This window comes from Gymnoscopelus braueri, assembly GCF_963280865.1.
Source record: "Gymnoscopelus braueri genome assembly, chromosome: 21".
Lineage (NCBI taxonomy): Eukaryota > Metazoa > Chordata > Actinopteri > Myctophiformes > Myctophidae > Gymnoscopelus > Gymnoscopelus braueri.
The window spans coordinates 23050571-23194749 of record NC_137623.1 but is presented as its reverse complement, the minus strand read 5'-3'; the positions used below and the strand labels follow the sequence as shown (position 1 = coordinate 23194749).

General features: G+C 42.1%; 3 protein-coding genes across 5 annotated transcripts; all 3 read left to right on the top strand.

Annotated features, from left to right (window-relative positions):
* Positions 1 to 9114: 9114 nt before the first annotated feature.
* Positions 9115 to 9675, top strand: LOC308076928 (small COPII coat GTPase SAR1B-like; the record flags this gene model as incomplete). The annotated part of the gene is made up of 1 exon (XM_080417448.1): positions 9115 to 9675. One exon carries the CDS (start codon positions 9115 to 9117, stop codon positions 9673 to 9675), a length of 561 nt encoding a protein of 186 aa, XP_080273574.1.
* Positions 9676 to 36394: 26719 nt separating this feature from the next.
* Positions 36395 to 70930, top strand: LOC308076788 (phospholipid scramblase 2). 2 transcript variants are annotated; one of them, XM_080417267.1, is made up of 10 exons: positions 36395 to 36443; positions 36679 to 36921; positions 38478 to 38561; positions 59485 to 59591; positions 59839 to 59881; positions 63563 to 63746; positions 64370 to 64406; positions 65112 to 65273; positions 66647 to 66808; positions 69852 to 70930. In XM_080417267.1, exons 1-10 carry the CDS (start codon positions 36428 to 36430, stop codon positions 69879 to 69881), a joined length of 1068 nt encoding a protein of 355 aa, XP_080273393.1. In that variant the 5' UTR covers positions 36395 to 36427; the 3' UTR covers positions 69882 to 70930. The 2 variants fall into 2 exon arrangements, with proteins under 2 accessions (XP_080273393.1, XP_080273394.1); XM_080417268.1 differs by lacking the exon at positions 66647 to 66808.
* A 14053-nt stretch (positions 70931 to 84983) lies between these two features.
* On the top strand, positions 84984 to 125577 carry plod2 (procollagen-lysine, 2-oxoglutarate 5-dioxygenase 2). 2 transcript variants are annotated; one of them, XM_080417595.1, is made up of 20 exons: positions 84984 to 85467; positions 101430 to 101521; positions 101766 to 101902; positions 106363 to 106526; positions 108211 to 108323; positions 108528 to 108591; positions 108866 to 108963; positions 111582 to 111683; positions 114639 to 114764; positions 115796 to 115917; positions 116858 to 116962; positions 117906 to 118031; positions 118844 to 118985; positions 119898 to 119960; positions 121515 to 121628; positions 121926 to 121991; positions 122316 to 122420; positions 123419 to 123565; positions 123793 to 123918; positions 124474 to 125577. In XM_080417595.1, the coding sequence occupies exons 1-20, from the start codon at positions 85365 to 85367 to the stop codon at positions 124627 to 124629; spliced, it is 2271 nt and encodes a 756-aa protein (XP_080273721.1). In that variant the 5' UTR covers positions 84984 to 85364; the 3' UTR covers positions 124630 to 125577. The 2 variants fall into 2 exon arrangements, with proteins under 2 accessions (XP_080273721.1, XP_080273722.1); XM_080417596.1 differs by lacking the exon at positions 119898 to 119960.
* Positions 125578 to 144179: the final 18602 nt, after the last annotated feature.

The window sequence follows — 144179 nt, the reverse complement described above, 5'->3', positions numbered from 1 at the left end:
ATTGCAGCTCATCCGTACCGCATTGAACTCTTATTGAAGGAAGGATTAAAGGAGCCTTCAGAACAGGAAGGCAATAGTATTTCTGATTAATTTAATTATTAAGTAATTTATTTTTATTTAACTAGAATTATTTAAAGTACAATGACTGGTGTTTGGTTGAATAGTTCAAACCGTACGCAAGGTCCTGCATAAAGCAGGGACAAGTTTTTTTTTTTTTTTGTATAACCTTTTGATAAGGCAGAATATAATTCAAATCTACCTGAAAATTGTATTACCTGACAATACCAAAAACTTAAGGGTCGTGTTTTGTTGTTCGGTTGGAAAACACAACGTAGTATTTGACTTACCAATCAGACTAATACAAATAATAATAATAATAATAATAAAGAAATTATATCCTCTGATCTAAAAAAAATGAATATATGCATTATTATTTTGTAGTTTAATTTGCAGAATGGTGCAGAGATAAATATGAACTGCCACACTTGATATTAGGATGATAGGTTTTTGGCCATATTTTAATATACTGTAAATTGATTCTGTTTCATTTACATAACGCCACAGTATCCCAGCCATTCCCTTTATTCCAATGGCACAATTAATTTCCCTACATCCACACATAAGTCTATTTGCGACTGTGAGTTTGTCTTTCCTTCATGTTCTTGTGAGCATGCCATTTGAGAGTTTGTATATTATCTTTAGAATTCACCCACTTACTGGTCGAACGTCAAGAGTCACTGGAGTCCAGTGGCTGGCCTGACCCGTCCACATCGTCCCCAGCCTGTCTCTGTGCTCCCAACGTCCCTCTAAGTAGTAGCTTTTAGGGCGCCTCCGGGGCGAGGGCCCCCCCCTCCCCTGCCTGCATTGATGGAGATGAATGCGCTGGTATTCTACTGCCCTCCAATGGTGACTACCGCACACTCAGCGCCATTCAACTCTGTGCTGCCTGTCTGCGTGCGGGGCGGTTAGCACACAGCACTGGGGCAGACGGATTGGAGAGCGGGGGGAGATTGACCGGAGCAGGGCCAAAGGAGAAAGGCCTCTACACAGGAAAACTGGTTCAAGCAGATGACGCCATGCAGGAGAGGCATGTAGCGAAAGGCTGCGAACAGATGTAAGGTGGTGTGCATTCATGCTGCATGCGCTGGCCTGCCATTGCCTCCGACTGCATGCACAACTGGTTCTAGGTATATGGCCATGGTACAGCAAGTAAAACACACAGTAAAATGTTACTTTTACTCTCCACTTATCACTCGTCTCATTACTTCCGCCCTCGAGCGTGCGTGTCCAAACACCCATACACAGGCCGGAGGAATACGCCCGGCCGGTGCAAGCATTCATTCACACCCAATGCGCACGCAAACATACGAGCAAGCCCACAGACATGCACACACACAGAGCCACATATAGTTCATAGAGATAAATGTAGACAGTGTGCTGAGGCCCAGATGGCTCAGTCACAATGGCAGTGCAGGGCAGCCTTTGATGGGTGTGAGTGATTGATTTCAGGCTTGACTGGCTCTGATAGAGTCACCTCAGGAGGTGCCTGGCAACCACAGGCCCACGCCAGAGCCTTTCGGAGAGGAACAAGATGGGGTTGAAATTCACTGGATGCCCAGCAGCTTCATTCACGTCCCCATAGAAGTCCAAAACACTCTGGGTACTTATAACCACTGGAATTGGATAGATTTTGCCATTGGCTCCAGCTTTCAATGGTAAAGCGGTTTACAGTAGAGTAATTGGCCATTCAATATGTCACAGCGTGTAACTCTCAAGACAAAACACGTCTATTTTCAATGGATTCTTTTCTTCATTATTTAACTTTTGTTTATCCTTTATTCTCGCAAAGCCTAAAATGTAACTTCAAAAATAAAGGATATTAATTATTTGCCAGTAGATTAAGAGATAAACAGGCATTTAGCAAATTTGGCAAACTCCTCACATTACAAAGTTTATTTCCATATGGCTTTTTTCACTTTGCTACTTTATGGTCTGCTGAAAGGCTATAATTTGCACGGCATGGAGATATTGAGCGATAGCTGTAATGGAATATGGATGTCAACTTGGGGTGACATTTTCTAGCACTGCCACTGTGCTGCGAACTGACTCCACTGAGCTTGCCGGTCGGTAGGGCACCATGTTCAACGAGGACACGTTTGCCCCCGAGTCATCTCTGCAACGCACTACACCCTGACACGATTTGACAATCAATTAACCCTCTTTTCACTAAACAAGACCTCTTGATTCCAAATCCCTTGGCTGCCGAACCTCAGTCAGTCCAGAGACGTCATTACCATAGGTTAAACTCCGCTGTCACCTCTGTCACATGTCAACTTAAACGTGCAAGCCATGTTCGCAGCCATCACAAGTGTAAATGGGCTACGATAAAACATTTTTTACCTTTCAGCACAGTCATATCCTCTGATATACTACCATGTAGCTACCTCTGTCCTGACTACATCATCATCCACCAAACTTGTGTTTTTAATGTTTGCTGGTTGTTAGTTTGATTGATTGATTGATTTTCTTAAGGGATCAATCAAAGTATTCAGTTCCATCCATGAACAGTCAACCAACCATTAGCTATTGGTTGCTTTGGAAATCTCTCATGACTATCATTTTAACCACATGAACCTAGCATCCCTATTCTGGGCATGTCGTAATAGGCGAACAATCATCAATTATGACATTGATTCCGCAAAAATCAATGTCCGCAAAAAAATTCAACATTCTGTGAAAATAGAAGATCTACACAATCACCATGCGTTATAGATCGGCTGTTCTAGCTATTGATGTACGACAAAGTATATAGGGTTTAAATTGTTAAAAACCTACTCCTAAAATCACAATACAAGCCGATAGATATATGGCAAAGAGATGACTGATTGGATATCCATACACTAGTGTCTATTTCAGAAGCAATTCACATGTCTGAAGACAAAAGTCGCAATGCTTGTGGCTACGGATTCCCATTAACATACTGTAGAAGGGCTGACTATTCAACTCAATGAGTAATGAGCAAGAAAAAGAAAATGTTCTTTGCAAGTGAAATATCCACTTTAAATTGCAATTATGTTTGCATTTCTAATCACACTGCATAATTGTCCTAACTAAATAAATCACACTTGGCTTCACCATAGCAATAGCATTACCATGCGGTAATAATTACCACGGTGATGGCATTGAAGTGCAGGCAGGTAGAGTTCGACTCATTTGAATAATTAACATCTTGCTCTCTTTTCCCCCACTAACCTCTATTGCGGCTTATAATTATGAGTTTATTTATGAAAAAATTATGAAGCCTGTACATACCAATTACTTATACACATACTCAAAATATGTAACATTTATTTAGGAGGCTCTGATGACATTTATTTAGAATAAAACTTGAATGTGTCTTTCCTTGTCTTTGATTGCTCGAGGAGTTGGGTTTGTCTAACCATGTCCTCCGGCTATAGCAATGTGTGGAAGGTTTAAAATCGTTAATCGTTTAATTTCATATATAGACAAAAGAGGAGAGAGGTGAGCAAGGCTCTCTGAGACTCGCACGTGCACACTGCAGATTGTATCAATTTCCATTCAGAGACACGTCAACGTAACAGTTAAACAAGCGATAAAACCTGTCCTAAAGACGGAGCATTTCAGTAAACAGGAGGCCAAACAGGATATCGTCACTGTCAGGCGGAAACCAACGTCCAAAATGGTTACTTTTCAGGAATTGGAAAAAAATGTGCTCCAATGGATCCAATGTACTTTTTTTTTTTTTTTTTTAAATGTTCAGAACCTAAGATATCATTATCTGAAGATTTGCAGCTCCATCCACTCCTTGTTTAACTTATAACTGAAAAAGGCTGTATCTCGCTTCCTAAGCACTTTTGCTGGCACAGTATGAACATATTTTTTTATTTCATTGGCACTGAGAGAGTTAATGTACGAAAAAATATCGAGATGCAAGGTTTCTGCCCGACAGCAACGATATCTCATCATCAAGTGGAACATTTGTATTAGAAAGCACTATTATGTCATAATTTAACAGCAATATTAACAAACTGTAGCCTGTGTAGAACTACCAGAATGTGTTGCTATCTGCACAGTTCAAATACTAAGCATTTACATTATAGAATAAAAAATGTCATCAATTATCAACGAATCATACACTGCTAATGTAAAACAACAAGAAAACATGCAGTGTCCAAAAAATAAATGTCCAAACCGTATTTTTGGACACAAGGCCAGCTGTCCTAACCTAGATATGCAAGGAACAGACAGAGGGGCTGGGGGGGGGGGGGGTGTCATCTTAGCTCTTGTACCCCCGGCTCCAAACAGACATATATCTCCTAACTGGAGACAGAGGGGCGGGCAAAGAGGTGAGGGAGAGGGCATGGCAGCGCTGCCCGCCTGGGGAGTTCGGCATGTGCCCTCCTCGGGCCTCCCGTGGTCCCAGGGTCAAAGTAAATAAAGGGGCGATGTGGCCCCGCCCACAGCAGCCCTCCACACACACACCAGCCCCTCTCTTCCGCCCTCCATCCCACCACCGCCCGCCCGGTAATGGGGACCGTTTTCTGTGTCAAATCCTCCATGCTCTCCTGTATTAGCCACCAGTAGGCCTATACCCTTGCTTCCACATGTGTCTCCTTCTCCACACAGTCAAATGCTTTAGTGTGTAAGTGAGTGGACCCTGTAAGGGTCCTCCTTAAACAGTGTAAGCCATTGGTTCTTAAAGTGGGGTCCGGGGACCCCCAGGGGTCCTTGGGGGAGGTACCAGGGGGTCCCCAGCAAAATTAGTTAATATAGAGTCACAATCAATTTAACCACTTTAACCATATTTTATACTTTGGCTATTCAAAAATAGCAGATCTACAAGCTTGTAGATCCCCCTTGCTATTTTGGGGGTCCTTGACATGAAAAAGTTTGAGAACCACTGGTGTAAACGGTGTCTCCTTCATGCAGAAATGCTAACACACACGCACACGCCATTTTTAACCTAAAGCCAAAAATAGCTGATCTACAAACTGTGAGATTGTAGATCGGCTATTTTTGGTGCATGACACCGGCGTGCAACTAAGTAAAAATCAGGCATAACTCCAATCCGAAACCTATCCTCTAAATGCCCAGCCCTAACGAAAATGGTCCTCACAATGTCTATTTCTCAGATTCTACTATACTTGTGGGGACATTTAGCCCTCACAAGTATAGTAATATAAGTACACACCCCCCCACACACACACACACACACACACACACACACGCATGCACGCACGCACCCCATCACACGCTTGTTGCTGGAAAATGAAATTCAGCCTCACTTTTTAATTGGCACATGGGCGGGGAATGTAAAAAATCTATGAACCTACTCTGAAGTGAAGGGGAGTGGTGGACAAAAGCGCTCGTGTTCCCCTGCGGATTTGGAAGGTGGCAAGAATTTTACGCACAATAAAAAAAACAATGGGTAGCGGTGGACCTCGCTGCGTCCAGAACAGGAAACACATGATTTGCAGGGTGTGAGTGAGCCAAGCAACTATATAATATCATATTAAATCTCTGTCTAGTCGGAGACTGTTCCGGGGCCTGCCACTCACGCCAGGCTGCGGCCCCCGACAAGCACGAAATCCCGCTACAAAAAAACGCACCTTAAGCTCGTATTCAGAGGTTTGAAAGTTTTGCAAACATTTTTCTGCGCAGCTGCCACGTCATCCCAAAACATTGAATGCCTCCCCCACCCCCCCGCCCCCTCCCAAAAGCCCCTTTCTCATTACCAGCGCCCCCCTTCACCCGAACGTATCCCCCCCCTCCTATACATCAAACATCATTTAACCCTTAACGTTTCAATAAACAATGGTCGAGTCGTTGGAAAGGACAGCATGCGAGCGTCTTTCTCCGGGTTAATGTCAGGGACCCCTCAGACACATGGAGACCGTCTCTCCTCCTCCTCCTTCTATCCCTCCATCTCTCTCCCCACATCTCCCTCCCTCCTGCTGGAGGAATTCCCAACCCTCTCTGCAGGTAGCCAGCCGGCCGAGACCAGCAGAACATGTGTTTTCCTCTCCTGGTCGGGTCAGAGTGGGGTCGTTCATTCATTCCCAGTGATATAGCGGCCAGGCCTGCGCTCTCGCTGCATGCTTATCATGTGCTCTTGCGCCCTCGCAACAGATGATGAATTCCACTCAGCCGATAGATAGGGAGAGGGAGAAAGAGAGCAAGGGGGCAGAGAGAGAGAAAGAAAGGAACAGAGAGAGAGAGAGAGAGAGAGAGTGAGAGAGAGATGAAGGAAGAGAAATAGAAAGATGGGGGAGACCCCCTGTGAAGAAGCCTGTGCAACTCAATCAGTGACATGTGCGATTTTAAGAGAGGAATTGTATGTTATGCCACTTTTTTTTAAGGCTTTCAAGGGGGAATCATTTGAACTTTGACCAAAGAGTTATGAATTTTCTTTTAAGGCTCGTTGGAACTTTGGGAAAATATCTTCTGGGAGAACAAAACACAGGATATTCATGTTTCAAAGCAAGTTGATGTTTTCAATAATACAGGGTAGACCCGTCTTGTAACCATGCTGTTTTCACAAGTTTGTTTTTGGTCATTCCTTTACATATACCGGGATAATATTGACACAAGGGCTCTGCAGATAACCCAGATTTAACAGCCATTTAACAGCTACCTTTAAAACAATGTGCCCTGTCTTGCTTTTATAAGAAGTTAGGCTGTGTAACTTACAGGAGTTCTTTCATCTTTACTGTAAACTGTTACATATGTTATTGGTTCATTTGTCCATAAACACTAGATGTCCTGAGCCAACATCCAAGATGGACCCAATCACAGTGTAATTTGACAAATAGCATCAGCTACATATTTTGAAATACATTTTAGTTAGGAGTTTTAACAAAGTGCAAGGTAAGTGCCATTAAATTACGTAAAAAACAACAGGCTGAGTGGTCAAGGAAGTAAAGCACTAAGAAAACATGGATATATGCTACAAAGTAACAAAAGTAATAATAAACCAATTCACTGATTTATTTATTTCTCTGAGATCACTCTTCTCCATTTACAACATATTGTCTGGAGTATACATGCCATAAACAAGCATTATTAGTCCAATAATGATGGGTCCTCCCTGACCAATCTTCGATCACGGCATTACCACGATCACGGTGTTCAGTGGTAATGCCACATTACACAGGCTGGCTACTTGCGTCTCATCTGTGCCTTAATAAATAAATACAATTGTGCCTTTATAAATATATATATATATATATATATAGTGTATGTATGTATATATGTATACATATACAAGTAAGACGCGCGAACGCTGGAAGCGAACGCAGCTCGAAAATATTGTGTATTTACGGACTTGTAATCCGTGATGGGGAGAGAACATTGACATTGTGTGTGTGTGTGTGTGTGTGTGTGTGTGTGTGTGTGTGTGTGTGTGTGTGTGTGTGTGTGTGTGTGTGTGTGTGTGTGTGTGTGTGTGTGTGTGCGCGTGTGTGTGTGTGTGTGTGTGTGTTTTGCAGGCTGTTGTGCATTTTAATCAGAGCATTGTCTAAATTCCTGCACTCTGGCGCACTCTGGAGGCTGCACACAGGCAGTGCATGCACACAGAGACGCAGACACACACACACAAACACAACCCGAGCACGGTTACATAGTAAGCTCCACTTGGTCGGAGGGGCGGCTTCGCCGCGCCTCCTTCCGCGTTCGCAATAACAAGGGAACCAGGGGACCTAGTACTGCCAGACCCCTAGTGGTTGAAATCTGAATGGCCGGAAATCTGAATGGCCGACAGAGCACTACGTCACGCTAAGCTTGGCCAATCAAAAAGAGGGACATGTAAGCACCATATATGGACAAAAACGTTGAACCGGGAGGAAAAACGTTGACCGGGAGGAAATGAGGGACCGACAAAGCCTCATGTAGGCCGACCCCCTGGGTCTGGCAAATACACACACACACACACACACACACACACACACACACACACACACACACACACACACACACACACACACACACACACACACACACAATTGTAACAACCCTGCGAAAGACCTGGCCGTAACTTGCTCCTCCAAGGGAGCTAGCTCTCTTGGTGTTGCTTGTTACCTGCCGGTCAGCCGAGCTGGAGGCCGGGGTTCATAAAAATACTCAAGTTGAGTACTTTCACTTTTGGTACTTTAAGTAAATCTTTATACCAATACTTTTGTACTTTTATTCAAATACATTTTGAATTCCGGACTTTTAGTTGTAAGTATTTCTACATTGCAGTATTGATATTTTTACTTAAGTAAAACATGTGAGTACTTTTTCCACCTCTGGTGAGTTATGAACAGAACTGACTATGACATTGGCTGGAGGTGGGTAACGTGGCTAACGTGAAATAAGACACCCGATACAATAGGCCTCTCGTCACATTGGGCATGAGCTTTGCCCTTATCCCTCCGCGAAGTAATCCAACTTTATAATCATCATTTTCAAGTGATAACATCTACAGTATCCCGTAGGTTGTCCCATGATTTAGTTGAAGGGTCATGGCGTTTGTGTCGTCTGTGGATCTGTTTGGACGTATGCAAACTGCCAGGGATCCAGCGAGGCAGGTAGCAGAGCAGATGTAATCTCTCACCAGCCTTTCAGAGCATTTGCTGACTATCGGGGTGAGGGCCAGTGGCGGATCCAGAACGTTTTTTATTGGGTAGGCCTGGAGAAGTCATGGTCCAGGTTCACTATCCTGGCCTACGGTAGATTCACCACTGGTGAGGGCAACAAGTCTCCAGTCTTTCAGGCATATGTACTTGGAGGGCTTGGGAATGGGCACAATAGTGGACATTTTGAAGCATGCAGGCACCACGGCCAGTGGGTGCGAGAGGTTGAAGATGTCCGCGAAGACCCCCGCCAGCTGATCTGCACATGCTTAGGAAGCGGCCTGTTATGTCGGCCTCTCCAACAATTAACTGGTCACCATGGCAACACGTTCCAAGTCAGGTTTGATGCCATTTGGGCACGGCTGGAGATGTCACTGGTGACGTCTACACATCCACTGTCCTTTATAAGGCCTCACAGCATTAATCAAATGTTGTACCTGTAAATCCCAGCAAGCTTGGGATAGCACCACAACCGCAAGACATGTATTCAACGATTCACTGGATCTACAAGAGTGTCTTGCAAGTATTAGGGTTGTACAAGACTTTCAAACTGGTGTTTCTTGGACTCGACAATGCTGGGAAAACAACACTATTGCGAATGCTCAAAGATAACAGCCATGGACAACATGAGCCCACAGGCTATCCAACATCAGAGGAGCTGACTATTGCCGGAAGACATTTTAAAACCTTCGATCTTGGCGGTCATACACAAGCGCGAAGAATCTGGAAAGACTACCTCCATGCCATCGACGGTATCGTCTACCTGGTAGATTGTGCTGATCACGCACGGCTAGGAGAGGCTAAAGTTGAACTTGATGCCCTGCTAACAACTGAATCCACCGTCCCAGTCCTCATCCTGGGGAATAAGATAGATAGTCCAGAGGCCATCAGTGAGCAAAATCTCAGAGATATGTTTGGCCTGTATACCAACGCGACTAGAAAAGCCCACCTGAGGCCAGTGGCGGTTTTTATGTGCAGTGTGTGGAAGAGACAGGGGTATGGGGATGGGTTCAACTGGCTCGCTAAACATATTGATGATTAATAGGGTACTGTGGTATTTAACTATTGATGACGTCAGTGTTGTCCAAATATGGAGGGACGGGTAGATAAACTATTCTCAACATTATTTTCCCACAGTATTGGGGGTGCCTGCAGGTTTCTCCAAAATGGGACCAATGTTCAAGTCTGTTCCTGTCTTGTCTTTTCCTGTCTGCCCTGTCTCTCTCTACACCGACCTACCTATCTTGAAACAACTGAGCCAATAGAGATGTTTACTCAGGTGAGAAATTCTATTTTTCAGGAAGAGTACCACTTAGTGGTCAAACCAGACCACAGGATATAAATAAATGAGATGGGAGGACCGAATACAATCACCCCAATTGTAAAAGTTATATAACATACAATATTGGACAAAATAAAAATGTATTCACTAACAAAAGGTATACATAGTTATTGTAAGTCGCTTTGAATAAAAGCGTCTAGCTTTAAATATTTAATCCCAACCAGAAGAGGCCCCCCCCCAAGTCAGATGTAGTTACAGTTAAACTGCCAGTGGAAGTCCTCATTGAGAAATACTGTACTGTATGTGGACATGGGAGCTCGGAAACTCCTCATCCCCAGTGGTGCCAGTGTGACTGTCAAGGGCAGTACCCCTAGGTTATTTTAACTATAATGTACTTAATTTCTTTAATATGCTCTTTTGTTTCCTTTTGTCACAATTAATTTAAATATTAATAAGGTAGGCATAATAAGCTTCGGCTTCAGCCCAAACCTTTTTGGTCAAAATGATCTCGTTGAAAATATTTTGTATGTTCAACTGTTTGTTTTTCTAAACCATGAACGAAACAAATTAACTAACAAAAAATATTAGCTTGAGTCAAATGTATTCCCATGAAAAAAAAAAAGTTGTCTCGCGGGGGGATACAAACCCATACAAATTATGTCTGCGGCAGCCGTCAAACACAGGTTAAGGTTTTTCTTAACCAATCACGTCGCGTATACAGGGCCATGTGAGGGGGTGGGCCAAGGGCATGGCTATCTCTCGCTCCTGCCAGCGTGATCTTGTAATATGAGAGTGATGACACTAGCGTTGACACCCATTGTTAGAATGGAATGCAGATATACTCGTTCTATCTCTCAATGAGATAGTTCCAATGTTTGGACCGCTTTGCTGCGAGATCAAAGCGTGTCATAACTCTCTCTCTATGGGTCTGGCTCCTGCCATCTACTGCTACGACCATAGTGATTGTGATTGGATGCTTCCCTTCATAGGATAATCATAGTACCGTCCAGAGGGGTGAGGCGAGCGTGTGCTATGCACCATAGAGCAAAATGGTATGCACAGCACCATAACACACTGATTACTGTGAAAACTGAGAAGAATATGGTTTCTGATTAGAGTTGTTCCGATACTGATACCAGTATCGGAAAAGCTGCCAATACTACCTAAAATGCTGGTATCAGTATCGGTGAGTATGCCAGACTATGCCATTCCGATACCATGTAATTTATCACATGATATGTAATTTACAGTAATTGATTATTTTGTATTTTGAATGCTTCAGCTGATGTTGCAAGACTGTTTTATACTCTTACTGTACTATTAACATTATTATTTTTACTAACTAATTTACTAAATTTTTTTAAAATTCCTAGATCAGTGGTTCTCAAACTTTTTAATTTAAAGTACCCCCATAACTCCCAGAGTTACAGTCCTGTGAGGGTCCATTTGGAACCTCCTCAAGGAACCACGAAGGTCCCTGGATCCCACTTTGAGAACCACTGTCCGAGATTTCGGATCGGTACTCGGTATCGAACGACACGCAAGTTCTGGGTATCGGGAAGGGAAGGGAAAAAATGGTATTGGTACATCTCTGTTTCTGATGTTTGAGTGACAACAATGACAGTCAGGTCAAGTCATTGCAATGCAATGGTTGTGTCTTTCTCTGGTAGACTACTCTGGACGTATGGGTGTATTGGCGCATTCAACACGTATCACTATCTACATGCAACAAAAGGTTATATACACAGGATTCATTTATATTCATTTGAATGCATTTCAAAATAAGCTAAACATGTATGAATGTTTACTTTATGGGCTGCAGTCAATGAAATAAAATGAATAAACACAAAATGAAATAGAAATACAACTCGAAAAATGTGCTCCTCAGAGCTCAGGTATCCGCCAGGCCAGGTAGCTTATTGTGGTCCTGCAAGTTTGTCATAGATGGAAATGGGCGTGGCTTATTTGAGAAGTTAATAATAATAATCCAAGGGGAAAATTATTGTGATTCAAGAGACATAAGTCTAAATGGAAATATACCTGTTATAGTGCCACCATGAGGTATGAGATCGTCCATGGCCTATGGGAATGTGCATGCAACGTTTCACAGCAATCAGACGATGATTTGAGGCATTTTATTAAAAACGGGCCACTCCTGAAAACTTTGGAAGCCAATCTTAGCCAATCAGGATGGTATGTGAAAAATCTGATAGATTTTAGAGATAATGTGTATCGATTTGCGTGCAAAATCTGTAGGAGTAATATATCTGTCTAATGGTGGCGCTATAACAGGCTGATTTGAAAATAATTTTGGGGGGATAATTTAATTGGCATACTGGCAGTGTGTGTGCTAAATTTCCCACCGATCGGTCCAGCAGAGCTTGTAGAATGTCAAAACGAGGCCCTATTGCAAACTTTGGAATCAGGGTGGAATATGAAAAATTGGACAGATCAAAATCAGTTGGAGTAATATAAAAATGGCCAGAGGTTTTTACTTGGCCTCCAGGGAGTGCGTTTGCACAGTTTCATGCCGATCGGTCCAACGGTGCCGGAGATTAGCTCCTCACAGACGGACGAACACACACACACGGACACACACAGACACACACACAGACGGACAGGGGCAAAACATAGTCTTAGCCACACATTCGGACAATAATGGTCTCACTCGTATGTTTCTGTATGACTCTTACACACTTTTCCCAATTCAGTCACCTTGCGTGAATTCAAAATAATAAAACCGTAACTCTTAAAAATGACTAAGCTCACATGTAAAATTATAATAATGCAAGTAACGATTTAATCAAAGCAGAGTTAGCATGCTTCCTGACAAAAACGGACTGAGACCTTGGCTTCTTTAACCACTTGAACCCTAGCATTCCGATTCTGGGGGGAACATTCACCAAAAAACTGAGCAGTAGATAAGAGATTTGGACAACGCTTGTCCAGTTTACTAAGTATAGAGGGTTTAAGAGCATGCCTGAGCGGGGAGGATTAGAGGATAGAATACTTTTAGCTCCTCATATTGATACGATGTTCTGTATGCAGCAGCCTCCCATCATCCCTGTGGTCTGTGAATATTCTAGTGGCGGCCAGTTGGGAGGCAGTATGACCGCCTACATGGACGATGTTCAGTTTGTTATAGAAGGGCAAAATCTTTCTTTCTCCTTTATTTATTCAGGGAAGCCCATTGAGAGCAAGCTCTCTTTTTCAAGGACGCCCTGATAACAGCATATAAAACACATATATAATGAAAAACATGGGAGTATAGTAGCCTATACTGGCCCAGAGTTCAGTCTATCTAGTACATTATCAACCATAAGACACTCTGCCCCCATGGTCCAAGGAAAGAAAGTGATGCCATATATACCAACTAAAGCCATGCAAGCTTCCATTAACTGTTCCCATAATGGCATGAGTCAGAGCCAAGATAGAACCCCCCCCCCCCCGCCCCCCAAAAAAAACAAGAACAAAAAAGAAAGAAAAGTTAAAAAAGCTTTGCTGTGACAGTCTGTACTTAGTGTTTATCAGGTGCCACAGTGGCCATGACCACTGCACTGAGTAAGAATCCCCCACAGGAGGCATCCTCTTGGCCTTGCCACCAGCATGTGGGCACCGGCGGGAACCGAGAAGGCGAGACGACAGATTAAGGAGGCAAGAAGCCTCGTCTGTGTGCCTTCCTCACCTTCAGCACAGCATCCAACAAAGAGCTGCTCTCCCATTTTTCCTTATTACCGTACGAACAAAAGAGAAAAAGGGGGAAAAAAACAGTAGAAAGAAGTACTAATGGACGGAAATGTCTCACTCTCCTAAAAAGCTGGTGGCGGTGGTTGGTGGGCGGGGATACACTCGCCAAATCTGTTCTTCGTGCCTCACTTTTGGGGGATTATATCGGGTCAGCGACGCAACGTCCTTCAAGGAATGGATTTAGGGGCCATCTTTGTGAGACTGGCTGAAATGTGAGATAATGGGTGGGGGGCTGAAAAGAGGCTCTTGGAGTGGGTTGTTAAAGAGCACAACAGTGCCTTTAGGGGTATACACTGTGTATCCTGGGCATCACACTGGGAAAAGTATATTTCAGCTTAATAGCAGGAGTCTGATTGAGCATGACTATGATTGCAGTAAGTTGCTCTTTCTTTTCTCTCCTCTCTCCCTCCTTCCTCCTCCTCCTCGTTTCCCTTCATCCCTCCCCTTTCATCTCCTCTCCCTCCTCAACCCCCAAAGTAACGCAATTAGACAAGTATTTTCACCATCATCACCTGGTTTAAGTATGTGCTGTTACATAATTACGACAAATAGCAAAAAAATGCGGATCCACAAGCTCACAATGCATCACTGTGTGACGCGTTGTGAGCTTGTAGATCTATTCTTTTCACCATTTTTTACGTTTACACATTTTTGTGTTTTGTAAATAAATGAAAAAAAAAAAAAAAAAATGTTCACATTTACTTTGTCTTTATAGCTGCTACTAACATCTAGAAAAGGGCACTCCTCAGAATTGATACCTCCGCCAGGCTGGGTTGCCTTACTAATAAATAGTTTGGGACATACTAATAAACTTGACCTTGACCTTGACCTCTACAGGGCCATAAGGCCGCATGTCGTGGGTTGCAGCCGTCAGAACACAAGGAAGCTTGTATTGGGGGGAAATAGCATGTGTACGCCCTATGGGGCAACTATTCAAATTTGTGGGCGGCCCCAATGGCCAGAAGTGGCAGTGCTTTTGGAGGTGTGCTCTATAGATATATAACATGCGTTTCCAATTTACGGTTGATTGGATATTGTGTTCATGATATATGGTGTTCTTTGTAAGATATATGCCCTGACCACTAATGTTTAAAGCCAATGTTTGACACTTAATGTCCAGTGACTCATGAGATCATTGGTGAAAGAAAAAATAACATGTTTCTACAACAGTTCCATTTGCAGCGTTTGTGGCTCACCTAAAGTGAAATTCGGCTCTGTGAGGCCCCTCAATGTGAAATTTACATTTCGGGTCGATGGGACGCTGATGATTTTTTTCATTTTATGTCAAATTGGCCACTCCCCATAGATGGACGAAGGGAACGGTAACATCACCCATTGGTTTCTAGTACAGACCCGTTTTGAAGTCACTTTTTCGGTCAAATCCACCATCTTGTAATTTCCGGTCCAGAAAAGCAACTGGAAACGAATGCTATTAGCTGGAAGGATAGTGAGGGCGGGTCTTCACTCGGTCGAGCCAGTAGAAGCCCTAGAAGTATACCCTACTTTATCATATATTTTTTTATTAATGGCACAACACAATCATTTACAAGAACGCATATGATAGTAAATGAAAGAAGACTTTAAACTAGTGACTGAAAGCATTAAGTATTTATGACAATAATTACTAAGGTAATAAAATCAAGTGTAAAGTCCGGTCAAATTCCCATTGTAATTAATGGCATGGTAGTTTTTCTGCAGTCAGAAAGAGGGAAATAGCGACATCCTCTAGGCCACCAGCCCAGTGGCATTGAGGTTAGAGTGTCCGCCCTGAGACTGGGAGGTCGGGGTTCGATCCCTGGCCGGGTCATAGCAAATACACAGAAAAATGGGACCCAATGCCTCCCTGCTTGGCACTAAGTGGTAAGTCCCTGGTCTGCGACATACTAGCGTCATGTGGGGGGTGTACTTGTACATCAAGCTGCCTCATGCTACAGAAACAGGAGATAGGCTCGTGCCCTATGAGCCTCATGGCTCGGCAAGGCTTACTTACTTACTTACTTTCTAGGCAATTAATGTGAACTGCAGCTCCCAAAAATACATTGTAAAAAAAAGTGCTTAGGAGCCGAGATACAGCCTTTTTCAGTAAGAAGTTAAACAAGAAGTGAATGGAGCAGCAAATCTTCAAATCATGATATCTTGGGTTCTGACCTTTTTTTTTTTTCTTTTATGACGTCGGCGACGTCATTGGCACTCTGGGCTTATGAAAAACGTGACGTCGGCGACGTCAATGGCACTGAATGAGTTAAGTTGATTCTGATTTGTGTGAAGTTAGGACAAGATTGGTATAGGAGTAGAAGCAAAACAATAGAAAATCGAATTCGGTGGAAATGGGCATGGCCTATACAGAGTTGCGTTATGAAACAACAGATAAGTAACTGTTCTATCTGATGTATACAGTATGTGTGCCTTCTGCTTCTTGCACATTTGACATTGATGCTAAAGATAGAAGGCAACACAATATTTTATGCCTCTGCTTTTTCATATTTTTGACACTGCTATTTGTGTCTTTTAGACAAGACCCTAACTTTTATTTCTATCGCATCTAGTATTATTATTGTAACTGCTCCTAAACGGTATTCTTCTGATGCTTCAACTGCTCACAGGGGTTTTTATTTACCCAAGCAAGACACTGTGAAAAACTGTATTTGAAATGACATCATATTTTTAACCACAATGAATTACACACATGAATTATAAACGTCCCATGTTGGCAGCCATTTGCTGTCATCTTTTAAGCGTCCATGAATCGTCCATATTATAATGAAATGTCCATATTCAAGTTGCTTAATCACACACATACACAAACTACAATAACAATCATTGTACAGACAACAAAAAATCTGTGACATACCGTGTGCACCTCCTGCCTTTGTTGTTACTGTTCTTTTTTATCTTTTTATCTGTATTTATCTTATTTTATAGCGCCTCTTCTGACGTAGAAAGGGCTCCTTTCACCTCTGAAACTCAGTTTGTTCTACCCTGCACCTAGTTCAAACCCGTCAGGTGAACTCAATGTTACTGATTAGTGTCACCTGATATATGCCCATTCAACAGACCACACAATGAGCTGAACAGTAGATGGCACTATATTATACAAACAATACAAATACAATACAGTATGTTACCCAAGATAAAACATATTCACAATTTACACATTTTATGAAAAATAAACAATACAATAAAATACAACAAAATTATCCTTGTTTTATCGTTTCCATTCTTACTCCTCATCATTACTATTACCTTGTTGCTGTGGTGTTTTCATATATTACCACAGTTCTGCAGAACAAGTCCCACCAATATTGGGTGCTTGTACTTAATAAATAAAACTTGTAAGTAAGTAATAAAACCCTTCTTCTCCTCTTCTTGATCCAAGGAATCCAGGAAATGTCTTTTTATTGTGCAATTCTACTGTATGTTTCAAGAGTTCGAGGTCAAAGCGTAAAGCGGCCCATTATAGCACCACCATGAGGCCGATTTGAAAGATTTGGGGTGGAGTGTCTTCCTTGGCCTAGTGAGACAGTGCATGCAAAGCTTGACGCACAAACACACGCATGCACACGCACACACACACAGGGGCAAAAAAACGTAATCTCTGTCTGTCGGACTGGCAGAGATATATTCCTAACTGTATGAGCTCGAATGTTTCTGCTGTTGTCTTTAATTCCCAGACTCTCGTTCTAATAGCCTTACAGTTCAGAAGACCGATGACACAACTGCAGGGGACGACCTGCCTAATGCCATTAGAAGAGAAGACAATCAGTTGTTCATGAGCTACTCAAGCAACCCCCCACTTGCCAACGACGGCAAATAAAGAAGCAATGCAGTATGTCCAACTGCCTGGACAGTAAAAGAGAAGTGGAGAAACAAGAAGAATTCAAGTTGGTGGGGGGGGGGGGGGGGGGGGGGGTGCAGGGACCATTTAGCTGATAAGGCAGGGAAGGCCCTTCAGGTGTCTCCTGCTCCACTGCTGTGTAAATGAGCTCCAATTAAACAGGCGGCCCCTGGCTCCGGGTCCCCCCACAGCCCTCCCTCAGCCTCCCTCGGCCCCTCGCTGCTTGCCGTAAGGCCCCACCCCACGGTTCCTACAGCTGCTCACTCACTCCCACTCTCCGTTTTTCACTCACACTGCGTGACCCGCAGGCCTGCTTAACTCTGGGTGTGTGTATGTGTGTGTGTGCCTGTGTATGTGTATGTGTTGTACGCATTTCTGCGTTTCTGTGTGTGTGTGTGTGTGTGTGTGTGTGTGTGTGTGTGTGTGTGTGTGTGTGTGTGTGTGTGTGTGTGTGTGTGTGTGTGTGTGTGTGTGTGTGTGTGTGTGTGTGTGTGTGTGTGAACCCTGCAGCAATTCAGCTTACTGTCAACTCAGTAGATAAGTGACAGCGTGGTGGAAATGCTGCATCCCCGAGCCGGGTTGATTTGTGTGTATATTCCAGTAATTGCTCTGAACTTCAATTCTCAGTCAAATTCTAGACATGGATTTAAAACTAGTAGTAATAATAATAATAATAATAATAATAATAATTCTCACCAGGCCATTGCATTTTCGGCAGAACCTCACAACATCCCTAGCCACAGACGGCACCACAGAGTGCATTAGAACCTTTCCAGAATGCGACAGAAAGCACACCATTAACAGTTTGCAAACATCGTCGGATACCTCAGAAGGCCTTTGCCTTCTGCACCAGTGGGGTTCCGGGAGCAGCGGGTGATTTGGCCAATTAGACGAGGCGGTGATTTAGGTGGCCAGATTGGGAGAGCCACCATTGGCTGCCGGCCAGGACACCGGGGTTACCACCCCTGATCCTCGCCGAGCCGTGCCATGGGTTCTTTAATGACCACGGCGAGGAGAGAGAGGGGGTAAACATTTGGTGACCAGTATACCATGCTAATTTGGAAAGATATCGAGCTTCTCAAGCTATTGTTTATAATTCAAAGAGAGAACTGTGAAACAGTGCGCACAGTCTAAAACTGTAGGCTTTATTTTAGTTTCATGTTTTGCTTTGCAAATGGCAGGCATACAGTAGGTTTATTTCTCTGTAGTCTGAAGTATGAATGTGTGACAAAGCTTCAAGAAATCTGACATATTCTAATTTAGTGATTACACTATTCTAAAAAGCCCCAAATTCAGTCTTTTTTGCTGTGTAAGAAAGGGTGCCAGGGTTTACAATGGATGGGTCAGGGCTCATGTCAGAATAGAGCTGGTGTGTAACGGATTGCTCGCTGCCTCCTATGAGGAAAGCACTATTACCTGCTCCTCGTCGTAGAATACAGACCCTGTCAGCAGCACCTCGTGCATAATACATACCTGACATTATGCTGTACCGTTACCTGCCACACGTAACCAGTCACACTGTAAAAGGTGTTTGTCTGCTCCCCTACCAATTCAAATGCTAGATATGAAACATTAATGGCCGTGATTAAGATACTTTAAAAGCCTTTAAATGGTATATTTAAATATTAAGTCACATGTAATTAAGCAGGGAGAGATATTCATCCCCGTCGTTAGGGCAATTATAACAATTTCCATCAAGGGATTTCTCAGCTTGACTTTTGTTCCTGAGCAATAGTGATTAACATTTCGGTTAATTGAAGTAATTTCCAGAGACTTGTACTTCTTATTCCCTGGCCTTTTTGAAAAAGAGGGAGTCGGAGTACAATGGCCATATAGGGGCCTGGCGTAGACGCTGAACAGCGAGATTATTATTATTGTTATTATCATCATTTTCTCTCGGATGCTTCCTGTGAACATATTTAATTGTGTCTTCTAGATTGGCCCCCAGCAGGTGGCTAAGGAGGTCACTGTCCCCAGTGGGAGAGGTGGACCAGGGGAGGTGGGGACACGGTGGGAGATGAGCACTCAGGTCAGCAGGCACTTTCTCAAATCACTGCAAAAAAGTCTCTTGTGTGATTGTCCACCATTGGGGCTGATGGTGGCCTCATTAGAACCCACCACCACGAACATTTAACTCGTTATTATTAGAACAAGTCTATTTAAAGCATTGTGTATAAATAATAAAAATATTAAAAGAACCACATTAATTTTGTTTTGACATCCCGTAATGGGCAAAATAGCTTCATTTCGAGGAGGGACTTTCTCACACATTGTGTGCCGCACCTCACGGTGAAGTCGAGTATAACGTTTCCACATCTCATGCGAATGTCGTGTCGATAATGCCCCTTGGCTCATGTGGTATTCATAACTGCCAATGCCGTGATGAACTTTTAATGGTGATGTGGTTGAGTAAACAGTGTAATGTGAAGAAAAAGTAACTAAAGCTGACATTGTCAGTCAAGCTGATGAAGTGTTGGTCTCGTCTGGGATCCTCGCGGGTTTGAGGGCTGCGCAGGGCATGCTGGGTTGTAAGTCCAATGGAATTACGTCTGATGTGTTCAAGGGACACCCCCCACCCCCCTTTGGTTTGATCCGAGCGTCAACATTTACATTACAATATAAAAGTAAACCCATGTGAAAGTTAAAACACAAAGCACACATCGGGCAAACCCCCGTTCCTGGCATGAACATATCTCGATATTGGCTAATTACTCTCGTAAAGAGGGCCTTCAAACAGGGGGCCCCGCAGAAAACACGCACAAAACAAGACATAAATGTCTCCCAGCACTCGCACCAGTACATCTCCATTTCCAAATCTGTCTCAGTGTAAGTAATATGCTCACATACTGTCATGAGTGACATGGGCCTCTTTCGCTGCAGCGCCATGACCCGTTTTAAAGATCTGACGCCAGCCCACGAGCACGAAACCCAGCAGTTGTCCTCTCCCTGAATGTTATTACAGAGGGAAGGCAAGGTCAGATTGCAGAGATGATGATACATGGGAAGCACTTTTGAAAGAAGCAAGTTCTTCTCTTTTTTTTGTGCCGCTACGTCGCATATTGACCTTGGCATTTCTGACAATAGCATCCATCACGCACATGAAACCTTTCCAACAGGCAACGCCGGTACACCGCGTGGCCAAGTGAATCGGATTAAGGAATAACACCAGTAGATGGATGCCTGACGTCAACGCGGCAGTGGGATCAACCTCCCGGTTCCTCTCATGCGTTCCACTTCCTCTACCCCCCCGCCCTCCCCGCCTCCCCACCACCATCACCATCACACCCCCCGCCTCCACTGCCTGACTGAATGGCTCATGTTTCTCTTGCTTTGACACGAATGATGAACTGCTGTGGGATTATTTGTGTTCTTGATCGATACAGCCGTATCGTGACGGTAAGTAATGCAGCGGAGCATTGAGAGCGCATCGATTGAATAATCTGCCAGCCACATTAATGGAGTGTCCATCACAGACTGGCAGAGGTCCAGTGTGAGTGAAACTTAAGTACCTCCTAGCTTTTATAAAATCAGGTTGTATTTACTGAATATACAGTATCATTGGTCATTGGTTATTACACGGGCAATAGTATCCCAATAATATAAACAATTATGTGTGTACGCATGCGTACACGACACACGACACGGCACGCATGCACACGGCACGCGCGCGCACACACACACAGGTTATGATAATATAACGCACATGCCTGATAAAAGTACCCAAGTTCTGGGCTCATTGACCTATAATGGTCCAAGTTTATTGGACCCATTTAGGTCCAATGTAGAACCCTTTTCATGTACTGTAAAACCATTGTTATCAAAGGTTCTGTGTGCATGGCCTACTGTAACTCAACCTCTTAGTACTTTAGATAAAAGTCTGGACCTAGACAAGTCTTCTAGCTTGCCAAAAGAAATGACCCCCCACAGTTTTTCTGTTAATATGATTTTACTGCTCGTAGTATTGATGATTTCTATTGTCTGTCTTTATGTATATGTCTTGATGAAGTAAATACATAGGCGCACAAATGTGTAATCCTTTTAGCATTATAGTATAACTGTACCTCTGTACTTTTTGCAAATTGTTAATAAAGTATTCAATCAATCAATCAAAAAGATGCAATAGAATAGAAGATAAGATAAAAACTGCCGAAATCATTAATTTTGCAGGGATTCCATTGTATAAACTGGTATACAATATATGATTTCCAATTAAGGTTAATTGAAGCCAGTACAATGTGTAACAGCTGCACTTATCTTGTAGGGGTGGGACGATATGGGTATCTCACGATACGATATCTGTGGCGATATTAGGCCCTCGATAACAATAATATCACGATATTCGATATATTGCGATATCACGATATATTGCATGAAATTTCACCAATGATATATCACGATAGTCCTTGTATTCAATTCATAAACACATGAAATAGCACTAAACAGTTCAAAATCATCATTACACAAATACAGAGTCGGAAAAACAATGTATCACAAAAAAATAAAAAGGTATATCGATTATTTATCGTGGGAGAAAGTATCGCGATATCGATATATCGTCCCACCCCTATTATCTTGCATCATCATTTTAGACATGAGAGCAACGTAGACCACATATGTTTTAATACAAACATCACACAGCACTTTCCCCATTCAATTGACTATGTTGTCTCTGAAACACTACTATTCCAAACGACAATACATGCAAGACACATTACATGGTTTACATCATTTAGCACCAAAAATTAATGGAGGTCAACTGAAAAGGAGAGCATTTTTAAAAGGCAGCCTTTTTTCCCCCAAAGTAATTTTCAATGATTATTTCTGCATTAATTTATATAATTGTAAAATAAATACTTGTTTACAGTACATGTAAACCTCCCCGCAATCACCTCACTTGAGTGTAATGAGAAGCGTGTTTAGACATTACAATTTAATGTTAAGAGTTTCATAGAGAAATATACACTCCAGCACCATCAAAGCTTTGTGCAGGGTGCCAGCATTGGAAAAAGACATTAACACTGCACCGGAAAACCATCAGTGTTATTTTAACGCGGAGAGTATAAAAATGGTCAAATGTACACACTCAGGCTTAAATTAACACTTTTTTTTATTTTTTACAGTGAGTGCATGTGTGGTGGTGTTTTTTGTGCCTATAAATGTGTGTGTGTGTGTGTGTGTGTGTGTGTGTGTGTGTGTGTGTGTGTGTGTGTGTGTGTGTGTGTGTGTGTGTGTGTGTGTGTGTATGTGTGTGTGCACGTGCGTGCGTGCAATTATACATGCATACGCATGCATGTGTCTGTGTGTATGCGTCTGTATGTACACACACATGTGTGTGTCCCTCTGTGTGTGTGTGTGTGTGTGTGTGTGTATGTGTGTGTGTGTGTGTGTGTGTGTGTGTGTGTGTGTGTGTGTGTGTGTGTGTGTGTGTGTGTGTGTGTGTGTGTGTGTGTGGCTTTAAGAGTGTGTACGTGGGTGTGTGTGTGTGTGCGCTCTCAAGTACTCAGCTGGGAGCATCCAGTCAGTGACCCCTGTCTTTCCAACTGTGTGGAGAGGACTCTTCAGTGTGTACGTGTGGGTGTTTGCATGCACGCATGTGTGCGAGTGTGTACGAGATGGAGAGAGCGGGAGAGACACACACACACACACACACACACACACACACACACACACACACACACACACACACACACACACACACACACACACACACACACACACACACACACACACACACACACACACACACACACACACACACACACACACACACACACACACACACACACACACACACAGAATGTATAACACAAAGAACAGACGAGCATTGTGGCAGTGGCAGGCCTAGCTTACTCTGCCGCAAGTCCACCCTGCAACTCCAAAAATGTTGGACTCACTCACCAAGGGGAAACCTTGGCCTGAACCACACTGGCTTTTGCACCTTTGTATTGCCATACTTGTGAGGACATCAACATTTCAGTGGGCCGATTTGAATGCCATTTTTAACCCGAAACCTGACCAAATTGTAACTCCAAAAAAAAAATGGAACCATAAAACAAACCGAAACATTGTCTATTTCTCAAATTCTACTATACTTTGTGGAGACATTTGGCCCTTACAACTATAGTAATACAAGCACACACGCACGCACGCACACACACACGCACGCACACACACACGGCTCAAAGCTGTAGCCTCTCAGTATTGGTGTGGCCGGCCCCAGGTCTGCACAACAGTGCAGAGCCATGGGGAACCTGCACGCTCATTGCAAGAACAGCACTGCTCCTGCTTGAACACTTATTATTTCTGTCTCTCCTTCGCCTTGCTGTTTTACATTACCTATACTGCTATACAAAGATTCACATTTGAAACTATTACAAATTGTGATATTAATATTAATTGTAATATTAATCTTGTGACACATATTACATAAATACGAATATTAGAAAAAAGAACATGGGGACCAAAGAGTAATATTCATTCTTTTATGTTTCTAAAATATATAGAAAATGTAATGCTCCTAAAATAATTAGACCTACTATAAATGCAAATTACAGAAAATAATGCTGAATTTAGGTGATGTTATTATAGGAGGAGCTATCCTTTGTTTGCCGTACAAATTTGATTTGGGCTTAAATATTAACATGTTTATAATAATAATAATAATAATAATAATATGAAAACGTCTCATATTGATGTTTGAAAATAAACCTTTAATACCCCACCAAGTACAAGAAATCTGCAGTATGTATACATAAAATAAAATAAAAGAAATGTCATTAATAAACCCATTTTGGTTTGGCCATAATCGTGCTGGATAATTTTCCAAAGCCCCATTGTGAAAAATAATATTTCCACAGTTTTTTCCTTTTATCAGTCTCAGCATGACGGTGTTTTCAACAATCAAGTTTTACGGTCACACATGCTGGAAGCTGTGTCCACAGGGACCCTCTGGAGAGAGAGGTGAGTCAAGTCCCAGGTGCATGCAAAGCTCTCTCTAGGCTATTACCACCACACCGCCATGCCGTATAAGCCCAGTTTGTACTTTGCTGTACGACGGTGTCGCGTGTCGAAAATATACCAGACCTTACAAATTCACAGCTCATCGCGGAAGGGAGCTTGTAGATCTGCCATTTTCGGTGCATGACACACGTCATAAGACGGATCATAAATGAAGTATTACTGTCCAATTTTTCGCCCTGTGCGTGTACACACACACACACACACTCTCGCACGCACGCCCTCCCAACGGCAACAGACAACAACAGGATGGCACCACAACAGCTGCATGTTATATACGTGGCTTTGTCTATTGTACAACGCGTGTCGCAGAGACTTTTTTTTCCTCTCTTTTTTTTTTACAGACTCTGCCTTTATCTCTGTGAAATGGAGACCGCCCAAAACACATGAAAACACGGAGGATTCATTTTGTGTAGCCGCAGCCAAAAAGGCAGCTCACACAGAGCAGAGGCCCAAAACTAAAATGGAGAGGGAGATTTTTTTTTGGGGGGGGGGGGGGGGGGGAGAGAAGAGGGAGGATGGTGGGGGGGATGTAGGGGTGGTTGTGTCTCTTGTCATACATGGGCTTAGAGCACCCTCTACCCACCACACGTGAAAATGCCGGCTGCAAGGCCGGTTTGAAGGGCCTCTGTCTGTCGCCCTCGGATCTCGTCCGACCGGGAGCCCAGCCTCTTGCCTCCCGACTCTACAGAATTTTAACAGAAAACATGAGAGGGGGGTGGGGTGGGGTGGGGGGGAGGGCTTCTTTAAAGGCTTCATCAACTGTGACCAACCACGGCCAGCAGTAACCCATGTTATACAGGCTGCAGTTATGACACCCTCAAAGGCCTGCCTCTGAGGAGCTCGGCGACAGGGAGGGGGGTACAAGGGGGACAGGGCCTCAGAAGTTTCCCACCTTCCCTTGAACCACAGCCGCACACCCTCGGCAGGAGGTGGACAGGGCCGGCTTTGAAAAATAACACCTTTGTGATCCCCAGTGTTCGGGGATGGATTGTGGTCTGCAGATGGCTCTGCACACTCTCTCTCTCTCTGTCTCTCTCCCCCTGTCTCTATCTCTCTCCCTCTTTCTCTCTGTCTGTCTCTGTCTCCCTCTCCCTTTCTCTGTCTCTCTCTCTCTCTCTCTCTGTGGATGAAGGCGCAAGAGAGAGAGAGAAAGTGAGAGGGAAAGCAAAGCTCACCCCCCCCCCACCCAAAAGAAAAGAAAATTATACTGCCCTCTATTTTATGCCTGAGCTCTATGAGAAATATACATTGCACAAAGTGACAGTGTTACATTCAATTTAGGAATTATACTTAAAAAGAAAAGAAACCTTTCCCTCAAACTTGTTACATATCCTCTTAATGTTGGCTCAAACTTCAACTAACAGTAACATTATACTCATAAACAATGCAATAAAACCCAGAGAAATATCACGTCAATAATTTTGTTGTCAGCATTTGTTGTGTTAGTTGTCGATGTTGACATTAAAACTGTGTGTTTGTTTATACTGTGTGTATATGCTCACAGTACACACACAAGTACGCATACATACGCAAAAGACACACAGTCAGCCATCTCAGTGAGTCAGCTTTGCATTTGCGGCTCCTAATGTGTACGCGCCACAATTAAGTTATACGGTGCCGTTGGTTATTCATAAAGCTCACACGTGTCCTGCATGTGGCAAGCTAATGGCCGTGAGTGGAAAACTAAGGAACAGACATGGGAATGGGGAGCCAAGAGAGTTTGTACAGGGGGAGAATAAATCATTATGGGCCCAGTGATGGTGACAGCATTTTTCCCTCTGTCTTGGGGGAAGAAAACAGTGCGCTGAACTTCTAACCCCGGATTCTGAAATCATTTTTAGCTGCAGTTGACAGTCGGTAACCGGCGCTTGACAGCAAGCTCCCGAAGCCTGGTGACACTTTCCTGTGTCTCAGCGGGACCCTCCAGTGATCCAGCCCCTCTGCAAAGGTGATCGGCTGTTGTGCTGTTTTTTTTTTTCAACCTTCTCCTATACCACCCATTTCTCAGTTCTTGTTGGCTTGTTTGCATCATGCTACACTCAAATTACTCAAAGGTCAAAGGCCACAGTGGTATTCCCTTTGTTATTGATTCTTTAGGGGTACAGTAAATCATAGGTATTCCTATACTGTAGTGGGGGAAAAAAAGAAAAGGGAATTCGAGTAACGTAGGCAAGATTTACTGATGAACATTTTTGTGAACTAAGAATTTCATGTGCACCTTCCGTGAAAACTTTATGAAAACAAGTTTTTGCAGCAACATCTGTCAAAATAAAATAAATAAAAAAGTGTTTGTGTTTTTTTTGCCAATCTCAGCCCTTCTGCAACAACAAGGCAGGCATTAATTTGAAACGGAGGATCACGTTACAGTATGTGTAACAAGTTTTGTTCTCACAAAACCAGCGTGAGTGCCAGTCCCGGAGCTGGGTCTGAGGAGACGGTGCCTCGCTGAAGCCTTGTGTTGCCTCCAAACAGCTGTGGTGCCTCTTTTGTGTTATTTGGAGGGCCTGTTGCCCCGGCTCTATTCAGGGCATTCACACCAGTCTCACTCACTTCTCACTCCCAGGGTTCCTCCTCGCAGGTCATAAATTAAATCTGAGAGAGGCATGAGGCTCCGTGAGTGGTGCAAAGTAACTAAGTACAAATACTCAAGTACTGTACTTTCAAGTACAATTTTGAGGTACTTTTACTATACTCGAGTATGTCCATTTTTCAATACGTCATACTTCAGAGGCAAATATTGTACTTTTTACTCCACTACAACTATTTGACAGCTTTAGGCTACTAGTTACTTGTAATACTAATCTAAATATTCAAAGTATCAGAATCAGAAGTTGATTCTGATTCTGAATATTTAGATTATTATCACAAAACATTAACCAATACATACACAATTAAGCCCTATTTCATATAATATTTCATTCTTCGGAATTTGGAATACAGGACTTTAACTTGTTATTTCTACATTGTGTATATTGTTACTTCTTACACAGCTGGGGGTCAGGCAGGACCCTTACAGTATTTCTGTTCATTTTTGCATGTAACCCACTAAGAAATAGTGTGGAAGGCAAACAAGTTCCACAAGCTGCCTTTCGTTGCTGTTGTTAATACTTTCCGTTAGTTAAATATTAATAAATCTCACAGACAGACTTAACCACTTTCAACCATGGTGTCCCTAGTTTTGGCATGTCATTTATAGGAGAACATTTAGCAAAACGTAAGAAAACGATAAAAAATTCACCACGGCACGTTGTCAGCTTGTGGATCTGCTATTTTAGGACACTGTTATACAAATGAAGCATACAATAGGGCAGTGGTTCCCAAACTTTTTAGCTCAGGACCCAAAAGAGAAATTAGACGTTTTCCCGGGACCTAAACTATAGTGAAAATATCAGATCTACAAGCTCACAGCGCGGCGCGAAGCAACGCGCTGCGAGCTTGTAGATCTGCTATTTTCACTACTTCTTAATCGTTGTTTTTTTGTTTTTTTAGAGAAATTATTTCTTTTTTTTTTCAATCTTTTGAAATGTATATATTTTTTTTTATGTAGGAAACAAAAAAAAAGGGGATATTTACTCGCGACCCATTAAAGATTGGTCTGCGACCCAAACATGGGTCCCAACCCACTGTTTGGGAAACAGCATTCATTTATGAAAAAAAATGAAAAAACAAACAAACAGGGAAATGGGGAAATATGGAGATACAAGGTTTCAGCCCGACAATGACGATTTGAGAGACATAAAGCTGCTGATGGGAGGTTTTTAGCTCTCCACCGTGAAGACGAGTTGTGCGGGTTGTGAGTTGAGGATGGAGCATTTTTTGGGTTCAGCCACTTGGGGCCACACTGCTGTTGACACTATATGTTATTTTAATGATCGTCGTTGGCATAGTGGTTAATGTGGCCACAACCCAGGGCTCTGTGAGGGTGTGTGTGTGTGTGTGTGTGGGTGTAAGAGTGTGCAGTGACAGATAGAAGAAGAGAGTCAGTGGGGGATGGGGGGGGGGTAGTCGGGGGGGTCACAATATGGTTACGCTGACAGGACTGGGATAACTCACACCGCCTTCCTTGTCAAAGCAGGGGCTGCTGCTACACTGGAAGAGAAAACCAGCCAATATACTGGACGCAAATTGCAGACAGCATCGATATATACATACACACATATGACTATTATAGCCAACAACATAACACAGACTTCTGTGTTGAAGTGTTGGTTTTCTTGTCTTCATTTGCCTACAAACCCTCTCCTACAGTAGGACATCTAGATGATGTCACTATTCACATAGCCAATGAATATGCATTGTGATGGACACTTACAACACCCAACATACATACTGTGACAATGACTTGATGGCGCGAATAGAGGGGGGATATTACACAGCTCAGTGGCTCATATTGCTGTCGCTATTATCCCTTTGTGATATAGAATGATCAAAATTATGAAATATCATGCAACGCATGTGGGATCTATTCATTGCTATCATAGGAAGAAAAGAAGGAGAGAAAAAACGCTCTCATTGAAAAACGGTTAAATGGCTTTGCGTGAGGCTGTGTATGGAACCATATGGACGCTTCCACATCTCCCCGTTTTATACTTGCTTCTTTTGACATCAATAACGCCTCGGCATCCAGTGGAGTCTGGAACACATCCAAAACAATTATAAAGTTGCCGTGGAAACTGAGGTCCTGTGCCAGGGTGAGGCATACTGTCTCTGCTCAGATAACCACATGGAAAGTCACAGCAAACAAAGCACATGACAGGGGTGCAGAAATAGGAGATTTTTTTTTAAAGAAAGAAAAAAGAGGGATGGAAGGAGGTAAGGGAGGGGTAGAGGTGAAGAGACGAAATGACAAACCCATCAAGAGTGGCAAATTTGGAAATGGGCAGAGGATGAACGCGTAGAGGGTAAATTTGCACATTTTCATGAATGTGAATGTGCGTGCACGTGAGAGTGCGTGTGCATTGTTTGGGCATGTGTGTGTGTGTGTGTGTGTGTGTGTGTGTGTGTGTGTGTGTGTGTGTGTGTGTGTGTGTGTGTGTGTCTGTGTACATTGTCTGTGTGTGCATGTGTGCAGTATTGTGTGCAGTATTGTGTGTGTGTGTGTGTGTGTGTGTGTGTGTGTGTGTGTGTGTGTGTGTGTGTGTGTGTGTGTGTGTGTGTGTGTGTGTGTGTGTGTACATTGTCTGTGTGTGCATGTGTGCAGTATTGTGTGTGTGTGTGTGTGTGTGTGTGTGTGTGTGTGTGTGTGTGCGTGTGTGCGTGTGCGTGTGTGTGTGTGTGTGTGCCTGTGTATGAGTGTGTGCGAGTGTGAGAGAGATTTCTCTTTTAACTATTTTGTGGAACCCAGATGACTTTAAAAGAATAGTGAACCAAGAAAAGTGGTCATTTGCAAGGCCTATTCCCCCAGACCCTATTAGCAAAGGGCTAATGGGTATTTTTTAGGGTCAGGGGTTAGAGTCCGGGTTAGGGGTAGAATTAAAAGTTAGGTTAAGGTTGTGATTAAAAAAATTTAATCGTGTGTGCATGTGTGTACACATGCAGTTGGCTGCACAGCTGTGTCTGCATTACTCCTGGATGAGACGTGGGATTTTGTGTGTGGTACACTGGGACTGGAGTAATGTATTGCAACCTTATGCTAAGCTAATGAACAGGAGGATGAAAGCGGTGTAATGGAGGCATTTTTACATTCATCTTTAGGGCTGCTCATTATGCGCCGGATATGACAACCTAGTTAAGGGTGCACGAAAGATTACCCATGTGGGTAAAGAGCACAACCTTCACGCACACCACAAACACACTGGGAGATAGTAGAACAGATAGGAATGGCAGAGGCTAAATAAAACACACACACGCAGACACACACACACACACACACACACACACACACACACACACACACACACACACACACACACACACACACACACACACAGTACACACAGTACACACGTCCTTGGTGGGAGGACCTACACAGTACATATCCTCAGCATTCATTTAAGTGTAAAAATTTGACATTTACAGGTCGATTTGGGGGAACTTTTACACTCGCCGAGTTAAATTAACACTGAGAATTTCACTACGCAGGCCAGGCTCAGATAGAGAGACAAATCAAACAGGGTTTTCAAAGACCCCTGGCCGTCTGGGGTGTTTATTCAGATGGAGCCGGAGAACGCCCCCATTTCAGTGTTATTGCATCAGTTTGTTTTGATCTGGACGATGACGAACATGAGTTTCATCGTTTGATCAGCTATAGGAGGATCACAAGTTGAACTTGATTCTGAGCTGCTTTCTCGCTCCGTTTAAGTAAACTGAACTAAAACCATGCAGTGGCGGAAGAAGTAGGCTACTCCAAAATGTTTTACTCGAGTAAAAACAAAAAAGCAATACCACAATATACAAATACTCCGTAAAAAGCCCTGTATTCAAACTTTAACTTGAGTAAAAGAACAAAAGTATAAGCATCAACAAATACTGAAAGTAAAAGTACTCTTTAGTTTCAACATTTGACTACTAGATCATTCAAAAATAGCCGATCTACAAGCTCATTCGACGCATTGTGCATGAGCTTGTAGGTCGGCTATTTTTTTAAGAGCCAAAGTATAAATAGGGCTTAATTGGTTCATGCATGTTTTGTAATAATAATCTAAGTCTGCAAAGTAAGTAGTAATAATTGCAGTGGAATAAAAAGTACAACATTTGCCTCTGAGATGTAGTGGAGTAAAAAAAACGGACATACTCAAAATTGGACTTAAGTACAGTAGGCCTACTTAGTTAGTTACTGTATACGACTAAACCCTAGCCAAAATTATACAAAAGAAATATCAGGAGGATGAGCACACTTTGTGTATTTTCTTTCCAGCTGCAGCATGCATGCAGTAGGGTCTTTAAGTCTCATTAATGTTTGCGCTGTGTGCACCTACAGTAAGGACATATTACTGGATATGGCGACAGTAAATTCTTGGCAATGTCAGGTCACCACAAGCAATGCCTGTAACATGAATCAATTAAAAGACGTTTTTAGTCGTCTCTGCCTGAGGTGTCAGCAAATCTGTGTGAGAGTTATCATTTGTTCTCATTAGTGTGTCTAAGAGAAATCAGTAGCGCATGAGGAAATCAGGTAATTTGTATTCGCAAATAAGGATGCTCGACCCAACATCGTGTCATTTGTAAGAGCGTTGTGTGTGTGTGTGTGTGTGTGTGTGTGTGTGTGTGCGCGCGCACGTGCATGCGTGCACTCATGTGTGAGTGTATGTTTGTGTGTATCTGTGTGTGTTTTAAAGGAAGAACATCCCTGTTGAAGAATCCATTTCTTTTCCCCCTTTCTTTTACAGTAAGAAACAATTTGTTAGTCTTGGACTTTGCAACATTAGCTCAATAGTGCTCCCCAGTGGTTAAGACATATATTAACCTAACACAAATCATAACCTGTAGACAGTGCAGAGATAATGTTCTGTTTTCCTGCTGAGATAGTCTTTAATGTACCGTAGCTCAACATATTATTTCAAAGAACGTACTATGAGAACAAAAACATAGAAGTGAACTAAACATAATAAATTAAGGAACAGTACAGAAGTAAAGAATGAGAGCTACTTATTAACAAAGAATGTATAACTATGCTTTGAGCTGAAATTAATTTGTTTTTAAACATTGTCTAGCAATGTCATTACACACAATAGCAACACACATACAAACAATACTAATACTAATAATATACAATAAACTGTTGGCTTTGACATCTGATTTGGGTATTGGAGGCAGAACAAGGCCCAGCACTTTGGGGGGTTCACTCATTTAGAATATCAGTAAAGTAGTCATAGTAATTATGACTAACATGTATCTTAATGTGAACATGTATTTGGTGTATTGTAATGGGGGGAAGGGGGGGTTAAAGCTCAACGTACTGTATATGTTACAGGTAAATTGGCATTCCAGGTAAATTGGAAAAGAAGCGCTTGTTTTCACCGCCCCCCAAGCAATTCTGTAGAACCAACGCTAGAGGGCAATGCAAGCCAGACATGAGTCCCACACCACACATGCACACATGCACACACGCACAAACGAGCACGCACACACGCACACACGCACGCGCGCACACACACACACACACACACACACACACACACACACACACACGCGAACAGCCTTATTCCATGCAGTTGAAGCACAAGGGGGCGAGCCTGAGGAGGCGGGGCTGGCGGGCTATGTTAGCTCAGTGAGTGGCAGTTGGGGCAAACCATAGAGGGGCAAACGCAGTCCCCACAACATCATTTACGATTCTGTGCCTATCGGTACATAACTCGGACGACGCTTAGTCGACTAGCAGACCATCGGCCGGTCGGCGCGGGCACTCGCGCTCGGGCGCGCCTCCTTGGCCTCAAGGTCTGCTGAGTCGGCGCCTTGGTCCAAAACTATACTATTATCTGCGAAAAAAAGTAGTCCGCGGTTGTTTGAAAAAGTAATGTCCCAAGCGAGAGTCAAACCCAGACTCTGTATATCCATGTTGTCGTCCTTGTCGTCCTCGCATCGCAGCCCCGCCCCGAGCCTAAAAACAAGCGCTCCACTTCCAATTTACCTGGAATGCCAATTTACCTGTGACATATATATCAAGGACATTCACCACCCCAGCCACGAACTGTTCATCCCGCTACTACAACCGTGGCCAGGCAAGGAGGTCTACCTCAGTATCACGGCCACCAGGTTTCTGAACAGCTTCCACCCGGCTACCATCAGACTTTATTCTTTATTCGGATACCCACCAGCTTCCGCTGATGTGGTCACTAGTCTTCCTGGGTCCACATAAAACATCACAACATAGAACAACATACAATATACATACAAACTAGAAAAGTGCTCCTCGGAGCACAGGTCTCCGCCAGACCAGGTTGCTTACCTAGGGGCCGCAAACTTTGGTCATAGCCACTTGGAATGGGATCTGAAAAATCTTATGTATACATGTTGATCACATGAACCCAGAGATAATGTGTACCTGAAAGAAAGACAGAACAAACATGCAGCCAAAATGGCCAGCAGTTGCCCTTCTCAAAGCTGTCTGTGGTTGCAATACAAACATGTGTTAACTTCACTCTGTCTCTCTCCCCTGCGACCGTCCCTTTCCCACCTGATCGCTGTAACTTTGGCAACACCCCTAGTCACTGCGTCACATTCCAGGCGGATAGCACTGCCTAGGCGCTGGAACTGCCTGGGGGGGGGGGGGGATAATTTATGACTGTCCACGTAACTCGAATTGCGCTGATTCGGCTGAATCGGACTTCGTAAACTTCCGCACAGCAACTCGCTTGACAGCGACTCGCTTGCGGTGCTTCTCGTGACTCAAGTCCGCTTCAGACAGCGCGCTTTCGTCGTATTTTTTTTTTGCCTAAATGCTTCCTAACTTAAGCGGGCCGTGGTGATAGACGTGGCTCCACCGGATCACTGTAAGCTTTATTGGCAGAGAAAACATATGTTTACATATGAAGAAAAAGAGTCACAAAGAAGAAAAATCTTACGAAACAATACAATTTGTGCATTTTATGTCAGAAATAGTGATACTGTACATCAGGAAAGGTTAGTTTGGTATAAACTTTTGAAAGTTGACAGCAGTATTCCAATGTTTTGCATTCACTTGGTACAAAACCTGTAAACAGTGCAGGGATACAATGATTTGTAGCCCTAAAGGTGGTTGTTTTTCAGAAGACATTCTTAAACAGCTCACAAATCTCGCTGCTGTGTTTGCACATTGTTGTACTTCACTCAACAGATATGGGATTTTTTTTTGTCATAGTCATGTTTTCAAACTCTTTGGGTGATTATAATATTCTCTCTCTCTCTCTCTCTCTCTCTCTCTCTCTCTCTCTCTCTCTCTCTCTCTCTCTCTCTCTCTCTCTCTCTCTCTCTCTCTCTCTCTCTCTCTCTCTCTCTCTCTCTCTCTCTCTCTCTCTCTCTCTCTCTCTCTCTCTCTCTCTCTCTCTCTCTCTCTCTCTCTCTCTCTCTCTCTCTCTCTCTCTCTCTCCCCCCCTCCAGAGTGAGTCTGTTGTTTCTTTGTTGTCTCCGCCAGGCCGAAAGGCATGGCGAGAGAGTATGTTTTCGCCCCTGTCCGTCCGTCCGTCCGTGTGTCCGTGTGTCCGTCCGTGTGTCCTGTCTGTGTGTCCTGTCTGTGTGTTACCACCAAATCTCAGGCACCGTTGGCCCGGTCGCTGCGAAACTGTGCACACACACTCCCTGGATGCCAATTCAGAACCTCTGCCTCAAATTTTTCACATAGGCCTGTCATAGCGCCACCAGGAGGCCGTTTGTGCAAAACCCATTTTTCCCCATTACTCCTACAGTTTTTAACCAAACCTCATGCAAATCGGTACACAGTATCTCTATAGTCATGTGATCAACCCTGATCTGTCCGATTTCCCATATTCCATCCTCATTGGCTAAGGTTACCATCCAAAGTTTGCAGGATTGGTCCGTTTTGAACAAACTGCCTCAAATCATGAACGCAGCTTGCCATTTCCATAAAATTGCACACGCACATTCCCACTAGGCCGAGGAAGAAATGGCACTTAAAACTTTTCACATCAGCCTCATGGTGGCGCTATAACAGGCCGATTTGCATTTTTAACTATAACTGCACCGATCTGCGTGAAACTTTGCACGCCTACTCCCTAGAGGCCAAGGAAAAACATCTGCACTGCATTTTTCACATCTGCTTTTTACAGCGCCACCAGGAGGCCGACTTATGTCAAATACATTTTTGGATATTAATCCTTCAGATTTTATCCAAACATCACGCACATCGGTACAATGTATCTCTATAGTCATGTGATCAAGACGCATCTGTCAGATATTTCATATTCCATCCTGATTGGCTAAGGTTGACTTCCAAAGTTTGCAGGATTGGTCCGTTTTGAACAAAATGTCTGAAATCATGAACGTGGCGTGCGATTTCCGTGAAAATTTGCACGCACATTCCCAGTAGGCCGAGGAAGAAATGCCACCCTTTTCACATTGGCCTATTATAGCGCCACCAGGAGGCCACAATAACTTACCTGACCTGGCGGAGACCTGTGCTCCGAGGAGCACTTTTTCTAGTTTTTCATGCTTTTATAAGTTGCATTGATTGATTGATAACATTGATTGAATACTTTAACAGTTTGCAAATAGTACAGTAGTAGGATTATACAATGATGCTAAAAGGATATTGTTACTCACTAGTGTTTAATCTATGCTGTTGGTAGCGAGGGTTGTGGCTGCTTCGCGGGCTGTCAGCGTCATGGAATTCACAACTGAAGCTGGCCTTACACTAGGATTTTTTAAATCTTAAACAATTTTGAAATCTGATAGCATCACACACTACAGGATAATCTTATAAGATTATATTATCAGATAATCTTAAACATGCACACACTACACAATTTTAAAATAATAGGGCGTCACAGGATTCTATCCAGATTCTTGGGCTTGCCTGAACCACGGTCTATCAAATAAAATAACACTTTACATTACGGACATACAAACCTGGAACTCTTCAGAGGAAATGTATGGAAATAGTAAGAGTATAAATGGTGACACAGTCACTGACAGCCATGAAGTGGACTCAAACAAATCCAGAAAGAAGAAGAAAAAGAAGAAGTACTGTTCAGATGATTGCAATGGGGAAATGACACCAATTATTCCCACTGAGGAAGAATTGAAGCTTGAAGACAATGGAACTGCAGGCCAAACACAGATAATAAAGAGGAAACATAAAAAGAGTCAAAAGAATAACGACAATGGAGAAATGGGTGACATCACAACACCTACAGCTGAGAGTGAGAGTGTAGTAGAGAAGGTTTTGTCAAAGAGAAAAAAAGACATATCATGTGGTGGATTTCAGGTTGGCCACTACACTGATTAAAATGCTGATGGGACTCAACTTCAGATAACATGGATGCAGAAAAAGGTGATCTTTTTGGTCTTTGGTATATTAGTTCAATGCTTGAGGTAACCAGAGAGTAGGTTGTTGGCTGCTGCTACCTTTTGTTTAAGGTGGTGTACATCCTCAATATCTTATTACAAACCTACTAATGTAACAGTTGTTACAATAGTCATCAGTGGATGTAGAGTACTTTATTTGTCATTGATTATTTGCTGTGATGAATGTATCTCATCCACTCTCTTTTGTCTCTTTCAAACAGCACATTTTGTGACCCAGCACAGGGCAGATTTGATTCAAAAAGTTTCCACAGTCATGGCTATAGTAGAGAGTTTAGGAACCTTTGTCCATCCAGAGATCTATGCCGAGATTCACGCTGAGAGGACAAGCAGGGGCCAAATGAGGATACTATATCTTAAGTTGGTAGATTCAGGTGGACCAGTCGTCAAAGCAGCATTTTATGAAGCCCTTAAAGAACACCAACCGCACCTGTTGGAGGACCATGGTAAGATCAGATGTACTTACTTAAAAGGATCCCTGGCTAATAAGCATTATGTGCCTTAATACATTATAATTGTCCTCTATAACTAAAAATAAAAACACCTTAAATAATGTCTTTATTTTATAAATAGTTAATCTTTTACTAAGGGGGACAATGACGTCGCAAGTTGATGATGTCATTTGTCCATGTGTGGTCCAGAAATAAACAATCGTACTTAACCTAAACATAACTAAAACACAACTTAATACTTCCTAAGGTTAAAGGTAGGGTTTTCTTTGGTTAAAATAAGTGTTTAATAACATATTCGGATAGTATTGATATATGTGTTTTTTCAGTAACAGGAGTCTCCATGTCTCTCCAGCTCTTCATTAAACAGAAAATGCATTTTCAGGTCAGGAGGATAACAATTTTACTGTCTGAGTTAGAGAACTCAGACAGGATACCGTTTAAACAAGTGCAATTGAAAGTGATGACACAAAGAAATGAGCAAACAAAATTGGAACTGGAACACAATAATAATGAAGCTGATAAATGGGTACTTTCTCCTGATTAGCTGCAATTTTGTCACAATTTTGTCACCTGAAAATGTATTTTCTGTTTATCAAAGAGCTGGAGAGACGGGGAGAGCCCTTTTACTGAACAAACTCTCGAGCAATGATTACTATCAGAATATAGCTTTAACATTTTAACAAAAAGCATTTTGTTTTAACCAAAAACATTATCACTTACCATACCTTAATATAAACAATATTTTAAATACATTTTCATTTGCACATGCATACATTCCATAGGGCTGGACCACACATGTATGCATGCATGTGGGTCAAAGTCTTATACGTTTTTTTTCTGATTAAATGTTATTCCTTCAGCAATAACAATTATGGCCCTATGAACTATTATTTACTGTTTGTAGCATGTTTTGTCTTTTTATAATTTGTGAATGAATTGGGCCTGTGAAATGTAGTTGAATCAGTTGAGTTACTAATTACTGATTAGTGATTACTGGTATGGTTTGCCTCACCTGCTTAAAAGTCATGTATGCTACAGGTGAAGGGGAAGTTCAGCTTTGCTTGGGGCTAGAAGGTAACAACACCAGGGGAGAGCTACCAGGGCCCTTAGACAGAAAGGGCATTGCCTGTGTTGCAGTTTCTTAAATCTTGGTTTGTAGTTTTTCCTGAGTTTATTCCTTATTTCCTACTTTTTGGAACCTTGCTTTTGGCCAGCCTTATTTTTATTTTTATTTTGTCGCCGGCTTGCACTGTTAATCTTTTGGGAGGTAAATAAAATACCCCAAAACTGTATTTGTGGACCTGTCAATTCTTTTGGAGCCCTGAGCCATCGGCCAAAATTTCAAAATTTCAAAATCCATACTTAATTAAGGCTGAAAAAATGAGAAAAAAGAGGACTCATTCTAACATAAAGTGTTACTTTGGTGCTTTGGTCAACTTAACATCAGTGTTCAACGGTAGTTCTAATGACCATCGATAATGACAAGAGTCCCATTGCAAGGATGTCATGTCCACTCACAGAGCTCACATTGTCCTGCTCTCCCTATGCAGGCCCCGTACCTCCATCTTATGCAGACCCTGTATGTCCATCACAACCCTCAGCCCCAGCTGCTGACCTGCACCCTGAATCTGATGGTGAGTTATGAAAGAGTCATTAGTGTATGTGCGTGCGTGCGTGCGTGCGTGCGTGCGTGCGTGCGTGCGAGCGTGTATGCGTCTCCATTTGTCTGGAGCCAATCTTACAAACCGTTGGTTTCTATGAGCTCACAACTGAGATGTAAGTAAGTAAATAAATAAATAACTAGAAAAAGTGCTCCTCGGAGCACAGGTCTCCGCCAGGTCAGGTAGGTTATTGTGGCCTCCTGGTGGCGCTATAATAGGCCAATGTGAAAAGGGTGGCATTTCTTCCTCTGCCTAGTGGGAATGTGCATGCATTCATGATTTGAGGCATTTTGTTCCAAAAATGTGTTTTGCTAAAGTAGACCTGCTGGTGGCGCTATAACAGGGCAATGTGAAAAGGGTGGCATTTCTTCCGCGGCCTAGTGGGAATGTGCGTGCACATTTTCAGGCAAATCGCATGCCGCGTTCATGATTTGAGACATTTTGTTCAAAACGGACCAATCCTGCAAACTTTGGAAGCCAACCTTAGCCAATCAGGATGGAATATGAAATATCGGACAGATGCGTCTTGATCACATGACTATAGAGATACTGTGTACCAATTTGCGTGATGTTTGGATAAAATCTGAAGGATTAATATCCAAAAATGTATTTGACATAAGTCGGCCTCCTGGTGGCGCTGTAAAAAGCAGATGTGAAAAATGCAGTGCAGATGTTTTTCCTTGGCTTCTAGGGAGTGTGCGTGCAAAGTTTCACGCAGATCGGTGCAGTTATAGTTAAAAATGCAAATCGGCCTGTTATAGCGCCACCATGAGGCTGATTTGAAAAGTTTCTAACTGCTAACACACAGACAGGACGGACACACACACACACACGGACACACACACACACACACACACACACGGACGGACGGACAGGGGGCAAAACATACTCTCTCGCCATGCCTTTCGGCCTGGCGGAGACAATAACAACTGACACTTGTCAGTCTAAACCTAAACCTAGACGGTTGAACAAGGCCTGAACACCACCTTTTCTGTTTTTTCCATGTTGGATAACCTCCCTTCATTTGGTTGTTCCCCTACGCCAACTACTTTCCTTTGTGGAACTACCATGTGAATGTTTGACCTGTGAAGTTATTGCCTCATGCAGACTACCTTCTTATATGGATCTGCCGTTGTGCTGCTACTTTTTACACCTTATGTCTAACCTGTTGCCTGTACCTGCTGCTATGTGGACCGATGCATTGCCACTGCTTTTTTATGCTACGTGTATACAGTATGTAGATAGATTTTTTATTTTAGATGTTACTTTGACAGTTTTTCTCCTTGCTCCCCCTCTCTCTGCCCCTCCCTCTTTTTTCTCTCTTTCCTGGAAACAACAAAATGTGAGCGTGGGCTCTCATTTTAAACAAGCTTAGTGCTTTATGAGCCTTCCAGTTTAGTAGACCTTGTATTGTGAATTTGTACTTCTATGTACTGTTGTTCTCATGTCTTACTAAATAAAGTACATCAATCAATCAATCAACGATGGAGGAGCTTGAGCAAAAAAAACACTGATTTACACCGTTCAACCTGTGATGAGACAATAAAACTGATTCTGAACTCACTGCTGTCACTTTGAGCTCTCCTGAGCTTGCTATAGCAAAACAATTATAATGATGGTCTCATAAAATGTCCCTGGTAGATCCCACAAATGAGATTAGACGTGAACTACAAATACAGCACATTAACTTGTCTTCGCCTATCAAGAATTCTGTGGAGAATCGACATTTTCATTTCATGTCATTTTAGAAACACTGTATGCTTCTACGAAAATGGGCCACACTATGCCTCCTTAACAAGGAACAAGTAAGGTCTCCTTAGATAGCATAACGCTGAAAAGTGAGGGTAATATTGTCCTTACGAAGGTAACCGGAAGGCTCGCCCCAAAACACACTCACCCCCATTTTGTCCCTGGACCGCTCGCCCCCCAGCTGTCCTTGGATTCTTGGATATATTTTAATGAGGTTAAGGATAGGAATAAGGTTAGGGTTAGGCATAGTTTTACTGAGGTTAGAATTAGGAATAAGGTTAGGTTTAGGCATAGTTTTACTGAGGCTACATTTAGGCATGTTATGTGAGCCTCTACCTTAATTGTAGCCTACTATCGCACAGTGCACACTACAGTCCTTCTGCAATATAGCAAATGTTCAAAAATGTTGAACATTTCTCTACTGTTATGTATGTTGTCACGTTATGCATTCTGTCCTTGCACAGTGTATGACATACATAACATTCATTTTGTAAAGACAGTTTCAGCATTTTCCTTCTGTGATTTCCAAGCAAGATGTCAATCTATGAATGTTGGATATAATATAAGTACATAATAGAGCAGCATGTTATGGTTCAACCAGGGCTGGACTGGGACATAAATTTGGCCCTGACTTTTGGCCCAGACCGGCCCACCACAACCGGGAAGTGGGAAGCGAGCGCACAGACGTAAATCCCTCCCACTACATTTGATTGGGTAAAGCGCTCCTCCTCCTGATCTGAAGGCACGCCCACTTGTAGGCCGACAGATTCAGTAGCGCAGCTCTGAATCTGTTCTTGAGAGATTAGGTACATACAAACGCACATGTCCTTAATACCATCACATTTACTGAAAAGCCTCCCTCCATGTTCTGGAGCCTTGAGTAAAACTAGAAAAGGTGCTCCTCGGAGCACTGCCAGACCCCTAGTGGTTGAAATCTGAATGGCCGGACTTCGCATGACGTGTGAGAGGAAAAGAGGGACAGACCGACCGACCGACCGACCGACCGACCGACAAAGCCTCATGTAGGCCGACCCCCTGGGTCTGGCAAATATATATAATAATAATAATACAATGTATATATATATATATATATATTTAAAGATTTGCACACATTTCATGATTTTCTTACAAAAATAGCAGATCTACAAGCTCATAGGTGCCAAGTTTGGTGCGGGATCAGAGCAACGGTGCACCTCGTAGGTCCTCATGTCCTCACCTCGCAGGTCCTCTAGGCCAGTGATTCTCAACCTGTGGGTGGGGACCCCCAGGGGGGTCCACAAATGATTTTAGAGGGGGTCCCCAGATGACAGTGAAGTGACAATTTAAGGACTTTTAAAACTCTTTTTAATACCTTAACAAGACCAAGAGACCTGGTTCTGCCAGACCCAGACTTCACATGACGTGTCAGCCTGTGTCTATGCCCATGTATGGACAAAAGGGGGACAGACTTTTATGGCTGGGGCCTAAGGACAAAGTGACCAAAACCATGTATGGAGAAAACAGGTACAAAACATGCCCATGTATGGACGAAAGGGGGACAGACTTTTATGGCTGGGGCCCAAGGACAAAGTGACCAAAACCTGTTTTTTGCCCATGTATGGAGAAAACAGGTACAAAACATGCCCATGTATGGACGAAAGGGGGACAGACTTTTATGGCTGGGGCCTAAGGACAAAGTGACCATGCCCATGTATGGAGAAAACAGGTACAAAGCCTCATGTAAGCCAGACCCCCTGGGTCCGGCAAAAAAAATAAAGAAAAGAAAGAAAGAAAACAAGACCAGGAGACCTGGTTCTGCCAGACCCAGACTTCACATGACGTGTCAGCCTGTGTCTATGCCCATGTATGGACGAAAGGGGGACAGACTTTTATGGCTGGGGCCGGAGGACAAAGTGACAGACTTTGTATGTATGGACAGACTTTTTTGGGGGACAGATTTTTTTTTGGCTGGGGCCGGAGGACAAAGTGACAGACATTTTTTTGGCTGGGGCCGGAGGACAAAGTGACCATGCCCATGTATGGACGAAACAGGTACAAAGCCTCATGTAAGCCCGACCCCTTGGGTCTGGCAAAAAGACCATTACTGCATCAAAAGTAATCAACAAACTATACCATAAAAACTGGTCAAACATTGGCCAAATTGTTAAATAATGTAAGAAAGAGGGAAACAATTTGAAAATAGCAGATCTGCAAGCTCGCAACGCCTCGCGCCTCACGTACTTGAGTAAATGTACTTAGTTACTTCACACCACTGTAAGGGACACACCTTATTTTTGGGGGATTCAATCAATGACAGTTTAAACAGCTCACATACTCTTACAATAAATCCAAGGAATCTCTGTATGTACGTACGTACGTCCACGTATCATTCGGCACACGTGCCGCAGACGACCCGAGGGACTGCAGTGCCCGGTGTCGATTCGGTCGGAAAAACAGTGGTCCAGAACCGCCAGAAAAGGCCCTGACCGTGGCCCAAATTAGCCAACCCCAGCCTAAGCTTGATTTAGCAAATCCCCCAAACCTGCCATTTGATTACTTAGTCAGTTTACTTTTCACAGACAGTTTGCACTCTATTACACTGATAACATCAGGGATTTCCATATATGGGCATGTTGGAGCTTGCAACATATACGGAGATAACTGACATATCTGATATTGTGGACTCCATATTTGGGCATGTCTGACATACATGTGTGTGCAAATATGGATATGTCTGATTAATATTGTCACATCACCGGCATGGCACTGTAGCCGATGATATAAAAGGCACAAGTAATCTCGGGGAAGATTGTCGGAAATTTCCGACAATCTCCAAGACTCAACTATTCGACACAGAACTCTTCAAGACTATATAATCTGCAAGACTCAACCTTCAAGACCCTCGATCAAGGAGAGAGAGTTCAGCACCTTCTGTACTAACCATACGGTCCTGATATTCTGGTGTTTCTATAGAGTCCTTTCCACTTATTCTCTTCCAGCCTCTGCTACCGCGTCATCTTGTGAACCACGTGGGTTGGATATCTGGGTTTAAGTTCTGATTGGACACCACTGTGGTGGGTCTTGGCCTAGGCTTAGATAACCGGCCGAGGTTTGATATTTTTCACACTGTCTGCTGTGGGTCAACTGTGAGTCAACAGTTATCTGTCTCTTGTATTGGCTAACCCAACCGATTGGCTTTGTAGGATTGGCCTAACCTTACGTGACATTTGTGCCACTGAAGCAATATAAGTACACATTCGGACTTCAGTTGTTTTGTAAACATAATTTCATCTCTCTCCGCAGAAAGGCTTGGCAGAGATAGTCTAATTTAATTTAGGACTCCAGTGTTGTTCAGAGTGAGACTTTACAATTCCAACTTGGTTTATATAATAGTGTGAGAAATGTTCTGCTGGTCGGTGCATCTGCATGGAGAGCCAAGACCAGGCGGTCAGGCTGTTGCAGTGGAGCACAAGGTGTACTACTTTGTAAAGGTCTGTGATGGCAAAATGGCTCAGATTGGTGTCCATGTTTTAAACACAGTGTCTTTGCGTTGGAGGAAGTTGCCTCCAGTGACAACTGGGGGAGAACATCCCCTTGAGGTTCCCACCACGCTTCAGGGCTACAGAGCTGTGCTGATAGAACATATCATCTACATCTCGGGAGGTTTTCCTCACTGCAACGTGCTTTATGCATTTGATGTCGACAACCACAGATGGTTCAAACCCATGGTGTCAGGGACTGTTCCAGAGGGGAAGAGCTTCCACTCAGCCTGTGTCTTGGGGAAGGTCATGTATATTTATGGAGGATACACCCAACATTATAGTTGCACTAATAACATCTACAAGTTGGACACCACCACAATGGTTTGGACTTTAATTAACACCAGAGGCACTCCACCAACTGCTTCATTTTATCACTCTTCCACCATCATCGGGACAAAGATGTTTGTATTTCGGGGCGCTGGCTACTACAACAACATCAGAGTGTTTGACACAGAGACAAACTGCTGGCTGAACACACCTTCTGCACAGCTTCTTCCAGAAGGACGCTGTGGTCATTCAGCCTTTACCTACAATGGAGAGCTGTACATATATGGTGGCAGCAACCACCCTGAGTACTGCAAGGATCTGTGGAGTTTCAATCCAGAGACCTTCTCCTGGAAGAAGGTTAAGCCCATGGGGAAAGGACCGGGTCCAATGTGTGGTATGTGCAGTTGCATAGTGGGAGATCGTATCATCCTCTTTGGGGGACACAACGGTAACACTGCACGTACTGATGTCCTGTCTATCCTAAACTTGAGTCCTAGTCTGAAGACGTTATGTAAGCTAGCAGTTATTCAGTACGGTCTGGAGCAGTCTGAACTCCCACACAACATCAGGTGGGAACTGGCAGCCATGACTACCGACAGAAAATAATCTGTCCTCTACGAAAGACTATAGACTATTCAAGGCTATTGTCATGGCAGACCCCTGAGCTTGTATATCTGATATGTTTTAATAGCCAAATAAATCTAAACAGACAAACATCAGGATTAAAAGGATTAAAAAAAAGGATAAAAGAAAAAAAGTGTAGTTTCAGTGTGATTTGCAGAGATATGGGTTTATTTTTGGAGAATTTTGACTTGGAGACATCCAGGGTTAGATTTGTAAAAACAAGACCAGGAGACCTGGTTCTGCCAGACCCAGAATAGATTCCTAGTACGTAACACACCACTTTATAGGTGAAAAGCATACGTCACGCTAAGCTTGGCCAATCAAAAAGAGGGACATGTAAGCACCATATATGGACAAAAACGTTGAACCGGGAGGAAAAGAGGGACAGACAAAGCCTCATGTAGGCCTGACCCCCTGGGTCTGGCAAAAAGACCAGGAGACCTGGTTCTGCCAGACCCAGAATAAATTCCTAGTACGTAACACACCTACAAACCACTTTATAAGTTGAAATCTGAAGATCAGAGCACTACGTCACGCTAAGCTTGGCCAATCGAAAAGACCTGAAAAGCCTCCCTCCTGAAAAGCCTCCCTCCATGTTCTGGAGCCTTGAGTAAAACTAGAAAAGGTGCTCCTCGGAGCACTGCCAGACCCCTAGTGGTTGAAATCTGAATGGCCGGACTTCGCATGACGTGTGAGAGGAAAAGAGGGACAGACCGACCGACCGACCGACCGACCGACCGACAAAGCCTCATGTAGGCCGACCCCCTGGGTCTGGCAAATATATATAATAATAATAATACAATGTATATATATATATATATATTTAAAGATTTGCACACATTTCATGATTTTCTTACAAAAATAGCAGATCTACAAGCTCATAGGTGCCAAGTTTGGTGCGGGATCAGAGCAACGGTGCACCTCGTAGGTCCTCATGTCCTCACCTCGCAGGTCCTCTAGGCCAGTGATTCTCAACCTGTGGGTGGGGACCCCCAGGGGGGTCCACAAATGATTTTAGAGGGGGTCCCCAGATGACAGTGAAGTGACAATTTAAGGACTTTTAAAACTCTTTGTAATACCTTAACAAGACCAAGAGACCTGGTTCTGCCAGACCCAGACTTCACATGACGTGTCAGCCTGTGTCTATGCCCATGTATGGACAAAAGGGGGACAGACTTTTATGGCTGGGGCCTAAGGACAAAGTGACCAAAACCTGTTTTTTGCCCATGTATGGAGAAAACAGGTACAAAACATGCCCATGTATGGACGAAAGGGGGACAGACTTTTATGGCTGGGGCCCAAGGACAAAGTGACCAAAACCTGTTTTTTGCCCATGTATGGAGAAAACAGGTACAAAACATGCCCATGTATGGACGAAAGGGGGACAGACTTTTATGGCTGGGGCCTAAGGACAAAGTGACCATGCCCATGTATGGAGAAAACAGGTACAAAGCCTCATGTAAGCCAGACCCCCTGGGTCCGGCAAAAAAAATAAAGAAAAGAAAGAAAGAAAACAAGACCAGGAGACCTGGTTCTGCCAGACCCAGACTTCACATGACGTGTCAGCCTGTGTCTATGCCCATGTATGGACGAAAGGGGGACAGACTTTTATGGCTGGGGCCGGAGGACAAAGTGACAGACTTTGTATGTATGGACAGACTTTTTTGGGGGACAGATTTTTTTTTGGCTGGGGCCGGAGGACAAAGTGACAGACATTTTTTTGGCTGGGGCCGGAGGACAAAGTGACCATGCCCATGTATGGACGAAACAGGTACAAAGCCTCATGTAAGCCCGACCCCTTGGGTCTGGCAAAAAGACCATTACTGCATCAAAAGTAATCAACAAACTATACCATAAAAACTGGTCAAACATTGGCCAAATTGTTAAATAATGTAAGAAAGAGGGAAACAATTTGAAAATAGCAGATCTGCAAGCTCGCAACGCCTCGCGCCTCACGTACTTGAGTAAATGTACTTAGTTACTTCACACCACTGTAAGGGACACACCTTATTTTTGGGGGATTCAATCAATGACAGTTTAAACAGCTCACATACTCTTACAATAAATCCAAGGAATCTCTGTATGTACGTACGTACGTCCACGTATCATTCGGCACACGTGCCGCAGACGACCCGAGGGACTGCAGTGCCCGGTGTCGATTCGGTCGGAAAAACAGTGGTCCAGAACCGCCAGAAAAGGCCCTGACCGTGGCCCAAATTAGCCAACCCCAGCCTAAGCTTGATTTAGCAAATCCCCCAAACCTGCCATTTGATTACTTAGTCAGTTTACTTTTCACAGACAGTTTGCACTCTATTACACTGATAACATCAGGGATTTCCATATATGGGCATGTTGGAGCTTGCAACATATACGGAGATAACTGACATATCTGATATTGTGGACTCCATATTTGGGCATGTCTGACATACATGTGTGTGCAAATATGGATATGTCTGATTAATATTGTCACATCACCGGCATGGCACTGTAGCCGATGATATAAAAGGCACAAGTAATCTCGGGGAAGATTGTCGGAAATTTCCGACAATCTCCAAGACTCAACTATTCGACACAGAACTCTTCAAGACTATATAATCTGCAAGACTCAACCTTCAAGACCCTCGATCAAGGAGAGAGAGTTCAGCACCTTCTGTACTAACCATACGGTCCTGATATTCTGGTGTTTCTATAGAGTCCTTTCCACTTATTCTCTTCCAGCCTCTGCTACCGCGTCATCTTGTGAACCACGTGGGTTGGATATCTGGGTTTAAGTTCTGATTGGACACCACTGTGGTGGGTCTTGGCCTAGGCTTAGATAACCGGCCGAGGTTTGATATTTTTCACACTGTCTGCTGTGGGTCAACTGTGAGTCAACAGTTATCTGTCTCTTGTATTGGCTAACCCAACCGATTGGCTTTGTAGGATTGGCCTAACCTTACGTGACATTTGTGCCACTGAAGCAATATAAGTACACATTCGGACTTCAGTTGTTTTGTAAACATAATTTCATCTCTCTCCGCAGAAAGGCTTGGCAGAGATAGTCTAATTTAATTTAGGACTCCAGTGTTGTTCAGAGTGAGACTTTACAATTCCAACTTGGTTTATATAATAGTGTGAGAAATGTTCTGCTGGTCGGTGCATCTGCATGGAGAGCCAAGACCAGGCGGTCAGGCTGTTGCAGTGGAGCACAAGGTGTACTACTTTGTAAAGGTCTGTGATGGCAAAATGGCTCAGATTGGTGTCCATGTTTTAAACACAGTGTCTTTGCGTTGGAGGAAGTTGCCTCCAGTGACAACTGGGGGAGAACATCCCCTTGAGGTTCCCACCACGCTTCAGGGCTACAGAGCTGTGCTGATAGAACATATCATCTACATCTCGGGAGGTTTTCCTCACTGCAACGTGCTTTATGCATTTGATGTCGACAACCACAGATGGTTCAAACCCATGGTGTCAGGGACTGTTCCAGAGGGGAAGAGCTTCCACTCAGCCTGTGTCTTGGGGAAGGTCATGTATATTTATGGAGGATACACCCAACATTATAGTTGCACTAATAACATCTACAAGTTGGACACCACCACAATGGTTTGGACTTTAATTAACACCAGAGGCACTCCACCAACTGCTTCATTTTATCACTCTTCCACCATCATCGGGACAAAGATGTTTGTATTTCGGGGCGCTGGCTACTACAACAACATCAGAGTGTTTGACACAGAGACAAACTGCTGGCTGAACACACCTTCTGCACAGCTTCTTCCAGAAGGACGCTGTGGTCATTCAGCCTTTACCTACAATGGAGAGCTGTACATATATGGTGGCAGCAACCACCCTGAGTACTGCAAGGATCTGTGGAGTTTCAATCCAGAGACCTTCTCCTGGAAGAAGGTTAAGCCCATGGGGAAAGGACCGGGTCCAATGTGTGGTATGTGCAGTTGCATAGTGGGAGATCGTATCATCCTCTTTGGGGGACACAACGGTAACACTGCACGTACTGATGTCCTGTCTATCCTAAACTTGAGTCCTAGTCTGAAGACGTTATGTAAGCTAGCAGTTATTCAGTACGGTCTGGAGCAGTCTGAACTCCCACACAACATCAGGTGGGAACTGGCAGCCATGACTACCGACAGAAAATAATCTGTCCTCTACGAAAGACTATAGACTATTCAAGGCTATTGTCATGGCAGACCCCTGAGCTTGTATATCTGATATGTTTTAATAGCCAAATAAATCTAAACAGACAAACATCAGGATTAAAAGGATTAAAAAAAAGGATAAAAGAAAAAAAGTGTAGTTTCAGTGTGATTTGCAGAGATATGGGTTTATTTTTGGAGAATTTTGACTTGGAGACATCCAGGGTTAGATTTGTAAAAACAAGACCAGGAGACCTGGTTCTGCCAGACCCAGAATAGATTCCTAGTACGTAACACACCACTTTATAGGTGAAAAGCATACGTCACGCTAAGCTTGGCCAATCAAAAAGAGGGACATGTAAGCACCATATATGGACAAAAACGTTGAACCGGGAGGAAAAGAGGGACAGACAAAGCCTCATGTAGGCCTGACCCCCTGGGTCTGGCAAAAAGACCAGGAGACCTGGTTCTGCCAGACCCAGAATAAATTCCTAGTACGTAACACACCTACAAACCACTTTATAAGTTGAAATCTGAAGATCAGAGCACTACGTCACGCTAAGCTTGGCCAATCGAAAAGAGGGGCCTGGGGGAAAAACGTTGAACCGGGAGGAAAAACGTTGACCGGGAGGAAAAGAGGGACAGACAAAGCCTCATGTAGGCCTGACCCCCTGGGTCTGGCAATAAATGATAACTACACGACCCATACACAACTACAACCCATACTGTAAATATGATAGTTAGCCTACACTCACAAACAATAAGAGTGTGTTGCTTATAAGGAGGATGCAAGCTAAAGCACATCATGGCACTGGCAGCAAGCAAGCCTACTCTGGGGAGATCATCTCCACTGGATATTATGTAATGGACCTATTACAAACCTGGACATGAGCAGTAGAGGACTATTATGAATGGGTGAAGTATGAACATGATTACATCCAAAAATGGGTCGGCATGCAGTCAGAACTTTAGGTTGCTAAAGTATAGAAAACAAGAGTAGGCAGTGGTGTGTTCTATCGTGTTACACTATACGTAGTGTAGCCCTATACTAACCATTTCATCCATTGAAAACATGCTAGCGTATCTCCATGACCACACGCATGTCGTGCAGGGAATGATTATCGTATCCGTCCCGAAAAAACCTAGAACACACCACTGAGAGTGGGCTATAATGATCTAAGAATGCATCTGTTATAGGCTAGATCTATAGGCTGAGGATGAGAATGGCATAACAGGATATGCCTAACTTATGCATGGCAAAGGCTGTAATTTGCGTACTGTGTGTATGGAAATAATTAAGTTGTTTTATTGTAACGGCAAAGTCATTCAGTGTTTTTAATAACAGCTATGTATGACCCTGTGAACATTTTGAAAGGTCAGTAAAAACAATAACACTGTGACTGAAACAATATGTTTGATCAATGCCATTTAAGCCCATATGGGCTGCCTGGGCAACAGGGATGACTTATGGCACTTGTCATGTAATTATTGGCAGAAATGTTAATTATTTGCAAAAATAGCAGATCACAACAACACTACAAGGACACACCACATCACAATAACACTGACTTGTGAGCTTGTAGATAGTTATTTTTGTGTGACATAATCGTATGACTAAAGTATAAAATAGGGCTTAAGTGGTTAATATAAGCATCTAATCAATCAATTGGGATAGTATAGGATTATTATTGTTTGAAGTATATTTGGACATAGTTAGTTGCAACAGACCATGCAGAGTTTGCTGTTTAATGTTGGATAAGGAAGGCATACGGACGGTCCTCTGTTGTGCTCACCAGTCACCACATCACCTTCTTCACATGCTAAACTATCCTTCTACAAGTGTCAGCCAGCCATCCCATCAGATTAGAGCCGTTTCTCTCTCTCTCTGCCGAGTGTTCTGCCAGATGTATGCCTTTATTTATGTTTCGTTACTCGCACCGAACATAGAAGATCTACAAGCCCACAACGCGCTTCGACGCGTTGTGGGCTTGTAGATCAGCTGTTATATGTTTGGGTGAAACTCCTGGACCACTGTAGCCTGTGATTCAGCCACTAGGCCGGTATTCAGATGATAGACAAGCCAGTAGGGCAATCATGTGATGTCTCTCTGCTCTGTGGGCCGGTGCAACTGAAGGATTGGCCCTCTCCACTTAGAGGCCAACAAGCCCAAACTATAGCCCGTAACTATCCTAAGTTATCCTAAGGCAAAAAGAATTGGGCTGTGCAACCCGGAAATTACCGCAATGATCCAAAAAAATAATAATATATACATACATGTATGTATATATATATATATATATATATATATATATATATATATATATATATATACATATATATACATATACATATACATATACATATATATATATATATATATATATATATATATATATATATATATTCATTTATTTATTTATTTTTTATCATTCATAAAATCATCATTTGCGGACCACCGGCCATATGCCCGATATGCCAGATGCCCAATCCACCCCTGGCTTCAACTGACCACCTGTCTGACCAACTGACCTCACTGCATTTGTCTGCACCATTTAACTTTTGGGATTGCAGGATTTTCTGGACGTTTTTCCTTCCTCACAATGCCACAACAAAATAAACCACCACGTCTGGTAATAATGTCACAGACTTGCACATCACTGGAAAATGCAAAGTACTAATACAAGCATAAATTACACAAGTTTCAAACCGAGGGGCTGTCCACATCTCAACACAGAAGCCACAGCTGACATACTCCCTTCCCATCACATCACATCACAGCCCCATACTATCTAAACGCATGGTTGACAAATAATACTGAAGACAATTATTTTTATGTTAGATGAAAAGTGAGGCCAAAATCATGACCAACAACTTACTGGCAGGTTTCCACAATAGGTTACTATCTCATAACATAACTAGAAAAAGTGCTCCTCGGAGCACAGGTCTCCGCCAGGTCAGGTAGGTTATTGTGGTCTCCTGGTTGCGCTACAATAGGCCAATGTGAAAAGGGTGCCATTTCTTCTTAGGCCTTGCACGACAATCGGACACTGCATTCATGTTTTGAGGCATTTTATTTAAAAAAATGTTTTGCTAAATTAGACCTCCTGGTGGCGCTATAACAGGCCAATGTTAAAAGGGTGGCATTTGTTCCTCAACGTAGTGCGAATGTGCGTGCAAAGTTTCACCGCAACGCAACGCTGCGTTCATGATTTGCAACATTTTGTTCAAAATGGGCCACTCCTGCAAACTGTCAATGTCAATCTTAGCCAATGAGGATGGAACATGAAAAATCTAGCAGATCCGTCTTGATCACATGACTATAGAGAGCATGTGTACCGATTTGCGTGAAACTTGGATAAAATCTGAAGGACTAATATCCAAAAATGTGTTTTACATAAGTTGGCCTCCTGGTGGCCCTACAAAAGGCAGATGTGAAAAATGCAGGGCAAAGGTTTTTCCCTGGCCTCTAGGAAGTGTGCATACAAAGTTGTACACAGATCGGTGCAGTTATAGGTAAAAACACGAATCGGCCTGTAATAGTGCCAACATGAGGCTGATTAAAAAGATTCAAGTGGCATTTCTTCCTCTGCCTAGTGAGAAAGTGCGTGCAAAATGTCACGGAAGTTGCATGCTGTGTTCATAATTTGAGGCATTTTGTTCAAAACGGAGCACTCCTGCAAACTTTGGAAGCCATTTTTAGCCAATCAGAATGGAATATGAAAAATCTGAAAAAACAGCTTTGTTTAATGACTACTCACTATAGAGATACTGTGTACCGATTCGCGTGACGTTTGGACAAAATCTGTAGGAGTTAGTGATGAGCGGGCCGACCCGTAACCCGCGGGTCCCACGGGTCAACCTGTGGCGTGGGTGGTCGAGTCAGGATTTCAGAGGCAATTATGCGGGCTGCGGGTGAGCGGGTCAGCTGCTCTCACACGAAAAAACCCAAAAACAAACTATTTTGAACAACATGCTTGTTTATTTAGCCCATGACAATGTTGTGCTACTGTAAACATTTAAAGCGACTTTGGGTACTTAAAAGAGCACTATATAAATCTGAGCTATTATGATGATGATTATCTTTTTTTCCCCACGCGGGTCGCGGGGCGGCTTGAGCCATAGATTTATATATGGGTTCGCGGGGCGGGTTGAGGCGGGTTGGGTTCCGTGGCGGGGCGTGGCGGGGCGGGTCATGAAAAAACCCGACCCGCACATCACTAGTAGGAGTACTGTCAAAAAAAAATTTGTGCAAAAAGTGGCCTCCTGGTGGCGCTACAACAGGCCCATGTGAAAAATTTGGGGCAGAGGTTCTGAATTGGCATCCAGGGAGTGTGTGTGCACAGTTTCGCTGCGATCAAGCCAACGGAGCCAGAGATTAGCTGTCCACAGACGGACGGACAGACGGACAGACGGACAGACAGACGGACAGACGGACAGACGGACAGACGGACAGACGGACAGACGGACAGACGGACAGACGGACAGACGGACAGACGGACGGACAGACGGACAGATGGACAGACAGACAGACAGACAGACGGACGGACGGACAGGGTGCAAAACATACTCTCTCGCCATGCCTTACGGCCTGGCGGAGACAATAAGTAATTTTTGGGTTGAACTACTCCTTTAAGCCTTATTTTCAAAATAGCCATTTCTACAAGCTCACACCACATAGCGATGCGATGAGTTGTGAGCTTGTACATCTGCAATTTTTTTAAATGTATTTTGTAACTTTAAAAAAAAATGTTTATCCCACCTCGCGTTTTCCTCAGGATGGGGGATTAGTATTATTATTATTGTTATTATTGCACTTAGCATACCTAGTTCCAACAGAACAGAACATGATAAACATCTGTATAAGATCAGCACTCAAAAGAAGTATTATAATTATTTTTATTGTGGTAAAAACTGGGACAATTTCAAAAGAGATTTGTCGGCAATCTGGACCCCCAGCTTTAAACCCGAACACCTGGTCAACATGTACTGTGTAGTCACCATACATTAGTATAGTGTTACTACCATTAGCTTTTTACAGTTTAGCTCTGCTGTCACTCCATAGGCGATATGCTGCTCTTAACACCGCACTTATTACATGCATTACATCTGACTCACATGTACCACAAAGTACAGTGTGGGAGGGTTGGTGGGAGATAGATAGAGGTAGAGTTGGAGGTTAGAAGAAGTGAGAGAGGAGAGAGGCAGAGAGAAAATAGAGAGAACATGGGAGAGAAAGAAACAAAGAGAGAGAGAGAGAGAGGGGGGAGGAGATAAGATAAAATAAGATAAGATAAGATAAGACAAGCACAGTTGTTGACTTAAGCAAGGGGGGGATTTGGGTGGGGAGTGGGCCGGTGCCGGATTGTATGAGGCTTACTGGCCTGTGTGTGTGTGTGTGTGTGTGTGTGTGTGTGTGTGTGTGTGTGTGTGTGTGTGTGTGTGTGTGTGTGTGTGTGTGTGTGTGTGTGTGTGTGTGTGTGTGTGTGTGTGTGTGAGAGACTATAAACACACATGGGACTTGAGACACCCCCATGTGTACTCGCCCCTGGGCATTTGTCTTCAAGAGTTAGTCAAGATACACTATAAAGATTGGACAGATCCGTCTTGATCACATGACTATAGACATAATGTGTACCGATTTGTGTGATGTTTCAACAAAATGTGTAAGAGTAATATAAACATGTTTTTTGTTTTGCCTCCTGGTGGCGCTATTATAAGACAATGGAAAACAGTGCCATTTGTTCCTCAACATAGTGGAAATGTGTGTGCCAAGTTTCACTGCAATGAGACATTGCGTTCATCATTTTGTTCAAAACGGGCCATACCTGCAAACTTTAGATGTCAGTCCTAGCCAACCACAATAGTATATAAGAAATCAGACAGATCCGTCTTGATCACATGACCAAAAGAGATGTGTACCAATTTGCGTGATGTTTGGACATTAGTAGGAGTATGTTTTTTTTTTTTTCTTCAAAAATCGGCCTCCTGGTGGCGCTATAATAGGGCAATGTTCAAAGGGTGGCATTTGTTCCTCAACGTAGTGCAAATGTGCGTGGAAAGTTTTGCCGCAATCGAACGCTGCGTTCATGATTTGCAGGATAAATGAACATTCCTGTATGAGTGGGCAACTCTTTATCAGCTGATGTCCTGCTGATGTCCTGCTGGGTGAGAGAAGACACTCCCACTCTAAATTCAGTTGTCTGTTGATTAGAAGAAGCCTATGCCAGATGTAAGTTGTGATTCTGGAGGCATTGTTCAAGCACAGTTGTTGACTTAAGCAAGGGGGGGTTTAGGGTGGGGAGTGGGCTGTTGCCGGATTGTATGAGGCTACCTGGCCTGTGTGTGTGTGTGTGTGTGTGTGTGTGTGTGTGTGTGTGTGTGTGTGTGTGTGTGTGTGTGTGTGTGTGTGTGTGTGTACTCGCCCCTGGGCATTTGTCTTCAAGAGTTAGTCAAGATACACTATAAAAATTGGACAGATCCGTCTTGATCACATGACTATAGACATAATGTGTACCGATTTGTGTGATGTTTCAACAAAATGTGTAAGAGTAATATAAACATGTTTTTTGTTTTGCCTCCTGGTGGCGCTATTATAAGACAATGGAAAACAGTGCCATTTGTTCCTCAACATAGTGGAAATGTGTGTGCCAAGTTTCACTGCAATGAGACGTTGCGTTCATGAAAAAAGTAATCTGACCGAATTACAAACCAAAAGCTTTAACAACAGCAGATCCGTCTTGATCACATGACCAAAAGAGATCATGTGTACCAATTTGCGTGATGTTTGGATATTAGTAGGAGTAATATTTTAAAAAAGGTTTTGCAAAAATCGACCTCCTGGTGGCGCTATAATAGGGCAATGTTCAAAGGGTGGCATTTGTTCCTCAACGTAGTGCAAATGTGCGTGGAAAGTTTCACGGCAATCGAACGCTGCGTTCATGATTTGCAGCATTTTGTTCCAAACGGGCCACTCCTGCAAACTTTAGGTGTCAATCTTAGCAAATCAGGATGGAATATGAAAAATCTAACAGATCCGTCTTGATCAAATGACTATAGAGATCATGTCTACCGATTTGCGTGAATTTTGGATAAAATCTGAAGGAGTAATATATAAAAAAATGTTTTCTACAAGTCGGCCTCCTGGTGGCGCTATAAAAGGCAAATGTGAGAAATGCAGGGCAAACGTTTTTCCTTGGTTTCTAGGGAGTGCGCATAGAAAGTTGTACACAGATCGGTGCAGTTATAGGTAAAAACACGAATCGGCCTGCTATAGCGCCACCATGAGGCTGATTTGAAAATTTTCAAGGGGCATTTCTTCCTTTGCCTAGTGGGAATGTACGTGCACAATTTCACGGCAATTGCAAGCTGTGTTCATGATTTGAGGCATTTTGTTGAAAACGGAGAACTCCTGCAAACTTTGGAAGCCATTCTTAGCCAATCAGGATGGAATGTGAAAAATCTGAAAGACCCATTTCGTGTAATGACTATAGAGATACTGTGTACCGATTTGCGTGACGTTTGGACAAAATCTGTAGAAGTACTCTCAAAAAATTTGTTTTGCAAAAAGCGGCCTCCTGGTGGCGCTATAACAGGCCCATGTGAAAAATGTGGGGCAGAGGTTCTGAATTGGCATCCAGGGAGTGTCTGTGCACAGTGTCGCTGTGATCAAGCCAACGGTGCCGGAGATTAGCTGCTCACAGACGGACGGACACACACACGGACGGACGGACACACACACACGGACGGACGGACGGGGTGGAAAACATACTCTCTCGCCATGCCTTTCGGCCTGGCGGAGACAATGAAACAATAGATGTTGCACCAATAGTGGGTTTTATTTTGATGGTTGTGGCCCATAACTTTAAGTTGAACATACAGTCTTTCTTCAAGAAGACACTGGACCCTATCTGAAAATATTTAGATTCGTGTTTTTCAAACACAAATCTTTTCCAAATTATTAAGTAAAAACATGTGAGTACTTTTCCACCACCACTGTTCTATTCTATTCTATTGCTAGTCTAGATTCTAGTCTAGACAATTCTCTCCCCGTCTTATGATTGGCTCATAGAAATAGGAAACGCAGTGACGTCGACCAATGATATCATAAGTTTATTCCAGAGCACTTTGACTAGGAGTCAGTGGGCTGTTATTATTATTGTTTTTTTCCTACGCCAAATCAATCGATCGCAGTGAGTATTTCTCGTTTTGACGGAACGCTGTTGTGTAGAAGGCTCTAATCTAACTGTGTATTTAATATTTGATAACGGAGTGACTTCTTGTTGTCGTAATAATAGCAGCCCGTCGGTGGCAAGAGATGGTCGTCTCCGCCCCGTTTGGAACCTCTCCCTCCGCTGTATAGCTCCGAGATTTAGTCCCGCTGCGTAGGGTGACGGCGGAGTGCGACACCGGTGAACGGTGGCCAATATAGTTGATTCTTACCCTTTTCCGCACATCTTATCCAAAAAGTAAAGATCGTCCCCCTTGCTGTCAGATGTTATACATTTTAGCGATCAAGAAAATGTAACCGACGGGTTTAAACAAGCGTTTAAATCGCTTTTTTAAATCAGCCTGTGCCATGCGTTCCCATTGCAACCTTAACGGGAGCTGTACTGCGCATGCGGACGGGGGTTAACTGGCCACAGGCTGACTAAAAAAGCGATTTAAACGCTTGTTTTAACCCGTTGGTAAAATGTTCTTTACAGCTAAAATGTGAAACATCTGAGAGTAGGGGGAATACCTTTTACTTTTTGGATACGATATGCGGAAAAGGGTAAGAATCAACAATATTAGCCACCGTTCACCAGTGTCGCACTCTGCCGGCACCCAACGCAGCGGGACCTCATCTCGGAGCTACATAGCGGAGGGAGAGGTTCCGATTGGAGCTAGTCGACTCGTCGTCTGTGGCCAGAATGTTGTTGGCTAGTGTTCCAAAACCCTCTGATGTTTTGGATCAAACAGTGGGAAACAACGTCACTGTCGTCACAGCAAAATGACGATGTAGTCACTGTAAAGAATCGTTCTACAGAACAACTACAGTGAGAGATGACGATTGAGTGTTTAGACAACCGTTACAAACGAGCAGGCTTGGCCTACATGTGCGCATTGTGTGTGCAGACAGTGTTGCCATATTTGATGAGATAATAAGCAACCAGGTCTATGAAAACAAGCCCGGAGCGACTAGATCACAGCTGTTTGAAAATAGAAGATCTACAAGCTCACCGACACGTTGTGAGCGTTGTGAACACAAATCTTGTATGAGGGTCCTTGGAACAAAATACATATTAATTTGGAGGTCCTTGACATGAAAATGTTTGAGAACCACTGGTTTCAATCAACCATAATACAAAAAAAACAAACAAACATTGGAATCCAGCCCAAATAAGCAACTACAACAACTAAGCCCCAAAAAACGCTGCAACCACCAATATTTACAAGCAACTTCACAGAAAAAGAAGCCCAAAGTCGCTTATAATAAGCCTACATGGCAACACTGTATGTGTGTCAAGTCAACCTCAACTAGAACTACGGTGGCTAAAGTAAGAGGATTTCCATGAATCCCCTTCAGTCCCATGTAAACTAATACGAACAGAAGGTGGTCTTTAAGTCTACATGGGGTCTGCAGCAGAGTGTCGATTATCCGTTTACAAAAGCTGTGATTTTGTTGACTAGTATGTATGAGTATGTTTGTACCGTAAAGAAGCACACGATGGCGCCATTTCTTACTGTTAAAAGTCATTAAAACAAATTATGTTTAGCTACACAGTTAATCCATTCTCTAATGTTTAACTTGCACTGCTATTTCGTATTTGTGTGATCATTTGGTTGACTATTTTGAGTTGTCTTTCTTTTGTGTTGCAACTAATTTGTTTTTGTTTAAAACATATATATAACTAAATGCAATGTCACGTTAAGTGCATGTATGTGATGCTATATAATATATAATACTGCAAACACAACTGACTATAAAAAAATCAGTTTAAAAAGTAATTAAAATGTATCCATTAAAGGGCAAGACCACTCTGGAAGAAGTTTGGGTTGTGTATTAAACTTGCCATGGTGTAAATAATTGCTCCTCGTTGACTTACATTGTACGGTAAAACAGCTCTCAAAGTCACTCTTTTAGCACGTAACCGAACACAAACAAAGCTGATTCAGACAATATAGAACATCACCAAACCCAGTACTGTTTATTTTTTCAATAAAAAAATCCAATTTCCTGCTGATTTTACTATCTGAAGATCCGGATCCGCGGATCCAGTCCGGGTTTTCTTCCTAATAAAATAGGTAAATCAAGTTAACATTTTTATTAAACAAACAAACAGTACTGGGTTTGGTGGCTATATTGTCTGAATCAACTTTGTTTGTGTTCGTTTATGTGCTAAAAGAGTGACTTTGAGAGCTGTTTCACTGTACAGTGTAAGTCAATGAGGAGCATATTTTGAATGATCAATTTCTAATCAATGGAGCAATTCTTTTAGATTTCTTGTCCATCTTTGGAGTTACATCATGTCAAGGTAACTACACAACCCAAACCTCTACCAATGTGGTCTTGCCCTTTAATGGATACATTTTAATTACTTTTTTAAACTCTTTTTCTATTGTCAGTTTTATTGTCAGGTTGCCTTAAGGTCTTACAAACTACAATGGAAATGTATAATGTGCCCAACCCTGGAATGCCTGGCTGTCCACCTGGACTGGAATACCTCACTCAGGTAACTAGTAAGGCTACTCTAAATCTTTTAATTATAGTAATTCCACTTAAATGAATACATACAAGGATCTACATGTGTACATTTTGTCCTCAACCCAAAGAGAGCATATAACAATGTCACCAGTTCGATCACAAAAAAGCAATAACAAATAATGTCCTAACTTTAGTTGACCAGCCCCTGTTGACAGTGAGATTAGCTTCCTGAAGAGGGCTAAAACATGTATTAACTTTATTAATGATCTAATTAGGTGGATCAACTGCTCGTCAAACAGAAGGTGGAGGCCATTGAAGGTATGTAAACATTTGAGCTTAATGTATGTATGCTTTGTAGCACAACCACATGGCTCGATGCAAACCAGTTTTGTCAAGCGACATGGTCATACGACAACGAATAAATTAGCTCTTACTGTAATAATCTAAATAAACGCAATTAACCATATGAGCCCTAGTGTACTTATTCTGGGGGTGAACATTCAGCGAAAATAGCCGATCTTCAAGCTCAAGCATGTAGATTGGATATTTTTTTCATAAAACTCTTTAGATTTAGAACATTAATTTGGTTTAGAACAGTGGTTCTCAAAAGTAGCAGATATACAAGCTCAAGCCGCGATGCGAGCTTGTACGTCTGCTATTTTAATGAGTACGTCATTAAAATATGTACGTCTGCTATTACGTCTGCTATTTCCGTCTGCTTATTTCCGTCCGCTTATTACGTCTGTTATTTCCCCCTCATTGACTTGCATTGTACAGTGAAACAGCTTTCTAAGTCACTCTTTTAGCACATAAACGAACATAAACAAAGTTGATTCAGACAATATAGAACATCAAAAAAGTTTGAGAACTACTTATTTAGAAGGCATTTGTAGAAGTCTTAGGTCTTAATGGGTTACTTAATATATCAATGAATCGATTAACCACTTAAACCCTATTACTTTGTCACATAACGGTGTCGAGCAAAACGTGAAATGCGCTGATCACAATGTGTCACGTTGTGAGCTTGTAGATATTTAAACTTTTTGTGTGTGAAGATCTTCACCTATAATGACATGACCAAAATAGGGATCGATTATTAATACATTTTTTTAATTAAATCATCGAAGCATCGAACAATCGATTAAATTAGCTGCGCGGGCCGAACATCTAGCGCCCACGCCCACATAGCGCCCACTTGGCAGCGCCGATCACTGGCGTAGCGTCATGAGGGCCAGTGGGGCCATGGCCCGGTCAGTGAAGATTTGCCAGAAAAAATAATTCAATAGACACAGCCGCCGGCCGCCGGTCACGTTACTGCAGTGATACATTGGCTGCCCCATTCGCACCTTTTACAAAGCTAAAGCTGCCTACTCCTGCATATCAATGGTCCAAGTGTGACCTGTAAAGTAGTCTGTCGTAGTCTGTAGGAGACATAATCATGTCCTAAGAGGAGTCCAAAAGAGAATGGATCCTGGGATTCATGAATGAAATTGAGTAAATAAGTACATGTACTTTACTGGATATCTCTATATATATATATAGGGGCGGCAGTGGCTCAGGGGTAGAGTGGCCGTTTAGAGTGAACCAGTTCTGGGGGGGCTCCCCCAGAGTTAGTGTCGAAGTGTCCTTGAGCAAGACACTGAACCCCTAATTGCTCTCGATGAGCAGGTTGGTGCCTTGCATGGTTTCCTCTGCCATCGGTGTATGAATGTGTGTGTGAATGGGTGAATGTCACCCAATCTACAGTATGTAAAGTGCTTTGGATAAAAGCGCTATATAAATCCACCATTTACCATTTATATGTATACACACACACACATAAAATATACTATCACGATATTTTTCAAGCTGTATCACGATAGACGATATTTGTCACGATTCTTCTTTTATGTTAGTTTTTAGGATTATTTTATTATGATTATTAATAACTTATATGATGATTAATTATATCATATGATTATTATATTTTTATAAGATATATGATCGTATAATAATCATGGGGCACGTATAATCAGTATATAATAATCATATAATAATATAATGAATCATCATACTTATTATACTTATCTTATTAATTAATGTGTTCACAGACAGACAGACAGGCTAGATATAGATAGATAGACAGACAGACAGACAGACAGACAGACAGATAGGTAGATTTTTATGCTGATGGATAGATAGATAGATAATGTATTTGTTTGTACTCAAGTACTGTACAAATTTGAGGAGTTTTCACTTTACTGAATTATCTTAAATTTTCAGTACTTTTACTTCTACTCCACTACATCTCCGAGGCAAATATTGTCCTTTAGTAAACTGTAGATGTGTATAATTATTACAAAACCTGCATTAACCACTTTATCCCTATATACTTTGGCTATTTGAAAATAGCCGGTCTACACGCTCACAACGTGTGGCTTTGCGACTTGTTGTGAGCTTGTAGATTGGCTATTTTCTAAAGATTTTTATACATGTTGAACACTTAGGAAATGGAACATTCTGCATAATGAGTACTTTTCTTTATACTTTCAGTACACTTTGATGCCAATACTTTTGTACTTTTACTCAAGTAAATTTGAAATACCGGACTTTTACTTGTAACAGAGTATTTCTGTATTGCGGTATTCACTTTTACAAGTAAAATATTTGAGTACTTTTTCCACCACTGCTGACAGTAACCTATACACCTACAGTAGACCATTGGTTCTCAAAGTGGGGTCCGGGGACCCCCAGGCCCAGGGGTCCTTGAGGGAGTTCCAGGGGGTCACCAGCTAAATAATGGATAGTTAGGAACCAAATTTGTACACTCTCAGAGTTACAGTACATATAAATCGGGGTCCCAGAGATAGAAATGCCATTAAATGGCGGTCCGTAGCCTCTAATGCATGTCAAACTGGGGGTCCTTGAAATGAAAATGGTTGAGAATCACTGCTAGAGTCATAAAAAATATTCCCTTGTGGGAGTCCCTGGCATAATTATCTTTTCAAATAGGGGTCCGCGGGCTAATAAGTGTCAATTTGGGGGTCCTTGACATGAAAAAGTTTGAGAACCACTGCAGTAGACTACTAAGCAGGTCACACAATGGATCATTGATATACATCCAGGCAGGCCGGTCATTCCTATGTTAATTCACGCTGTTGATATGCTTTTGTAAGCGAGGTGTGAATGATTGTTTGTTTCTGATCGATACGCGAGGTTCGTCCATGTGCGCGTGCACTCTTTATGCGGCGACGCGTTCACTGTTTCACCCGCGTTTGGTTAAAAGTTATATCGAGTGACGTTCGAACATTGTAAACGTTACAAATAACTTTAGTTTGCACCGTGTTGGGTTTGGAATATCCAGAGTCTGACTGTCCGTCCATTACTGCTGTTGTGCATACTGACATTCTGACAATGGCGAGGATCTCCTCGCTGCCAAGAGGAAAGGGGGCGGGACTTTGGGAGCATGTGTGATGAACACAACAGATCTTCAAGCAATCAATGCGGTGCTTACGTGCGGTCGAGACGCGTTGTTAGCTTGTAGATCTGAGGGGGAGGGGCTGTTGCCTGTTAGCAGTAGATTTGATCTACAAGGCAACAGCGTGTCGACGCACGAGGCGTTGTTAGCTTGTAGATCTGTTGTCCAAAAGCTGATGATGAGCATTTTGACGTTGCACTACTTGCGGAAGTGATTTGCATAAGTATTGGGGCATAATGCGTTTCATATTAATTGTACATTGTGCAAGTACAGTAACGGTATGGGAAGCAGCTGTTATTGAATATTGAGGAATTTTTCGGGAAAGTGTGGAGTTAGTTGGGCCATGTGTCTGCTTGGAGATGCCTCCATACACTCGTGTACACTCCATGAGTGTGCTTGTCAATTAATGTGGCAAGATAAGTTCGAACGATCGATTAAATCGATAAGTTCGACTAACTGTTGCATCCCTATGCTACTTAATGGCATAATAATTTGCTTTGTCATAACAACAATGTATGGATATGTGTTGTTCATCCACACAGCCCTCATAGGTTTTGAGAGCAACAACAAGTACGAGGTGCGTAACGCTATGGGCCAGAACGTCTTCTACGCCGTGGAGGAGAACGACTGTTTGAGTCGACAGTGCTGCGGCCCGCTACGCCCGTTCACCATCCGCGTCCTGGACAACTTTGGACAGGAGGTCATCAGCGTCAGCCGGCCGCTCAAGTAGGGCTGCAGCCATCCATTACTCAATTGATTTCTTTTTTCGATTGATCAAATAATCGATTAAGCCCTTAAGGTAGCTCTCCACCAAGCAGATTACTACAGATTACTACAGACTGGCAGCCGCATGAAGTCAGGAGATCAGTTGTTTGGAAGGTGTGAAAAAAAGTTGCTGAATGCAACTGAAATCCGACACCGTCAGACGGCTACTATGGTGCTAAAAATAGCCTATGGCTTGATGTCTTTCTCAACAACAAGCCTGCTGCTATCCGACGGTCGAAAGCCGACTTTCGATGCTTCCCTACAACTTGCGACCCGACTTGACAGTGCCACCACCCATTCAACAGCAGATGTCCGGCAACAGATGCTTTCCAACACTTAACCGTCGCCGACGTGCGGTGGAGAGCTACCCTTAGGAATTATTTTATACTTTGCCAAACATAGAGAAAATGGCCGATCTGCAAGTTTGTAGATCGGCTATTTTCGAAATGTTTGAAAAATCTTGAGACTTTTCCCCCTATGCTCAAAATAGGGATTAATTATTTGTATTAACTTGTTGATTATCGATTGATTTTATAATGGATTAAATCAATTAGTTCAATTAACACTTGCTCCCCTACTCTCAGGTGCATGGGCTGCTGCTTCCCTTGCTGTCTACAGGAGGTGAGTGAATATTTTATATAGGTAGAGGCCATGCTACACCCACAAAGGGTTCTTGTCTCGATTTACTGATTATTATTATTATTATTATTATTATTATTATTATTATTATTATGCTTATGTTTAACTTTTATTTATTTATTGTGCACATAAATACCAATATACATCAAGTCCTTTTCACATACAGCATCTTCTCTATGGAAAAACGCATGCATAAAAGTATTTCGTCTCTGTCGGGTGGAAACCTCATATGTCCAAAACTGTTACAGTACTACTGAATCAGGATTCAAATTCAAAAGCAGCAAAAGTAGCAGATCTACAAGCTCAAAAGAAGCTCGAACTTGTGGATCTGCTACTTTTGATGCTTTTGTGTGACGCTGTAGTATGATCAAGTAGGACGTTAATTTACAAAAAAACACAAAAAGTTAGAATATGTAGAAGACTCACACTCACTCTCTCTGCTATAATTTGAGCCACTGGCGCAGCCTACTGGCTGGCTACTGCCAATCTTTTTTTCTTTCTATTTTTTTGGGCTTTCGGGCCTGAAATTTTGGTAATCTTTCGGGCCGGCCCAGTTCGGGCCGGGCCTTAATTTTCATGCCCGTTGAGAACTCTAATGGAGATAGGAGGTTTCTGCCCGGCAGCAACGATTTCTCTGTATTAACCCCATTGACGGTAGATCTGATTACTGTTGTTTTTGTCACTCAGCTGGAGGTGCAGGCCCCTCCCGGGAACACGGTGGGCTACGTGGTCCAGCAGTGGCACCCCTTCTCGCCCAAGTTCATTGTGGAGGACGAACACAGGGAGCCTATACTGAAGATCCACGGGCCCTTCTGTGGATGGAGCTGCCTGCCAGATGTTGACTTTGAGGTGAGGTTTATCCAAACACTGGAGCAACCCAATAAATTTGTGAAAACAGAATTCGACGCGGGGTATAGCGCCCCGGGTTGCCCCTCGGGCAGTTTTTCTTAACCCATTAAAACCGGGAAAGCATCTGTGCCATTTTAGATTTCAGCCACAGGCCTATATACTTTGGCTGTTCAAAAATATTAGATATACAAGCTCATAGCGCGTCACTTCGTGCCGCGCTATGAGCTACTTCGTGAGCTATTTTTGAAAAATCGTGAAAATGTGTACAAATCTTTGAATATGTATATATTTTTAGGCGAACATTTTCAACTCGAATCTTTACTTTTTTTATCCTTTTATCTCAAAATATTTTGAGATGGGGGTCCGCGGACAAATACATATAATACTGGGGGTCCTTGACATAAAAAAGATTGAGCAACCCTGGTATAGCAACATACGTTTTTCAGAAAACTTAGGATTTAGAAGACATTTTGTGGAATCGGGTCGTCAGATCTTAACGGGTTAAGGGATCCTGGTCCCGTTCGCCCTGCGCCGTGGAACAGGAAATGTGTTTCCAATCAGAGTGGGTCACGGCTCGGACCAAGCCGACATGCGGGGGCACACTGCTCGTTGTGTGGTACAGTGTGATCATTGTTCTGTGGTTGAGCTGGTTTTACTGGGATTGAGCTGTGATGGCGATGTGGGTCAGCGATGCAGACCTTCCTTGGAACTTACCCATGCATGGTATTACCACGGAAAATTCTTGCCTTGCAGCTTTGAAGTCAGGACTGAGGGGGGAAATGAAGCTAGCTTAGCTACTGCACAGTGGTGGTATATTGTTTTACTTAAGTAAAAGTAGCAACATTTTACTTACAAACACAAAATTATTGGCATCAAAATATACTTATAGTCAAGTAAATGTATCGTCTTTTCCCCCCTCCCAAAATCTTAAAACCTTTTCAATAATAGCAGGTCTTCAAGCTCACAACAGTTGTGAGCTTGTAGATCGGCTATTTTTGAAAAAGGTTTGATATAAATCTGCAAATTAACTAGTAACTAAAGTTTAAGTAATTGTAGTGGAATAAAAAGTACAATATTTGCCCTCTGAGATGTAGTGGAGTAGAATGATAAAGTATTGAAAGATGGAAATACACAAGTAAAGTAAAAGTATCTAAAGATTTTACTCAATTACAGTTCTTGAGTAAATGTACTTGATTGCTTTCCACCACTGCTACTGCAGTGTGGTGGTGTGCCAGAGACTGGAACTACATACATACAGTATGCTACTCTGAAGCTTTCATTATGGCATGCCCCCCCCCCCCCTTGCAAATTGAACCCTGCTAACGCAACACATGTCACAATTATTTCCCCTGTGCTTTTCCCCCCTCCCTTAGATTATGACCTTGGATGAAGTCACCAAGATTGGGAAAATCAGTAAACAGTGGACAGGACTTCTTCGCGAGGTATTCACAGATGCGGACAACTTTGGTATCCAGTTTCCTATGGATTTGGACGTGAAAATGAAGGCTACAATGATCGGCGCATGTTTTCTCATTGTAAGTATTAAATAATACTACACTAGACCAGTGGTTCCCAAACCTTTTAGCTCAAAACCCCAAAAAGAAATGAGATGTTTGCCCGGGACCCAAACTACTGAAAATGATACCAATACTTTTAATTTTACTCAAGTAAATTTGGAATTCCGGACAGAGTATTTCCACATTGCAGTATTGATACTTTTACTTAAGTAAAACATTTTAGTACTTTTTATACCACTGGCTGAGAGAGAGATGAAGCAGGGACCCACGCTACATATTGGATTAATGTTAAATGTGTTTTCAAACATTTAACCACTTGAACCATCAATAAGTCTTTGTAAACTTGACCTTTGGCTCGGTACTTGGTCTGCTCTTTTTTTCCCTGTACACCAAACTTCTTTGGCAAAAATGGTCGATCTACAGTGCGACACGTTGTGAGCTTGTAGATCTGCTATTTTCATAACTGAATGGGTAACAAGGCCACCTGGGAAACAGAAGGTCCCCCCCCCCCCCCCCCGGCCTGGTCTATGTGTCAAAGTGTCCATGAGCAAGACACCTAACTGCTAACTCCTCCCCGGGCGTTGTAATAATGGTACTAACTTGCCCACTGCTACTAATAGTTAGGTGAAATTTGTCCTCTGCATTTAACCCATCCTATGTGCAAATGGACTGTGACAAAAAATACCCCAAAGAAGTGGGGAGTGGGGACTATTAAACATTCTGATAAAGAGATTACCTTTGGGCAAAGTAAAAAAAATCTGCTTCAGTCAAAGAGAAAAATGCACGAGAATGGCCACGTACTCTAACTGTATCCAAGTCCCCGTCCACTGATTGGTCGTTATGTCACTCCAGGACGTTGAGTGCCACTTTGGGTTGTTGCCGACTGCCATTTAAAGCTTCTGTGCTTTATTGACCGTACAGTACACACACACAATGGTTAACCATGTCTATATACAGTAGGCTACGTGTGGCCCATCCTTTCTGGGTGTGCTGCTTTCCGTGCATTTTAACCAAAGTTATTTATAACTATCCACCGTTGAGCCAGCTCTCTCTCCAACGGCGTTCTCTGTGGTGTTGTGTGTGTAAAGCCCTGAGCCCAGGTACAGCATGCTACTAAAGAGGAGAGCACAATTGGCTCCATGCAGAGCTAGTCCCAGCTTTCCAGAAGGGGGCATAACAGTTTCCTGTTCCTGTCCCATAGCTTTGTTTGATTGGCTCGGCAGCAGATCTGAACGGGAAACACAAATGACACCGGAATAGGAAACGGGTATGCCACCTTCTGGAAACCTGGTACGGTACTACAGTTATGCACAGAGACAATTAGACAATTGGAAACTGCTGCTGATCAATTAACTCTTGCACTGAGTCAGTCTCCACCCACAGCAGTCTTGAGTGAGAGTTCACTGAAATGTTAATAAACAGCTTACATTTGGGGAAAGTGAAGAATCGCCGAATTCACTCCCTGCATATGCCAATGGTCCATGCCTGTGTTCAATTTGAGATCTATTGGTCAACCCACCGAGGAGAAAAATGGATGAGGACAGACAGACAGACAGACAGAAGGGCAGGTCCTCATTTTATAGTAGGATTACACTTGATAAGGCAGGGGGCAATACGGTAGGAACACAATCACTATTAAAAGATAGAAGGATCTGGTTATTACTCACAATCAACCAGTTTACAGCCTACAGTATGTACACTATCAGTATATACCGTATAGTAGTGCATACACTACTCATTCAGTGGCCATAGCTGAATGGGTAGAGAGGCCACCTGATTCAGAAGGTTCACCCTACCCCCAACTGCTCCCCAGGCACTGTATTAGTAATGCCCAATGCTCCTAATAGTTAGTATGGGTAAATGCAGAGGCCAAATTTCACATATGTGCAAATGTGCTGTGACAAAAATATCCCAAAGGAGTGGGGACTCAATTATTGTTATATTATTATTATTGTTGAATATACCAAATAGTGATGGTATATGCAGACAGTAGTTACAATGTAAGATGCCACAGAATGAGACTCATCGCCTGTAGTTGGCTGCTGCAACCGCGCCCGAGTTTGGCTAACAATAATTTCGTTATCACATACTAATAATCGTATTTACTAAACAAGATGAGATAATAGCATTTGATGTACTGTCAACGAGGAACTCTGTTTCACTGGGATTATCCGACAGTTGGCTGAGAACAGGGCAGGTGCTGTTAGCAGGCCTCACCCTGTTTGGTAGGCAGCCATTCTGTGAACCATCGAAGGTAGCGGTTTTCAGCTCTGTGTTTTAGTTCCCATTTGCACCCGGTTAAACTCTAGTGTCCTCAGCCATGAACTGTACCACACCATCTGCAACAACCTTGTGTGGCAGACAATTTGAGTCCATGTTTGCCATGGTTAGTTCCTGCAGCAGTGAGGTCACTCACGGAGACAGTTCAGCACACGTGGCACGTGCACTGCTCGCACTGATTAATCAGCCCTAGGGAAGATGCCAAAGTATGATACATTTTGAGATGCCACAGTACCATACAATGTAAGATTCCACAGAAAACAATGTAAGATGCTAGAATGTCAAATAACAGGATGCCAAAATGAACAATGTCCTGACACTGATAAACACTATAAACATTAGTGTACGTGCTAAGGTGTCCAAGGTGCCATGTTGTCCGTATAAAGTAGTGTGCAATGTGCATGGTTAAGTGACCATAAAGTATAGTCAGTTATTTAGCTGTGACTTGTGTCAGTATTGTTATTATTCAAGGTACCCTGTGTAGTATGTTTATGTGGCATATTAGCAGGAGTTGATTAGCCCCCTTAATACATTCAACCCCCTACACTTTTAAAAATATTTGAAAGGAATTTGGAATTGAACCAAAATTACTCCAAATTATAACGCAAAACATATTATATGTAGTAGCACTAATACTAGTCGCATGTTAACTGGTAGAAATGATCTTACATATCAATGATTTTGTATAATACACACACACTGAACAACTTTTACAGTTTAGTTATTAATCTAATGTTTTCTTTCTTTCTTTCTTTCTTTCTTTCTTTCTTTCTATGTGCAGGATTTCATGTTCTTTGAGAGCAACAACTAGGTCCAAGTATAATTCCTCTGCCTACAAACATTTCTGGAAGAACAAGTCCACAAAGCCATAGTAGAAACCAGCCATTTTAAAATGGCTGGTTTTGAGAAAGGAACAAAAAGGTTTGGAAATGTGATGTTTTAATTTAAGCTATGAACAATGGAATATTGAAGGTTAGGTCTAGGCCTTATTTGCTCAGGGTGGAAGTTGTGAGTGCATTGTTGTCTATAAATATATGGCTGGTCAGGACTATGAGGTTACAGTCAGGTGGTTTATGCGACTGTATGTGAGAAATACTTCATGCGTGTTTACAATGTGGTTCCAGAGCCTATCCAGGAATAAAGCCCTCGGAGCTAAAATTGGTTGCAATGAAGGCTTCCACCCATTTACCACATAATGAATGAAAAGAAAAATGTGTATCTATACACATGCTTTGAAAGGGCAAGGGTTTTTATTGTGCCATGCTTGAATAAGTGGTCAACCAAATACTCATTGCAAGCTTTGTTCATGATTATAACTGTGGACATATTTATTTATATAAAGATATCCATCATGCTGTTATATTTTGTCAAAACTGAAAGAGTTGTTTAATGTGTTGATTTTTCAGCTTGGATGTTTGATATATTATTGATATATTTGTTGTTATATTTGTTACTTTGTTATGTTAAGAATTTAGTTTTCCACATGCAGGTATGTGTAATATAAACAAATAAGGCATTTTCATTTAACTTTTTTACTTTGCAGACATTGTCCACAAGAGGGTGTAATGGTTTAAGGAATTACTCTGTATTACTGCACTAGAATGAGCAAAGTTAAGGCTTTCACTAACACTTCAATACAGTGACATATAACTACTATAACTAATTCAAATGCTTAGTGTCTAATGTTATTGTGCTTTTAGTTCCGACTCAGGATGAAATGCATGCCATACTGTAATATCACTATTCAACGTATTACACACCTTTAACTGATCCTATGAATGTAAACTGGAAGACTAATATTTTTATGTGAATTTTAGTGATATTCTTAACACTAACACTGTTTTTGTTTACATTAAAAAGATATACTTTCATGTAAATATATACTTTCCAGGTTTGGTTCATACCCACTTGAAATGCAGCTTTGTTTTTCGCAACAATTGAATTACAACAGGAGGCTGAGAGATAAAGCCTTTGATTTCTCTTGTGAATTCCATAAGTGGTGCTATATTGTGCCAACTTCATCCAACAATATAGAATTTCCAGAATTTGGTCATCAATTTAAAAGCCAGTGCAAGGCAACCATAATGCTCTAGTTATCAATTTACAGTTACAATTTAGGCATTTAGCAGGCACTCTTAACTGGAGTGACAGAAGTGTGAGATCAGAGTAAATGGCACGAACCCTCGTAATCAAATGACAGGGTAAATAGTCACATAAGGAGATGGACAGTACAGATCAGATTGATGTTGCTCAGTATTGCGGCCCTTACCCCACTAGTACGTTGCTGCTTGTGCCTGTATGAGTACTAGTGACAAATGAACCTTCTTGATTCTTGATAGGTGGTGGGAGGAGGCCGTGAACAGAATACGATCAGGTAAACCTTGTGCAAGGCTAGAACTCGTACAATTCAAGGTATTACACAGACTTCTCAAAATCTCATCTATCTGAAATCTACCCATCTATTGCAGACCAATGTGAAAGATGTGATGCTTCTCCATGTAACCTGAGTCATTAACACTCTTTCCCAGACTTAATACATTCTAGTGTGATTATTGTCTCCGCCAGGCCGAAGGTCTCTGTCACCAGCTAATCTCCGGCACCGTTGGCCCGGTCGCTCTGAAACTGTGCACACACACTCCCTGGATGCCAATTCAGAACTTTTGCCCCAAATCTTTCACATGGGCCTGTTATAGCGCCACCAGGAGGCCGATTTGTGCAAAACCCATTTATTTATATTACTCCTACAATTTTTTTCCAAACGTCATGCAAATCAGTACACAGTATCACTATAGTCATGTGATCAACACGGATCTGTCCGATTTCCCATATTCCATCCTCATTGCCTAAGGTTGGCTTCCAAAGTTTGCAAGATTGGTCCGTTTTGAAAAAAAAGCCTCAAAGTATACACACAGCTTGCGCTTTCCGTGAAATTTCACACGCACATTCCCTCTAGGCCGAGGAAGAAATGCCATCCTTCTTGCATTGGCCTGTTATAGCGCCACCAGCAGGTCTAATTTAGCAAAACACATTTTTGGAACAAAATGCCTCAAATCATGAATGCAGTGTCAATGCAAGAATAAATGGCACGGTTGGCACCCTTTTCACATTGGCCTATTATAGCGCCACCAGGAGGCCAGAATAACGTACCTGACCTGGCGGAGACCTGTGCTCCGAGGAGCACTTTTTCTAGTTTTTGGTATCTTGTCAAACGTTCTGGGATTTGATATACACAGTAGATGAGCCTATTTATAGCAACATTTGGTGTCTCAAGACGTTCCTCTCAGGTCAATTCTACGAAATCAAACTTCTACAAATCTCTGAAGGCTCCATCTATCTATGTGGCTCAGGGATGTTATGTCTTTTCTATTTTCTTTAGAAAATATAAGATTCTCTGTGAAACTCAGCTAAGTTTTTCCACAAATGGAATCCTTTCATAGACTACTTAAATGTTCTACAAACCTTGCCCCCTGACTGAACCCCCCCCCCCTCCTCTCCCTTTCCTTTCCCTATGCATCGCTTTTATTGTCTCCGCCAGGCCGAAAGGCATGGCGAGAGAGTATGTTTTACCCTCCGTCCGTCCGTCCGTCCGTCCGTCCGTCCGTCCGTCCGTGTCCTGTCCGTGTGTTAGCAGCTAATCTTCGGCACCGTTGGCCCGGTCGCTGCGAAACTGTGCACACACACTCCCTGGATGACAATTCAGAACCTCTGCCTCAAATCTTTCACATGGGCCATTTTTTAATATTACTCCTACAGATTTTATCCAAACGTCATGCAAATCGGTACACAGTATCTCTATAGTCATGTGATCCAACACGGATCTGTCCAATTTCCCATATTCCATCCTCATTGGCTAAGGTTGGCTTCCTAAATTTGCAGGATTGGTCCGTTTTGAACAAAATGCCTCAAATCATGAACGCAGCTTGCGATTTCCGTGAAATTTCACAAACACATTCCCACTAGGCCAAGGAAGAAATGCCACCCTTTTTCACATTGGCTTGTTATAGCGCCACCAGCAGGTCTAATTTAGCAAAACACATTTTTGGAACAAAATGCCTCAAATCATGAATGCAGTGTCCGATTGCCATGAACTACCTAAGAATAAATGGCACCCTTTTCACATTGGCCTATTATAGCGCCACCAGGAGGCCACAATAACGTACCTGACCTGGCGGAGACCTGTGCTCCAAGGAGCACTTTTTCTAGTTTTTTTTACATTTTCATTTAAATCTTATCTTTATTTATTAATCTTTGTTTTATTAATGTATTTAATTATGCATTTAAAATATGCATCCACACTATTTCTGTGAATATTACCCTAATAGTAATATTAACACTAAATAGTCACATAAGAAGAGTGCAAAGAAAGACACCAGGTAAACATCACACCTAGCATCTGTCTAAACAACATAGTACCTACATGACATGCTTAACATTTGTGGTCAAGCAAATGCAAATCTAAATAACAAAACGTGTTATCAAAATAGGCAACAAGAAAGGGGAGTGCTAGGAGGTGAGAACAGGTGAGTTACAAAAGATTATTATATTTTAGCGATTTAGCGTCCACAAAAGCACATTAAACTAGTCCATTGATGTCTTAATTTATTTTACTACAACATTATTGCTGAGGATTAGAGCTCTTAAGGATCTGGCTCTTTGGTTGATCACGTAATGTCTCTTCAAGCCCAAATAGGCTTGAAGAGACCCTCAATATAATTATAACCGTTAATTATAAATCTCTCCTTTCCTGTTCAATAGCACTCAAAATGTCTGTTTAACTCAATGAACCTGCTGTCACCTTTGTAGATGGCCACTGTTAAAGTGTTCAGGTAAAACTAACACAGTTTAAAGCGGCACTATGTAACTTTTTTTAAATCAATTAAATACAAATTTGTCCAATCTGTATGGTGTAGAATGTTAATACAATGTAACTTATGGGGTGGTTGTAATGCTGTCTCCCTGCTCTTCTATTGAGACATTTAGATTGTCTCAAGGGTCATGTCTCACCTAGACACAGGAGCTGACACGAATTTTGACCTCATGGTCAAGGTTCAATTCATCCCCTGAGCAAGCAGGCAGCCTCTATTAGCTCAATGGTAAAAATGTCAGCACTTGCACAGGAAACCGGGTTCAAATCCGGGGTGGAAGAGGAAAGTTACGTAGTGCAGCTTTAAGGTTACCTTATGTGTTTATTTACTACCTAATCTCTAAAACAAAAAAACTACTCCGATTACAATGCTTGCTTAAGAATTTGTACTCCTTTTCTTAAATATTCTCTTTAAAACGAGTGTAATTTTAGCTTGCCTTAGTTTGCTTATCAGAAGGTAATAGGTTCTAACTGAGGAGGATAGCTAAAGGAGAAACGGTGGAAGGTAAATTAACTTTGTAAGAATGTTTCATTTTCAGCCTTTCATAATTAATTTAAAGTGCAGTATTTCAACCCAGATTGCATTCATTATTACTCACATGTTGGGGGAGGGGATTTCCAACACTGAAACATTTCTGGACATGGGGGGCTATGCCAATGTCATTCACGATGGATATACTCAATAATTAACTGCTTGAGGCCACATAAAAGAAAATAAAAGAGTCTTGAGTCCAACCACAGCCTATACTCTCCTATGAACTAATCCAGCAAGTTCAAATTAAAATAATTTAATGTGGGTTGGTCTTCAATTATTTACTTTCTTTGTGATGATCTAAGACACAGAAAATACTGCATAGGCACTCCCCCATCTTACATCATAGTCTGAAAACTCACCTCTTCAGACACCACCACCTGACCTCACCACTGTACCTTCTTATTACCTGCTGGATCGGGGAGTCATGTTTTCCATTGTGTTTTTATGGGTCTGTTAAGCAGCATATACCCAGTCTAGTCTGGTAAACCATCCCGGTCGCGTGAATTCACATTATCATGTGTCTTCTGCAGAAGAAACAGAAGACAGTCCCGGTCGCGTGAATTCACATTATCATGTGTCTTCTGCAGAAGACACATGATAATGTGAATTCACGCGACCGGGATTGGTTTGCCAGGCTATACTGTATCCAGTCAGTGGTGGGACAGTAACTAAGTACATTTCCCTGAGTACTGTACTTAAGTACATGTTTTGAGTATCTGTACTTTACTTGAGAATTTGTATTTTTGGGGGGGATACTTATGACTATCACTTCCACTACATTTCAAAGACAAATATTGTCCTTTTGACTCCACTACATGTCTAGGAAGGGAAAAAGTATATTATATGAATTTACGACTTAAGCCCTATTTCAAATAGAGTGAAAATAGCAGATCTACAAGCTCACAACGCATCGTATCGCGATGGGATCAAACACATTTTGTTGGCAAAATGTGTAAATTTCAACAAAGGGTGTGTAAGGGCAAAGAAAAACACACTAACAGCCAACTTCTGAACAAATTAACATTAACCCCATTGCGCCTTTGTAATGCCTAATTAATGCTCCATCGCATGATGTTGTCATGACTCATGTGGTGAAAATAGCAGATCTACAATCCCACAATGCGTTGCGGGTGCGACAGGTGGTGAGCTTGATGCGTTGCGGGTGCGACAGGTGGTGAGCTTGTAGGTCTGCTACTTTCGTCAAGGGACGCAGTCGTGTGACGATGAACGAGTCGGGCCTAACATAGCTCCATATTGCATGTGTTAAGGCAGTGGTTCTCAACCTATGGGTCGGTACCCCCAGGGGGGTCCCCACATGATTTTGGGGGGGTCCCCAGATGACAGTGAAGTGACAATTTAAGGACTTTTAAGACCTTTTTAATACCTCAAAAAGTATAAAAGACCATTACATTGCATCAAAAGACAATAGCCGATCTACAGTACAAGCTCGCAACGGGAGGCGTTGTGAGCTTGTAGAGCTACTATTTTCACAATAATTATCTGTGGAACTGAGTAAAACAAAATGTAATGCCTACAATTCTCCTACAATTCCATGTGCTTGTCAGGGTGGGGGGTCCCCAGTTCAAATATGATTATTTTGGGGATTCACGGCCTGAAAAGGTTGAGAACCACTGTGTTAAGGTGTAGACTAATGGTCATATGTAATTAAAATGCTTTGTAGACCTTAGAAATGGATCATCACACAAATCCTTCTCCATGAGTAAAACCTAAGCCTATCATTCTTTACCTGATTCTTGACAGTAGTAGTAGTATAGTAGTACCTATGATAAACCACTTAAACAAACTTTTGTAATAGCCGTTGAGGTAGTAGTAGTAGTACGTCACAAGAAAGTGCTGGCTCAAGACCACAATACACACAGACAATATGGTGAGGCCATAGATTTATATGGGTCTCCAAAATAATTTCCTAATGGATTAACAAAGAATCTATCATCTAGCCGCCCCTGGCTAACTGTCTGCAAAGCACAGGATTCTGGCTTTGTAAGCAACCCACGTATGTAAATGTTATTTACATATCAGAACCTTGAGAAGGCTAAGATATATTGGCGACTCTTGTTGATTAAAAATGCATTACATTAATAAACCAATACAACTTATTTGCAGCTGAACTTTTTCTCATCTTCTTTTCTCTTCTTTGATTTTTCTGTCTTTTATCTGACCCAGATGGGTACATTTGTTTGAACAGTGACACCTATTGGCCATTGGTTCTCAAAGTAGGGTCCGGGGACCCCCAGGGGTCCTTGGGGGGTAACAGGGGGTCCCCAGCTAAATTAGTTAATATAGCCTCGCAATCATTTTAACCACTGTAACCATATTTTATACTTTGGCATTTCAAAAATAGCAGATATACAAGCTTGTTTTTAAATCGTGAAAGTATTTGCAAATCTTTGAATATTTTAAAAGGCCTGGGAGAAGAGGTGTGTTTTAGTCTCCATTTAAAAATATCCAAGGAAGGTGAATACGTAACCGACAGAGGTAGGCTGTTCTGCAATTTTGGAGCAGTGCACCTTTCAACTTCTGACAGGTGCGTGATCTAAAACATTTGGTTTAAGAAATTAGAAAATTATGTGAAACGAAATGTATAACATTTTGTGGTAAGTTGTGTGTACTGTTTATTAAATGAATTAATTGGCACAACAAAAAATATATAAATAAAAAATATCAATAACCAAAAAAAGCCTTGTATGGAGGGGACCCCTCCGGCCCCAAACCAATTGTGGGGCCCTTTACTTTGTTTAGTGGGTGGCCCTGGGTTTTAATGTCTACTTGTTATCCTAGTTACTTTAGCACACTTGACCACTGTCCTTGACCCATCACCATGCGCTTGGTTGACCAAGGTTCATAAGAGGAGATGAACTTGCAAAATATATACTTTATTAACGATTTTGGTCCTTAGAACTTAAACAGGCCTGATTATGGTCAATTGGACTGAGTTCATGACAGTCTCTTTTTACGATTTACGTTTCAATTTTCCTAGATCTACACACCCATTTGCTTAGGGTGTGCATTGGCCTTCAGTCATGTTTCATGACACTGTACTTACTCCATTGTATACTTTGTAAGTTATTGTAAAAGAAAACAACTGCTAATTTAATCAAATGTAAATTGTAATTGCCTACTCTTTGTATACTGTATACATTGTATGGTTTTCCAGAGTATTGCCATGTTTCTAGTTAAGATTTTAGCAAGTGGTATATTTGATTAATCTGTGGTTGAAAAAGTTTAGAGGCAGTAGCCCTACTTGGGACTTGTACAGTAACTAACTTGGAGAAATTTGAGAGGCTGAGAACAGATTCTTAATGACTTCATGATGTCAATAGTCAGGGGACGTATGAACAAGCGGTCTCTAATCTCACTAGCCCATAAACTTTAAATGTTTTCCCTCTTGTCCGTAATCTATGTTGGTGGTTGCTGCACATTTCCAAGCTTGCCAGATTTGTTAAGATTTACAATGACAATTGCTGGGATTGAACTCTGACCTTTTAATGACCTGTCATAGATAATGCTTTAAGTCTCAAAAGTGTCTACAGTATGTGTCTCCAAATTCCTGTTTAACATCCATGTTTAAATCAGTTTTGCAAACTTGCAGAACGAAACGATCATTCTCTGCGGGACTGATTTAAAACAGAACATCCCAGATTCCATTAGAAAGATAGCAGGCCGACAATGAGTAATGAGCAACTGGTCTCTAGGGTGAATAAAATGCCATAACACCCACACAAGTGTTCAGATTGCAGGTGCGACATGTCTCAGAGTGGTGATTTGCATGGCCGAGGTTTATGTAAACTATTTGGCTGTTGTCGTGGACAATGACGTGTGTATGGTCCTTAGACACACAAGTCATTTAGCGGTCAGGAGAGGTGAACACATCAGGGCAAAGAACAACTTTAACACGTTTCGCCTAACAGAGGCAGTAAAGTAGCCATAAAAGTCTCTGAAACCAGCTGCGTGTGAGATGTGGTGTGTTTACATTACTGGCGCTCTGCATGCTGGGGGCTAGGGCTCTCAGTTCTTTCATTGTGTATCTTTCACTGTGCTGCTGGGTCTAAGTAGTGTACTGCACACATTTCAAGTCCGTTGAAAGGTCTCCAAAAATAAATGGTAGTGGGGAACTTACTGAATTAATCAGGCTTATATAAGGATTATGTTATTGCATAGCTATGTCCGTATGGGGGCCACAATAAGAGATCTTCAGTAAAATCCTTAAATAATTGAAACCATATATTTACATTTCGCACCCCACTTGAAAATGGAAATGGTGTATGAAGGGCAGGGGGGTCTTTGATTAGTATGCTGATTCTGAACTTGCTGAGTTGACAGGTTTAAGTTCTCTAGTCTACGTAGAGCACATCTGTAATTTTCTCTATCATGGTGTTAAGTCCACTCCTTCAAACAAAGGGCCAATGCAACATCTGTGCAAACGTACCATGACAAAACCCTGTAGACATGCAAATGTGGGACGAAGATGGCGTTAGAGGAAATAAAATGGGGGTTTTGTCACTTATTGTGCTGGAAGAGTGATTCACACATTACGTTTTTTTGTAAACCAACCCAGAAGTTACCTCGGGTTCCCACTGCAAATTTCCAATGGAAGGTTTTGCACTGGATTTTTGATAAATTATGAAGATAAGCTATTAAGCAAACAAAGGCTTAAGATATTACCTGTTTTGTTCAATTATTCTCCACAAAGCAACACATTTGTATTATTTGTGAACCACACACACACAAAAATAGAAATAATAGAGAGTAAACAAGTCTGAGACTAAAATATGAACCTGAAGGCCATGCTTCGGCCTGTTATAGCGCAACCAGCAGGCCAATTTTTGCAAAACAAATTTCTGTACATTACTTCTACAGATTGTCCAAACATCACGCAAATGGGTACACATAATCTCTATAGTTATGTGATCAAGACGGATCTGTACAATTTTTCATATTCCATCCCGAAGGCGGATCTGCCCGATTTTTCATATTCCATCCTGATTGGCTAAGAGTGGCTCGTTTTGAACAGAATGCCTCAAATCATGAATGCAGCATTAGATTGGCGTGAAACTTTGCATGCACATTCCCACTAGGAAGGAAGAAAGCCCTACATGTTTCAAATTGTCCTCATGGTGGTGCTATAACAGGATTCACGTTTTGGCCTCTCTTGAACCATAGGTCACACAATCAAAATTATCTTGGATCATTATGGAACTCCCCAAATAAGCCACGTCCATTTCTACCAGACAGGTTTTAAGTTTCTTTGCATAATACAGTTACTCCTCCCGATTTTGTCCAAACCTCAACCAAATTGGTACTCATTGTCTCCGCCAGGCCGAAAGGAGCAAATGCCACCCTTTTAACATTGGCCTGTTATAGCGCCACCAGCAGCTCTAATTTAGCACAAAAAAAATAGAACAAAATGCCTCAAATCATGAATGCAGTGTCCGATTGCCGTGCAAGGCCTAAGAAGAAATGGCACCCTTTTCACATTGGCCTATTATAGCGCCACTAGGAGGCCACAATAACCTACCTGACCTGGCGGAGACCTGTGCTCCGAGGAGCACTTTTTCTAGTTATCTCTCGATGTAGTCATGTCATGTCAGGCTCAAGATGTATCTGTCAGATTTTTCTAATTCCATTTTGTTTGACTACGATTGGCTTTCAAAGTTTGCGGGAGGGGCACGTTTGCACATAATGACAAAGAGGAAGTAGAGTCTGCACACTGGAAATACTGAAAAAGCTCCGCTATATTTTATATATATATATTTTATCATCAGGACATATACAGACATTTTGTGATACTGCTGCTTGTCTTACACCTGGGCTACGGATGTGCGTGCACTGCCTTCCTCATAAGTTTTAGTTATATGTAATTGGACATTTTGACCCAAGGGTGGCGCTTGAGGAAAGGGTGTGAGCTCACCAAAAGGTTCATCCCCTGAGGAGCATGAAGGTGTGCAGTAAATTCCATGGCATTCCAGCCAGTAGTTTTTGAGATATCTTGTGTCTGGGAAGTGTTGGGATGGAGAGGCGGGCGGGCGGACGGATGGATGGACGGACGGACGGACGGACGGACGGACGGACGGACGGACGGACGGACGGACGGACGGACGGACGGACGGACGGACGGACGGACGGACGGACGGACATTGCTGTCCTTTTAGAGTCCCTTCGCAAGCGCGGTCAGTGGTATATATAGATGTTTTTTACAACCTTCTAGGTTTAGCCCGACCTCCTAATGATGACATTTGGTATTACACTGATGAAAGGCCGGCCAAAGAGCTCATCCTGTGTAATTTCAGGGGAGTCTCCCACAAGACCAACCCTAACTGTCCAGCAATAAAATTCCAAGGTTGAATGCCAAACGTCATTGGGCTTAAGAAAGCAATGATAAACCTTAAATATCTTCAAAAGCCTGCATACATTTCCATTTAAGAAAAACTTCGATCGAAATTCCACACTGTATTTGCATTTCTTAGATTTGCAGCCTATAACAACATGAAGCGCAACCTAATTATTGTCAAAGTGAATGAAGCCATGCCTTTGCCATTCTGCCTCTCCCCCTCCTTCTTTGTGGTCAGACTCTAGGGGGACATGAAAAGTGTTCTTCCTGTGGTAGTTTAGAGTTAGGAGTACTATTATCTCCTCTTAAATGCAGCGTTGGTCAATCAGGGGAAACCTATTTACTTTCCCCCTCCTGATACCCTTTGAACCACGCCCTAGGCCAAGATAGATGGCCTGTGGCATCGTACGTGGGACCAGCATGGTCAGACATTTACCAAAGATGACGGAGAAAGAATCTATCTATCTTCCTTGACAGGGACTGGGAGACATGCTATCTGAGGGAGATTAGTGCTGTGTTTTCCATTCATCAGAGCTAGTAATTAAACAGTAAAGTGATCGAAACAGACCATTTGGAACAATAATAAAAGCCTTTCTCATAGCCTTGAGGCAATTGTGGGTTCCAAATCAGGGTTTAGGGAGCCCAGTGGGTCTAGGACAAATGACTCACCATTGCAATTGAAAAACCAAATGCCTCTCTCACCAGAGGCACTATGTCAAATATAGCCATCCCCAAGAGCAGAAAGAATGCAAAGGTGTCCCTTAGTCCCTCATCGTCGCTGTAATGTCATTCTACTTGGCTGGCGCCATTCGGATATAGCTTGAACCACATTACATCATTTGACTAAATGAAAGGGACAGGACGTTTCTCGTTTTAGAATACAGGCCAATCATTTTCAGAAGTCAGGAATATCAGCAAATGGAGAATATAAATTCTGATGTCGACTTTCCCTCTTGTGTTCAATTCCCTGCCCTTTGCCCATTTCATTTAATTAGATGTGACATCCGTCCATTTAATGTTTGCCTCCTTAATGAACCATCTGTTATGTTGTGGAGGCTGGTAGATCTATCATGGGCAACCAAGTCCTCAGCAATATTACATTTCAACAGTCAGTGAACCCAATGTCTCCACAACATCACTCAAAATAGAGGGTGGCCTGCTAGTCGTGTTAATTAGACTGGCTCCGGTCTTCTCCACATTTCTGTAAAGTGTTGTGTAATTAAATATAATTTTCTCACCCACACACACAATGAACTCCGAGGTCCAAATGTGTCACCATTTGAAAATGTGTAGAATGTGTGAACTCTAACCAACAATTCTGCAAATACATCCAGGCAGGAGATGTACTCGACTGCAGAGCTTCCTGATCCCCATTTGCTCCATCTCGCTGGGTGGATATTATGAACCAAATATAACTTCTTAACATGAGTGTCATTGGGATAAAAATCACAGTAGCATTGGAAAAGTTTATGGGTTGTTTGAGTTTAATCTAATTAAAGCAGTTTGTTTCCTAATATGCTGCCAGACACCGCGCACGCTCATCTACCACAGCCATTCATCATTTCAGGCTGTGTAGTGCGTTATCAAATCTTGTTTAATATTTGTCAATGTGCCATTCAGTGACATCCAGGTCCTAAATTGTGCAGTATCACAGAGGGGCTACAGGTTACATTTGAGTATTAAATGCAAACACATGTTTCCATGCTTCAGAAGGTTTGCCTCTCTTTATATTTGTGAATCAGCCTGTTTTAACTGGTAATGTATTCAAAACTAGTTGAAGAAACTCATACCCCGAACACTTAACAGGTGATGAATTTAATGATGAAATGAAGTCAAATGACTGAATCAGTCATTTGACTTCATTTCATCATTTCAGCTGTTCATTTCAGCTGTTGTTATGCTGGCGCATAACAACAGCTAATCTTCCTGGGGTCCACACATAACATAAAAACATGACATTTAACAAGACATTAACAGCAGTTGTTCTCTGTCATAGACCCCTAAATTAATGGACCACCATCTGAAAACGCTTTGTGCTAGGGACCCCCAGAAGAGAAGATTTGTGTTAAAGAAAATAAAATAAAAAATGTTCAAACACTTTCAAGATTTTTCAAAAATGTTCAAAAATAGCAGATGTACAAGCTCGCAGCACGAGCGCGAAGTGATGCGCTGTGAGCAAAACTCATCAGTAGATCTGATGAGTTTTGAATAGCCAACAGATACATGGAAAGAGTGGTTAAATTAATGGGATGCTATTTTAACTACTTTTGCTGGGGACCCCCTCCTCCCAAGGACCCCATGGGGGCCACTTTGAGAACCACCGCATTACAGGACATTGACAGGCATATGGGATATCATGGCTTATTGAGCAGTCTGTGAAAAGTTGTATCTAGTACCTCTGTTACAAATCCATTTCCCTGGTGAAGACTTTAACATCCTCACTGGCTGAATTTGAAAGCAGAGACTGATGATGTCATTGAGTAAAGGAGAAGAAAAAAACACTTAATCAGGGCCATTTAACTTTAATGGCTCCCAGACAGGAATGGTGTGCCAGGGTGGGTGTTAGATTCGGCTACAACGAACACATAATACCGAATGGGACAACAATTTGAGAAAGCCCTGACTGGAAACTCACCAAAGAAAGAGTCACAGTGACCTCCACAGATATCATGGCCATAATTCATACAGTTCCACATCTGGTTTCTGTGTCTAAGAACCCTGAACTGCAGCATAATTTAATGTGTCACTGAAGTGATTATGCTTTCTGGTTGCTGCATCATGCATAGTCATCCTAACATGTTATCTAGGCCTACAATAAAAAATAAAACAAGAGGGGGGGGGGGTCTGTTTTGTGTTATCCTTTTAACAATCTTTGTTATTTGTTCTCTTTTAATTAAGTATTCAATCAATGAAAAAAAAAAGTCAGCCTACAGTATTTCACGGTATACATTCACCACGTTGAATGAAAAGCAGTGGTGTAAAGTCTCAAGTACGTCTCAAGTACTCAAGTACTGTACTTCAGTACAATTTTGAGGTATTTCTTACTTTACTTTAACAATTTTCAATATTTTTACTTCTACTCCTCTACATCTCAGATCCAAATATTGCACTTTTACTCCAATACATTTATTTGAAAAAAAAAATTGTAATTATTATTACAAAACATACATTAACCACTTCAGCACTTTATATACAATATCCGATCTACAAGCTCACAGTGAGCTTGTAGATCGGATAAACGTTTTGGTACTTTAAGTATATTTTGATGCCAATACTTTTGTGCTTTTACTCAAGCAAATGTTGATTACTGGATTTTTTACTTATAACTAGAGTAGAGTAGAGTGTTTCTACATTGCAGTATTGATACTTCTACTTAAGTAAAAATTGAGTACTTTTCCCACCACTGATGAAAAGTCTCATAGTTGAGGAGAGGGTTGAATGGGTGTGCTGTGAATCACACACACAGACAGACTCTACTTAAACTTGAGGGGAGGGGACCAGAGGTGGTGGGCTGTGGGCAGAGCAGTAGGGGGTTCACACACAAACACAGCTGTACTTGTTCAATCACACTTTCACCCTCAGCTTCACTTTGTTAGGGGGGCAAAGCAACACCGTTATCCCCAGTGTTGCCATGTCTGCTTATTATAAGCGACTTTGGGCTTATTTTTATGTAAAGTTGCTTGTAAATATTGGTAGTAGTTGCGGGTTGCAGTTGTTTTTTTGGTTCGTTTCTAAAGTGTAGTTGCTCATTTGGTCTTGCTTCAAACATTTTCATGTGAAGGACCCCAAATTAATATGAAATATATAACAAATTGTTCGTGCCTGCCTGCCAGGGAGCCCCATAACAGATTTGTTTCAAAATGTTTTAAAACGAAATTAATATTCAAACATTTTCACCCTTTTCCCACGATTAAAAAAAAAGCAGATCTACAAGCTTACAACGCGTCGCCTTGTTAACTTGTAGATCGGCTATTTCCAATTTGCCGATGCATAATAGGTTTAAAGTAAGTGTTCATGTGGCCGCTTCATTTGGGCTTGTTCTCATAGACCCGTTTGCTTGTTTCTCTCACAGAATCTGGCAACGCTGAACACACCGTTATCCCTCCTTTCTCTCTCTCCTGTTTCACGGGGATTATAACTTCACTTTCACCAGGAACAAGAACCAATTGGCTACAGTTGCAATTAAGGCTTCAGGAACCACGCCTCAGGATCGTGCGCTGCTCTGTTTCCCCGTGAATGACAGACAGTACTTATATACCGGTCTCTATTTCACATGCCAGCCAGTGACTGCATGGTGAAAGTTGCTTTCAGTCACTCTCACTGCCTGGTCCCATGCGACTCTCTTGATTTTCCTCCTTTATTTAATTATCGCGAGAAACGAGCGTGTTGACCAGACCCAGTGACCAAAGTGGTCCGCAGGGGGCAGGGGGTACAGTAACACACAGTTAACGGTCCCGAGTCCCGCAGTTATAGGCTACTTGTGCGATCAGCACGTTTTCTGGCTCAATTTTGGGAGAACTGGACTCACTTCAGCATCATAATAGCCATGGAGTACATGAAGTTATATTTTTTATTGTGTTGTTTTCAGTTTTTAAATGTTGTCGTCTACTCCATCGACGCGAGTCAGTCGCCTGTAACAATCCCTAAAGGTAAGAGAAAACTTTTTTTTTCTCCCTCGAAGCTCCCTGGTGGTCCATATAAATGGGTGTGAATTGTTATGTATGGTGCATTATTCGCTTTAATTGTTTTAGTCTTTACTCCTGATATATAATAAAATGTGCTATCACATCTGAAAACATCTGTTTTTGAGACCTGCCACTACATCTCCTATAATAAGTACAAAGTGTGACACTTTGTACTTATTTTATAGGAGATGTACCCACCAGTGGTGTAAAGTAACTAAGTACATTTACTCAAGAAGCCTACTGTACTTGAGTAAAATGTTTTGAAATTTTTACTTTACTTGAGTATTTCCAATTTCCAATAGGCTACTTTTACTTCTACTCCACTACATCTCAGGGGCAAATATTGTACTTTTTTACTCCGCTACAATTATCAGAACATTTAGTTAGTTACTTTGTAGATTTCGATTACTATTACAAAACATACATTAACCACTTCAGCCCTATTTAAACTTTGGCTATTTGAAAATAGCAGATCTACAAGCTCACAACTCGTTGCACCGCAACGCGTTGTGAGCTTGTAGATCTGCTAATTTGAAAGCATTTTTATACATTTGGAAACTAGTGAAATGAGACATTCTGCATAATGAGTACTTTTACTTTCAGTACTTAAGTATATTTTAATTCAAATACTTTTGTACTTTTTTTACTCAAGTAAACTTATTTGTAACAGAGTATTTTTACATTGTGGTATTGGTACTTTTACTTAAGTACAAAATGTGAGTACTTCTTCCATCACTGGCCACTACATCTTCGATAATAAGTACAAAGTGTGACACTTTGTCCTTATTATAGGAGATGTATACCACTACCCAGTCTCACAACATCATGATGGGATGGGACACAACCTGTGTCACACAGGTTGCACGCCTGTGTGTGTGTGTGTGTGTGTGTGTGTGTGTGTGTGTGTGTGTGTGTGTGTGTGTGTGTGTGTGTGTGTGTGTGTGTGTGTGTGTGTGTATGTGTATGTGTATGTGCATGTGTGTGTGTGTGTGTGTCAAAGTGAATGCATTTTGAGCTTTAGTCCCCCCTAACTCTGACAGTGTACAAATGGAACCAAATGGACCCGTAAGTGTCCACTTGAGAACCACTTGAGAACCACTGCTGTAGATGAGAAGGTCGTGCGTGTGAAAAACAACGTCTGTGATTTGTTTCTCACAATTCGACTTTATTTTATTTTGTCAGTGAATGGGGCAGGGCTGTTTAATATCCCTCATATACTGTAGGGCAGGCATCTGTAAAGATTATACTGGTAGTAGTAAGCTATTTAAAGCACACAGACTAGTCTGTAAACTTTTTAATTGTGTGTGTAACTTTATTGTCACATCACTGGTTTACAGGTGAAATAAGTAGTGGGTGAAAGTCTTTTTTTTGGTGTAAACTCCATCATTTATTATGTTTTCCAGAAAGGGAGAAGAAGAAAGAGAGAGAGAGAGAGAGGGGGGGGATTATTCAATCTAACATTAACCCATTCTACGATTGCCTTCCAAATCAGTAGTTCTTCTCACACTTTCAAGATGTTTCTAAAACGTTCAAAAATAGCAGATGTACAAGCTTGCAGTGCGGCACGAAGTGACGCGCTGTGAGCTTGTATATCTGCTATTTTTGAATATAGCCAACGCAAAAATCTAAAATGACACAGATGCTTTCCCGCTTTTAATGGGTAGCATGTCCGACGACTCGACGAGAACCTCCCACGTTCAGCCAATACAAAAATGTCTCTGATTGCCTTTTTTAATGCGTGATATCTTCATAAGCAGGTATTTCATTTTGTCTCGATAGGAAGCAGACAATCATGATGATTTGCTTGTCTACCAACTATAATTGAACTTTACAGCGCTTGGACCAGAGCCAAGTAGCTGTCACTGAATGAGTACTCAAACTTTTGAATAGAGGCTTCTGGATACATTTAGTTTATATCCCCAAATGAATCCCATGAGGCCTTAGAACTTCATAGACTCCTTCCTCGGTAGCTCAATTGCTCTCTTTATTACCGTAGAATTAAGAGTTTTTTTCATATCGCCCGTGTTGTCTTCAAGTCACACGTACTGCATCTCGTAAAACGTGTAAACAGCTCTATAAATGGATACATGTGTGTATTCTCTTTGGCGTTTGGGTGTCATGACTGCTGTAGGCTTGTATGTTCTGGTACATATAATCTGCATGTGTTAAAGGTAGCTTCAGTAACACAATTCTAATGAGGCATTTTGTCACTGGAAAGGCAAGATGCCTAAAGGCCATCTAACAGCAAGGCAGGGAATTGTAGCACATATAGAAGGCTAGGAACCCGCAGGCTCCAGCTCGTTAGTTGTTAAAAAAAGATGTAATCTGGGCAAATGTCACCACCAGCTCCCACAGAGGTATAGCCACGTTTAATTTTAGAGCACTTAATTAGTGACAATGTCAAATTGTTTGCAAACGAAAGTATGGTCACTACGCAAGCCATTTTGTTTACTTCTCGAAAAAACCTCTGCAATTGCCCAGTGGTGTAATGGTGATTATTTTTTTCGGTGGTATGGTACGGCGGTATGGTGGTGGCGGTGCACGCGCGTGCACCGTGCCGTACATGCGCGTGAAAAAATACTGGCCACACGCCGTGGTGTCCCGTCCAACGACCAAAACACCACTGTTGTTAACACACCAGTGTTTGTGATCACAGTCTTTGTAGGAACAGGTTTGATGTGGCATATGTGGTATAATGATGTACTGCAGACATCAAACGATCCACATTTAGACGTAGGCTAGTTGATCCACTCTAAATTAATGGAAAGGCACTTGGCAGTCACTTTCATCACAGGCTCGTGGAGTAAGAACTGAACACTGTTCAGCAGAGGCACTGAAGGTAAAAAAGATTAAAAGCAAAAGAAACCACATTTTTATCTAATTTCATTTTAAGTATTTAAGGGGAGTAGGTTGCTTCTTGAAATACACGCCAAATAGACAAACCACAGCCCTGCAAGAGCTCCTAAAACACTGCAGTATATGTATCAAGGGGGCTGCATTGAGACATTGAGACTGCACAGGGGTTCTTCACATTTTCCAACCCAGGACACTACGCAAGCCATTTTGTTTACTTCTCGAAAAACCTCTGCAATTGCCATGTGGGGGAATTACATTACAGGATTAATGAGCAATGTTGTGTCTGTCAACCCCCATCATTTTCACAGCAGGCTAGTACTATTCAAAGATTCAAATGGAAATTAGATCATATTTCCGCCAGATGGACAGTGGGAAGTGTTTTTCTTTACTTTTATGTGCTTGTGAAAGAAATATTAGGCCAAGAGATCGTAGAAACAAAGGAACGAAGGTGCAATTCTCGCAGGATGCTACATGATCTAGCGCAACTACAAATCTCCGGGCATTCATCTTTCTTGCCAGTTAGCAGCCAGACTGAAAGGTTTATCAAACAAATCTTTGGTCAATTAGATTCCATCAAGCATGTTGTTTGTTAACTCACTCCAGCTGCTTTCATTGTTGAATATGGAGTCAATTGAACATTGAAGGGAATGGATTAAGTGTTACTGTATGCCTCTTTGCTCATTCTGTAACTATGTTGCAGCCAAAGACATACTGTATCCCATGCATGTAAGCATAAGACAAGGGGATCGTGATATGACAATAATATATTTGTTAAATTCATAAACCACGAATATTTTAGTCCACACATTGAATGGACAAAACATTCACACCTGTTTAAGTTAAAAATAAAAGTTGATTCTCCTTTGTTATGACATCAGCCTGCCTGGTAAGCCATAAACTTGGGAGGAACATAAAATCACGAAAAACATCTGACCATCTCACGAACATACAAGTAAAAGTTAGTTGACGTAAAGTGGTGTTTCTAAGCAATGGGCCATTACGTCATGTGGGATTTCACGGAAAGACCTTTAGATGGATCTGTTAAAAACATTTCTTGCATTCCAGACACTTGACTTTGACATACATCTGTGGCTGTCTGTGGGAGGCTGGGATAAATGCCATCACCATAGCATGCTCTGGGTTTGCTCAAAAGTCCCAGGCTCTCTTTAGGCCAAGAAAGGAACCCTATGTCTATCACATACATCACCAACCGTCCAACGGGGAACATTTCACAGAGGAGAAAAGGAAACTCCACCTAAGACTGTCCATGCCCTCTGCATGGTATGGCATAATGACTCTCTGGTCTGTAATTCTAGTCCATAGTGCTAACAAACCTAGTTGGCAGGCCGAAACCTGTAATTCATCTTTTGGAACATTGTCACACTTCACCACGAGTTTGATTCAATACCTCCTTTCTGCAAACATGTGTGTTGGCCCTTCTGTTGTTGTGTTGTTTACAGATTTTGAGGCTTTCTCTGTCAACCAGCAAATAGATATAAACAGCGTGATAACATGCTGGACAATGTCATGCTCCGCAGCCATGAGGCTCCACCTCAAGCCAGTCCCATACAACAGATGGTACTTCAGCAGTGTTGCCAGGACCATGTTGACACCCTGCCTCGGTGATAGTCACAAGCCTTTAGTGTCAGTGAGAGGATTCATAGCTTCAGGAAAGGAATGGACCGGCTGCAGAGCATTGGCAGGGATATTACATTGGCTTTTATGGAGTCTTTTATGATGTAGTCTGTAGTCTGGGAGGTCATTTATCCCTTATAATTGCTTGACCCTGACTTTGTAATTGCCATTAGATGCGCCAGTAATGTCATTCCCATGTAGGACCAAAGATATTGTATTTTATACTCCAAATGAAAAAACGATATGGTCAACTTTGAGATAGTTCACTTTGTCCACGTCAGAGCACTGAACAATGCTGAACATTGTTCAATTTACTTAACAGAAACAAACTGGAAAAAAAGAAGAAAAAGAAAAAAGAAATCAATTGCTTAGAGCTGCTTTAAATATTTACATGAAATTATTTTCCCTCTGCTGACATACAAATTGGACCATGAGAATTTCAAAAGGCCACATTAACCAACCGAATAACTCGCCATGATTTCACAAAAACATTTTCAAAAAACCTATCCAGAGATCCAGATGGGGAGGAAAGAAAAGAGAAAAGAGCACCTTTTGTGGCTCATTGGGAGCGCTTGGGTTTTTGTGTATACAGTAGTCAGTCAGCATAATGGCTATAGTCAAAGCTGTTATGATGGTTTTTAGATCATGAAGTAGAAATGCATGTATTTAACCCATTCAATCCGGGAACGCATCTGTGTCACTTTAGATTTCTCTGGCTATTCAAAAATAGCAGATATACAAGCTCATAGTGCCGCGCTATGAGCTTGTAGATCTGTTATTTTTTGGGGGGGGGAATCGTGAAAATGTGTGCAAATCTTTGAATATATATATATATATACATTTGTAACTCAAATCTTTGCTTCTGGGGGTCCCTGGAACAAAATATTTTGCTTCTGGGGGTCTGCGGACAAATACATCCTTGACATGAAAAAAGTTTGAGAACCACTGATATTATAGCAAATATTGTTTCAAATAAACTGTTAGGATTTAGAAGATATTTGTAGAATCCCCAGAAGCTAAGATTTGAGTTACAAATGTTCGCTTTAAAAAATATATATTCAAAGATTTGCACTAATGTTCATGAATTTTCAAAAAATAGCAGATCTACAAGCTCATAGCGCGGCACTCGCTATGAGCTCGTGTCTCCATAAACAGTCTCTTCAGATCGCTTGACATACAGTACTTTACAGCAGTGGTTCTCAACATGTGGGTCCAATGGTGGGCCGCGAGGGTATTGGAAGAGGGTCCCCAAATAATTGTCGAAATACTAAGATTTTATTGATAATTTTACAATAATGTAAAAAAAAATAAAATATATGGTATTTTTTCTTATCGTATACTATACTAATACTACTGGTTGATTGATTGATCATTAAAATAAACACGATCTGTCTTAAGTGGTCACATGGGTGGGCCGCAAACGCTTTTGAGATTTTCAAGTGGGCCCTGGTCCAGAAAAGGTTGAGAACCATGGCTTTACAGTATGTAGAGAGCCCAAAAAAGAAAAAAAAACCTTGCCGTGAGTAGCAGCATACATAAACACATACATAGATACGTGTCATGGTTGGACATAAAAGCTCCCTTTGTGGCACCATTGAGATATATATATATATATAATATGACATCCTTCATAAAATTATGGTGTCCACTTTACATATCGTTGCTGTCAGGCAGAAACCTTGTCCATATTTCAACGCTTTGTGTGCGTGTTCTTTTTGTGTAAATTATGCCCTCTTTGTCGTACAACAATTTTGGACAAAAGTGGCAAAAATAGCCGATCTACAAGCTCACAGCGAGCTGCGACGCATTGTGTCACGGGGCGGCACTTTGTGAGCTTAACCATATCTTACACTCAAAAATAGCAGATCTATAAGCTCATAGCGTGTCACTTCGTGCCGCGCTATGAGCTTGTAGATCTTCTATTTTTGAAAAATCTTGAAAATGTGTGCACATCTTTGAATAGCCTATTTATATATTTTTTTAACTAGATTTTTAACTCAAATCTTTGCTTCTGGGGGTCCCTGGAACAAACTATTTTGAGATGATGGGGGTCCGTGAACAAATATATATAATTGTGGGGGTCCTTGACTTGATTTTTTTTAGCACCACTGATATAGCAACATAAAAAGATCATAAAACTGTCAGGATTTAGAGGACATTTTTACAATTTTACTTAATGGGTTTAAATATAGGCCTACCTGTTATGTGAGCTTAAACCCATTTGCTCAATTTCCCTGAGCTACTTATATATTCCCTTGAAGTATCAACAAACATACTGTAGCACTATGGTTACAGGTCTTTAAACATCCGAGGAAATGTCTTGCTAATTGTATTCATGACCGGTGTCAAGCGCTCGTTCGTGATGAACACCAGCTGAACGTGTTTTTGTTTTTGTCTGTCTTTTTTTAAGCATTGTAATTGTTTTTCCAGTATGTGGAAGACAAATAAGAGGTACCCATGATTCAATGTGACTTTTGTCAAGTTTCCCAACTTAATCCCTGGGCAGATGGTGATGACATCATGCCCTCCCTATGGTTGAATTTAAATGGAACTTGGCAATCGAAAACACCGCCCCCACCATGGAGGACACACTACATGGCTCTAGCATTGTGGCGCTGGTGTGTTTTATCAATCATTGGAGCTTATATCCCACATAAAGACAAAGTTTTATTTTGTGTTGCGGACAGTTGAAATAATGACTAACTATCTCCAACCATGCAGTAACCCCAGTCTTCCTGTGGCTAGACCTAAAATTAGATTCATGGGGTATAAGTGAAAACACATGGCGCTCTCACCCAGGTAAAGAGTAAAGACTTTGGCTGTTACAGACTTACAGTAGGTGAAAAGGAATGTCTGCATGTCTAGGGATGCTCACTTACAGGTATATGAAAATAGTTGCTCATGCCAACGTGACTTGTGGCTACGTTAAAATGTGAAAATAGTTCCTCATGCCAACGTGACTTGTGGCTACATTAAAATATGAAAATAGTTGCTCATGCCAACGTGACTTGTGGCTACGTTAAAATGTGAATCTAATATGAAGCTACGAAGCTTTTAAATGTAATGGTAGGTTGATGTCTGTGTTGCATGCTAGTATGAATGTCTGTCTGTCTTGCAGGATCGGTTGTTGTCCTGGGTTCAAGGTTAGGGATAGTACTTAAAGACGCTTTACATGTGTGTGGGGGCCAGGGGAGAGGACAAAAAATTACGTTTTAACTTTATTAGGAAAACTCAGAAAAGCAAAAGATATGAATTAAAAGCAATAGAACACTAAAAATAACGAGTTGAAATCAAAGTAAACTCGGAAAGACTATTCTAAATAGGTGGGTTTTCAGGGCGGTTTTGAAGGTAGGTAGGGAGGGGTGTCTCTGATGTGTGTTTGGGGAGTGCGTTCCAGAGGTGTGCACTGAAGCAATAACACTTAGAGGAAAGAAGAAGAACTTTTTTTGGGGGGTAAATGGTCTTACGTATTAACTGGAAAGAATCTTACTTGCTATGCATGACAAGGTCAATGGGTTTGTTTTACACCTGTAAACCTTGTGATGTGACAATAAAAATGATTCTGAGGGTGATTCTCCTGCTACATATGGGTTTGTGCTTTTGCCACGTAAGAACAACCTACATACTGTGTATACTCATACTGTATAGGCTACTGTATGCAGTGCAGAGTTCATATTGCGGGAGTAGCTAGAGTGATGATGTGCCCCTGGAGTGGTTGGGTTTGCATGGCTTGCTGAACTACAATTTAGCAGTTTGGTGCGCACCACAGATGTACCTCACAGCTGGATTAAACCCTTCTGTGTGTACTAGGGATGAAATCGACACAGGCCACTTCCTAGTCTACCTCTGTAATCTAAAAGTTAAACTTCCGCACCACATTTAAAGTTATTTTTAATGAGTCAAATTAACGGAGGACGTACAGCTACACTGAAGTGCTCAGTGGAGAGCAATAATGAGCAATGGTGCCAGAGAGTTTAACAGTATAGTGCAAAAATAGCTGAAATGTGCTTGGTAATCTCCTGCACAGTATGACAGTCAGCATAATATAGAATAATATATGGAACGGATTTGAATGCTCCATGCTTCGTGGGAAGATGCATGTCAGACAGAGATCCACCTGTTAAACATTATTCTATCTCTGCCAAACATATGGAAGGACTAGGAAATGTTGGCTGTACTCTAATTTAAACCAGCTGGATGTTTCTTGGCCACACACCAATTTGGTGTGACATTGGTCGGACGATGTGTGTTTACTGGGACGGTACCAAAAAAATGCCTGACATTACAGGAGTTGGTGTTGGCTTGCTAAAAGCGCCTCGCGGATGAGGAAAGTTCCCTCTGTCCTTACAGCCGTGGACTGTGTACATTCCCCACGAGACCCTTTTTCCTTTCTGTTAAGAAATGCTTACTTGAGCAGAAGCCCAGCCAGTGAGTCGGAGCGCTTGCTCATTGAAGTGTGAAAGTTTACCTAGACGCCCGTCCGTCCGTCCCCCCACGCAGCACACAGATATAGAGAGTGAGAGAGAGAGAGAAAGAGAGAGAGAGAGAGGCGAGGACGGGATGGGAGGGTGAACACTTGCGTTTCTTGGAGAAGAGTTACTGTGTTGTCTGAACTGCATTCCTCTCCTTCTGTGGGCTGTTCATGGAGGACTGTCAAACGAACACCGACTAGACGCTCATCCTCTGAAAATGTGGCCATCTAAAAGCCTCCCATTCTTGAGTGTTGCCATCTGTCTCTTAGCTACGCCTCATCACTAGAGTGATTATGGTCTTTCTTTCAACAGCATCAGTGAAACTGACAAATTGTCGGAGGAATGGCAAATCTGCCAAAAGCTCGGAGTTGTAGGGCCTAGTTAGATAACCTAGCCAGCTAGCTGTTAAAATTGTAGTTTGCTTTTGTCCAAAAACTACTCTCTGCTTTCTAAATGAAACAGTGAATCAAGTCTTTGGATTCCTTTTACACACTGGGTCTGGGTCATTCCTAGGGGTTTCAAAGTATTGTGTCTACTATTCAGACGTGGAAAATATTAACGGAAATATATGGGAAATGGGATTTATACAAGAATTATAGGGAAATTGTGAATTTGAGGAATTGAGAAAACGTAAAAAAATTCCCGAACTTAAGGAGGAGACTGGGAGTCTGGCATGTTTCCTTAAACTAAGCCTAATGGTATACTTGACATTACTGATGACCATTTTCCAAAGCATACCGTAGTTTATTTGTTTTTTTGAGGATGACATTTGTTTCCATTGAACTATGGAAATCAACTTGCGGAGGCTTGAAACTTGCTTGACATAGGTAATTCAATCACATGAACAATAATAATAATAATACATCAAATTTATATAGCGCTTTTCTCTGTACTCAAAGTTGCTTAACAACAAAACAACATCCCAACTGACTGAAATTCACAGAGGAAAGTGCATGGTTACCTCAACTTCTAATGCCAGGGAATCTAACTGTTCCATACCAGAAGCTGCACTGCCACTGTATATGGAAAAACCCATCAGAATGAGTCACCAGAAGTGTCTTCTGTCTCGTTTCACTTAAATCAAAGGTGGTTTGCACACAGAGGGTGTACTTAACTGGGTGCTTGCTTGTTGGGATGTACTCTTGAGGCTTCCCTGTTTATGGCAAGAGGGAAACGTGTGGTTCAATGAGGTCAGGGCAGGGTCATGGAAAGGCTAATTGGCGTTCATTCTAAATGTAGCATTTTGAAGAGGAAAGTGCTCCCCTGATACCATTGTCCGAGGGAGACGTTTCCCTTTTTTCTTGCTGCAAGGGGAGAATCCCATCGACAATTATTTTTAGGCATTTACCAGATGCTTTTATCCAGGGTGATTTACAAGTGCGAAATCAGAGTAAATGGCATGAACCCTAGACAACAAACATAAGGTACATTACCTAATGTTTGTTGTCTAGGGTTCATGCCATTTAAGTTATTGTAAATTGTTTCTCTCACACCCATCAATTGCCCTGATGCTGTATTCACCTGCCGAGTGGCATAACCTGGACACATCTACTTTAGCTCTCCCTTTTAGGGCAAGACAACAGGCATACATTTCCCATATAGCAGAGGAAGAGAGGCAGATGTCCAGGCGGTTATCATGGCGCCATATGACAGACTCGGCTGTGAATTTCATGGGAGTGTGCGAATGCTGCCAAAAGATCACTTGGCAAGTTGGCTTTGCTCATGTTAGAAACCCCCGCAGCACAATACTCATGATGACATACAGGTTTAGAATGTCCACTCCAGATATTGCTCTGGGATTCTTTAATGCAGAGGGATGTCATTGTGATCTCGACAGATAAGACTTGGCATTAAAGTTGGCTGCTATCTAAAGAAGAGAAAAACATCTTAGTGCCAAGGCTGAGCTAGGGACACTGTGATGTAAGCAACACAACTTCAGCTAATAAGATGTATAATGTGTTAGCTTTTGGTATGCCAATGTGCAAATTGATACTACTATTGACTATTGTCCATTGATGATGATCAGATTTGCACACTTAAATGGAACACACACATTATCAATTTTATTAGCTGTTTTACTTACATCACAGTGTATCAGGTCAGCCTGGTCCTTACATGGTTTTAACCTTTATTAGATTGCAGCAAACTCCCAAATTGGTTTAAAAAAAAAGGGTCACAAAATGATTGCTTATATGGAAATTGCCATAAGCAATTCATATCATATTTTGAACCCGTTTTTATTTTAATTGGTTTAAAAATAATATTTACTGTATGTATTGAAATGAGAAAACATACAATAGTAAGCACACTTACATATCGCTGTCGAGCTGAAACCTCACACTTTTTTTTGTTTATTATTTGTAAATTAATGCCACACAAAAGTAGCAAATATAGCTGATCTACAAGCTCCCCAGCTCAGTGGCCTTGTGGTTAGAGTGTCCGCCCTGAGACTGAGGTCGGGATTCGATCCCTGGCCCGGGTCTTACCAAAGACTTTAAAGGGACTAAACCATGAATTAAAAAAATAATAATAATATTTAATATCATATTGTTTATGTCCCTCAAACGTTTTTCAAAAGGTTTGAGCCTAAATCAAGCCTCAGATATACTCATTCCAACTAACTTCTCTCTGGCTTATAAAGCACTTTCACCTGCAATACCACATTGTCCTGTTTGGCACGGGGCGCTATTGAGCCAGTTTGTATGCATGTTATCTCCTGGTTCTGTGTGGAAAAAGTTTTTTTTTTTTGGATTTGGGTTGGAACTGAAAAACGGGAGGGATTGTACCCTGACATGACGTCACGTCAGGGCCCAAATCAGTTTGGCCTGTTTTGAGACCAATTTACAGAAAACCCCAGATCTGCTGTGAAAGCCTGAGTGTTCAAACTGGGGTATTTTTGGGGATAGAAGAGAGGTAGGGGAGACCAAAAACACACAAAAAAGAAGAAAAAGTAAAAATTCATGGTGTAGTTCCTTTAAAAATGGAACCCAATGCTTCACTGCTTGGCACTCAGCATCAACGGTTGGATTGGGGGTAAGTCCCTGCGACATACTAGCGTCATGTCCAGGGGTGTACAAGCTGCCTCACGCTACCAAAACAAGGCTTACTTACTTACGTACAGCTCATAACGTGTCAAATCGCAACACATTCTGAGCTTATAGATCTGCTATCTAACTATTATTTGAAGGAACCTCTGTCATTATGACTGACTCATTTTTGTGCATTGAACTTTCACACAGGCATTGACCATTAGCATATGCAGACAGTGACGTGGCCCGTTTTGAACTTTTCTCAAATAGGAGCTGTTTATTACCGTTTTTGTCAACTCTGACATACACTAAGCAGCGGCGTTTCAGAGTTCTTGCGCATGCGCGGCAACAGGCTATGCTCTGTTAACTTACCACAGTTACATTCCCTGCGGGCTATAGGATCTGTAACAGTGGCGGAGTTACTGTAGACCATGGCTCACAGCTACAAAGTTATAAAGGACTTTGATTTAGGAGCCGTGTCCACACATAAAGCGCTTTATGAGTGGAGGGCCGCTTTTGATATAATCTCCATAGCACTCGCACGCAGATCGACATGTGCAATATAATGAACGTCGTGATATTAGCACAAAGCTTAGCTGAAACAATGTAAACATGGACTTCTCTGATGGTTGTTGCGGTATGATTCGACGCCGGGTCGTAAATGACCGGGTTCGTCACACACCAACACGATGAAATCAGCAGTGCTCCTCTCCAAAAGTTAAACTATGCATACCGAGCGCATATTAACCCAAAAACCTGCATAGTTTGCCTGTGCACATCCCGGGTATGGAATCGTTTTTGTTATTTTCCCACAAAGAATTAAGTGAAAGTGGCTAAGTCCGTCTGTGGGGTTTATAACCAATGAAAAGTATTAACAAGAGCTTGTGAATAATAATTAATGACTACATTGGATCCATTGTAACACAGGTTATTCTTTCCATTTCCTGAAAAGTAACGGATTTGGACATACAAGGTTACGATATATACAGTGTCTTTTCTTTTTTTCAGTGGGATTCCCATCACATACTGTTGGCTTGCTCCTATACAGCATGTACTGCACGTTTGCACTTCTCTGCAAAAAAGAAAGAGAAAACGAAAGCAATAATTTGTTTGATTTATGGCATGTCCTCTGGTCAGGGTAAATTACCATAGTACATAGGATTCAGAGTAAACAACAGCTTGAACTTGACCTGGGCTTCAACTTTGGCACTATGGTAGTTTGGGGGGGGGGGGGGGGGGGGCGCATGTACAGTGTAGCAGCTCCTGTTACTACGAAAGCAGTTGTTCGGCAGGAGCGAAACACAGAATGTGTTTCCCAGATGTAGCAGACAACATCTCCGGGCCAATGCCGTTCCGCTCTCTCTCATTCACATTCAAGCCAAGGCATGAGTAAGAAACAAGAACAGGGACACACCTGAGCTTTGGAATAGGCTGCGCTTTCCTTTGGGTTGTGCACAATATGGACTCCGTCCTGGGCTTATGCGCGTCTGCCATCTATCTGCCAGCTGACTTCCGATTCCTCCAAGGTTAGAAGCAGACAGGGATCCACTTACAGCCCATTATAGACCCTGCGTGTCAGAGCAGCACTGGAATAGCCATCAGAGCGATGACAGGGCCACAGGCGAGACAGGGATGAGAGAATGGCTAAGGCCCACAGACGGGAAATGGGTGGAAATGAGATGCAATAGGGGCTGCGTGTGTGGGTGGGTGTGTACTGCAACCTTTTTTCTTTTTTTTGGCTCTGGACGGGACCACTAGCATATTTCAAACAATCCTCAAGTACCACCCACCCCCCCCACACACAAACATGATACTAAGAAGGCATAAAACACTAATTTTAGCATTTAGCATTAATAATCTTAAAGCCAGATTTAGTATAGCTACTTAGCCCGATTTAGTTACTTAGTTGCACGCTGCAACACGTTGTGAGCTTGTAGATCTGCCATCTTTGGCGTGCAACACCACGCTCAATGAAGTACATCAAATCAAGAACAGTCGATGTTTCATTTGAAGCTTGACCACTGGTAGAAAAACTGGTGTCGGGCAGAAAGCTCAGAAACCTCCATATTTCATCTTTTCATGTTCTTTTTCCCAGAAATCCCTATTTTATACTTGGTCGTATTGATAGTGTCACGCAAAAGTAGTGAAAATAGCTGATGAGTGAGTTGTGAGCTTGTAGATTTTCACAATTTTGGGAAAATTGAAAATGCCTAGACAGTAACAACACGCCCAAGACAGACAGGGATACCAGGTTGAAAGTGGTTAGGTCTGTCTGTGGGGTTTTATTCATATTTAACCAATTGAAAGTAGTATTGTGACTAAATAATAACAACATTGCCAGCGGCAAACGTTCAGATTTACACATTTTGTCTGAGTCTTTCGATCTGTATGGACTGTGAGATTGGCGGTAAAGTCCAGTAATTAACATGATCAAAGTGAGGTAATTAAATTCACATGATCAAAATCAGGCTCTGATTTCAAAAATGTAGATTTGGGCAGACCGCTATACACTTAAGTACTTCACCAGAGCATTTCTCTTTTTTGTAGATCAGGAGTGTATAGAGAGAGAGCTGTGGTTAGAGCGAGAGAGAGACGTTATGTGCAGCACAGGTCTCTGGCTGGAATGGAACGGGGGACATTGCGATTAGACTACAAAGTAGTAGATAGTGGTTCACATACTATCTGTCCCGCTCCCGGCGCACACCCAGAGGGTTTCACTTTTAATTGAAGCCTTCACAAGGCTCAGGGTCGTGATAATGGGCTTTGCCTCTCATTTGCAAATGTCCAGTAAATCGTTTATGAGGGTTTACTGGAACATAATGCTGCATATTAAATATTATGACCGAATGGCCTTAGAAAAACACCAAACGCTTAGTCTTGAAGTGGTCCAGTAAAACCATATTAAAGTGTCATTGACCTACTTTTTGTGAATTACTGTCTTTATGTCTGTTACACATTCTGCCAACAAAACCACTATAGAAAAATGTTGGACGGCAACTTGAAGAGAAGCCATGAAGGAAATGGTATTTCCTGTTCACAGAACAAGACTGTATATCTTTAAGATCTAGGGATGTTGACAGGTTAGAGCCTTCTAATCAAGGCTCCACCCTGTATGATTATCATACTGGGCACCAGAGGCGAAGCAGTAATGTGGCAATGTAGAGTTTGCATGAAAAATGTGTTCAATCACTTTTTTGGCACAAACTTGCTTTCGATTAATTACAAAGGTGGTGGTGTGGGGTTCCTTTTCCCCCAAAAAAGCTATTTCCACTGGGGTCTATTTCGTATTTGTAGAGATGAATGTACCTAAGCTGTGTGTTTAGCTTACATTTCTCTGGGGCTGTTTGGTAAACCTTAAAGATGAGTGACGACCAGCACACGGTGGAGCCCCGGTCTCTGTAGCTTCAGATTTGTTTTCATAAGAGGCCATGGTGCTGATTTCTTCTTGGTCTCAGACTTTTCACAACCTCAGCACTCATGGCCAGCGGAAATGTTCTGACCTGGTCGAAGAACTGGAGCTCTTTTAACTCCGGGGTGAAAGAATCTGTTTGTTTTCCAGATCCGTGGTGTGTACAACATACGCTTTTTATATTTTAATCCGATAAAGACCTGTATATGGATGTACAATTCCGTACGATGTAGGTTTGTCCTGCTGATCCAAGCAGTTGTCAACGTGTTGACATGGGCCTGAGGTTTTGTTGGGATATGGTTTGCAGAAACAGGATACCCACTACTTCATACGCGCAGAACAATATTTTGGTAAAGCTCTTGTTACGGAAGCCAACATTTGGGCAATAAAATGTCCCCAAATTGTCAATGGTGAACATTTTTGTACACCAAAGTACACTGTACACTCCCTGTAATTTAGTAAACTATCTATACGTGATGATTTTATTTGTGTTGTTGACGGAGTTCAATGTTGTGTCCCTTACAGAAAATCTGCTTGTCCTAACGGTTGCTACGAAGGAGACAGATGGCTTCCGCCGCTTCATGCAGTCTGCAAACTATTTCAACTATACTGTGAAAGTAAGTTATGGCTCATCTATTCCCGTTCTACCATTTTTACCATTGAATGTGCAATTTCTTCGCCCGCACTAACTACAGTACAGCACACTGACGTCATTGCCATGGTATTTCTAACACCAACCCATACTAGCCTGAAGAATTTGGATGTCATGGGAAACAAAGTGCCACAAGGCTGCTATCAGAAGAATGTTTACACATTTTATGATCCAACTCTAACACTGCTCCCTCATGTTTTCTGCCACAGGTGTTGGGGATGGGGGAAGAATGGAAGGGCGGTGATGTGGGGCGGTCCATTGGTGGAGGGCAGAAGGTCCGACTACTTAAAGAAGCCATGGGGGATGTGGCTGACCGAGAGGATCTTGTTATCCTAACTGTAGACAGGTATGTTGGATTAGTATACGCAAACTATCTCTTCTTTTGTAGCATTATGCCAAATTGCCAATTCAGTGTTTTTAGACACTGGCTCTCTTGAACTGAACAATATGTATCTATTCAATTACGGCAAATACATTTATATCTCAAAGGCTCGAAACGCCTAGACTGAAATATTTCACTATTCATCAACAAGATGACCTAGAAGGCCAATATTCCAGAGGGGATATTCTTTGAAACACTTTCAATGAGCGATAGGTTAGGCTAAAGCCCCTCTGGTCTTTCCAGATTGGATCCATATGTTTGTGGGTGAGTCATCTAATTAGGTTAAACAAAAAAAGGAAGGTGGTGAAATTAGCTCTTTTATGGTGTAAATTCTGGGCGAGGAAGTGAATGAGCAACACTTATCCTTCCCTCAATACCCACCATTAAAGTTCCCATGAGCAAGGCACTTATAACCCCCCAACTGCTCCGGTACAGCTGCTCAGTGGCCAATGGTATAATACCGCTTTTACACCAATGGCCTGTGTTTAACTAGTGTTTCCAACCAGGGTCTATCCATGTTGGACCATTTTTACATGCTTGGTCTGCAACGCTACAAGTCTATGTGCTGTATATTTCAAGACATCGTGTCTTGTTTTTTTTCGCATGCAAGGCATCTAATGTAGGGTGGTTGCGCAATGGTAGATCATCAGTACTGTAAAATTAAGAATCTGATAAAATTTGGGAGACGATCGTTATGGTTATAAATCAAGGCATCCAAACGTATCAATTAAGCTGTTAGATACTAAACTCATACCCATATTGGTGACCGCTTCCAGATTGAATGTTCAATAATGGAGTCCTTAAAGGGACACCCAAATCCCATTTTAATTAAGAGGACATAATGAACATGATGTCGAAGTGTGTTTAGTATTCGTTACGTTTTTATTTTTATTTTTAATCAGTTGGAAGGGCCGGTGTGACTGTAACTACAGGAAACATGGTCTGTAGTCCACAGTAGTCCAGGAAGCACTGACATTCACCTCTGTAACAGGGGGAGAATTCATGTTCAAAGAAAAAAGAAAAGAAACGCAAAACACACATGTTTATTATGTCCATCTTTCATTAGCAACAGGACATGGTTGAAAGTAGAGTAGTTAAATACTGTTACTTGCTACCTCTGTTGTAGTCCCAAGGGTGTTCAGCGTGAAACATAATCCAATCATAATATTTCGCGGTTTTGCATGGCACTAAAACTGTATTCTCTTTTGCTCTCTTTTGATTGCAACCAGAGTTGCAAAACAAACAAAACAAACGGCTTTCAAAAACTGTGTCTTGCCAAAAAATACACCATTTATTTATACACATCCAAGTCCAATCTGGACCCATGTCAGAATGATCTTGGATGTGTAATGTTTCATCCATAGTGCATTCAAAGTGCATTGCAATCCAATCCTGTGAATTTATAGTTATAGTCGCACGTGTTCCACTACTAGTGTATACAATGTCCAGCTGGGTCACAAAAGTAGCCATCTGTTTGCACGCACGTACGTACATGTGTGCAGGGGTGATGGGGGTTGTTGGGTAAAATGGTCTAGCTGCTAGACCATTTTACTACCGTGTGCTAGACTCTAGCACACGTTATGGCTACCTACTCTTTACATTTACATAATTGAACAGCTTTATTCAGATCAAAAGCCCATATTACATTAATAACGTAATTATTTGGTCATGTGTCTCTCTTTCTGTGTGGGCCCCAATGGTGCTGACTCTGAATCTTTGGACCCGTTGGTTCCGTGTCTGCCTCCTTCTCAGAGGAGGTCCCTGGTTGTTTGCTTCTAAAGCTTTTTCCTCATAGTCTAAGGAAAACAGTTTTAAATATTCAAATCAAACATTTACATCAGGGGATAAATAAAGTCAGTCTCTGTCCTAGCCTGTATATTTGATCACATTGCACTATTTCTGTCTCTGCACTGTCACACGAGATCTATACGCTAAAAACGGGTCACGATTCGACTCGTTGTTAGCTTGTGGATCTTTTGGCAGGGACAATTCATGCTATGGAGTCTAAATGAGGCTTTACCAGCAGCGGCTTTTATCTGCAGGCTTCGCCTTTAGTCCAACTTTGACTTTGAAGATTGTCCCTAAGATGAATGGATTCTATTTGATCACAAGATCAGTTCACAAAATATAGTCATTGTGCTATCATTTATGAGCACTTTGTCATGGGAAATTGTAGGATTGTCATTTATAATGAAAGTGTAAAGCGAAACAAAACCTTTTTAGCTGTGCATATCTATGAATTTGGAAATTGGAATCATTTAGATAATTACAGCCCCTAATAAGCGTTTTGAGCCCACGTCTGCTCAATGAGAGGTGTTTTTACGTGTTTATGTGGCAATGAACCAACCTCCACTCGTTCATGCAAAGGCCTTATTACTGAGTTCTCCGAGATATACGAGACGCGCTAATTTCACGTGCAGGTAGCAGAATTATGAGTTTTCAAGGCCAACGGAAAGTTTCCGCGAGTTAATGTGAGTGGTTTAGAATAATAACAGCCTTACACAAGCATATTTCTTTGAGTTGAGTAGGAGATGATGGTGATTACGAGTACACAAGCAATTTGAAATGTTGTCACACTGTTGCATATGATCCTTTGAAAGGTAAATGATTACTTCTGAAAGGAAATCATTTGATCCATACAAATAACTTAAAATCTACACATCTGAGGTATGGATGTCTACTACAGCAGTTTTATATACTGTATATTTCAGTTTTTTTGTGTGTGCAAGATACCATATGTCATACTATTACATTCAGTCAAAGTTGTCTGTGCTCATGGGCAGAGAAAATCAACATATCATTATCAATATCATGCCATTCAATAGCCATGCACAACAAATGAAGTGCACATCACTGTACATTCACAACCAGAATGTACAGTTTGCGTGCCGGCCTTGTAATTCTATGCACGTTTGTATTGGAAAGGTCACACAAACAGTATATTGATGATTTCTAGACTTGCCCATGAAAAAGCAACAATTGTACAGAAAGTGCCTACTCCTTAAACACTAAAAAGAGCACCCTTGCCTCCAATTAAATACAGTACTGAGTACTGACACAAGGCAAATGGAACAGGCATGATACAGCCAGGATTTAGATGCTTTAACCACTTGAACTCTAGTATCTCTATCCTCTAGTATCTCTTATAGCCGATCTACAAGCTCACAATGCTTGCCAATGGCAACGTGACGCATTGTGTGCTTGCAGATCAGCTATTTTTGGTGAAGATATTTAGTGTAGCCAATGGGAATACGGTCAACTATACTATAGGATGTTGTGGAAATCTTGCTGCATATAACTTTACAATTACCATGAGAGTGAGAACATAATGGTGGAGTCGTTATTTTATTTGACAGGGATCCCCAGAGACAGCCTCTCCTGACAGTACAGAGAGGGGAGTTGTAATGTTGGGGTAAGAGTTTTTTTGTCCTTGTGACAGGACCCAACGAACCCCCCTCGGGCACAAAACACACCTGGCAGGATACAATCTTTAAAATGATGGAACACAGCTGGCCTGATTCGTATCTTTGTAGAGGTTTAATTCGGCTGCCGTGTTACGTGGTTAGATGGGTGGGTCGCATACATTTTCAGAGCCTGTTTATTTTAACGATAAATCAAACGATTGTGTTCCACCTTGGATCAACAGAACAAACGTTCCTATTTCCTATTTATCAGTATCACAATGAAAACACTTTTTTCAAGGTTTTACAGAAATAAATAGCCATTAAATGTTTTTTACATTAATTTAGTAAAATTAATGTTATATTATCAATAAAATCGTAGTGTTTTGCCAATTATTTGGGGGCCCACTTGCAATATCCTCAGGGCCCACCAGTGGGTCCCGGCCAAGGGGCAAACCCCCTTCGCTGGAATTGAAGCTCACTTCCGGGTTCTCGTTCAGCCTGCTGTTCCTATTAGCACAGCAGATGTCACTGTTTCATCTTCTCTGGTCGCAATGCATTATAATCTCAATAGAAGTCAATGAGGTTTTGGGCGAACTTGACAAGTCTTTCTTAAATCAGTTTAGTAAATTATGGTCCCATTAATTTTTTAATTCATGATAAAGTAGGGTTTCTACTGGTTCTACTGGTTCTACCGAGTGAAGACCGCCCTCGCTGCAGTTGCAGCCAATAGCATTCCTTTCCGTTAGCATTTCGGACCGGATATAGAAAGATGGCGGATTTGGAATCGCTGAAAAATAGGCTTCATTTACGGTCTGTAGAAACCAATGGCGTCACTTTGTCCTTTCATTTTTACAGTCTATGGTCCCGGCCCACAGGCTAGGAATCACTGGCCTTGTGTGTATCTGTCAGGTTTGATTTAGGAAGCGGTGGTTTGTAAGAAAGAAAAGAAAAACATTGCTGGGCTGTCTGTAGATGATTAAAAAATATGTATGTTGTGTTCTCTCCACTCTGCTACTGTAGCTATGACCTTATCTTTGCCGGGGGACCACAAGAGATTCTGCGGAAGTTTCAGCAAGCAAATCACAAAGTCCTTTTTGCAGCAGAGGGGCTGCTCTGGCCAGATAAGCGACTAGCTGACAAGTATCCCACAGTCCGCAGTGGCAAGCGCTTCCTCAACTCAGGAGGTAGGTTCCCAAATATCAAAAGCATATAAGTTGTTACCTTCTTCCTATAACTGTGGTAATATTGCTTTGTTTTACCCGCTTTTAAACTGAATGTTGATTTGTGTTTAGCCCCTATGCCCCTTCTCCCTCAAGAGGCCTCGCCTTTTGCCAGACTGACACTGTAAATAAGAATGTTTAATTAATGACTTGGCCTGGTTAAATTAAGTAAAATAAGTCAATCAATAAATACAAACTGCACACTTACTGCATTCTGTGTATTCTAATATTAACACCTTGAATGGTAGTGTAGTGTTAATATTAGATTTATGGAACTCATGGACCATTACCTTATTCCATGCAAACTATTAACCACTGGTCAGAAAAATAAACTTTAGACGTAGCTCTAGATGCAATGGCCTTAACAACTTTAACATAGAGAACAATCACAAATTCACACGAAGTGGCAAGGTCACCATCTTGCTATCTCTTTTAGTGTCTGAATTACTGCTTTCCTTGTGGTCCCAAGTCTTTGTCTGATCAGAGGCTGACTTTGGCATTCATTTTCATTGACCTGACATGCCTATTTGTGTTGGCCCCCCAACGTTCCACAGATTGCGTGAAATTGTAGGGTTTGTTTGTGTCCCTTAGGCTACCGCCCAAGTAGCTGCTGGGGTCAGTGTTTTCACATTTTGGACATGCTCTTGTCACCGAGAGCACATTGTGTATGAGTATTTATACAATTGAGTCAAGAGAGTTGTGTGTGAAGCACTTACGTGCCATCTCTTGACAGGTTTGAGCCACTCCAGTTAACCCAGCACAAGCAAACCACACCCTGACTGTTATTTGCAAAAATACAGACACGATTTGTTGCATAAAGTCTTCTTTGTGTGTGTTAGTCTCTCTCTCTCTCTCTCTCTCAAACAAAAATAGAAACACAAAATGTAAAATAAAGTTGTCTTAAACAGGCAAACCCATGAAATATTTTGTGGGATGTTGGGATTTTGGATGACAAAGATTCTAAATACCAGGGGGGGAAACATATTGGGGGAAGGGCTGTCATTGATTAATTAAATTATTTGCAAATTAAAAAGTTCCTTTCACCTTTTCAACCTTTCCAGTCATACCATTTAGGCTATGTCATATCCATCCTACAGTTCGTGTTTACAGTGTCTGAGGCTTTTTTAATGACGGGACCCAAAAACTGCACAGACCAACAACATAGCCAAACCCGGCAATTTTCTGCTGCGGTCGATGTGCTTGAGCAAGAGAAGGGAAAAGGAGGAGATATGGGAAAACTGCAGTAGACGTTGCTGTGAGAATGTATAGTAAAGAGGATACGTGAGATTCTACGCAGAAGCCTGTCAAGCCGTGAGTTCTCAGTCATTTGTGGAGATTGCAGCTTTCCACTGGTGGCCATTGTTACTCCCCCCTGTGGTCTGTGGGAAGAGTGTCGCTGCCCAGTGCTCATTTATCGAAGATTATTGGCAAAACTCACACTTTCCGGAAGGTTCTTGGATCACTGCCAGGGTGAAGTCTTGAAAGCAAAAGAACATATTTCCTTGCAGACGTAATTGACACAGAAAGTCTGACTAAGATGTAGGCTATATGCCCTTGTAAAACTCACTTCTTTCACCCTATACTTACAGTTGGACGTATTTTCTTAACAGTTTGAAATGCATTTAACGTTGTATGGTATAATTTTCAGGTATAATTGGCTACGCCCCATACATAAACAAAATTGTTTCACAGTGGAACCTCCATGACAATGATGATGACCAGCTCTTCTATACCAAAATATATCTGGATCCATTGCAAAGGGTAAGAATGTTGGGTAGCATACAACAGCTATATTGTACACTGTTTTAGCAGTTAGCTAGCCTAGATAGCCAACCACATACACTTCTAAAACAGCTGAAAACACCTCTCCTTAGCAAACAAGCAAACCACAGGCGAGATATTGGGTGACCAGCTGTTTCATATCTCTTATTTATTTTCTTTATATATATATATATTTTGTTTCAGATGACTCTGAATATGACTTTGGATCACAAGTGCCAGATTTTCCAGAACCTCAATGGAGCCATTGGTGAGTAACCACAACAAATTGATCTCATTGTGGTCTTTGGTTTTCCATTTGCAGCTCATATTTATAGTTTTGTCTTTGGACCACATCAAACCGATGAACCTTTTTATTTATTCATTTCTTTCATTCATCTATGAAAGATATTGTTTTTAGTGCCTGCCCTGCGGGACTGGTAATGCAGTATATCATTCATAGTGAAGTAATAAAAAAAAACACGGGAACTGCAAGAAGATTTGTAGAACTTGGCCTGATCTCCAAAATGTTCCCGTCTTGGCAGATGAAGTGCTCCTCAAGTTTGGAACAGACCGAGTGAGAGTAAGAAACACAGTGTACGACACCCTGCCAGTGGCAGTCCATGGCAACGGAAAGACCAAAGTGAGTACGAAATTATGCCCTCAGGCAGACCTCATTACTGTACATAATCAGTACTGACATTTGCGTGGACTATACCTGGACAGAACCCCGCCCAACTCCAGCAGCATGAATTATTCATAGTCTGTTTTCAGTTTTGAGTTCTTCAGCAGTTGCTGCTTTCCAGCAATAACTGCTGAAGGAATAAGTGCATTCCTAATAATGACCTGGCCCAGTGGCCCACTGTACGCCTTAGATTTACATCCAACATGTATTCGTTGGAAAGAGAAAACAAAGAATTCTTTGGAACTCGGTTACTCAGTGGATGAGCAAGAGGCCGGGTCTAAAAATTGAGCTATACCGCGCCTCTCTCTCTATTCCCATTTATATAGTGAAATGGTCAACAAGCCCAAAGCAGGATGTCTGTGAGATACAGTAATCATTCTCCAGAGAGTCTATTTTCCTAAACCCCCTCCTCCCCCACTCCTCCTCCCCTCTCTCTTACATTCCCACTCCACCACCAGCGCCTGTTTCTGGTCTTCCTTTAGTAATGAACCCTACCCACCGCGTCTCCAGAGGGCCTCCACATCTGCAGCTGTCGTGCTTAACGACAGATCACAGAATGTGGATCCCCAGCTGTCCACTTGTTCTGGTGTCTATACCCTTGTAGGAAGGCTAGCTGGATCCCTGGGCAATGGGCGAACTTCCTAAAACTCAACCGCTGTTTTATCAGTCTATAAAATGGCACTTGTGCATTGCCTAGCAAAATGTACAAGCAGCCATGAAGAAGAGTCAGCAAGTTATTACTTTGGATGAAGTCTGCAGTCTGGCTTGGACAATTCCCCTCTGCAGTTGTAAGTTGTAAAACTTTACAGCTGGTGATTTTATGTCCCTCACCTCTCACATATCACTAGCTGCTAACATTTGTGTAAACATAAGGACTGACATTCAGTGGATATATGGGATTCTGGTATTACTTTTCTAGGATCACCTTGAATTGGTTGCATCTAGAAACAATTATCTCCACCAGGCCGCAGGGCGGTTTTCGCCCGTCTGTGTGTATGTGTGTATATGTGCACTGCTAATCTCGCAAACTACTGGACCAATCAACGCCAAACCCTTTTAACGCCCTCCCAGTAGTCCAGGGAAGACGCCACCCGAAGGTTTTTCTTCCAATCCATCAATGACAACAATGTTATTTAATATTTTATGTGAATGCATTACCTCATGCCCACTGTCCCTCCAGAGTACAATGTAAGAGGCTTGTGCTTCCCCCGACAGTTCATAAGCTCAAGTGCAATGGCTACACATAAGATCAGTGTATAATGTGATGCCGTCATTGCCTGTGCGTTCAGGCCGCGTGTCCTGTAATGAGTACGTTTGGGTTCCGGAATCGGAAGAACCGGAGGAACCGGATCCAACATTGAGGAACCGGAATTGGTTCCATCACGTTTTGGAACCGTTTCCGGAACCGTTTTTTATCACACTGTCAGAGCTGACTTCACGTCTGCTGTGTGGGGCAGCGGTGGCCTAAAGGTTAGAGGAGTGCCCTTGTTGCTGGAAGGTTGCCGGTTCGATTCCCCGGACCAGCAGGAAAAAAGTCTGGGTGGGGAAGTGATTGGTCACCACTCAAAAAATTAAAATGAGCACTTGTGCTCAGCTACTACCCTGGGTAAAAAAAGAACAAAAACACACACACAAAAAAAAGACAATACCGGTGGTTCTCAACTTTTCAATTTCAATGACCATCATAACTCTGAGAGTGTACAAATAGAACGGGTCCATTTGGTTCCATTTGTACACTCAGAGTTACAGACCTAAAAGGGTACATTTGGAAACCAGGAATCGTGAAAGGGAACCGTTAAGGAATCGGAGAATATGCCTTTTTTGAAGGTCACAAGATTTCAATAGGTCACCAATGTTGGTGCAACACATGCATGTGCAGTACGCTACTGTATGGCTTGTAAAACAGAAGATATGGTCCCATATGCTACCATACTGGGACCTTTAATTATCATTTATGTGATAGACTGACTGATCAGTCGGCTGACAAATATGAGGGCCATTTAAATTCCCGACTGTATTTATCTGTCCAGGCCCAGGTTCAACACAAGATTAGGATTCCAATCAGAGACATGCAGCTTTCTTTTTTTTTGGCACCTTCTCTGCGTTATAAATTTAACATACCTAACAAGTATGGCATCTCAATATGAATATTTGCGAGGGGATATTTCAAAAGAAAAGGTCAATGGACATTCAAGGACTGTATGACATTTATGCCTTGCATACTAAATACAAAGCAGAGATGAGTTATGATGTTGAAATTTATAGCAGACTTCTGAAGAAAAAGAATAATTACAGTCCAGTTTGTCTGCATATTTGACTACGGCAGACATTTATGGCCTCTAGGCTTGACCAGCATAATGTCTGTCTGGCCATCCCACATCCCTACTGTAAATCACTTGAGTAAATGACTATGGCAAGTGACCAAGCCAGGACTTTCCATATGTATTCATATGGTGAAATGAGCCCTGCTGAAGCCAAACAAACAATAAGCCATTTTTGCTTGTGTCTACTTCAGCTCAATTACGTTTCCTGGATGACCAACCATTTGCCTGCTCTGTCTTTTGTTACTCTTGCAGATTTACTTGAACCACTTGGCCAACTACGTCCCCAATGCCTGGAACTATGAGCATGGCTGCAGTGTCTGTGATGACAATATGCTGGACTTGTCTCAGCTCGAAGTAAGTGAATAATACCAAGGCCTTTTCCCACACTGTTCTCTTTTTGCAGTCTGAAAATTATACTTTGTTTGGAAGAATTCTCCTGAACCTCTCTGTGCTAAACAAACAACATAAGGCAGTCTTCTTGTAGGCATATGTCTCATCAATCCATCAGTGAAATGTCTTGCACAAACAGCAAGGCTGTCCTATTTCAATAAGTGAGAGTACACCAGATTTGTAATGCTGTGCACACTCCTGATCCAGCAATAACAGGTCATGCACCCTCCAAAGCGTTTGGACCCTTATTAAAGGAGCTTTAAGTACCAGTAGTGCTACTTGGGGAAGAGGAAGCTGTGTGCTGCTGCAGTGCAGGATATGGCTTTTGGGGTTTTTGGAAGGGCTTATTTAAAGGGGTGTCACTGTCGACCAGGATGCTTTTTAGTGGCCTCCTTAGTATGGGATTTATCCACAATGGTGAGTTACAGCGGTCGTGTGGAAATTATGTCAGCGAGTTCAGCCAAGCCTAGCAATGTATAGACACAGCCGCAACTGTACGGAGTATCTTTGGCTGTTGGAAATATGCTGGCTGACTTTCCCTTGTATGGTTATGTCTTATTCAAACACTCCATTAACTCACACACAAGGATGAAAATGAAGGACGAAGCAGGGTTGTGTATAGGACTGGAATGAAATTCACATAAAGATCTTTGACATTGCAAATCAATATTGAATCTCCATGTCTGCACGTAGACACTTTCTGCAAACCTGCGAGCCCCATGAATGGCCTTGTGTGTCAGGAGTGCAGCTGGAGTCGATTCAATACAAACCTAACCTTATAAATGGAATCTCTGTGAAAGCAGCTCTCGCTGACCTTCCAGACGCAGCACAGAACACATGCTGTTTCATGATAATAGCCAAGGCTGTTGGTGAAGATATTTGGTTTTTGTTATGCCACTCAATAGCAGACTCGCTGGCAGAGGGTGGGGGGATTCTGGGAGATTGGGGAAACAGACAGGGTCAGCCTGGGTCATTGGCACTGCATGTACACTATGGTAGTGGTTCTCAACCACAACCAGACCACTACCAGGACTTAACTGTCCCCAGATGACAGTTAAGTGACAATTTAAGGACTTTTAAGACCTTTTTGATACCTAAAAAAAGAAGAAAGCAAAGAAAAAGACCATTACTGCATCAAAAGTAATCAACAAATATACAATAACATCTGGTCAAACATTGGCCAATCTGTCAAACAATATAAGAAAGAGGCAAAAAAAAATGAAAATAGCATTGTGAGGCATTGTGAGCTTGTAGATCTGCTATTTTCACAATATTTATCTGTGGAACCGAGTCAAACCAAATGTAATGCCTCAACTCCTACAGTACCAAGTGCTTGTCGTGTTGGGGGTCCCCAGTTCAAATATGATTATTTTGGGGGGGTCACGGCCTGAAAAGGTTGAGAACCACTGCATTATGGAGTAGACATAGGCCTTAGCACGGACTCCAGATTGTTCCTGACCCAATATAAGGAAGGGCAAAGGCCTTTTCCGTCCGTGAGACTGTGTACACGTCAGCCTGACCCCTTCATTGTCTCTTGGTTTTTGTCTTTCTTTTCTTTTTCCCCCAGTCAGTAATGATTTGAGGTTTTAGGCATAAGTCTTGATGTTTTGATGAGCGCCCTTCTCTCTCCCTGCTCCCCGCCCTCTTTGCAGTTCTTTTTCCCAGCTGCCTGTCAGGAACAATTTAATGCTAGCCGGACCCATGGGTGCCACACTGCCACTGCCCCCTCTTTCGCCTCGAGCACGGTCATTGCGGAGCTCGCAAATTAGATGGTTCCAGTCGGGACCTTTTTCATCCCTGGTCCAGACCTTTTGCTGTGAACTGGTCAAGGGGATCGTAAGGCCAGGCTGAGCTGTGTGGGCTGCAGCAGTGTGTCATGGGAAAAAGGCGTTCTCCTCTGCTACTTTCCCTCGCTCTCTCTCTATTTCCTACTCACCCTACTGTCTGAGGGACCAGTTTTAATGTGACTATACGTGGCAGGCTGTATTACTACAATGTAGCAATGAAAACAATATTTAGTAGGTAGGTTATTAACCACTATCTAGGGGGAGATTCTGCTTTTCAGAATCTTATCTGGATATTCTCAAATGCCTAGTAGGCATGTAACGATTTATCGTAAATCGATTAAAATCGATTCAAACTGGTGAAAATGGAAATCGATTAAAAAAAAGGATTGCAATGCAAAAAGCAGAGGGTATGTAAAAAAAGATAATTGATTAAAAAAAGTTTTCTACTGTATTGAAAAGAGGATAAGAGAAAACACAGTATTGTAACAAAAAAAGAATTAAGAGAAAAAAATACTGGATTTGTGTAAGAGAAATTTTACGGTTATTTGTCTGGAAAATAATTCGTGACAAATCGTATCGTTAACCTAGTATCGTGATTCGAATCCTATCGTGAGTTGAGTGAATTGTTACATGCCTAATGCCTAGTATAATATACTTATATTCACGACACGAGTACAAATATAGGCTAGATCTTACAGCATTGGAACCAGATCAGTGACACCATTAGAGAAATACCAACGACAGTCAACACTAGTGTGCACTGCACAGCAGTGCTGCTCCTCTGTGCTGGTCCCAGCTGGTGCAGGGTAAACCACAGTAAACCAAAACATATATTTTAAGCTGCGAGTGCACACCAGGATACTAGGATTGACACAATTGTATTAACAGATTACAGTGGAGCAAACTACATGTTTCTCATGTTGCTTCATCAGATTAACGCCGTCTTAGTGTTCGCGAAGTGGGTGTTCACATTGTCCATCATGCTACGCAGCCAAAGTAGTATGCCTTAAAGAACGTCACTGATTTGTTTATGTCTGAGGTGAAATGTATAAGACACCCTTGATTTATGTTAAACAGAATGCCATTAACCGAGGTGTGCTGTATTAATCCATTTCTCACCATGTCTAAACAGGAATATCCAAGTGTGTTGGTGGGGGTGTTCATCGAACAGCCGACCCCTTTCCTTCCCGAGTTCCTCCAGCGACTGCTGAGCCTAGACTATCCCCGAGATAAACTCAACATCTTTATCCACAACAATGTGAGTATATGCAGCTGCTAGTCAGTGGTGGAACTCTGATGCTTTTACTGTACTGCTGTACAGTAAAAGTATGAATACCACAATGTAGAAATACTCTGTTACAAGTAAAGGTCCTGTATTCAGAATTGTACTCAGTTAAAAGTATAAAGGTATTGGCATCAGAATATACGTGCAGCACAAAAGTATAGTACTGAAATCTTTCAACAGTTCTCAAACTGTTTCGATAATAGCCGATCTACAAGCTCTCAACACGCCCGCATTGCAACGCGTTGAAAGCTTGTACATTGGCTATTTTCAAATAGACAAACTATAAAATGGGGCTTAATTGGTTAATGTATGTTTCATAATAATAATGAAAATCTACAAAGTTACTTGTAAATAAAGTTTTAAAGTAATTGTTGTAGAGCAAAAAGTAAATATTTATGTCTGAGATGTGTGGAGTTGAAGTATGGAAAAATACTAGAGTAAAGTAAAAGTACCGCAAATTGTACTTAACCCAGTAAGTACTATGACTATGTCATTTTATATATATATAGATTTTATATATATATATATATATATATATATATATATATATATATATATATATATATATATATATATATATATATATATATATATATATATATAGAGCACATTGGTTTTCAAAGTGGGATTTTATACTTTGGCTATTCAAAAACAGCAGATATACAAGCTCATAGCACGTCACTTTGTGCCGCGCTATAAGCTTGTAGATCTGCTATTTTTGAAAAATATTTTAAAGCTGTGCAACCTTTTAATATATATATATATATTTTTTTAAATCAAATCTTAACTCCAATATTTGCTTCTGGGGGTCCCTGGAACCAAATACATTTTACATTTTGGGGGTCCTTGACATGACAAAGTTTGAGCACACTGATACAGTATAGCAACATTTGGTTTTTCAGAAAACTGTTATGATTTAGAAAATTTGTAGAATCGGCCGCAGGTCTTAATGTTAGTTAGTTTTGGAAACGTGTCTCAGTCATTACCATTGGCTCTGTCTTCAGGAGGTTTACCATGAGAAACACATCCAGAAGTTTTGGGAGGAGAACCGGAATGCATTCAGCAGCTTCAAGGTTGTCGGACCAGAGGAAAATCTGAGCCAAGGCGAGGCCAGGAACATGGGCATGTACGTGCAGTGCACCTCCCTCTCTCTCTCCTAAATTTACCGCCCCCACAACACAGATTTTTCATCTCCGAGGCTTGCAGGCGGCGTGAGACAACTGATTAATCCAAATTACGTTATGCATGAATGACTTCGCGAATGTCTGAAGGGCTACTGAGCAAAAATTAATCACAGCCAAAAATGAAAATTAGCATGGTGAAATGACCTTTGGAATGGTACTTCTATGAATTCTACATTGCTTTCTGCAGTGGGTATTTATGTGTATGCAGTGTTGTAGAGTACAGAAAACCTCTAATTTAGTGCACGGTGAAATGCAGTAGATAATAGTCTAAAGCCAGTCTGCCACCACATTCAGTTCCTCTCTCACAGTTCCTCCTGACCTGCAGGTGCTCATTGTAAACATAGGAATCAATGCCGAATGTACTGTAACTGTACTGACTGCTCCCCAGACTGCTTATGTCTTTGTGTTGCTAGATGACACAGAACTGATTATGTCATACACATACCAGACACTGCACACACACGCACACGCACACACCCCCGCACGCACACACACACTCCAAGTGCGACATTGCCCTGATTGCTCACTGCTGAGTAACAGACTGTTGCCATGGTGATAGACCAACAAGGCCCGATTAAAGAAAAAAAAAGGAGGATGTGCCTTGATAACACTGGCCAGCATGGTCCCATAATGATGGGTTTATCAGCAGCCTGTAATCTCCCACTGTGCAATATCCCCCAGAAGCTCAAAGACACTCATTGTGCGGAGCTATCTCTGTAATTCAGCTGTTTATACTAAAAGGATCTAATACTTTCCAACTTGTTACAGTGATTATTTTTAAGTATTTGATTGACTAGTAGACCTGCTTGGCATGAGCAGCAGGGCCTGCATAATAATCATTACGGTACTTTCCCCTGCCTGCGTGTCTTTTTATGCCATTAGGGATATTTGTCGCAAGGATACCGGATGTGACTACTACTACAGCATCGATTCAGACGTGATGCTGACCAACCGACAGACAATCAAGGCCCTCATTGAGCAGAACAGGTACACAGACATACTGCTGGAAACCTCCTCCACGAAGCCTCCCTTTTGCCCCATTGAGACTTTTATTTCACAAGTGGCAAAGCCACAGGAACATTACAGCCAAGGGAATTGGAGGGTTAAAAATAAGCGTTTCTGGCTTCCTGTTTTTGCCCCGGCCGCATGGAAACAGTGAAAAGCCCTGTTGCACTTAGCTTGAAATGCCACTTAGTTTGCGTTATACAAAAAACAAACATGCTAACCTTGTTTTGTTTTTTTGCTGCTGCCCCAGCTCATGATTTTGAGAGCTTTCCTATAAACCAGATGTCTTTGTGGCTGTGGCATTGAATGTTGTGACATGCTGGACCAATGGAGGCGCACGGCAAAAGCCCTGCATGGTTATTTAAAGACACGCCTGGGAATTCTCTGCTGGCACACACGTTGTGGGAGGGATTTGTACTGTATTGTAATGCATTTTTGTATCAAAATACATTTACCGTAAATTATGGTGTTCATTGATATATTATATCAATGAACACCATCATTTACGGTAAATGTATTTTCAATTCCTTTTCATCACGATAGCGAAATTCCTTTCAATGTGGTTTGGGTTTCTAAGACTAGAGGTAGTGGAGGGGTCCTGCCCATCCTTTTCCCATGCAAATTTACAGAAATGAACCAAATTCTGTGTAAGACATGCCATCGTACAGTTGGGCCTGCGAGTTCATTTCCAGTACAGCACAATATCACTGATGCTGTGTCACACCATTCTCTGAGATCTGTCACCCACTTGGCAATGTTTGTAACCCTCCAGTGCGGGTGTGACTTTTTACACGCAGCGTGATTTTTTTAGACCACTAAAGAACCCGGCACATTTGATGGCCGGCTGCCCGTGAAATCTCACTTGGTTTTATCCATTCTGACAGAATTACCCCGTCTCCACTCTTGACGTTCTCTTCCCTTACAGAAAAATAATTGCTCCCCTTGTCACTCGGCATGGTAAACTGTGGTCCAACTTCTGGGGAGCCTTGAGTCTGGATGGTTATTACGCCCGCTCTGAAGACTACGTTGACATTGTGCAGAGCAAACGTGTGTAAGTTCATGACGGAGAGGCCTCAACCTATTTGCTTACACTATTCCCTTTCTTGCAGCTGCCATGATGTAATCTTGTGTATCTAAAAGTGATAATTTAAATATTTTACATGTTACCCAGCAATGTCAAACAAAGCTTTGGTGAAAAACAGTGGTTTTCAACCGTTTTCATATCAAGGTCCATTATTTATTCGGCATTTGAGCCACGGACCACCATTTGATGATATTTAGACTCTCACGTAGAATATTTTGTTATCGTTGGATAAGATTTTGTCCACAATCCATGGTGTATTGATGTTGGTACCAATAGGAGAGACAACAGGCAAACGTTGAAAAAGTTAGAGATCTATAAGGGTCCATTTGGTTACCAACTCTCCATCATTTAGCTGGGGACCACCTGGAACCTCCTCAAGGTCCACTGGTGGTCCCCGGACCACTGGTTGAGAACCACTGGCTTACACTATTCCCTTTCTTGCAGCTTCCGTGATGTAATCGTGTGTATCTAAAAGTGATCATTTCAATATTTCGCGTTGTGAGCTTGAAGATCTGCTATTTTCACAATGTTATATATTTCACAATATAATAGAACCATTGCTCTAGTAGTCAATGTGCTCCCTGTAACCGACACATTTCGTAGGTTTCCCACCAAGCGTACTTTCTATATCCTCCCCAAACAGCACTAGACCAAAACCAGTGGTCACGGATGACATGTTGAGTATAACAAAATCTCCTCCACAACGCTAGGAAGAATATGAATTATGGTTAAAGTTTTTAAATAAAGCCCTTCCTTTTCCATATCTCTCGTTTCTCTAGGGGTCTATGGAACATTCCGTACATGGCACACACGTACCTCATAAAGGGCGAGGTGTTGCGGAATGAACTGAAGGAGAGGAACTATTTTGTTTTAGAGAAACTGGACCCAGACATGGCTCTGTGCAGAAACGCCAGGGAAATGGTAAGAAGGCTCTGCCTTAATCCTGGGGGGATTTATACGTCTTATGTGTCACGTCTTTATAAGACTGGTGATGTACGATATTGTTGATATTACAGTAAGACTGGTGATGTACGATATTGTTGATATTACAGTGTATTAGTATGAATGTACTGGGAAGGAATGTTACAGTATAAACATGGCTGCATGTGGACAACCCAGGCCATTAAAATCATGGCCTTTGGCTCTAGAAAGCAGAATTATGTATTTATTTACACACGGCGGAAGCCAGAGCTGTTAGTTTATACATTAGGATCCATGCAATGTCTGTTAATGCTGAAAAACAATCAATAGCTCTACTGAGGCCAACGAGGAAATGCTGGCAAGTATGTGCAATTTGAAATGTGCTCCTTGTCTATCGTCAAGGCATGATCTTCCTCTTGTTTATGACAGCCTTTGTGGTGTGTGTTGAGGTTCTCCCTGCTCCACTCTTGTCCAATCCTCTTCCACTTTCCTCTTTGTCACGTGACTGTGGACAGCGCAAGCAGTGGCGACGTCTGATTGGCTGCTAAATTGGCGATTTATTTGTTTGTTCTGTGTCTCCCTTCCATGACATTCAAATGTTGACCTCTCAACCACTCTGCATCCAGCTCTGCTTTGTCTCGTTCACATGTCACCTGTCTAAACTCCAAACACTGTGTTTGGATCACCTGCACCCCCCCCCCTCCCTTCCCCCCAGCATGTGTTGCTCAATAACCAAATATAACGACCGAAAACATAAGCTTCAGAGGGAATCTTGCTCACCTTTTTCCAGGCGCGCACACTTTCTTTCCTCCTGGGTTGCCCTGTATGTGACACACAGTATTTGGCCTCTCCCTCTGCCTCTGTGAAGACATTATGTTACATTGTTTACATGGTGCTTTTCCTCCATTTTAGACCAGTCACAGAGAAAAAGACTCCCCTTCTCCGGAATCATTCCATATGCTCAGGTCCCCACAGGTCTACATTTGTTTTGATTATTCTATTTTCTTCTATTTCCATTTCCAATGGGTGCACACGTTCAAAAAAAGACATTCAAATTGTATGGTACTGATTGCAAACACTGACTGATTTCACGGGTAAAAAATAAATAAAATAAAAGTCAGCAAAACATATACAGTACTAAAGTAGCCTACTGGTGTGTAAAATATTGCCGAATTTGATGAACAAAACCTTTGAATGTTGAACACCCATGGGTATGTTTCAGCGTATACGATAATCTTATTTTAAAACTTACCATGTGGGATACTCCTTCACATGGGATAGACATTAGGATAAACATCTTGACTTGAATGCTGTCTACGTCTTTATAGTAGCATTCAGGAAGTCTGGCAAACCCTTTGGAAATCGATGTTCACCAACTGCCTGTGATAAGTTAAAGTCTCAAGTCTATGAATTTTTTATTTCTTCCCCTTGGCGTAAGGAGGCACCATTTTTGCTGGAACGTACTATCACTACTTTCTTAAGGCCCGTTATGCGTGGTTGTGCACTGGTGTCGTGCACCAAACATAGCAGATCTATATATAAATCAGTATAAATCGACCCTGTGTGTGTTTCTGTGATCCTCCTCCAAGAGGAGAACTAGGAGGCATAAGACGAAGAGATGCAGTCAATGTCCACACGCAAGTCCCTGTCCTGCTTTTAACCCCCCACCCCACCCCACCCCACCCCACCCCACCCCACCCCCACCACACACACACACACACACACACACACACACACACAGTACATAACCAGCTGCGCTCTCCCAAAAACACCGGCTGATCTCAGACTAGGCTCCAACAACATTCTTTCCCACCCATTGACTCCATCTGGTCTGAACTGCATTCTGAAATTGAATAAATTAGGATTTGAGCTCATCACATTTTAGCATAAGGTGGGAAGGAAATAATGAAAACAAAAAAATATATATATATATCATCTGTATTTCCGCATGACAGCCTAGTCTGATAGTGAGTCCAAATGCCTCTACCCCACACCCAAGCACCCTGTCCTTGCTTCACTGGATTGGGAATATCATTCCTGGATTTACTGGAATATCATTCCTGGATTTACTCTGTCCCAAGCTACCCAGCAACCCTGTGTTCCCGTCCTTACCCCTGCCCTCACCCCCAGCACCCTGTCCCCAGGCCACCAACCCTTCTTAGTCTGACTCCCCATAAATAATCTTAGATTATTTATTTGTGACTTTATGGTTGTGAACTTTGATTTCCAAATCTGATTTCAGTGTGACAAAACACACTTGAATCACTTCACTTTAGTGATACTGTGCAATCAAACTTCTTTTTTTTGTGTGCAGTTTTTTCTCTGCACTTCCAATGTCAATTTAATACTTCCAATGTCAACTGTTTTTCATTGATAAATGTTCTCAAAGCATAAAACAATCACCGTAATTAGCGTGGAGCTGCATGCATTTGAAAGCTACTTAAGCTAAATTGACTGTATAACAATGCAGTCTTTTTTTTACGCAAATTATGTCTTGGAACTAACTGAATTTTTCTCCATCTACTCCAGGGAGTCTTCATGTACATAACAAACCGTCATGAGTTTGGAAGGATAATTTCCACTGCCAATTATAACATTTCGCATTATAACAATGACTTGTGGCAGATATTCGAAAACCCAACGGTAAGTCATTATAATTTCCTGTCATACTGGAACAAAAGAAAAAAAACAGAAACATTATAAATTAGCTGTGGTAAACAGCAGCCACCAGTGAAGATTATTAGCTGCAATAAACTAGACTACAGATGTCAGACGATTGTGAAATCAAGACTACATAATGGACCCCATTACTGATAAAGCTGTGATTTATCACTTCATGTATCCTGTCAGGGCCTGCCTCGCTAGAGAGAGAGGATTAGCATTGTGGTATGCAGGTCAAGAGAACACTGCCCGCTAATCCCAATGTTCTTTGTCCCACAGGACTGGAAGGAAAAATACATCCACCCCAACTACAGCCGTATCTTCACAGAGAATTTCATGGAAGAGGTTTGTCTGTGAATGTGGACATGTACGCTTTTTTGTTGCACTGTGCGTGCGTGCGCTTGCGCGTGTGTGTGTGTTCCCGACATTGGCCACAGGCCACATTTTGGGATTTTTTTTTAACATATCAACATATCAAATTGGGTACAAAATTAGTTAAGATAAATGGTATGGTTAGAGCAGTTATGGGAGCGATTTGGGTAAAAGGATATGAAAAGACTGTAAGGCAATGCAATGTCCCCAAACGTTTGTAAAACAACAGTGTGTGTGTCTGTGTGTGTGTGTGTGTGTGTGTGTGTGTGTGTGTGTGTGTGTGTGTGTGTGTTGCAGCCTTGTCCAGATGTGTTCTGGTTCCCCGTCTTCTCAGACAAAGCCTGTGATGAGATTGTTGAGGAGATGGAACACTACGGGTCATGGTCTGGAGGCAGTCACGAGGTCAGTACTTCTAAGCCAGGTTCATTCTGCAAAATCCTGAGGGCTGATTGAAATACCAATAAACATGAATAATGTACTGTAGCAAAATAGTCCATATTTAATACTTTTTAAATAATAAAATAATGATGAAATAGCTTGAAGATCTGCTATTTCCACAATTTCTTTAAATGTTTGAAAATCTATGAACAACTTTCAAGATTACAATTACGCAAAAGAATTGCGATTATCTCTAGACAATTATGTAATAACTGTGACATACAACGGACCGGTCTGCGTTCAATTAGCCCATAGGATCTTGCAGTGCATGTGTGCATGCATTATGCATGTATTTGGTTCACTGTGATCTTCTGTTCACCAACCTTACACGAACTGTAACATGCATGCTTCTTCTACTACACGACTACTCTGCAATCATGCACATGTACAGTACACATACTTGCTGTACGGTACGTGCGGCCATGCACGCTTAATTTTACGACCTGCTATATAAATATCATGAAATTAAAGGGCTATGATTTTTTGTCTAATTCATGTGGCCTGTTTTATGCAGTGCTACATTGGTAATTAATGTCGCTAAAAGTATGCGCCCTGGGGACTAAATCCTCCTACATAGACTGTGACTAACTTGGTTTGGGAAATGGCTGAGCTGGAAGGGTCATTAATCCTTATACAGGCAAAGAATAGTACAGCCTGCGGTTTACACACACACACACACACACACACACACACACACACACACACACACACACACACACACACACACACACACACACACACACACACACACACACACACACACACACACACACACACACACACACACACACACACACACACACACACACACACACACACACACACACACACACACACGTGTCATCATCTATCACTGTGAAGACTGTGGTCACACACAGACAGAGGATACTGGGTCATTTGTTCCATCCTTCATCACACCACAGACTTTCTTATATTCTCTCCTGTTCCGCATCCCTCCTCAGGACAAGCGTATTTCTGGCGGTTATGAGACAGTGCCCACGGACGACATCCACATGAAGCAAATAGGCTACGACAAGGAGTGGCTCCACTTCATCCGGGAGTTCATATCCCCCGTCACTTTAAAAGTCTTCTCCGGCTACTACACCAAGGTTAGCATCAAAACCGCCAAAAACATGAGAACATAATGCATCGGTGTGTGGGGGGAAATGAAAGTGCGAATGCCAACCCAACCGTGTTTGCACAAGAGCTTAGCACTTTCCATGAGACTTGCTTTTACATGTATGGGACATTCCATGAAGAAACGTGATCTTTCTTCCAGAGGTTTCACAGAGGTTGATTTTTTTTGTGTGTGTTTTCGTTTTTACTTCCATCACAGGGCTATGCTATAATGAACTTTGTGGTGAAGTACACACCTGGGAGGCAATCATACCTGAGGCCCCACCACGACTCCTCTACATTCACCATCAACGTCGCCCTGAATGCCAAAGACACAGACTTTCAGGTAACAAGCGCTCATTGACCGTTATTCACAATGCAATACTTTTGCTCTTATCCCATATTCCAGAGTATGGAATAAGAACAAAATTTGTGAGCAAAATGGCTGCCGTGTGAAACGATGGTCCATTACACTTAAGAGTGATGCGTTGAGTGGAAAGAAAAGCGCTGCATTCCTCCAGGATTCCATCAGATTAGATCGTCTGTCTACTTTCCCCTCTTACATTCTGTCATCATGATCGCCACTCTCCCCAGTCCTTTCTGCTGAGCCCCTCTCTCTCGCATCGCACACGTCAGGTTGATGTTTATCTGGTATCAGAGTTTCTTTGAAGCATAAGCGGTTTTCTTTGCACTCTTACGCGACCGTTTACGCACCGTTTGTTGACTGGGTTCATGCCATTTACTCTGATTTCTCCCGTGTAAGTCGCTCTGGATGGGTAAGAGCATCTGTTAAATAGTAAACTGTAAATGATCGTTAATCCAACACCTGCTTTCAATAAATCCTCCGTAAATCACTTTCTTTCCATCTGTCCAACTTCCTCCCTCCTTTTCTTCCCCCTAGGGTGGAGGCTGTCGTTTCCACAGGTACAACTGCTCCATATCGTCTCCCAGGAAAGGCTGGACCTTCATGCACCCAGGAAGACTCACTCATCTCCATGAAGGTCTCCCAACCACCAACGGCACACGCTACATCGCAGTGTCCTTCATCGACCCTTGAACTCTTTTGATTAGATTATTTTTTTTGTAAATGTTCCGTTTTATTATATGTCTGATGTGTGTGTTTTGTTAAGTGGGGCTGTCCGGTTCTGTTGTTTTGATGTCTTGTGTTGTAAAAAAAAAGAAGCAATTGATGATTGCATTAAGAGACTCTCTGTTAAACAGAGTGTAGTGTCTAAGGGGTGAGTGACACTAAAGGGTGCTTATCCATGTGTACTGTGCTTGTACACAGACAAGAAAGACTACAAGAAAAATGCCCAACTGGTATCCCACCATCACGCTGTCAAGCCATCTTGTCACATGGGCTTAAATTTACAATTATTCTGTTCTTTTGTTAATCTATCATGACAGTCACTATGTTAATACATTTGGTTGTTTTGAGGTTCAATATAGACTGTAACTTTGCAAGTGTGTTGCCTCTGCACTATGCATTTCAGGTAAAATGTCACTGAACTGTCAAATACTGTAATATAACTCACTTTTGTTCCCATAAGGATTAGTGGTGCTTACCAACATTACATTATTTCAAATCAATAATAATCAATAAGGTCAAATATTTCTAGTGAAGGCTTAGGTGTGAAAAATACAAAGCCTTTTGCTAGTCTTTTATAATACATACTAGTTACAAACTGTTAATGTGATGTCAAATGGACTCAAGTTGCAATATGCCCAATGGATAGAAAAAGATCTATTTTTGTAACTTTGCACGCCAGAGGAAAAAAAAAGACAGCAGAATTTAATATGAATTCTGGTTGAATGAAGTTCAATATTATGCTATACTTGAAATGTTTTTTTTGTGGGGGAATTTGCAGCATTTGTTTGCTGGACTAAAACATTTCTACAATGTTTACTTTCTCTGAAAGTTGTGTGTAAGTGAACACTGAAACTCAGCCAGTTAAGTTGCTTAACTTATTGTGAAACTTATGACAAGAATTTAATAAAAAGAAATTACGCAAAAGTTTCAGTATACTCAACAACTTTGGATGCACTATCACAACGTTCCCCTTTGTTTTCTGCACATTCGTTGGCTTTAGGATAATATCCAATAAAGAGATCATGGAATCACCCACTACTGCAGAAAAGAAAAAAAAAATCACACCCAGTGTGAAGTGGGCGGTGTGGTCATCACAGTGATGGAAGCTCACTTAAAAAAATTTTTTTTTTTAAGTGCATAGTCCTATTAATAGGTTATTAATGTCATCATGTGTCTCGCTAGCCAATCACAGTGCTGAATAGAGTCAGCCAATAGAGTCAGCCAATCACAGTACAGCTAGGGGTGTACTAATGAGCCAATCACAGTACAGCAAATGTGTACTAATGAGGTGTCCCAACCCCACTTATAGGGGCGGCTACACCGCCCAAAAACAAACAAACGTGTATTTTAACCCACATCAATATCATCTCTTAAGCCTGCAAAAGTAAATTAAACTAGAAAATGTGCTCCTCGAAGCACAAGTCTCCACCAGCAGACCCGTGCTATTTTAATAGCACGGGTCGTCTTGGTAGAACGGGTCGTCTTGGTAGAATGCGCGTGGTTTTTGGTGTTCTGCAGGGGCGACTGAATATGTAGTGTCTGCATCTAAAAGATGTTCTTCTTGAAGCAATGTGTCATATGGGAGTCGTCGTAATTGACTGGTTTGTTCAAATACTTGTCTGTCTTCTTCATCTTCATTGTTGTCTTGAACAGTTTCAGCAGTTGATTGGTGTGTTTGATCTATGTCAGTTTTCTCTAGTGCTACATAATGTATTTGATCAAGGTGGCCAATTGTTACAGTATTAAGACTTCGGCCTTGTTGTTGTGGGATCAATTCAACTCTATAGTCCTCTTCTGTGTTACTGTTGTAGATGAGTATGCTTTCTTAGCTTTGGCTTTCTGCGCCTTTGCTTGACCAATGTTAGGTGTTCTCAGAGGGACACACACACGCACGGACGGGTGATTTGGACTGGAAGGTACTGTTCCAATCAAGACTGATTGATCCTGTCTTACCTCACTTCAAAAAGTAGAGGCTTTTTGAAGTGACACACCTATTTATAGGATCTTATTTCGTCATGCGTCCCTCTAGCCAATCAAAGGCATTGGTGTCAACATATTGACACGTGTCACGTGGAGCTTGACCAATGTTAGCTTGGCTAACAATGTTTGCTCACACACGGCGGGACGAAGCGAAAACATACTCTCCACCTACGGCGGAGACAATTAATAAAAAGTAAAATCAACAGTGTAGGCTGCTAGCAGAATGACTCGGCTTAAAATGGTGTTTGGGAACCCATGTCATGATGCACATAAAGTACAGTAGTTCCATTTTCTTTGGCTCCATGCTACAGTAATAGGTAATCATGTTGAAATGAAAAGATGGAAAAAAAGTTTAATAAGTGATATACCAGTGCCAGAGCCATATCAACATGTTATTATGGATTATTGACTACATTCCAGCTGTATAAACGTGAGAGGATTTAAGACTGATGAAAGGAAGTGGGAGTGAAGACCACGGAGGGAGGAGAAAGGTTAAGGGAGTTCTCTGTAAGAAGTGGGTGTTTATGTATCACATATGGATGACCTCATCCCTCATTAATCGACCTGGCCGCTTACTGACCTCGTAGCCAGTGTTGCCATACCTGCTTATTATAAGCGACTCTGGGCTTGTTTTCCTGTAATAAGTTGGTCGGGAGAGGCTTTTTGTCAGTATCAGCCGATAACGCGTGAGTCTGACCCCGTTACAATGCGCTAGACCCCTGAGAGATGGATTGCTGAGGTGGAGCGCCACACCTACCACCTACCGGTGCCCGGGATCGAACCCATGACCCATGTAGAGTCGCTGGTAAATATTGGTAGAGTTAAACCAGTGGTTCTCCTCAAACATTTTCAAGTCAAGGAGCCCCAAATTAATGTGTATTCGTCCACATCTGAAAATTGCCAGGGACCTCCATACAAGATTTGTGTATTTAAAATGTTTCAAACATATTGCAAATATTTCAAAGAAAATGCAAGAATCTTTGGGAAAATTTAAGATCTACAAGCAAACGTGTTGTGAGCTTGTAGATCGGCTATTTTCAAATAGCAATGTATAGAGGTTTAAAGTGCTCATGTGGCCTAATAGTCGCTTCTTTTGGGCTTGTTTTCATAGACCCGGTTGCTTGTTTCTCTCACAAAATCTGGCAACACTGCTCGTAGGGCCTCCTAGTACTGCATCCCCTAGCCAGCCAACACAGAGCAAGTACAGCTGCTAGTTTATCCATATGTAACCGCTTGGGGAAATGAAACACGGTATGCGGCCTTTACTTAGGCTTAGTTTTGTAACTTCATCTCACCTCTTATCCTGGCATCAAAAACTCATTAGTTTTAGCACCTGGTGCCTCTGGAGGCCGGTTGGTGTCAGTCTGCTGGGCAGTGGAGAGCTCCCTGACTAAGCTCACGTACTCACCACACCCTGTGAAGCTGGTTGGAGGCTGGATGTTTGACTTGTCGCTGAGCGGGGGGAGGAAGGGGCCAAAATGGAGAATATTTAGGTCAGCTCTGGGGAAAAGGTTCGTTCCTGCTGAAAGAGTCCTTTGTGGGCGCCACCCCAACCCCCACCTCCCCCACCCACCCCCTTGCACAACCCCTGGTCTGCTCAGGGTCCAGACCCACTGAAAGGTGACATTGATCACAGCCAGGGAACCTGCATACCTTTACTCGCACAGTATCAGAATGCAGAATGGAAGAGAAATATGTCTCCAAGCTTGGCCTGTGTTGTAAGCTAAGAAAATGGAGTAATGCAGCTTTTGAAAGCTTTTTCCCCTCATCTCTGATTTATAGGATGCTGTACTCGGGTACACATGTTGTTATATGCTCAGGCAGGACACAGCAGGAGGCCACAAACTCCCCAGTATGTTTGACATGCTAAATAGCTATGCTTGGGATCAATGGCTCCGGAGGAGGGAAGAGGAGTTCCACAGCTATGTAAAGCTACATGTACCTCTAAGTGCAGGGTGCCCGATGACAGATGGTGATTACGCCGAGTGTGGCATCCACGCTCGTCTTGACCACACAATGGATCCCAACCTCCCAAGTGTCTCGCGATGATGATGATATGAGAGCCGAAGGGCTTGAGGCCATAATGTGAGATGTGCGGGCACATGTGGGGCCCAGAGGCAGAGGGAAGCAACCGTGCCATGTGGCATATCTGCTGCCCGGCAGTTTCCACCAGGTTTTGTGTGCCATTTACAGTCGGCCCCTGTCACGAGTTCACTTGGGGAGAGGGTGAGAGGAAGTGCAGGTCCACCGATGCCAGCCGTCTGTCCACTGGCATTTGCCACAGATCTAGTACCAAATGTGGGGCAAAATGCTGACTGCCATAGCTACTGGGCCCACCGGGTGCATATCTGTCAGTAAATAGCCTTAAACAGATGCTTGGTGCAATGGTTGTGGCTACTGCTGCTAATAAACTAGTGAAACCACTTTTCTGGTGCAGCACGCTTTTGATATAAAAATACACTTTTTGCCAAACTACATTCATGCAACAGCATATCCCTCCCAGGGATTTATTTCTGTAAATGGTGCAGTGCTCCTGGTAGACATTTGGGCTAAATGCTGCCCATCCTCTCACCAGAAATAGATGCTGATGGGTGTGGTGGATATCCATGGGCTTGCTAATTTGCATAATGCAGCCCTGAGCTATTCTGTACTATACATAGCTGCCCTGTGATTCTCTTCTCTTTGCTTCATGTCCACCTTGTTTAAGTTATTTTATTATTCTCCTCCGTAGGTGCAAAGGAAGCTAATTTGACGTGACTTGCAATTTAAAAATCTGGTCGAAATCAAGCCGAAAACCACGAGAGAGCTGAAGATATTCATCTGGTAGCGTGCATTGTTCTTGGTGCAGGACAGGTGCATGGGATGTACCGGTGCATCACGGTAAATCTCACAGATTATAGACTGGACAGAATGGGAGACATTGCTGTAGGCCCAGTGGAGCACTGAGTCAGACATTAGTGGAAAAGTACTGGCCTTGATAAAATGCCCAAGAGTAGACAAAGTAGTACACTGACCAACCCTTCAATACAGCTGTGCGTACACATTAAAATCCAGAGTGTTCATTTAACTCTTGAGCATGCAAAAGGGTCAATGTTTGCAGTCAGTAAAATTACGATTGAAGAAGTTTGCTGTGTACTAGCATGTGTGTGTGTATGCAGAGGGGGGTGTGAGCTTTTAACTCCGTACAGTGCATCATTCAAGATATCATCAAATGTTCTCCATAAATCTACCACTTGTGTAACTCCCTCCAAGCACATACAGACACTTATTTATTTGAAGGCTTGTCTTCAAATCCCTCCAAATCCACCGTGACAACTAAACAATAAACATAAAATAAGCATGTTACAATAACGTTAATAAAGTGACACCATGCACAGCATGTAGATTACACATTTTACCCAAGTAAAATACAGACAATTCAAGCAAGTCCAGACAAGCAAATACCTCGTTGGCTGCATGCTACACAAAAAGGGAATACTATTCAGTCTTCAGGTCCTTATAACTCTTCTTATAAACCTACTGTAAGACAGTTTCTTGTGACCAGCATAAAAACTGAGCTTCTGCACCTTGCTGCTTGATTGATTATGCAAAACTGTGTGTACCCAATTCACTCGAGAGCAGACCAACGAGACACAGAACGTGACTTTGACACTTCAAAATAAAAATATTACTACAACTTCACACAAATGAACATGAAATAATGTATACATTAATGTGACTTAAAATAACTTCTTAATTATGAACTCGGACAATTATATAACTTAACTAGAAAAAGTGCACAGGTCTCCGCCAGGTCAGGTAGGCTATTGTGGCCTCCTGGTGGCGCTATAATAGGCCAATGTGAAAAGGGTGCCATTTGTTCTTAGGCCTTGCACGACAATTGGACCCCGACTGCATTCATGATTTGAGGCATTTTGTTAAAAACATTTGTTTTGCTAAATTAGACCTGCTGGTGGCGCTATAACAGGCCAATGTTAAAAGGGTGGCATTTGTTCCTCAACATAGTGTGAATGTGTGTGCAGAGTTTGACCGCAATCGGACAGTGTGTTCATGATTTGCGGAATTTTGTTCAAAACAAGCCTTTAGATGTCAATCTTAGCCAATCAGGATAGAAAATGAAAAATCAAACACATCCGTCTTGATCACATGACTATAGAGATCATGTGTACCGATTTGCATGAAATTTGGATAAAATTGGAAGGAGTTGTATAAAATAATGTGTTTTACATAAGTCGACCTCCTGGTGGCGCTATAAAAGGCACATGTGAAGAGTGTGCATACAAAGTTTTACACAGATTGGTGCAGTTATAGGTAAAAACACGAATCGGCTGATTGCATGCTGTGTTGCAGAAATTGCATGCTGTGTTCATGATTTGAGGCATTTTGTTCAAAACGGAGCACTCCTGCAAACTTTGGAAGACATTTTTAGCCAATCAGGATGGAATATGAAAAATCTGAAATGACTATAGAGATACTGTGTACCGTTTTGCGTAATCTGTAGGAGTACTGTCAAAAAATATGTTTTGCACAAATCGGCCTCCTGGTGGCGCTATAAAAAGGCCATGAGAAATATTTGGGGCAGAGGTTCTGAATTGGCATCCAGGGAGTGTGTGTGCACAGTTTCGCTGCGATCAAGCCAACGGTGCCGGAGATTAGCTGGTCACAGACGGACGGACACACACACGGACACACGGACAGGGTGAAAAACATACTCTCTCGCCATGCCTTTCGGCCTGGCGGAGACAATAAACACAATGATGACAGCAGAGCAGTTACAACTTTACTGATGCCGATTCATTTAGTTGCACACACAGTTTGTATTCTCAATAGACTGGAGAGACTGTGTTCAGTGCATGACGAGAGCCGAGACGTAGGGGATACATTTAATAGAAGAATGTTTGACACAAGGTGCCTTTGTGTAACCTGTTACTCAAGTCTTATGCGTGGAGAGCACTATGAGACCTTTGTAATGGATTTCACCGTTCTTTAACTGGCAGGGGAGCTAAAATACAAGGCCCAATGCCCATGCTACTGTACATGTTAGTAGAAGAAAACACTGAAGGTAGCTTCATAAGAGTTTAAGACCCTGTCTGTTCTGTTCTTCGGGGATTAATCCAATAAGACCGGGGAAGCATCTGTGTCATTTTAAGATTTCTTTGGCTAATCAAAAATAGCAGATCTACAAGCTCATAGTGCGGCACCAAGTGCAGTGGATCTGCTATTTTAGACAAAACTAATCGTGAAAATATGTGCAAACCTTTGAATATATATATACATTTTTAACTCAAATCTTTGCTTCTGGGGGTCCGTGGAACTAAATATGTTGAGATGGGGGTGGGGGGGGGGGGGGTCGCGGACAAATACATATCATTTTGGGTGGTCCTTGACATGAACATTTTTTGAGAACCACTGATATTATAGCAACATAAGTAAACAAAAAAAGGAAAAAAGAAAACTGTTAGGCTTTAGAGGACATTAATTTGTAGAGTCCCCAGAAGCAAAGATTTGAGTAAAAAAAAATTGCTTCAAAAATATATATATATATATTCAAAGATTTGCACATTATGTTCACGATAAAACAAATAAATAGCAGATCTACAAGCTCGTAGCGCGGCACTCGGTGCCGTGCTATGAGCTTGTACATCTACTATTTTTGAATAGCCCAAAGTATAAAATAATGGTTATGGCCAAAAAATCTAAAATGACACAATATGCGTTCACGGATTGAATGGGTTAATGACTTACTTTGACACTCTGGCACTGTCTGTTCTTTTGGATTACCGTTCCTGGCTTTGACTCTGGCACACTTGCCCTTGGACTACTAGGATGTATACTACAGAACCTGATCGGAGGCCTGCTGAGGATAACTCATGAGAGACTTGTAAATTCATCCAGATACTGAGATCGTACATCGTTACGTTCATTCTCCTGTTCATTGATGTATATTCATTATTCACTGATTCACTTAAATCCACTGATGATAGACTGTATTATTTATACTATGCTATATTTATTGATGGACTGTAATGTTACAGCATATGTTAACTCATTCGCCCAGAGACCCGCAGTGCCAGATGTCTAGTGTCAGAAGTCTATTTGAATGTTTTATTATCATGTTTTATTCTCATCTATGCTGGTTTGGTTCTTGTCTCTTGTAGCTCTTACCTGTACCTATCCTGCATCCACTCTTACTGCTGTTGCTGCTATGACACCTGAATATGTATCTTATCTCATTGAGGAAAGAGCATTCACTCACTAAGATCTGTGAAAAAGTATTTGATATACATCTGTGTTCCAGCACCTCAGCTAAGCCTCAAACTGAGTGAGCAGTGTTTTTTCTTCTCTCTCTCTGTATGCCATAACATTAGGAACTGAAGACTGATTAAGTTATACAAAACAAAAAGTGTTGGGTTTATACATCATACTGCACAGGGCTTTCTACTCTACATTTGGATGCAGTTTACGCCACGAAGAAATATCAGAGCGGAATATTTAACCATCTCTGGAACCGATATCACTATTTTACAAACCAAATCCTTTCTGGATGTCGCCGATAAAATCTTTGCTGTTTGACATCACAACAAAGACGTTACCCCAAGTCCTGGAACAGTATAGTTTGCATCCTGATTTGCATCCTGACTTGTTTCTGCATATCACTGTCAAGCTCCTGTATATCTGGGCATTGGGCGGTAAGCACAGGAGCAGCAGGACAAAATTAGGCGTTTTTTAAACAGTATACTTTTAATAGCCTGGGACACCTTGACCACAGCACACCTAACACCTTGTAAAAGATTTTCATTCAACTTTACTGGCTTGTCAGTAAGTGTGTGAAGTGTGTGAAGTGCTACAGTATGAGGGGAAGACTGTAAGGATCTAACGTTACTTACTTCTGATCATTTTAGTGCAATTAAACCATCTGATCAGTATCTAAGAATATCACGTGTCAAGCCAAAATATGCGGGGGGAAGAAAACAATTTAGGCGGAGGTAACCACATGATATTGAACGTGACACATATTGTACGATTTAACCAAAATAATTCATATAATCATGACTGGAGCCCAGCCACCACCAGGCCTATCTATCTCCCAGGTGAGTAATCAGCTGTGTCCACAGCCCAAAATACCAATTACCGCTGATTGTATGCTTGGAGCCATATCAGCACCTTCCCTCTTCCCCAGCCACTCTTGTTTACTATCTCCAAGTAAACTGGGTGCAGGCACCATTTAGCCAAATTACACAGCAACGCTCTGTAAAAACAATCAGCAGCCCCGCACTCCCAGACAGCATTTATTGATTTATGGAAAAGACAAAAGTAGAGTCGAAGGAGGGAGCAGTGGGAAGATGGGGTGTTGTGGAAAACCGCAGATGCCCAGTTTACAGTCAGCGTAAAAAAAAAAAAGAAGTCACTCAACGTGTCTATATTGAGCTATTTTGGATCGTCTTCAAGATCCTTCAGTTTATTTAGTTTGGGGTTTCTCCCTCAAGTCAGTGCTGTGTTAGTGTGACTCCAGAAGAAAGAAAGCGTATAGGGTTTTTTATGGTGTTGCCCTTGCACAACGCTGTCCAGAGGGTCTACGAGTGCATATGTGCGTGCACGTGCGTGTGCATAATGTTTTACGATAATGTGTGCACTAGGGAAAGAGCAACAGGGGCCCTGAACCAGCAGACTATCTACTATGTTTGTATGTTAAACAGTCTGTCTCACGGTGAAGTGTGCTGGCTAGGAGCCGCGAGAGTGGCGTCATGACTGGGGTGGTATGTGGGGGATGGTTGCGGGGGGCTTTGGTTCACATGATTTATTACATGTTAAATCTCTGTGGTATATGACAAACGTCTGTGGTGTAAACGCATATAGGGCCATATGGGCCAGTCTAACATCTGGAAGAGTTATTATACATTAGGCTACAGTATAAGAAACCTGGATTTAACATCAGCATTAAAGGGATAGTTCAACCCTCCGCAAAAAAAAAATCTTATCGATTAGTCACCCCATGGAGACTTGAATTCATGGATATTTTTTTGATTTGTCGCATTTATACCAATAATTTGATGAACAGCGGACCGGTAGGCAGCACAAAGGAGACTCTTTGTGTCTCCTACTGGAACCGCTGCCGGTCATCAAATGATTGGCTTAGGAATGCGACAAAAACAAAATAATATCCATACAAGTCTCCATGGGGTGACTAATCGATAGGAAAAAGGTCATTTTGGGGGTGAACTATCCCTTTAAGTACGTGGCGTTTCCTTGGCAATAATATTGAGAGTTGGGGGAACAACGACCATCTCTTCTAATCACAAGCAAGTTCAGCCTCTATAGGGCAGATTATTATTATTGTTGTTTTTATTTAACTCCTTGCCGGGCCTTCTCCACCTCGGCCCCTCCATCCAACTCTCGGCTACTGACTTCACTTGACCAAGTTCTTTTCTGCGGACAGCTAGAAAGAAATACATCAGACACTGTACAGTACATCAGCAAGACCACCCAAAGTGTCGCACATGAGAAGCTTGGAAATGTTGTCCAGTTAACAAGCGGATGGGCCTGACAAATGTCTGTGTTGATGTTTCTTTTGGACAGGCTGTGAAGGAAGGCACGGGGAGGGGGGCTCTGATAGGGATTTGTTACTGTGGCTTCCGTCTGCCTCGTCACTGTCACGTTTATTTACAGTCCATTTCCGGTTCACTTTGATCCCTGCTACTTTGTGATTGTTGCCACGGTATGTTGCCATTGCTGCTGGCCACCCATGCTGTAGGTCCATCCGTAAATCAGGTTGAGCTCATACTCAGTCCTAAATATATCGCCGTTTGAGGCCTTTGCTTTGGAGACTGCAATAACAGAACAGGATATTCTATTGGGGTTATTTGAGCATGTATGGAATTCTACTAGAGAGGTCTGGTTTGCGGATACACTGCCGACAAGGGCTTTGAGTATGAATTATAATCACAGAATGAACACAGTTCAGCAACACAGTAACATAGCAACCGCCCTCTATGCATGCAGTATAAGAGTCTACTATGATGAAAGAACGTGTGAGTGAAATATCTCGCAAAACTGGATGCGCCGCAGGCACGTTTTGCAAAGCTGATCCAAGAACACAAAAAATGCTCCGAACCCCGCAATCATTTCAGTGTCAAGGCTATATTTAGCCTACTTAATTAACTTCATGGTACTTGGCTGCAGTGGTTACAGTAACTCGTGCTCGGTTCCCTGAGAGAGAGGGAGAAGAAAGGATGTGTGGGAAAGGGACAGGGTTCGAGTCGTGTCCGTGACATGAGCATCACAGGAACCACGTCTGACCTCACGCCACAGCCCAGTGTCTGTCTATCCTCTTTGGTATGATCATAATTGCATGTTTTGCAGCGTATAGCTCTCGGTGGATTTGTAGTTAGCACTTCTTCGAGGCCCATCACATGCACAAAGGATCCCCATGGCGGCGGTTAGTATATTTGGGGCCGCCTGTGTGAACTTATTGCCCTCCCGAGGAACCGTAGACTGCCTGTTGGCAATGCAGCACTCCGGTGACCGCAGCACATGAAGACAATCCCAGTGGCAGTGCTTTAGCGGTCCCACCCTAATCCCTTCTACACCATGCCCTCTGGCTACCAGTTAAAAGAGCAGCCGAAAGAGAGGGTTTTTTCTTTTGTTTTGTTTTCCCCAGAGAATACTGTTGCATGTCTGCAGAGGATCTCGCCACTCCGGATGCTTCGGCCAGTAGCTGAGGATTCTGTGTTGTGGCCTTACTGCTGGCTTCTGCCTCTGTCCCCTTTTTTTATTTATGTGCAGAGACATTTACAGTCCAGGGAGAAGGTTAAATGGCCATGGTTTGTTGACTTAAAGGAGCATTTCACCCCTGGAAGAAACTGCAATCACTCAATGGTAATAGTATTTGTAGTAGATAACAGTAGCACAATTTAAAATTTGCACCCTATGGCCAGAAAAATAATGAAATCTGTGTGTTTGACTAGGGTTTGACTGGACTGCTGCATTACTACAATGACCATAATGCTTTGGTGCCTTGTGGCAGGGGAGGTTCCATGTGGGTGTGATCTCCAACAATAACATCCAAACAGCATGCCAGTGTCGCCATGTCTGCTTATTATAAGCGGCTTCTTTCTAAAATGTAGTTGATATTTGGGCTTGTTTAAACCAGTGGTTCTCAAACATGTTCATGTATTTTTCCACAGACCCCCATCTGAAATTATAATTTGTGGCAGGGAGCCCCTAACAAATATGTGTAAAAAATATTCCACATTTTGAAAAGCAAATAAAAATATTTTGCAAAAAAAAATCCACATTTTGGACTTTTTCCCCCTCAAGATTTTTTTGTAAATAGCAGATCTACAAGCTCACAATGGGTTGCGAAGCGTTGTGAGCTTGTAGATCAGCAATTTTCAAATATATAATATCCCATGTCTAGGTAAAGTGCTCTTGGCATAGTTATTTTTCTTTTGGGCTTGTTTTCATAGACATGGCTGCTTATTTCTCTCACAATATCTGGCAACACTGGCTGTCCTCGCAAACGTTCATCTAGTTACATATATGTCCAAGGATTCGTTAGTGATGTCATATCACTGGGACATCCTTAGTATCTTCATGCAGTTTCACTTCCGTGTCGCATAGTATTGACATCACTGTCACATCCTTGGTATTATGATCCTAGCCTTTCGTGACGGTGTTTGTTTACCAGCGCTGCTACTCCACGCTGTATTTTTTTTTTCAAGCTTGCGCTTATGAAACACTACACAGGATTATTATTTCATGTCAACATTCAAGTACAACTATCAGAAGATAACTCAGGTAAAGTAATGCCTCACTCTGCAAGGGCCGCTGGCCGCAGCTAATGGGAGTGGCCGAGTGGGGAAAGAAGGTTGAACAAAGTGTTACGGACACCCCATTGGGGCTGTCTTTTGAGATGGTCTGACTGAGACACGCCGAGACATGTAGTGCGGAAAGGAATGAGACCAATCTCTCATGACGCAAATAACGTCACGACGTTTGCGAAGATTACTAGATATCTAAAAACACAGATTATTCACAAAAAAAACCCAGGATCTTGTTTCTTGACTCCTAAACTTCATTAAAAGACCGAAAACTTCTTCCAGGGGTGAAATGGCCCTTTAAGATTTGATGGGATTCACACGCACGTGCGCACACACACACACACACACACAACACAACACAACACAACCACACAGTATGCATGGTGAGACAGAGTTTCCATAAAAGCAAATCCAGTAATTGACATACAAAAGACAGATTCAGATTCCAGGCTTGAAGAACTAATCATAGCCACCAGAGAGGTGTTCCAAAGAGAAAGTTGAGCAGCCTGTCAGGGTTGTGGTGTGATAGAGCCCCCAAAACACAAACGCCCAGCCAAACACACTGACACAAGCACGCACTCACAGAAAGTTGAGCAGCCCTTCAGGGTTACGGTGTGATAAAACCCCCAAAAACAAAAGCCAGTGATTGGGGAAGACTGGGCTGAATGAACCATTACATTACAGTCATTTAGCAGACGCTTTTATCCAAAGCGACTTACAATAAGTGTATTCAACATAGGTAGGGAACGAAAACTACTAATCACCAGAAGTCTTTAGTGCATTTTCTGCAAAAACAAGCAACCAAGAGTATACCTAGCGCTAAGGTAAAAGTGCAATATATCAGCTACCTATTTCCTTAAACAGATGAGACAAAATAGCTAAATCAAATGAGCATGAGCTAAAACAAATAATCGACTAAACAAGATCCAATAAACAATCCAATAATCCAATAAACAATACAGCAATAGAAAACAAGCGTTCGTACAACTAGTTAACAACAAGTAGGTCAGGCAGAGAGGAAGGGTAGTGTTTCCTGAAGAGGTGAGTTTTCAGCCTGCGGCGAAATATGGGCAGTGACTCTGCTGTCCTAACATCAGTGGGAAGTTCATTCCACCACTGTGGGGCCAGAACAGAAAAGAGTCGTGACCGTGTGGATCGGCCAGAAGGACCCTTGAGTGACGAGGCAATCAGTCGCCCCGAGGTGGCAGACCGAAGTGGTCGGGCAGGGGTGTAGGCATCGACCATAGCCCGGAGGTAGGAACCCTAGGGGTTCACGTCCTCTACCATTGCAGCCCTGTCCACACATACTGTACCTTTAACCACATCAACCCTACAGCTGTCACTAGTTTGGGCATTGTCATCATAGATGAACATTTTCACAATTCTTTCTCCCCCACCCCCTTTTCACAATGAAAAAATAGCACGTCAACAAGCTTGATGACGTATCACGTCGTGAGATTATCTATTTTCGAATAGGCAAACTAGGAGTAGGAGGTTCTGCACTCATAGATCAATGCAAGTTTATTGAATAATAAACAGCTGAGGTCTGGTTAAGATGCCTCCCCAACCCATGCTTAACCTTTTATCTTTTTAATGTAGCACTTTCTTTTATTGTTTTTACTCTCAATAAAGTTGGTTCCTTCCTTTTCTTTATGTACTGTAAAGCGACTTTGGGTACTTAGAAAAGCGCTATATAAATCTGGGGTTTAATATTATTATTATTATTAACAAAAAAATGCCAAGCTTTTGGTCAGACAACCTTCATCGGTATCAAGACAAAAAACAAAGGCGCTTTGACCTGATGAAGACCATCTGACTGAAAGCTTGGCATTTTTTTATTAAAGAAACTTGCATTGATCCGAGTGCGCAGAGCTCCTTCTCGTCTTCTTTTCCAAGAATAGCCAAAGTATAAAACTTAGTGGCTTAAGTGGTTATACTATGGCAAATAGCGGAAGTCTGGAGGCAAGTAATAATAAAAAAGGAGTTAAAATAGGCTACAGCCATTTCTTTATTATTTTGCCAGTGGTGAAGAAGACAGAACATTATTTTACCCGTGGTGCAGACAGAACATCCTGTCAACTCGTGCCCTTATTAAAGTAATGCGTCTGCCAGGTCGTTGCATGGCTGGCTGTGAGGAAGTGAATAGTGCATGGTGTATAGTCACACGGGGCGTTCCTGAAAACCGCCTGCTCCCGTTTTATCGGAAAGCAAATGTTTTGCATTCCATTAAGTCATTAGGTTTTTCTCTTTTTTTTTATCTCTTTCTGAGGAATCTGTACTCCCCCACAAAGCAGTGCTTGTTACACAGGCGGGTTAGAATGAGGTATTTCCACTGGGAGAAAAAAAAGGCAAAGCATCGTACAGTAAAAGCATATTTTGCTCCGTTCCTGTTACTTATCGTCTTATTATTATTCCCGGCTGGCTGGTGATGAAGCGAATCGTTCCCCTATCTGTAGGTGCCACTTTGTGTAGTATTCTTACGGTGGGTTTAATGGAACCACATATGAAAAGCATAAGTTAGCCGGAGGTCCTGTCTCTAAGACGACGTGGGTGGAATGAAGCTTTTGAAGGTCAGGGTTTGGTTTAGTACCTCCAAGCAGCTTGACCAGAACTCCAAGGTCAAGCGATGGCCAGCGCACGTGTATGGACACATTCATGCACCACCCATCCCATTCCGGTCACACACGTAGCGCCACACACACACACACGTAGCGCCACACACACGTAGCGCCACACACACACACACACACACACACACACACACACACACACACACACACACACACACACACACACACACACACACACACACACACACACACACACACACACACACACACACACACACACACACACACACACACACACACACACACACACACACACACACACACGTTTGTATTACTATACTTGGGAGGACATCAATACGTATGAATGAATGAATGCAAATGTTTACAATTTTAACCCCAACCCTAAAGTAGACGATCTACGAACTTGTATATCGGCTATTTTCAGTGCACGACACAGCACACAATCAGGCATAACCCCTCACAATGTCTATTTTATGTAATTTTACTATACTCGTGGGGACGTTCGGCCATCACAAGTATAGTAATACACACACACACACACACACACACACACACACACACACACAAAACGAATCACACACCCAACCCAGGAATCACAACCTCATGGGAATGCAAAGCCTCAGTCTGGTTCGCAAGGTCAACAGTGTACAGTCTCGCTCCCTCCCCGCAGCCCCTCCCTTCCTGTGTCTCTTTACAAATCAATGCTACAAAAGTGCATTCAGTATGTCCACTGAGAACAAAGCAAAGTAAAGGAGCAGTGTCAGAAGAAGTACTCTGTTGCTGTTTTTTACTTAAAGTAAAAGTAGCAACATTTTTCTTTGAGTAAAAGTACAAAAGTATTGGGATCAAAGTACCACAGTAAAAGTACTCAAGATTTTGCACGTAGTATGAAATACAATATTTGCCTCTGAGATGTAGTGGAAGTATAAAGTAAATACTCACTACTCAAAAAAGCAACATTTTACTTAAAGGACGACTTCACACATTTTCAACCTATCTTCATATAATTGGTCCTCACTAATGATAATATGGTAAAAAAAAAATCTACTCAGTCTGTGTCTCAGAGAAGGGCTGAGGACAGTTCTGAATATGTCACAATAGGCGAATATTTGCAGAAAATAGGCGCGAATATTTGCCAAAAAAAATGCCTATCTACAAGCTCCTAATGCATCGTGTTGCAACGCCTTGTGAGACTGGATATTTCCAGTGAAAAGATTTGGTGCAGAGAAAAAAAGGAGGGGGCCAAGTATAGACCCTTGTGGGACTCTGGTCAGCTGAAGTATATACAGGGCTTAATTGGTTACGGTATCTTAGGACTGCCCAGCAGTAAGCGAACATGGACATGTGCACACTGTAGGCAACACTTCTCACATCTTATTAATTTGTCCCAGGTTATTGCAGTTCTGAATAAACACTTCAACTAACCTATCCATTGACAAACCACTCTAGGGGGGGGAAAAACCCCAGAAGGCTTTAACCTGTTATTTAAAAGCCTCTTGGGTTATATACTACAGTAAATTGACATTTTAATAATGCAAAGTTGCATGGATTCTATATATATCCGTTTCATCTAGTTGCAATGCATTAGGGGTCTCAGCACATATCCCTCTGGCTATGTATCTGTGGTTATGTATCTCATTTTCTCACAGATACTTTCTCTCCATATGTGCAGTACACTAATTAAGTACTGTACTGAATATTCAAGCTTCAGTTTGTGTGTTTGTGTGTGTGTGTGTGTGTGTGTGTGTGTGTGTGTGTGTGTGTGTGTGTGTGTGTGTGTGTGTGTGTGTGTGTGTGTGTGTGTGTGTGTGTGTGTGTGTGTTTAGTCCATATATTCTTTTGATATCGGCATGTTGAGACCAATTACTCTGTATGCTTGTCAAGCAATTTCTGTGCTGCATACTCAGTTCATCCAGCAATCTTTGAATGTTGAATGCCAAGGAGACTGGCACAGATAGTTGTTTATAATTTAAAGAGTAAGAACCTTCAGTACCTTCAAGCACCTTAAAGGTAGGATAAGTGATAAGTTATTTTGTTAAAATAAGTGTTAAATAAGTATATATTTGATAGTAATCATTGCTATATTGAGTGTTTGTTCAGTAAACCTCTCATCAAGCCAGGGCGCCTGACGGAGGGGAAAGGAACTGGTTGGAATAACGTGTTCCTTCCACACGCTACGTCCTACCAGGGAAACTCCCCCCTGTCAGGTGATAAGAAGCGGCCTGCTCACTCCTCATGCATTGAAGGAAGCATGAGCTGAGTTCAGGGCTCTCCACGGGCTGGCAAAGGGAGAGTAGCACCCAGGATTACAGCTTAGGCAATTGGCGCTGGGTGAAAAAATGGGTTACAAAAATCGTTGGATAAATTATTATTTTTTATTTTCTAAGAAAAGGTGCAACCCACCTGAAAATGTATTTTCTGTTTATTAAAGAGCTGGAGAGATGGAGGACCCCCTGTTATTGAACAAACACTCTAAAGCAATGGATACTATCAGAATATACTGTAGTGCTTTAACAAAAGAAAAAGCGCTAAGACCAACAAACAAACTGTCTCGAAGCTGCTCCTATTCTTTTATTCTATGATCATTACTTTTTTTGTTATTTCCTACAAATCATGAACATAATGTGTCAACGTTTCTTTTTATGTAAACTTGGCCCCTCCTGCAAACTTTGGAAGGCAATAACTGTGATAACTGTACTGATTTGCATGAATGACAAAATCTGTAGGAGCGATAGCGACAAAAAAAAAACTATTGTCATGGCATGGCAAAGAAAAAGGAACTGGATATTATTGAATATTTGCAGGAGGCAGAAGGCTGTGCTTGGACAGGAACACAAAACAGAATCTGAATACAAGACAAATAGTCCATGGGCCAGACCAGATGTTGGTAACATTTGAGAGGGGGAAACCTTACCTATATTAAATTGCATATACTGTAGGGTCAATACAAGTAAATTAATATAGGATAGGCCTTTAGCTTCATACATACATCTTACAAAATCAAAAGTTTTAGACTTCCATGTACCACAGCAGGTGAAATTGCTCAATTAAGGCCACTCAAACAATGTCCAGGAAGCACTTTGCAAGCAGTGGAGGCGAGGCGCCCCAGGTGTTGATTATTAGACTATTCAAAATCATAAAAAAAGACACAATTGGTCTTACAGCAATCAGATGAAAAACACTATATTTATGATTGCAGACCTTGACGTCAAGGCAGAGCTGAGAAAGCTGGATTGTTCATAACTTGGCACAAGATCAGAAATGTACAAAGGAGAGAGCATAAGATTCAAAAAGAAAAGGTGAGAGTCTGCATATATCATAAAACACACATGGTCCGTCCAAATTAATTGCCATTCGGCTCTGCACACTTCAGGGTTATATGAGACACACACGTCTGAGACCAAACGGTCGGACGCTATCCGAGTTATGGCAGGGACGGATTAACCCCTCCGCCGGCCCCTGGGACGATTATCTTTTTGGCCCTTACCTCCCGTGCGCTACCCACAACGGGCAGTCAGGTGGGCACTGCACGCGAACCCATTGCTCGGGTTTTAAGGCAGCGTGGGTCAAGAAAGCACCTGTAGACCTTCTATCACACATGATTAACAGTGTGTGCATGTATTTCATGTGGTAATAATAGCCACTGCTGAAAATACAGAGGAGGGGCCCACATCTTTGATTGACCTATATACATTTCATTATAGTAAATTGACGATGGCCTCGCGGCCCAGTTCCCCCGTCCTTGGCAGGGACACATTTTGTGTGACAACACACGCACACACACACACACACACACACACACACACACACACACACACACACACACACACACACACACACACACACACACACACACACACACACACACACACACACAGTAGTCAATATGTACCAATTATGGTCTTCGTTTTGGTTTCAACCACTGGTTGAAGACATCGAAGATATATGATTTTTGTCTTAGTATAAAAGCAGTTAAAACAGCCCGGTCAAATTTTACCACAAACACACTTATAGTGACGTATAATCACTCTATAATGCATTATAACTGTCAGTATAATAAACAATATCAATCATTATACTGCTTTACAACTATGAGAATTATAATACACTACAGTATGATCCTAGC

Excerpts from the sequence above, each read along its gene's own strand:
- LOC308076788 (XM_080417267.1), top strand. Across the intron at positions 63,747-64,369 it reads AGCGTCAGCCGGCCGCTCAA|GTGCATGGGCTGCTGCTTCC; the intron begins GTAGGGCTGCAG and ends CCCTACTCTCAG. Across the intron at positions 66,809-69,851 it reads TCGGCGCATGTTTTCTCATT|GATTTCATGTTCTTTGAGAG; the intron begins GTAAGTATTAAA and ends TTCTATGTGCAG.
- plod2 (XM_080417595.1), top strand. The coding sequence starts at position 85,365 with ATGGAGTACATGAAGTTATATTTTTTATTGTGTTGTTTTCAGTTTTTA. Across the intron at positions 119,961-121,514 it reads ATATGCTCAGGTCCCCACAG|GGAGTCTTCATGTACATAAC; the intron begins GTCTACATTTGT and ends CATCTACTCCAG. Across the intron at positions 121,629-121,925 it reads AGATATTCGAAAACCCAACG|GACTGGAAGGAAAAATACAT; the intron begins GTAAGTCATTAT and ends TTTGTCCCACAG.